The sequence below is a fragment of the Petaurus breviceps genome, unplaced genomic scaffold (assembly GCF_028583685.1).
Source record: "Petaurus breviceps papuanus isolate PSGF00001 unplaced genomic scaffold, PetGlider_PUasm1.0 90919, whole genome shotgun sequence".
Lineage (NCBI taxonomy): Eukaryota > Metazoa > Chordata > Mammalia > Diprotodontia > Petauridae > Petaurus > Petaurus breviceps.
This window is the reverse complement of record NW_027187378.1, coordinates 30,748,784-30,892,962: the sequence shown is the minus strand read 5'-3', so window position 1 is coordinate 30,892,962 and position 144,179 is coordinate 30,748,784. Positions and strand designations below refer to the sequence as shown.

Below are 144,179 nucleotides of genomic sequence, written 5' to 3'. Positions count from 1 at the left end.
TCCCAATCCTACCATTCTGTAGAGATGGGAGATCCATAGGTGTTATATACATTGCACATATTTTAAGACTTTTTCAATGTATTGATTAGTCATGCTGAATTTTTTTCCCCTCTCTAAAAAAATACTTTTTGTTATATGGGATAGCACCTGAGGAAGGGGAATGGAAGGTATACATGGGATACTAAAATGATATAAGAAACATAAAATATCAATAAAGATTATCTTTAAAAAATAAGAGAATAGATTTAGCAATCTATAGGCCAGTGAAATTGACTTATTTCCTGGCAAAATGCTAGTATATATACATATATTTGTATTCATATTATGACTAATGAATATTTAGAAATAGAAGGGATCACTAAGTATCAACATCACTTCTTGTAGCAGCAAGCACCCCAGCGCCCCCAGGGTGGTTGCCAACACAGGTTCTTAGATCTGTTTTTCTAAAGGAAAGCAACTCAAAATGGGTTAACAATCTTGCTTTAATCAATCAAACATATCATTCACCTAGTTCAGGGGAAAAAGGTTAGCACCCTGAACTTCAGAGTGTACAGACAGAAACATACAGGCCTCTAACTGTCCAACCGTTACATACCAAATCACAGGAACAAGAGAGGGAAGCATCAACATCTGGGTTTTTCAAAGCCTGGGGGGAAAGGGGGGCTCTCAACAGCTGCCCAGAATCTCATCTGGTCAAATCACATAACACTTCTCAAAGTGAGCCCCCAAACAAAGCCTCACATCAGGGATTATATAGCCTTCTCCCGGCTCAGAGAATGTAACCACCCTCTTGACCCACTGTCCAATCACAAAGCACCAAGGTGTGGGCATTCCTAAAAAACAAGCCTCCCACCGCAGGCTCCACGTGCACTTAACCTAGGGGCAAGGAAGATCTTAAAAATTTACTTTCCTATAACACTTCTTCAAGAACAGATAATGCAAAAGTCATTCCCCAAGAGATAAATGAACAAAAAGTATAAACAAACAATTTTCAAAAGAATTAGAAATAATTAACAGTCATATGAAAGAACGTTCCAAATCTCTAATAATAAAAAAATGAAATCAAAACAATCCCAGGTTTCACTTCGCATCCTCCAAAATGACAAGAATAACAAAAGATTAGAGTGATCAATGCTGGAAAGGTTGTGGGAAGACAGATACACTGAAGCATTGTTGATAGAGTTGTCAATCAAAGCAATCATGCTGGAATAAAATTTGGAATTATGCCAATAAAAGTATGGACTAAAATGTCCATACCTTTAGATCCTGAGGTTAAACTACTGGGCTTATATCCTAAGGAAGCCATTAATTAGAAGAAAGTCCCATATGCAGCATAATGTTTATGGCAGTACTTCTTGTGATTTGAATTTGAAACAAAGCAGATACAATCAGCTGGGGAATGGCTAAACAAGTTGTGGCAATAAATGTAACGTAATGTTATTGTGCTGTAAGAAATGACAAACTAGATGAATATAAAGACATATATATATAAGATATAAGATCTACATAGAATAATGCAGAGCTAAGTAAGCAGAGATGAGAAAACAATCAAAACCATGACTACAACAATATAAATGAAAAGAACAACCACAAAAAACCCAAAAGTAAATATTATAAAATAACAAAGAACAGACATAGCTCCAGTAATGATATATGAGAAGGTATTCTTACTCCACCCTTTTGCAGAAGTATAATATCTCCAACTATGGTACATTTCACATATATTCAGACTTTTGCAAAGTATTTATCAGTTTAGATGATTTCCTCTTATTTTCCTTTTTTTTTTTGTCTTTAAATTTTTTTGTTTGTTAAATGGAAAAGTTCTCTGAGAGGTGGGATAAGGAAGTATACTGGGGGAAATGTTGGAAATGTAGTAAAACTAAAGGCATCCAAAAAAATTTTTTTAAGACAGATCATGCCAGACTAATCTTATTTCTTTTTTTCTGAGAGTGTTCCTAGGTTGGTAAAGAAAGGACACGCTATAAGTTTGAGGATGCTTCTCATACTATTCTTTTGAAAAAGATGGAGAGACATAGGCTAAAGGATGCCGCAACAAAATGGATTAGGAGCTCTGTATCAGCCAAACTCAAAGAATAGCCATTAATGGGTCAATGTCTGCTTCTGCAGATGTCACTTATGTAATGTCCCAGGGACCTACCTGTTTGACTTGGTCCTGTTCAACATGTTTATCTACAGCTAGTTTAAGCAAAAATCCCAGTAAGGGAAAAGAGTAGGTGTAAGAGGGATGTGGCAGCGAAAAAAGATAGAAAGGTGAGAGATTGTGCTCTGAGACAACAGTTTCAGAATTCAAGATGTTGGTAATGGAAAAGTTTTTGGTTATGACAAAGTCCAAGATGTAGCCAAGGTAGAGTAGAGATAGAAGTCATGAAAATCCATGAAATGTCCATGGCATTTGGAATAAAGGAAAATGACTTATTAAGGACTTAGTATATACCAAGCATTATGCTAAGTTATGCAAAGGAAAAAAGTAAGACAGTTCCTGCTCTCAAACAGCAGGAGTTGTGGAGGTTGGTGAAATGTTGGTGAAAAAACAAGACATCCAAAGTTTCATCCACATGAATATTAAAGCCACAAAGAAAAAATAAAGAGGAAAAGCATGAGCCAGATACTATCATTGAAGAGAGAAAATGACATAAAGGTTGAAAGATGACTATAATAAATCTAACCTAGACTGCCCAGAGATATTTTGCCTGCCTGCACCCAAGGCATGGTTTTGGATTGGAGGAAAGAATGATTACTCTCTGACTGTCTTTGTGAGAGATGAAGTTCATTTGAAAACTTGAAAAAGGACAAACTTCTTCATTCTTGTGCTGAGAAAAGAGACGTGTAGTTCCAGACTCTCTTCAGGTAACAACCACAGAAAGAGAGAACCAATTTTAGAAGACAGATATGTAGAGGAAAACTAACTTTTCAGTATGGCTGTTTTCCAATTCACCTTTTTAGGGAATTTGGGGAAAGACTCCTTGAAATTTAGAATAGACCAAATAGAAGCCAATGACTCTTTGAGATAAGAAATGCTAAAACAAAGTCAAAAGACTGAAAAAAAAATACAAGAAAGTATAAGGTATCTTATAACTAAAACAATCAACCTAGAAAACAGATGAATGCAAGATAATTTAAGAATCACTGGACTACTGTGACTGACAGTAGTCACCTGAAAGCTGTGACCTAAAAATAAATGCCAGACATCATATATCAAAAAATCATAAAAGAAAACTTCCCAGATCTCTTAGAACTGGACAGCAAAGTGAAAATAGAAAGAATTCACCAGTCACTTCTTGAAAAAAAAAAAAAGCCTTTAAAACTCCCAGGAACATTAGAGCCCAAATCCAGAACTTTCAGGTGAATAAAAACACTGGAAACAGCTAGAGAGAAATAATTCAAGTACCAAAGAATCAGTCAGGATCACACAAGATTTAGTAGTCACCACTTTAATGAAGTGGAAAGCTTGGTCTATGAAATTCTAGAAAGCAAAAGATAAAAACTTACAGCCAAGAATAACTCACCCAGAAAAACTGAGTATAACCCTACAGGAGAAAAATAGATCTTTAATAAAAATAGAGAGCTTCCAAGCATTCCTGATTAAAGGACCAGAGCTGCTGTGTTGAAACTTTGAAATATAAATGCAAGAGATGTGGGTAGGTGCCTCAGTGAATAGAGCACTGGCCCTGGAGTCAGGAGAACCTGAGTTCAAATCTCAACCTCAGACATTTAACCACTTAACACTTTCTAGTCATGTGACCTTTTTTACAAGTCACTTAACCCCAACTGCCCTGCCTTCTTTCCCCCTCCAAAAAGCAAAAAAAGAAAGAAAGAAAGAAATATAAATGCAGGAATCAAACATAATAGAATAAATATGAGCAAGTCATCATAAGAGATGAAATAAGGATGAACTTTTTGTATTCAAATATGGGGAAATGATATTATATGTGTCCTTTCATCATGGGTCATAAAGGCAGTCTAATAAGACAGAGGCCCTTAAAGTTTTTTTTTTAATGTTTTGATGATCTTGAAGAAAGGAAAGAGAGGTAAAAAAAAATAATACCCTAGGAGGAGAAAGAGTGGGAGAAATTATCTCACATAATTTAGGTGTGAAAATAGAAGACTGTACACACACACGCGCACACACACACACACAGAGGAGGGAATGGTGGTAGCAGCTAACACTCGAACCTCATTTTCATCTGAACTGGACAAAGAAGAGAAGAATAAAACCATACACATATAGAGTTAAGTACAGAAATACATTTCATTCAACAAGGAATAAGGAGGAGCAGAGAAGGAGAGAGGCAACTAAGTGGGAAGGTATATTAAAGAAGGAATTATTTCAAAAGCAAAGCCAAGTCTAACCATGGAAGTTGGTTTCAAAAAGAGATTTAAGAGGAAAGAAAAAAAAGGATAAGAATCTGTGATTAGGCTCTGGGTGAGAGAAAGAAAAGAGCAGAGTAGAGCAAAGTAGAGCAAAAGTAGACTGCATCAAACATAAAGCACTGACTCTAAGCATACTCCTTCTATCTAGCCATTCTCTTCTATAAAAAGAAGGGGCAGGAAATGCTTTTATCCACACAGTGACCAACCATGATTTCAGAGGACTTGATGAAACATGCTACCTACCTCTTAACAGAGAGGCAACTGATTCAGGGTACACACTCACACACACACACACACACACACACACACACACACACACACCCCACATGTGCTTTTCGGCCACAGTCAATGAGGAAATTATGCTTGAAAATGCATTTGTTTTTTAAAAATATTTTCCCAATGGTAGGTAAAAACAATTTTAATATAATATTTTTTTTAATTTGAGTTCTGAATTCTCTCTTTCCCTCCCTCCCTCCTTTTCCCCTTTATTGAAAAGGCAGTTTGATATAGATTATATATCTGCAGTTGTAAAAAAACATATTTCCACATTAGTCATATCATGAAAGAAAACACAGGCAAAAACACAAACAAGCAAGAGAAATAAAGTTTGGAAAATTACACTTCTATCTGCATTTAGACTCCATCAGTTTGTCTCTGGAAGTGATTTGGCATTTTTCATCGTAAGTCCTTTAGAAGTGTTTTGGATCACTGTATAGATGAGCATAGCTAAGTCATTCAAGTTGATCATCATAAAATGTTGCTGTTACTGTGCATAATTAGTGGTCTGATTCTGCTCATTTCACTTTGCATCAATTCATGTAAGTCTTTCCAGGTTTTTCTGAGAGCATCCTGCTCATCATTTCTTATAATACAATAGTGTTCCTTCACAATCATGTACCATATGTTCAGCCATTCCCCAACTGATGGGCATCCCCTCAATTTCTAATTCAATGGTATTGCTGGATCAAAGAGCATATATGGTTTTATAGCCTTTGGAAACAGTTCCAAATTACTCTCCAGAATAGTTGGATCAGTTTTCAACTCCACCGACAGTGCATTAGTATCCCAATTTTCCCAAATCCCTTCCAATATTTATAATTTTCCTTTTCTGTCATATTAGCCAAACTCATACATATGATGTGGTACCTAAAAGTTGTTTTAATTTGCATTTCTCTAAACATCAATGATCTAGAACATTTTTTCATATGACTATAGATAGCTTTAATTTATTTGTCTGAAAACTGCCTGTTATATCCTTTGACCATTTAGCAATTGGGTAATGACTCAGGACAATGCATAGCTGTCATATAAAGCTTTTTTTCTTTCTTCTTAAGTGGTAGTAAGGGTGTGAAGAGAAGTAAGAAAATTAATAGCAATAATAATATAGCTAATATTTATAAAGCACTTACTCTTTGACAGTCACTGTTCTAATTGCTTTACAAATATTATATCATTTGACCCTCAGAACAACCCTGGGAGGTCAGTTAGTGATATCATCCTCACTGTACAGATGAAAAAATTGAGGCAAACAGAATTCAAATGACTTGCCCAGGGTCACAGAGCTAATGAATATCTGAGACAAGATCTGAACTCAGTTCAGAATAGAAAATAAATGCTTGTTAATTGGGGGGAAAAGAAAGAAAAAAAGAGAAAGATTTAAGCATTATGATCAATGCAATTATTAATCATGATACCACAAGACTGATGATGAATCACAATTCCCACTTCTTGACAGAGAGGTAATTGACTAGAGATGCAGAATGATATACATTTTTAGACATGACCAATTGGGAAATTTGTTTTGTTTGGGTATAAGTATTTGTTGAGATTCATCTTCCTGAGCTCATATCTGCCCTCAGACACTATCTGTGTGACCCTAGGCAAGTCATTTAACCCGTTTGCTTCAGTTACCTTTTCTGTAAAATGAGCTGGAGAAGGAAATGGCAAATCATTCCCATATCTTTGCCAAGAAAACCCCAAATAGAGTCACAAAGAGTCAGACATGACTAAAAAACAGATGTACAACAATAAAAAGTTATTTGTTATAAGAAAAGGTTTTTATTTGGGAATAAGGGGTAAAGTATAGAATTAAGGCAGAGTAGCAGAGGTAGATAGTTATCCCTCCCTCACCAATCCTCCCCAAAAAAATTGTCAATGAAGCATTACAACATATACAGAAAAGAAAAGCAGGAAGCTCAGAAGTCAACATAGATAAACAGGATAATATTTGAAGTATTTATGCAAAATTTAACATGTGCTTTTAAAAACTGAGCAATATGCAATAGAGAGATATTGTGTCACATACAATCCTTTTTCTCTATTCTTCTTTGTATAAGGAAATGTTCTTCTTTGGTCTTATTTGTCAAGTTCATAATAATAAAAAAGATAATTTTAAAAATTAAAAAAATAACTGTACTATTAAAAAAAAGAAAAACTCTGTATTGGGATGTATTTATTTATACTCTAATGTTTGTTTTTTAATTTCCAAAAACTCCTGGGAGATCACTAACAGTGAATTTCTTTTTTTTTTTTTAAATGCCCTCATTGTTTGATAAGAGCTATTATGTCATGGCTAAGCATCCATGTCATAGAAAAGGCACCTAGCTAAAGTCTCTCCTCCCATCCTGCACCTGAGTAGATAAGAAAATGTTTTTTACAGATCCAGGCCCAAGGAATGCTAAATTTGGTCTCTGACTTCATTGTGGGGATTTCCATGTGGTATATATCATAGAAGCAGAAAAAGGTGATAGGAACTTCATAATGAAATGAGGAAACAAGTCTCCTTCCTCATATAAGGAAAACCCAAAGGGCTGCCAAATCTGTCTCAAATTGTGTGTCCGGACACAAACTTAGAAATCTGCCTCCCGTACCTTGCACTGCAAGCCTGGAAAATCATGCCCTGAAGATGAAGCGTTCTGAAGCCCCTTAGTAATTATGTTATCAAACCTTTGAGACCAAGGACCAGGTGATGGTCCCTCAAAATTTCATCCCAATAAATTTGGTTTTAGACGTAGATTTTGTGTGCAAAATTTTTGCTTTTTTCATTTTTGGATGTGATTGTCAACTGTCCAAAAAGGTAACCATTTCTAAATGCTGCTAACTGGTAGGGAAGATCAATAAAATCAAGAAACCCTCTGAACTCCAGTTCAGTTTAGTGGGTAAAGGTCTGTACTCAGGCCTAGTCTCTTCTTTCTTTACAGTCTCTCCCTTGGTGATCTCCCTTACTCCCATAGGTTCAACTACCATTTTTGTCTGTTGTTCAGTTGTTTTTCAATCATGTCTGCTTCTTCATGAGCCCATTTGGGGTTTTCTTGACAGAGATGCTGGAGTGGTTTGCCATTTCCTTCTCCAGATCATTTTACAGATGGGGAACTAAGGAAAACAGGGTTAAGTGACTTATCCAGGGTAACCCAGCTTGTAAATGTCTGAGGCAGGATTTGAACTCATGAAAATATAAATCTTCCTGATTCTAAATCTAGTGCTCTACCCATTTCATTACCTAGCTGTTCTTACTTCTGTGAGGATGATTCCCAAATCTGATCCCTGATCTTTCTTTTGAGCTCCAGAGTCACATGTCACTTGTCTACAGGCTATCTCTAGCTTGATCTTTGGGGACCACAGATTAAAATATAGCCTCCAATGATAGTGCTCCTAACAAGGATCATAGGATTGTATATCTAAAGGCCATCTAGTCCAACCCCCTCACTTTACAAATGAGGAAACTGAGGTCCCAGAAGGTTGTGTCTTACCAGGGTCATACTGGTAGTAGGCTTTGGAATTGGAATATGAACCTTGGACTTCTCTCTCCAGAGTCAGTCATTCTTTTCACTGTGGTTGGTAGGAATTTATTAGCCTGGAACTTTGCAGAGCTAATCAAAAAGGTAAGAAGAAAACTCCCTATGTGTATTGACCAAACTAGGTATCATAAAGTAGCTATAGTATAAGAGAGAATAGCAGTAGAACTGTCTAGAAATTCACTTGAAAAAATATCTGTGAAAGGAGTCAGAAACGAAATGAATGGCCTCAGACGTCTGTGCACAAAGTTTGGATAACAAGCTAGATGAACTAAAGAGCATAAGGAAAGGAAGGAAATTTGACCTCACAAATATCAATAAGACTTGGTGGGGTGAGACTAAAATATGGCCCTAGGAGGTTATATCATACTCAAAAGAAATAGGATATGGAAATGGATATGTAGTGGAAAGCAATATTGTGTACTAAGAATATTATGTGTAGAGAAAAGCATATGAAAAGCATTTATGGGGATTTCCAGCAAAGAGAACAATATGAAAGGTAGCAGCTAAGCCCAGCTTCTCCAAGAAAGTATGTGTATAATGATCATCAGAGGCAAAAATGGAAGCCATATTGTCATCAGAGCATACCTACAGATTACAATGAAAGAAAGAAGAAACAGATGAGCAATTTAGGAAGTAGGTCACAAACTGGCATCGAGTCATGATATAGTAGCGACGAGAGATTTCAATTACCCAGATATATGCTAAAGCACCCTCTCTCTGCCAAAGTAGAGTTGGGGTATTCTTGATTTGCAATTATTTATTTTTCAGAAGGTGGAGGAGCCATTAAGCTGAAATTATATTCTGAATGTGATTCTCAACCAACGAGGAGGAACTAGTTGCTGGGATAGAAATCATAGGAACTTTAGAGGAAGTGAATACTCCATTTTAGAACTGGTGATGTTGATGGAGAGTAAATAACATTCTGACATATCCTAAGAAGAAGAGATTTTAAGATTTTTTAAAATTAAAATTTATTATTTTCAATCAATAAAAATCCTCTCCCCTCCCACATTGAGAATGAAAGAAAAACAAAATCCCTATTACAATAGATTTTTGCAAAAGCAAAATTACCACATTAGACATATATATATATATATATATATATATATATATATATATATATATATATTTTTTTTAGCAATCGGGGTTAAGTAACTTGCTCAAGGTTACATGGCCAGTTATTTCTGGGTGTGGTGCTGAGCATCTGAGCCTGGATTTGATCCCCAGGTCATCCCGACACTGGAGCTGGTGCTCTTACTCACTGAGCCACCTGGCTGCCCCTGACATATTTTTTTAAAAAGATAAATACACACATATGTATGCATGCATGTCATCTCTCTATCAGGAGGTGGGTAGCATGTTTCATCATTAATCTTTTGGAATTATAGTCATTATAATGATTAGAATTTCAAAACCTTTCCTAGTTGTTTGCTTTATAATATTATTGTCATTGTATAAATTGTTCTTTTAGTTCTGTTCACTTGACACTATATCAATTCATAAAGTCTATCCATATTTCTATGAAACCATCCCCTCCATCATTTCTTAAAACAGAGTAGTATTCCATCATATTTATTGTTCAGCCATTCCCTAATTGATGCCCCACTCCCAACTTTGGATTTCAACTCTTTGCCACCTCAAAAAAAGCTATAGATATTTTTGTACCTCCTTAGAGTTCATTTTGTTTAGGACTAATCTTTCTATTAATGTTCTCTCTAATTACTCCTTCTCCTTTCTCCCCCTTTCCTCCTATTTTCCTGCTAAGTGACATGTATTTCTGTACCCAACTCTAAGTATCTGTATTCTTCCCTCTTTTGCCTAGTTCATATGAGAGTGAGGTTCAAGTGTCAGCCATTTGCCCCTCCCTCCCTCTTTATTTTTATAGATTTCTATTTCTACAACCTGATTATGTGAGATAATCTTCATCTCCCTTTCTCTCTGCTGTTGTATTCCTCTTCCCCTTTATTTTCCATTCTTTTAAAACCACTCTTAAACCAATAACAGGTCCTGAAACAGAAATCAAATGTCTTTTATTCTGGTCAAGATTACTAGGCTGGTAGAATATGGGGGTGTTGTTAACAGTTTATCTAGGTTTTAGGAAAGCATGTCATAGTCTTTCATACTGTTTGAAAGGCTTAGTGGGGTTAGGGAGTTGCCTTGAGTCTATCATTTGAAAGGGGATTGTATAGAAGAGGAACTAGATGATTTATGCTTCCTCCTACCCCAAGAGAACAGAACTAGGAGCAATGAGTGGAAGATTCCGAGACACTATGTCAGAAAAATGACATTAACAATTAGACCTATTTAAAGAAGACCTGGCTAGGTCAGGATGTTTCCTGGAACTAGAGACATTCAAGTAAACATTGGATAACCATTAGCTGATTATGTTGAAGAGGGAATTCTTTTTCAATTACAAGTTAGATGAGATATCATGTTAAGTCCATTACAACACTGACATTCTGTGATGTCTCCCCTGTACCTGCAAATCAACAAAGTCTCAAACAGAGCAAACAATCAATCATTTTCCCTCACATTGGACCTACACTGCCATTTCTTTCTGTGATACCACCCTGCACCCTCTCTCCTATTTTGATAGCCTTTGAGTTATCTTTGGCTCTTTTCTCTCCCTTCCCTTTCATATCTAATTCATTACCAATTTTTGTTGATTCCACTTCTATGACATATCCTAAATTTCTCCCCTTCTCTTTGTTCCCATTGCTACTACCTCTTTACAGACCTTTATTACAAACATTAGCCTCCCAACAGATCTAACTCCATTCTCACTTTTTCAAATCAGTCTTTCAGAATAATCTTTCCTTGAAAATAAATCTAATTATATCACTCCTCTGCTTTTTTTTAAAGCAACAAAAACAACTACAATCACAACAATTTTCAGTGGCTCTGTACCATCTCCTAAAGAGAATTTAAACTCTTTTGGTCTAGCATTCAAAATCCTATCCAATCTCATGCTGTTCTATTTTTCTAGCCTTATCTCAGAAGAGACTACATTCTGTCCCTAGTCTTATTACTCACATTGTTACCTATCACTGGAAGACCTTCCCTTGCCCTCTTCACCCAGCAAAATTCTTTTTTTTTATTAATTTTTTTCATTTATTTTTAGTTTTCAACATTTACTTCCATAAGATTTTGAGTTCCAAATTTTCTCCCCATCTCTCCCCTTCCCCCAGCCCCAAGACAGCATGTAACTTGATATAGACGCTACATATGCATTCATATTAAACTTATTTTCACATTAGTCATGTTGTAAAGAAGAATTAGAACCAATGGAAAAAAACCACAACAAAGAAGAAAAAAAAATGAGAGAGCAAATAATAAGCTTCAATCTGCATTCAGACTCCATAGTTTCTTTTTCTGGATGTTGAACAGCATTTTCCATCATGAGTCTTTTGGAGTTGTCTTAGATCCTTGCATTGCTAAGAAGAAATTAAGTCTAACAACAGTTAGTCATCACAAGTGTGGCTGTTACAGTGTACAATGTTCTCCTGGTTCTGCTCACTTCATTCAACATCAGTTCATATAAGTCTTTCTGCAAAATTCTTTAAAGTCCAACTTAAATGCTACCTGTTTCAGAAAGCCTTCCTTCTCTGTTCCTTTAAATCAGTAAAAAAACTTTCCCTATTCCTTGACTCTCTAACATGACTTTGTTTTGTAACTATCTGATCCACTTAACTTTAGTATTGTATATTATAGTTAGCTGAAATATTAGATATTTTACCCACCCCCACTAGACTTAAATTCCATGGTAGCAAGAATATTATTTAAATTTGTATCTGCTTTAGAGCCTAGTATAGTGTTTTACCTGGGGTGAATTCCTAACAAATCACTTTTTTTGAATGAATGACCAGAAGGACAGGCCAAACCTGATAAGATGAAAATTATCTTTCCTAATTTTTGTTGTAAATAATAACAATGAATGGAAAAAACCAAATAAATATACAAAACAAATGGCAAAAATGATCTCAAAATCCTTAGCATTTAATACAATGAAACCAAAAGAATTCATAAACAAGAGTATCCAAATTCATTTTAAGTTCTTCTAAGATCAAAGCTTGAAGAGACCTCAAAGACCATGTAAGTCCTCTTTTACAGTTTAGAAAACTGAGACCCAGGAAGGTTAAGTATTTGCCCAAGGTCACAAAGTTGACAATTATCATTTGAACTTAGGTCTTCTGACTCCACAGCCAGTGTTCTTTCCACTATACTCTGCCTCCTAATCCACAAATATAATGCTAGACAAAACATGAGGCCACCTAGTCTAACTCTTCTTATCATAAGAGGAAACAGGCCCAGAGAATGCCAATGATTTGCTCAAGATTACATAAGTAAGAAGTGACAAACTCAGAACTTGAGCCTATTTTAAGAGTTGTTGAGTCATTTCAGTCACGTCCAACTCTTCTTGACCCCATTTGGGCTTTTCTTAGCAAAGATACTGGAGTGGTTTGCCATTTCCTTCTCCAGCCCATTTTACAGATGAGGAACCTAGGCAAACAGGACTAAATGACTTGCCCAGGGTCACATAGCTAATAAATGTCTGATGCTAGATTTGAATTTAGGTCCTCTTGACTCCAGGCTCCACATTCTATTCACTCTGCCACCTAGCTGCCCCAGTTTAAGGGCAGAGGACCCTAACATCCAGGTAGATCAGGATCAGCCTCATCTGTCAGTCAATAAGCATTGTGGGCCAGGCAATATGCTGAATCCTACAGATACTGAAAAAGCAAAACCATGTCCCTGAAAAGAACTCACATTACAGTGGAGAAGAGTAACATGCAAATAGCTATATCTGTACAAGATAGAGATGGTATAACTGGAACATAATATCAGAGGGAAGGTGTCAGCAGTGAAGAGGACCAGGAAAAAAGGTGTCTTGTAGAAGGTGGGATTGGAACTGAGTCTTGAAGAAGGCCAACTGACATTAGTTGTGCGACTGTGAGTAAGTCATTTAACCTCTTCCAGGTTCAGCTACTTCACTTGTAGGGGCAGAAATCATGATACTTGAAATAAAGAAAAAAAAAAAGAAAAGATTACTGAGACACAAAAAAATACACAGAAAAGAGCAGAAGGAAGCTCAAAAGGGGATACAGACGAGCAGTGTTAGTACTATGCTAAATTTAATACCCACTTCAAAAAAACAAAAAACCAAGCTGTACATAATATTCACAATTAGAAACAGCTAGGTGATAAAGTAGATAAAGGGCTGGGCTTGGAGTAAAAAAAAAACCTGAATTCAAATTCATCCTCAGACACTTACTAGCTGTGTAAGTGGGCAAGTCACTTAACTGCTGTCTGCCTCAATTTCCTCATCTGTTAAAATGGGAATAGAACCTACCTCCCAGAGTGTACGGATGAAATGAGTTAATGTTTGTAAAGTGCTTTGATATATATAAATATGTTATATTTAAATATGTATTATATTAAATAAATAAATAAATAAATATATATATATATATATATATATATATATATTGCTTTTTGGAGGGCAATTGGGGTTAAGTAACTTGCCCAAGGTTACATGGCTAGTTGTGTGTGTGGGGGGGGGGGGGGGAGGAGGGTTGTTAAGTGTCTGAGGCCGGAACCGAATTCGGGTTCTCCTGACTCCAGGGCTGGTGCTTTACTCACTGCACCACCTAGCCACCCCCATATATATTATAATATATAATAAAGTATATATTAAATTGTATTTAATATTATTATACTATATTACATATGGTATATTAAATATAAATACTAATTATTGTTAATATTAATAATATAATACCCTTCTTCTTTGAGGATTGAAATATTCATGTTTGTTGATATTTTTAAATTTCATAATAAACAAAAAACATTTTAAAAAATACTTGTGTAGCAAGGTAATACCTCATAGGCACTCATGTCTGCTTTATAGGCTTGTTATAGGGAAAGTGCTTTGTAATCTTAGAACATTACATAAGTATGAGGTTATTATCAGTGTACTATTTTGCTATAAATGTAAAGTCACAGAATCTCAGAGTAGAAGGGGGCCTCAGAAGCCACCGCTCAGGTAACCCAACATATACCTGAACAGGAATCCTCCTTACAATATCATTCAATCAATAAACTCTTTTCCTATAACAAGTACAATATAGAATGTGCCTAAAGGAAGGTAGGAGGATGACTTAGGGTAGAGAGGAGACTAGCAACTGTGCCATAGACGAAATTAATAGAATGAACCAAGAACCTTATGGGAATTAGTTAAAGGAATTGGGAACCTTTAGCCTAGCGAAGGGAAGATTTAAGGTGGAATATGGTAACTGCTTTGAAGTGTTGGAATGGTTGGCACATGGAAGAGCAATTAGTCTTATTTTATGTGGGCAACAAATGGGAGATGTGGGGCCAGGGGAATATATATATTTTTTTGCTTTATGGGGGAAAGGAATCAGAGTGAATCCAAAGTGGAATGGGCTACTTTGAGAAGAAATGAGATGAGAGAAGCAGATACTGATCTGAAAGCTACCCTCACATTTTAGAGATGAAGAAAATGAGTCCTAGACAACTTAAATGACCTGCCCAAGTTCACATAGGTATTAAGTGTCAAAGCTAAGATTTTAATCTAGTTCCTTTGACTCCAAATAAAGCATTCATTGATGCATTCAAGGAGTACTTGTTAAGTATTGTCCTTCACTGTGCTAGGCTCTGGGGATAGATACAAAGACAAGGGCAATATAATCCCTGCTCTCAAAGGGCATATATTCTTTTGGGGAGAAACAAATAAATATACAATAATCAAATACAAAACATATACCAAGTAAATAAAAAGTAACTGAAGGATGGAGGGTACACTGGGTGGATCAGGATTAGCCTTATCTGTCAGTCAGTAAACAAGCACTATGGGTTCTATAGTATGCTAAATCCTACAGATACAGAAAAAGCAAAGCAAAAACATGCAAATAATATAATATATATTATATACATTTTATACACAAATATTATATACATGCAAGATATAGACAGTATAAATGGAATGTAATATAAAAGTGAAAGCACTAGCTGTGAAGGGGACCAAGAAAAAGACCTCTTGTAGAAGGTGGGATTAGAACTGAGTCTCAAAGGAGGTGAGAGGAGCCAAGATACAGAGGTGAGAATGGAAAACATTCTAGGCATGGGAAACAGCCAGTAAAAGGGCATGGGATTGGAGATGAAGTGTTGTATATGAGGAATGGCAGTAGGCCAGCTTATCTAGCACTATGGAAGAAGTAAAGCATAAGCCTGGAAAAGGAGGAAGGCACCAGATTGTGAAAGGTTTTAAATGCCAAATAGCATTTTATATTTTATTCTGGAGATAACAAGGAGTCATGGAAGTTTTATTAAATGGGAGAAGGGAGAGTAACATGGTTAGATCTGTGCTCCAGGAAGACCACATTGACAGCAGAATAGAGGATAGATTACTGTGGGAAGAGACTTGAGCCTGTGAGGCCCACTCCTAGGCTGCTACAACAGCCCAAGGGAGAGGTGATGAGGTCCTGCATCAGAGTGAGGCTGTGTATGTAGAGAGAAAAGAGGCTATAAGATAGATGTTAAGAAATTAGAAGTGACAAGACTACAACAGATGAGGTAAATGAATGAATGGAATGGAATAGTTTTGTGCTATAAGAAATGCTGAGCAGGTGGATTTCAGAAAAACTTAGAAAGACTTACATGAACTGATGCTCTGTGAAGTGAGGCAGACCCAGGAGAACACTGTACACAGTAACAGCAACATTGTGTAATGATCAACTTTGATAGACTTGGCTCTTCTCAGCAATACAATGATCTAAGACAATTCCAAAAGACTCATGCTGAAACATGCTATCCACATCCAGAGAAAGAGTCTGAATGTAGATCAAAGCATACTATTTTTACTTTTTTGTTTTTTTCCTTTCTCATGGTTTTCCCCTTTTGTTCTATTTCTTCTTTTACAACATGACTAACGTGGAAATATGTTTAATATGATTATACATGTATAGCCTATATCAGATTGTTTGCTGTCTTGGGGAGGAAGGGGAAAAATCTGGAACTCAAAATCTTATAGAAATAAATGTTGAAAGCTTAAAAAAATTAATTACAAAGATGACAACAGATTGGGTATATGGAGTGAGTTCTAGTGGGGAGTTGAAGCTGCCACCAATGAGAGAAATATTATGGAGATGTGAGGAGTGAGGAAGAGTGAAAAGTAGATGACTCCAATGTTGCAAACCTAAGTCATTCAGTCAATAAGTTTTATTAAACCCTTACTATGTGTCAGCATTATGCTAAATGCCGGGGATACAAAGAAAGCCAAAAAACACAGTCCACAGTCCCTGTCTCAAGCAGCTCATATTCTCATGGGGAAGACAACATGTAAATAATATGTATAGATAGTAAGGACCATCCCCTCATATATTGCATGGGGGCATTGTCATATAGCTTAAAGGGTGGCAGAACAGGTATCTCTAACTTCTCCCCTCACCCCCTTCTCCAAAAGAGGCTTTAATTCCTACTAAGAAAGAGATTTGGGACACATACTTGGCCACTCTACTTTCCTTAAAAAGGGGTTACCAGACTAGAATTATATCTGTTTCCTTAAATATTATTAGTCCAGTAGATGTCATTTTCAGATGCAAGCTAACTTCTGATCATAATTTCATTAATGAAAGAAGCAGGACTCCAAGTTCTATAACTAAGGTTTAACCTCCTTTCCCACCAATACCAGTTCACAATGAATACACATAGCAATTAGTAAAGAAACTCATTTATCCAAAATGGTAGCACAGAAATCAGGGAAAGTAATACAAAGAATAATATATACCAGAGAATACATAGTGAAGGAGCTCTCCCATTGGGAGCAAGATAATTCAGCTCAACTAAGAGATTCCTAGCTCTCAACCAAAGGGAAGTTCCCCAAAGTCTAATGTAGTAAACTGGAGACAGGGACATGATTGAAATTGCCAGCTCTTCTCATGTTAGCTTTCTCCCAGAATCTTTTCATTTAGCAACCTGTGGGGTTGGCATCATTCATCTTCTCTCTCAAAACTGGAAAAGAAAAACACCTCAGAGACTTGAAGAGATCGGCACTCTCATCTTTCCTGCTCCAGTCAACTCTGCCTTGCCTGCTGTGGCTTTGGCCATTGAGCTCCACCAACAAGAAGAGAGTACTATACAAATGGGCTTTGGGACTTCCATTACATATATAAAAGATATATTCAGGGTAAATGAGAAGTATTTTCAGAAGAAAAGTACTAGCAGAAAGGAGAATGTGGAAAGGCCTCTCGTATAAGTTAAGATTTGAGCTGAATCTTAAAGGAAGACAAAGAATCCAGGAGGTAGAGACAAGAAGGAAGAACATTCTAGGCATGAGAGACCATCATTGAAAAGCTATGGAATTGAGAGATTGAGTGACCTGTGTGAGAAGCAGCAATATGGCCAGAGTCACTAGACTGCAGAGTATGCGGTGGGGAGTAAATTGTAAAAAGATTGGAATGAACTGGAAAGGTAGGAAGCAGCCAGGTTGTGATAGACTTTAGAAGCCAAATGAAGGATTTTATATTTGGCCCTGGAAGTGATAGAAAGTCATTAGTTTAAGTAAGGAGGTGACATGGTTAGAGCCACGTTTTTGGAATATCATTTTAGCAACAGTTGAGTATGAATAGGATTGGGGAAGGGATTTGAGGCAGAGAGACAGGTTAGACAGCTATTGACAATAGTTCAGACATGGGGTGAGGTCCTATACCAGGTAGTGGCTATGTCAGAAGAAAATAGGAGTTACATGAGAGGTGTGGGGAAGGTAGAAATGATAAAACTTGACAGTAGATTGGATATATAGGGTGAGTTTAAGTGAGAAGTCAAGGACGGCATAAAGGTTACAAGCCTGGGTGACTGAGAGGATGGTGGTACCCTTTACAGTAAAAGAGAAATTAGGAAGAGGGAAAAGTTTTTGGGGAAAGAAGACCTGTTTTGGACATGTTGAGTTTGAGATGTCTATAGGACATCCAATCCGAGGTGTTCAAAAGGCAGTTGGTAATATGGGACTAGAGGTCAGGAGATAGACCAAGGCTAGATAAATCTGACAATCATGTGCATAGAAATGATAGTTAAATCCATTAGCACTGATGAGATTATTGGACAACAGAAAAGAGTGCCCAGGACAAAAGTTTGGGAGACTCCCAGGGTACCTATGGTATGACTCACATCATGATCCAGGAAAAGAAACTGAGAAGGAGCAGTCAGACAGCTGGGATGAGAATGAAGAGAAAGCAGCATCATAAAAAACTAAGGGAGAGAACTATCCAGGAAGAAAGGCTGATGAATCAATCAACCAACATTTATTAAATGTCTCCTGTGTGTCAGGCATGTGCTAAGCACTGGGGATACAAAAGGAGGCAAAAAAAAGTTCTTGTCCTCAAGGAGCTTACAATCTAATGGGGGAGATAACTTGCAAACAAATATATGTATATAAAGCGAACTATACGAAGGATAAATAGGAAATAATTAAAAGTCAGAATTAAGAGGGGTTAAGTAAGACTTCCTGTAGAAGGTGTAATTTTAGTTGGGACTTAAAAGGAAGCCAGGGAGGTCAGTAGTCAAAGCAGAGGGAGGATACTCCAAGAATGGGTGACAGCAGAGAAGACACCCTCTGTTATTCTGTTCTTTTTCCACCTTTGTGTTTTCAAAGAGAACCAATGACATCATGAGTGATACCTTGACTTTCAGGTGAATTGGGTTTAAGTGAGGCAGAGTTGCACAGTCATCAGCCTCACTCTGTCTTCCAGAGCCATTGAAGTCCAGTGGCAAGACAAGAGTCAGGATGACAAGCGATGTCCCAGGATGCAGTGGATGACCTCATCATCTTTGATATCTGACTAAGCTCTAAGCACTCCATATCATTTGCTTCATCTACCTTCATGGCCCTTGGAACCAATTGTTCCTATCTCATTCTTAAGGGAGACATCTTCATATGTTTGGGATAGACCATCCCCTTAACTCACTGATGGGTTTCAGGCCTGTCAATTACCCTCAACCTGATTTAGCCTTTCTGCCCAGAGTTTTTATCAGGATGTGGTCACTGCACGTGCTATAGCTTCTTGGAGCCACAGGTAAGAGTTGGGTGAAGGTGGACAAGCAGCCCTGAAAAGTATTCAGCAAACCCTCAGACCAGAGGTGGTAGCCCTCCCTGAACACCTGCATATACCTTCTACAGTAATAGGGAACACAGGAGAAAGTGGAGGAGTTAGGGGAAAAGTTAAGGAGTTCTGTTTTGGACATGTTGAGTTTAAGAAGGCTATTGGATATAGAGTTTGAGATGTCTGGAAGGCATCTGGAGATGTGAGTGGAGGACAGAAAAAAGATTGAGGCATGAAAGGTAGATTTAAAATTCATCACTTAAAACCCATAGAGGTGGTAATTAAGTCCATGGGAGCTGATGAGATCCCCAAATGAAGTCATATAGAGGGAGAAGAGAAGGCCCAGGACAAAACCGTAAAGAACTTCTATCATTAGAAGGGGTGATCTGGAGGAGGATTCAGTAAAGGAGACAGGAGTGGTCAGATAGGTAGGAGGAGAACCAGGAGAGACTGATGTCCCCAAAACCTAAAGCAGAAAGAACAGTTAGGAGCACAGAATTCTATGGCATCAAAGGGCAATAGAGGTCAAAGAGAATGAGGATTGAAAAAAGGCCTTGGGATTTGGCAACTAAGAGATTAGTATCTTTGGAGAGAGCAGTTTGGGTGGAATAATGAGGTTGGAAGCCAGATTATAAGGAGTTAAGAGGATAATGAGTGGAGAGAATGGAAGCAACTACTCTAGATGGTCTTTTCAAGTAGTTTAACTACAAAGGGCAGAAGAGATATAGGAAGATAGTTAGCCAGGATGGAAGGATCAAGTGAGGGATTTTTTCCCCCCAGGACAGACATTGTCATGTTTGTAGGCAGGAAGCAATGAGGGTTTGAAATTTAGTGAAAGGATAACAATAACAGAGTAAGGTAATCTGTTAGAGAAGATTAGATGGAATGAGATCAGTTGAACAAACAGAGTTTTTACCTTTGGTAAGGAGAGAGGTCGTTTCATCGTGTGAAACAGGGGTGAAGGAGGATATAGTGGCAGAATGTACCTGATAAGAGATGAGGAAGAAAAAAGAGGGTGCTTATGGAGAATGGTCTCATTTTTTTTCTGTAAAATATGAAGCAGGGATCTCACTGGAGACAGTGGAGGGAGGAGAGGGGAGGGGAGCCATGGGAGATCTGAGGAGAGAGAAAAAGGTTTGGAAGAGCCATTGTGGAGAGTGGGATAGTGAGTTGATAAGGGAGGTACAGTAGGATTTCCTAGCAGCAGTGAGGGACCCATTGAGATTTTATAACATAAATACATAATAACATAAATAATAACCAGTCAGAATAGTTCCTTAATTTTCTCCATCTTTGCTCAGCAGTACACATGTAGCTGTGAGAAGGTCAACAAATAGTGGGAGCCTTCCAAGGCTGAGGTTTGGCTGAGTGATGAGGCAGATAGGGATTCAAGAGAAGACAGTGTAAAGTTGAATTGGTTCATCAAGGGGTCAAGATGGGGAGGAGAGAGTGGCAGGTAGGAGAAGAGCTGGGAAAATTGAGGGATCAAGGGATTGGAGGTCATGGTTTGGATAAAGTGTAGGTTTCTGTAAGTGAAGGTAAAGGAAAGAGGTGAAAAGTCAATACATTATGGTTAGATAAGGGGATTCCAGAATTTTTGAACATGGAGGTGGTACATTTGTGGGTGATGGCCAGATAGAGGATGTGATCATCTTTATGTGTGACTGAAGTGACTGAGAAGAGGAGGCTGAAGAACTGAGTGGTTAGGGCATTTGAGAGGGAGTCAAAATGTAAGTTAAAGTTTCTTAGTGTCAAAGGCTGGAGAGATGGCAAGAAAGATAAAGACTATTGGGTTTGGCAATTAAGAGAGCAGTAGTAACTTTATTTTTAATAACATTTTATCTTTTCCCAATTACATGTAAAAACAATTTTGAAAATTCATTCTAAAAAAATCTTATGTTCCAAATTATCTTTTTTCCTCCCTTCCCTCCCCCCCTTCCCTGACACAGTAAGCAAATGATAGAGATTATATAGGTGTAATCATACAAAACATATTTCCATAATACTTATGTTGTGAAAGAAGAAACAGCCCCCCCCCCAAAGCTCCCCCCCAACAAAAATAGTAGGCTTTGATCTACATTCAGATTCTGTCAGTTCTTCCTCCAGAGATGGATAGCATTTTTCATCATGAGTCTTTTGGAATTGTCTTGTATCATTGTATTAACCAGAATAGCTAAGTCATTTAGAGTTAATCATTGTACAATATTGCTTTTACTGCATACAATATTCTCCTGATTCTGTTCATCTCACTTTACACCAGTTCATATAAGTCTTCCCAGGTTTTTTTGAAAGCATCCTGCTTGTCATTTCTTATAGCACAATAGTATTCCATTGCAATCATATACCATAACTTGTTCAGCTATTCCCCAACTGATGGACATCCCCTCAGTTTCCAATTCTTTGGTACCACAAAAAGAGCTGCTATAAATATTTTTATAAAAATAGGTTCCCCCCCCCCCCTTTTTAAATCTCTTTGGGATACAGACTTAGTAGTGGTATTGCTGGATTAAAAGGTATACATGGTTTTATGGCCCTTTGGGAATAGTTCCAAATTGCTTTCCTGAATGTTGAATCAGTTCACAACTCCACCAACAATGTATTAGTATCCCAATTTTCCCACATCTCTTCCAACATTCCTTATTTTCCTTTTCTGTCATATTAGCCAATCTGATAGGTGTGAGGTGGTACTTCAGAGCTGTTTTAATTTGCATTTCTATGATAGCGATTTAGGGCATTTTTTAATATGACTAAAGATGGCTTTGATTTATCTGAAAACTGCCTATTCATGTACTTTGACCATTTATCAATTGGAGGATGACTCCTATTCTTATAAATTTGACTCAGTTCTCTATATATTTGAGAAATGAGGCCTGTATCAGACACTTGCAGTAAAAAAAAATTTCCTCAGCTTTTTGCTTCCTTTCTAATCTTGGTTGAATTCAGTGCTAACTTTAGAAAGAGGAGGTTCATTTGAAATGATCAGGTTGGAAAGCCAGATTATTTGAGGTTTGGAATTTCATGAGAGAAGAGGAGCTGGAGGCAGCTAGTGTAGACAGCTCAAGGACTTCAGAAAAGGAGATCGCCAGGGTGGGTGGACTGAGTGAGGATTTTTTGGGAAGGGGGAGACACGGAGCTGCTGGTAGGCAGTAAGGACGCAGCCACTAGACGAAGAGAGGCTGGAGATTTAGTGAGGGTGGGGATGACAAAGTTCTGCTGGGGGGATGGGATGGGAAAAGACCCTTTGTGGAGGCAGAGGGAGAAAGGTCATCTCTTCCTGTGGGACAGGCATGAAGGAGGAGGTGGTGGCAGAAGGCATGTGAGGGACGAGAGGTGAAGAACAGGGGAGAGGGGAGGTCTCAGCAAACGGCCTCCATTTTCCCCCGTGAAATATGAGTCGAGGCTCTCACCTGAGGGGAGGGTGGATCTGTGGAAGCTCTGAAGAGGGGTGAGGTTTGGAAAAGCCTGGGAGGTGAGTTTCCCCATGCCCTCTAAGGAGCATTTCCCCACCAATGACTTTTTCCTCTTTGTCTGCCATTTTTACAGCATTATAGCTACCTGAGGACGAGTCCTGCACGTCTATTGGATTGTAAACCGCACGAGGTTTGGGATCTCTAATCTCTGTATCAATCTCTTCTTTCCCCACTCCCAACCCCCAAGGTTTGGCACCTTGGGCTACATACAGTAGGCGCTTAATACATATTTGAAATGAATGGGAAATTATGTATTTCTCCACTCCTTGCATGAAAAACATTTTACTACTTTATGTCTATATTTAAACAGGTCCAGCCCCACCCCGGGGATCAGGGGGTTGGTTTGACTGTTGGCTCGGGAAGTGATGGTAGCGGGTGTAGACCCCCAACTTGCTTGGGGACCGCAGAGGCAAACCAGGAGAAAGGCACCAGGATCTAAAAGGGGTGAGGTTTTGTAAAGACGAAGGGTGCTAGGTGGCTGGACGGGGATGGGGTCTCCAAGGTTGGGTTCACAGAGAAGACCCGCCCCTCCCGCGCAGGGTGCCGGGCGCAGAGCAAGCAGCACAATCCGGTAGCCTACACTAGCCAGCCCGCCTGCCCGCCTGCTGCGGTGTATGCTCGGCCCCTTTAAGAACCATGTAAACAATGCTTTGTTCCCCCCTTCCCCCTCCTCCGCTCTCGCTCTTTCCTCCTCCCGGGGCCCTCCCTCCCTCTCAACGCTTTCTCCGGGTAGCTGACGTTGCGCGCGTTTACGCCGTCCCACCAGCGCTGCGTATTCTGCAACGGGGTTGGCGGCCCTGGTGGCTCTCACAGTTCGGGGTGGGCTACGCTACAGGCGTAAGTGGGGGGGGGGAGAGAAGTGCGCCCAGCGCGCAGGCGCATCGGTGGTGGTATCGGCGGCTACGGCGGCGGCGGCGGCGGCCCCGGCCGAGGTGCGCGAGGAGGGGGGGGAAGGGGGGGACCACAGAGGAGCATGAATGGAGCAAAATGGCGGATCATGTGCAGGTGAGAGGAGCCGCGGGGGGGCGGACCCGGGGAGCCGAGGTGGAGGTGGAGTGGAAGAAAAGGAAGGAGATGGAGGCGCGCGCGGCCCTGGGGGCTCGTGCCGGCGCCGGGGCCCGCGCGGCCTCTGGAGCCTTCCCCCCCCCTTGGCGGGTCGGGGCCCACCGCCGGTCGGCCGCGGCCTCCACCGTCAAAATCCTTTCCAGTCAGCCCCCGCCTGGCCTGAGCTCGGCTCTCCCTTCCCGGGGGAGCCGAGGCGCAAGAAGCGGCGGTCAGCTTCAGCTCAAACCCGATCGATCCCTCGTCAGGCTGGGCCTCCCCCTCTCTTCCCTTCCCTTCCCTCCCCTCTGTGCTAGAGCGGGAGGGGGGGGTGGGAAGCAGCTTCCCCCGAGAGAGAGCGCGCGTGAGGTGGCCCCCTCGCCCGCCCCCCATCCCCGCGGGGCCTCCTCGCCCGCCCCCCGACCCTGTCGGGCAGCGGGCGGGCGGGCGGGCTGGCTCCAGCCTCCGCCTCGCGAGAGAGGACGCGCCAACCCTTCCCGCGCGCCCCCCCCCCCCACCGGGGGCCCCCCCCCCCCCTTTCCCCACTCTGCACGGCCTCTTCTTCTCTCGCCTCCAAAATGGGCGCCAAGCCCCGAGGCCCCCGCGAGCTCAGGTTCAGCACCCACACCCCCCTGGAAACGAGGGGTGTGTCTGACTCGAGTGGTGCAGTGCGAGGTTCAGAGGAGCCCGTTCTGGAGAAATGGGAAGGGGGGGGGGTCTCCTTTTTCTGGGCTGAGGAAGGGGGGGGTCCAGGTGTGGCTCCTTCCCCTCCCCCAACCCCGCCTCTCTTTGAGTACCTGGGCCTAGGCCACCTTTCCCCCAGTCTTCCCTGCCTCCTGGCCCGCGTGGCCACCCCAGAGCCGGGGAGGGGGAAGTTTGGCTTTCCCCCTTTCATGTGGGCACAAAAATGGTGCCCAGAGCGGGGAAGGAGGGAGGGATTGTGTTCCAAAAGCGAGGTGTAGGTAAGGCCTAGATCGGCAGTGGCTGTGTGAGACTGGATGTAGGATGATGATCGTGTGAAGCTGGCCTTTGGAGCCTGTATCCCAGAAGCTCCCGTGGGAGCTCAGCACGGGGGTTACCCGTGCAGAGCGAGGGCGCAGCGGTCAAAGCTGGATTCCCGAGCCGGCAGTGCGGTGCCCTGTTGGGAGCCGAGGGCAGGCCAGCCCCTTAACCTCTCTGACCTTCACTTCCCTCCTTATCTGTAGAATGGGCACAAAGCAATACTTTTAACTACTTATCTTATAAGATTATCTTGAGAAAAGTGCTAAGTAAAATGTGAAGCACCTTGGAAATATTGACCGTGACATTGTTTAAAATAAATCTTGACCAAATATGCTGGCAGGATCATGTTCAAGAATTTTTCTCTTTTAAGCTGAATAGGGACTCCTGTAAAGAGGGTGGAAGTCTCTTGACTTTGAGCCCAGTAGCAAGCTACTGGAAAATAATAATGATGTCCAAAAGGCAGTTTCTGTGAAAGCAGAGAACCAGAGTGCTTTTCTGAATGTACAATATATTGCCTCTCCTCTCTTAACTGAAAAATCATTAAGTACCTCAGGTGCTAGAGATTCAAAGACAAAACCACAGTAATCTGTGCCCTCAAGAACTTAGGTTTTACTTGTACACAGATAGGTAAATAAAAACTAATTTGTGGAGGGAGAATCAACCAACCAGCATTTATTTAAATGCTTACTATGTTCTAATAATAAGCACTGTGTTAAATGTTGGGATTACTAGACAAAAATTAAAGTCTTTAACTGTAAGGGGGAAAGCCGAAATTTGTGACTGCTCAGGTTAAATACTAAGCACCCCCACTACCTTGCCTTGTAGTAACAAGGCACTATGCCAGTTAGGCTTTGGTAATTGAAAGAAAAAATTGTCATCCTCAATTAGTTTACATGCCCCCACAGTTTAAGCCAAAAGGGCCTTGGCCAAATGAATGTCAAAGAATCATTAAAATATTTTTCCATAGTGTTTTTGTCTTAGAAAAGAGTCCAGGTTAATTTCTAGTATGTTATTTTTTCCTCTAGTAATTTAATTTTGAAAACAAGGAGATGCATCCTACACTTAGCTTCTACTCTCCTTTTTTTCAGTTTTGGTAGTTATTCCAAAATAGTAGGTGGTGGTCTTTAGTATTTATCAACAGAATTTGAGAGTTACAAATTGTTGATTTTTTGGTAAGCTTTTTAAGTGATTTCGTAGTATACATTTTTCACAAACATTAAGGTAAAGTCAAGGAATAACTTTTTATAAGAATTAAAACCTTATACTCGAATGTAACAATAGATTAATATTATTTGATGAAAGTTGTCTGAAATAACTGGACATAATCAATAGAGAGTTGCCTTCACATTCAGCAACACCCAGGTTCAAGTCTCATCACAGTACTGGTTTGGTGACCCTGAGGAAATCCGTTTACCTCATAGTGTTGTAGACCACTTTATAAGACTATAAGTTGCAGAAGAGATACAGAGGGGAGAGTGCCTGGAAGGAGGAGGGAGGCAAATTGGTGGAGGGAGTTTCTTCATCTGGATGTTCTCTATAATAATGAAATCAGAAGTTCAATCCCTAATCTTAAATGCAGTGTGATGAGGAACTTTTACCATGATACTGTTGGAATTGTCATTACAGAGTCACAGTTATTCTTCAGTACTTGAAAGTTGATTCTTCATTTCTTCATATATTGGGTACCTCTCTGGGCCACCAGGGTGAGCAGTTTATTAAAACTAAGCACATTTCATGCACCCTGGTGATTCTTGGGTTATCTCTAGGCTAAAGTCATGGAAAGTATTTTCTAACTTTTCTTATGGGAAAATAGGTACTATGGAAGATTTTAAGAGCTACAAAAGTTTGGTAGAAGAAAAATTTTGATTTAATTTGGCATCATGGTGCCATATTTGACAAGTTACTGTAGAAGTAACCCAGGTTTGTCCTTTCCCTAACTGTAAAAGTAGTGATTACAGAACATGATTGAGAAAAAAAATCTAAGTCAATGTAAGATTCTGTTTACCTATTTTCATTTGCATTCCCCAGTTTTTTTTAATATTTAAAGATGAGTAAGTGTACTCTCCAAGCAATCTTTGTCAAATTGGAATTCAGTATTTTAAAAAATTTAAATTTTGTAAATACAATGCATTGTGCTAAATATGAGCAATGGGGATACAGAGATGAAGGATGACATAATCTCTGCCATCAGAAGCTTACAAATTTAGTATATGTTTTTACAAGTTGTGAGAATGACACTTAGTGTATAATAGTAGTAAGAAATTATAGAGATCATGTGTAAGACCTGAGGTTGTGGCCATGTGATTTAAAAAAAAAATTTTTTTTTTTTAAGGATTTTGGCTTAGGGTGGTTGAGGGGAGAGGAAATGATTATGTGAATTAAAGATGGTGGTTTTTCATTGCTCTAAACCTGGTCCATTTACACTTTTGTGGAATGTTACTGGCAAACTAATACTATGATCCTCATTGAAGGGAGGCAGGCACTCATTATTTTCAAGTTTTCGGTGCAGTAATTAAATATAGACTGATAATATAACTGGGGAATCATGAAGAATCATTTAAAACAGGAAGGTTAAAATTTAACAGGGTACAAAAAGTGTAAGCCTTACTGCAACAGACAGAATTGATGGATGTTTAATTGGCCTTTAAAAATATGAAAGCTAATAAAGGTGGGAGCCATGGGTGGTCCATTTTGTGAAATCACCTTCAAAGGAGTTTAATACAACTTCCACCTATTTTGTTAGTTAATAGAGAAAGAAGTCTGTAACTTTAGTAATTCCTATCTAAAGTAAGATTACTGAAGGTGGAGTACAGTATCCTGATGCTATTATCCAGGTAGCATGTCAGAACTATTATTAAAGGTATATAAAAGGATAGGATAGTAATAGAGATGGAAGTTGTTGGGGAAAATGCTGAATTTTTGTTGTGTAGTTGAATTCGGAGAACTTGGAATGGGTTCATTTTTCCAACTCTCTCCCTGTTCTGTGAGTATGCCTGTTTGTCTCTGAAACATATTTATATCCACCTAGTATATCTAACTTCATTTTCTCCCTTGTAAGAATGAGCTTCCTAAGTGTTGAGAAGAGACTACCTTTATGCCCACACAAATGTGTTTCAAGCTTTATGGAACAGAATCCACAAGAAATTACATAGAATTAAATTTCTAAGAGCATTAAAATTCCTTTTCTTTGTCTTACTAAGTGAGTTTTGCCCTTTTTTATGATTCAAAAAATTACTTTGCTTCTCACTGGCTTTATTTTCTTTCCCCAGTAGGATTTTTAGAAGGAATATTCTACCACAGCCCTGAAATTTTTTAAAGTGTCATTATAACCAAACAATAAAACCAACATGTTACAGCCTCAGTTTCTACATATAATTCCTAAGACAGTTTTCCTCCTTTTAGTGTAAGGTCAAGAACTACATCATTTGTTAGGAATCACCTAAAATCAGTGCAATAGGTAATGCAACTGTATATATGTGTATATTACCTCTCATTTTCATTGACTTTTAAATACACTTGTGGTAATTCATCTGTAAAATGGGTTGTTCTATAACTTTAAAGCCATGAGAAGAGGAACAGTACAGAGATAGAGGAGGAGCACCTTTTTAGATGCACAAGCAACATCTTATATATTTACTGACTACATTAAAATAATCAACTGAGTTTAGTAGCATTGCATTATGTGACCCCACTCCCATAACTCCTTCCTTATACCTCTTATGTTTTCATTTTATTTTCACTTATTTGCATAGTTTATTGGCGGGGGGAGGATCTTCAGCCTCAAAACCACCATGGATTTGTTCTGTAAAGTTTGGATTCAGTCAAAAGGCCATACTTGAGGAACTAGAGGACCACATATGGTGTCGAGGCCAAAGGTTCCCCACGTCTGATTTATTCAATTATTTACATTTAAAATTCTGTTCACTTGTGATTAATTTAATAACTTCATAATCACAATTTCATAAGTTTATGTAACTGTATTTTCTGTATCTCCAAATCTTTATTTGGGATTTGATGTTTTGCTTCTGAACTTCAGACTGCCCCCAGCAGAGGAGAAAGATACATATTTTTATAAGTTGAACCATAAACATTCTTTGAATTAACTTTATGGTTAATGAAATAGTAATTCCTCTCTGAACACACTGGCTAAAATTTCTCTTAAAGAGAAACTGAGGAAAAGTTGATAGTGGAAGTTTGAGGAATCAAACATACTGGAAAAAATACCTATTTCTGTGGCAAGAGGGAGTTGCAGTTCATTTACCTGATAGCCATGGTGGATTTAAAGGAAGGCTACAACTGTGTGGTTATATGCAAACTCTGATCTAATGGCCTCCTTATGTGATCAGGTGACTTAAATTAAGTGGTTTGAAGAGTGTAGTAGCAAAGTGGAAAGGATTTTGGACTTAAACCAAGCATATCTGCAGGAAAGTTTGAGTTGGGTTTGTAGCTGAAAGGTATATGATTAAGGCTTGAGGATTATGAAAATAGGAGGAGCAGGATTTTTGCAGAAGCTTTCCGAGGCCTTTTTCCTCCCATCTCATTTATTCATTCATTTATTTATGGTTTTCAGCATTCACTTTTTTTTATAAGATTTTGAGTTCTAAATTTTTTCCCACTCCCCAAGTCATTTTTAAAATACTTGCCAGGTCCTTAAAATAAGTATAATATATATCATCAGTTTATCTTAATAGTAAGAAAAGGACTCTTCCGTAGATTGTAATGATTTTTTTAAATTCTGTGTATTTCTCCCAATTTTTTTAAAAAGAATATCTTAAGTTTGATTAGTACCATTTTTCATTCATATCTCAGTGACTCCTGAGTTTTTTAGATTTTATTTCTGCATTCCAAAAGGATGTTGTGTGATTTAGATATAAGATTTAGTTTGTTTTTTAAATACCTCCAACACTTGTTTTCCCCAGACCAAATAGGTGAGTCATATTTGTTATAGTATCCAGCCAAAAGTTTCTTAAAATACTATGTTAGCTTCTTTTAGTAGTTAATATTTTTACCTTCTACTGTCCTCAACTTTTTTTCAATAAGAACTTTGCATGAAATAGTTTCAGAAGTGGAATGAATGTTAGATTCCACATGGGATGGAGAGGGTCCTAATCAGAATTTTTGTCACTTAGTACGTTTTTGCCATTGAACAATTTTTGACTTCTCATTTGTAAAATGAGGGTGTTGGACTTGAGGCGGACTAGGGTCCCTTCTAACTCTACTTCTATAATCTTTACATCTATCTTTTTTTGTTCCTCTCTTGTTATTACTCTTTTAAGCCCAAGCTTAATTTATGCTATCAGAAAAACATAGGATCAGTTGCTTCAAACATCCTTAAAAACCTTTATCAGATCCTATCATCCTAAAACTCCTCTGCTACGTGCCAGACCACTGTGCTAAGTGCTGGCGATACAAAGAAGGGCAGAAGACCGTTGCTGCTCTCAGGGAGCTTACAGTCTAATGGGAGGAACAACGTGCAATCAGTGTACAAATCGCTAGAGAAATGCGGAGGTTAACCAAGTACTAAAATTAAGGGGGATCAAGAAATTTGGGATTTGATGTTTTGCCTCCTGGAGAATAATGTTATCAAACCCATATAGAAATGGGGGCTACTAAGCCATACATAAGGATCTCTAATGGTACATACTGACTTAGAAAACCACATATTAATAATTTCTATGTCTTAAAAGTTTTTATTTATTTTGTTAAACATTTCCTAATTACATTTTAATATGGTTCAGGCCTACATTATTGAGAGTGTTGGCCTTGTGTTTGGATACCCTACTGTGAAGGTGAAATTTTAGCTGGAAGTTGAAGGAAACTGGGGAAAGCAGGAGGTGGAAATAGGGAGAGCATAACAAGTATGAGGGGACAGCCAGTGAAAGGGAGATAAGTGTCTTGTGTGAGGAATAGCAGGAAGGCCAGCTGTCTATACTACTTCCCCTTCCTCTCCTCACAGACTCCTCAGCCCTTGGCAATTTGGCTTCCAAACTCATTCAACTGAAACTGCTCTATAGAGAGTTGAGTGATGTTGTAATTGCTAAATCTGATGGTCTTCTCAGTCCTCTTCTTGACCTGTCTTCTGCACTTGACACTGCTGACCACCTATTTATCCTGGACAGTACTCTCTCCTGTTTCTCTTGATCACTCCTCAGATTCTTTGGCTGGCTTCTCACCACACCTCCTAAATGTGGGTGTTCACCAGGGTTGTATTCTAGGCCCTCTTTTCCCCTTCCCTCTCATCTCCCCTCCTCTTTTAGGTTTTAACTATCACCCCTCTGTAGAGGACTCCTAGATTTAAATATCTAGCACAAATCTGTTCCCTGAGCTCCAGTTCCACATCACCAATTGCATATTGGACAATTCATGCTGAATATCCAGGCAACATCTTAGACTCAGTGTGTCCAGAACTAAGCTCATTATCTTCCCCTCCAAAACCTCTCTTCTTTAAAACTTCCCTGTTGTGTCAATTGCTTCCTTCCAGGTTCCCAGGTTTGTAACCTTGACTTCTTGACTTCTCACCCCTTCATTACTCACTTTCCCTTCACCCCACAAATCCTGTCAAGTTGTCAGATTTTGTCACATTTCTGTTTTTACAACATCCTCCCATCTGACCTTTTCTCTCTACTCACAGAGTTACCACCTTAGTTTAGGTCCTCATTACTCGTTCAACAATCTCCTACCATAATTGGTCTCCCTGCTTCAGATCTCTCCCCCTCTCTGGTCCATCCTACAAACTGCTTTCTTTGCTGCCAAGGAAATTTTCCCTAAGTGTAGATCTGATGACATGACTTACTTACTCATTCACATCCAGTGGTTTCCTCTAGACTTTTAAAGCCCTATACACCTGATCCCAACCTGTCTTTCCAGCTTCATTGGATGTTACACTCCCTCCTGCACACTTGGATCCAGCCGCACCTTATTCCTCACATAAGCTTCTGTCTCGAATACCTGGAATGTGCTCTCCCTCCTTAAGCCTGCCTCTTGGAATCCAGTTTTGAAGATATAGCTTAATTACCATTTTCTGCATGAATCCTCTCCATAAAAACTCCCCTCCCCAAGCTGCCCTCGTATTTAATGACTTTGCAAATATGTATTTAAATTTTATTTATGCTATATGTACTTGTCTCCCCATTAAAATGTAAGCAATTATATCATTCTTTGTGCTTGTTATTCTTAACACTCAAAACAGTTGGCACTTAATAAATACTTGCTGATTGATTGATTGAACTAGAAAGGACTTTAGAGATCTTAAAATTAGGAGAGAAATTCATCAACATAAACGAAAACCAAATCTTATCTGACTTTTGAGTTTTGTGGTTTTAGGATCATAATTTGTATTTTTTCCATTTGGTTTTTTTTTTTATTACAAATTCTCTTTCTCCCTCACCTATTCAGAAGGCAAGAAAAAACCCATTTACAGATTTGTATGGTCATGCAAAACAAATTCCTTCATTAGCCATGTCAGTTTGTTTGGGGAGTCTTTCTTTTTGGTGAGTACTGCCAGAGAGACTGTGTTCAGGATTTTCTAGTTCATCTTGAGAGATGGTTTTGAGGAGTATTTTTCTAGGCTTTCCAATAAGTGGACTGGAACCACTATCTTAAATCAGACTTCTAAAGATGGGACTATCATCTTTGGTCACCCCAATCTAAGAACTTGAGGAAGATGGAATCAGTACACATATTTGTGCAATTTTATGCCAGAAGCAACTCCTTTTTAAGATGAGCACTCAAGTTCACTCTCATGCTGACCAAAGAGGCAGTTGGTGGTATAATGAATAGAGTGATAAGTCTGGAAATTAGGAAGACCCAAATTCCAATCCATCCTCGCTTAACTAGCTGTGTGACTGGGCAAGTTACTTAACCTCCACTTGCCTAAGTTTCCTCAATTGTAAAATGAGGATAATGACAGCAACTACCTCCCAGGATTGTTGTGAAGATCAAATGAGATGATATTTGTAAAAAGTACTTAGCACAGTGCCTGGCACATAGTACTCAGTGTATAAGTGCATATTCTTTCCCCTCTCCCAGCCTAGAGCGTGACTGCTTTGCTTTAATGAGAAGAGGCCTATAATCTTAACTGCCCCTGGCTCTACCCCTTCTAGGTTTATATGACTGAGATGGCTCTGTTCTGGATCAGTCACCAGTTATTGACTCTGGGCAAATGACTTCACCTCAGTGAACTTCAGTTTAATTAGCTATAAAGGGGAATAATAACTACCTACCTCATGACATTGTTGTGATAATCTCACATTATAAAATATAAAACATTGTGTAAATAAGAACCATTTTTATTGCCTGGAAACAGATTAGCCTTGAGAATTATTTGCTCTATTTGATCATGGTAATCTAGCCACAGCAGAGATTACGATCAGCTTGACAATGAGGGTTTGGTAAATAAAGTCTACAAGATTGTTGGGTCTTTTTCCTGTCTTTACAATCTTAGAATTAGAAAGAAACCTTAAGAACCATCTATCTGATCCATGCTGTAATTTTTCTGACAGATGCTCATTCAGGCTCTGATTGAATTCCTCTGATATAAGAGAAATCCATTATCTGTTGTTGCAGCCCATTTCATGTTTGGATAATTATTAAATTCTTTTGAGCTTAAATCTTGCTGCCCTGAAACTTTCTTCCACATAGTGGTCTTTACTCTTCCCCTGTAGCCAAGCAGAATAAATAATCCTTTTTCCATATGAAAACTCGTCAAATATTTGATGGTAAAGAATAAATCCACACCCTTCAATCTTCATATTCTTCTGCCTATATGTCCCCAGTTTCTTTAACTACCCCCTTCATAGCACTTGATTTTGAATCCTCTCCTGTCATGTATTTCCTTCTCATACTAGGGATCTTCTCCAGGTTATCACTGTTCCTGAAATGTCAATTCTCAGACTCTGAATAGGGTAGAGAACAGGTGGAACTATAACATACTCTTCTTGCAGCCTAAAATAAAATTAAATTACTTTTTTTTTACTGTACAGTTCTGCTGTAGTAACAGCATATTTTGAAGGTATAAATTTGTTCCAATGCAACTGATGTATCAATTTGTTCCAATGCAACTGATGTATCAGGGAATGTTTTGAGTATAACTTGGATTTTTGAGTTTGCTTCTTCAAGATTTCTTCCACAAGAACAGCAAGAATGCAGAAAACTGTACTTCCTAGTAACTTAAAAGCTGAAACCTTTTCAACACCACTTCCACAAGGAAACTTAAGGACTTTTTCAAGGTAAAGTGCCATATTTATTGTATGTCTTGTGATACAGCAGGAACTGTGAGCAGAGAAGGGTACCAGTTTCACTTCTGCCCTTATCCCTTTAGACTCATGCCATGGCCTCAGGCCTCTAAGCTTTGAGGTGCTGAGGCCTGCCACTGTTTAATGTAGAATTTATTTATTTCTAAATTATTTAATATGTTTAAAACTGTTACCAGTTTTTATTAGATTCTTTCCTTTGTATGTCACTGATGAATTTTTTAGCATTTTGCCCCAGCCCCATTTTTCTTATAAGCTTTGTGGATTTTTATTGTGCTATTTTACATAACTTGGCACTTTTGGAGAATGCATATGTTGAATTATAGCAGAATCCGCTGTAATTCTCTTTTTTCATATTATGCTTACAATTCACAGTAAGACTTTCATATAAAGTATGTTCTAGCCTTTTCTTTCTCCCATCCTGTTCTTATGCAAATTATTTTCTTCTACCTGAAAGATTTTAGGGATGGCTAGGTGGCACAGTGAATAGAGCACCGGCCCTGTAGTCAGGAGGACCTGAGTTCAAATGCAGCCTCACACACTTAACACTTGGTAGCTGTATGACCTTGGGCAAGACACTTAACCCCAATTGCCCTGCCCTTCACCCTCCAAAAAGGAAAAAAAAAAAGATTTTAAATTTAGAGTTAAATTTCACCTCCTTAGATTCATACCATTGCTTTAGTATGTCAGAATTTTCAAATCCCAATTGTTATCCAGTATATTAAATATCCCTTTTGGCTTCATGTTAACTGAAGATTCAATAAGAATGATTATGACTTCATTGAAGTTGTTGATAAAAATGTCTGAACAAGATAAGCCTAAAGGCAAAGTTTGGTAGCATTCCACTAAAAATTTCTCTTTAGGTTATTGTTTATTATTAATCACCACTCTGGGTTCTGTTGTTAAACCAGTTCTAACTTTACAGTTATCCCATCTTTATCTCTCTCTACATGGTACAATGGAAAGGGTTTGGAGTTTGAGGACTTCTGTGTTATGGTAGGCAAACCATTGAACCTCTCTGGATATGCTTCCTCATCTGTAAAGATTCATTTACCTTTAATCAATAATCTACAAGGATATTATCACTTTGTCAAATACCTTGTTGGAATCTGTATGTGTTATGGATTATAGCATTACCTTACTCTGTTCCTCCAGTAACATTGTCAAAAAAGAAAATGAGGTCAGCTTGACATGACCTGCCAAACCATACTGTTGGTAGTGATCACCACGTTAAGTGCTCTCATATCCTTCTAGAATTTTACCAGGAATGATTACCAGGCTCACCCTTTATATGGTTTGAAGACTCTCTTTTGCCATTTAAAGAAATTGAGAAGTTTGCTCCTTACCAGTCCTGTAGCATCTGTTCATTTATTTGCAACAATGTCTCAGAAATCATAAGTAACTATTTAGTCATCACTTCTACAAATTATTTCAGAATCCTGAGTGTATAGTTTGTCTAGACCAGGTGACTTGAACTTATCAAAGGCAGGTTTCTTGTTACCTGCTCAATTATTTGGAGGCTTCAGCTACTTAACTATTTTCATCTAGTTCTCAGTCTGAAGATTTTTCTGTTTGGTAGAGAAAACAGGTGCAAAACTAAAATTTAGTAACTCTACTTTTTTTGACCCTCTAATATCATTGTTTCTTATTCCCTCTCTAAGAAAGCAGGTTTTTCATTCTTGTTATTCCTCTCCTACCTCCCCACACCCCATATAATTCTGGATGATGGTGGTGGTGGTGGTTGTTATAGTTGTTTGAGACCTCTTTACCATTAATGTTTTTAGCAAGATTCCACTTGTTATGGATTTCAGCTTTACTGGTACTATTCTTACAGAATTGTCACTGCTTTGTAATGGTACTCAATTATATAATCTTAATTCAGTCTTTTGCACAGTTGCTTTTTTTTTTTGTAAATAACTTATTATGAACTTAAACTAAAATGTAAACTTAAATTTACAACTCTTTAGACTTTTAAAATAACTTCAGCATACATGTATCTACATTAATGTAACATCTAACCTTATTGATATGGAGCCACATTTTATTTTTTTTTATAATTTTTTCCTTTTTTTTATTCTTTAATTTATTAATTTGTTTGTTTCCTTTTAGTTTACAGGATTCAATTCCACAATTCCTTGAATTTCACATTTTGTCCCCCCCCCCCCCCCCCCCCCCCCCATGGCGGCTTATAGTCAAGTATAGGATCTGTAAATACTTTCACATTATACATTGGTCAGGTTATAAGGACTGATTGTACCAGCTGGAATGAAAAATGGCAAAGAGGACATAAAACCAAATAAGAGAACGAAAAAGATCAGGAATTTTGCTTCCACCTGGATATAAACTTAGTTCTTTCTAGTTCTTTCTCTGGATGCACGTTTTTCTCTCCATCATGCGTCTTTTGGGATTGACTTATATCCCTGCATTGCTGAGAAGAGTCCAGTCTATCAAAGTTGGTCATCACACATACGTTGTGTCTGTAATTGTGTACAAATTTCTCCTGGTTCTACTCTTCTCACTCAGCATCAGTACTTTTAAGCCTCTCCAGGTAAATATGAAGACTGCCTGCTCCCCGTTTCTTATAGCACAATAGTATTCCATAACATGCATATACCACAACTTGTTTAGCCATTCCCCAATTGATGGGCACCCCCTTAATTTCCAATTCTTTGCCACAACAAAAAGAGCTGCTATAAACATTTTTGTACATATGGGTCTTTCTCCCATTTCTATGATCTCTTTGGGATATAACCCTAGGAGTGGTATTGCTGGATCAAAGGGTATGAAAGTTTTTTATAGCCCTTTGGGCATAATTCCAGATTGCTCTCCAGAAAGGCTGGATCAGTTCACAACTCCACCAAAAATGCATTAGTATTCCAGTTTGCCCACATCCACTCCAGCATTTGACATTTTCCTGTTTTGTCATCTTAGCCAATCTGACTGGTGAGATGTGGTACCTCAGAGTTGTTTTGATTTGCATTTCTCTAATCAATAGTGAATTAGAGCCTTTCTTCATGTGCTTATAGATAGCTTTAATTTCTCTGAAAACTGCCTGTTCATATCCTTTGACCATTTATCAATTGGGGAATGACTTGTATTCTTATAAATTTGACTCAGTTCTCTGTATATTTTAGAAATGAGTCCTTTGTCAGAGACATAGGTTGTAAAGATTCTTTCCCAATTTCCCACCTCCCTCTTAATCTTGGTTACATTGGCTTCGTTTGTACAGAAACTTTTCAATTTCATGTAGTCAAAATTATCCATTTTACATTTTATAATGTTCTCTAATTCCTGTTTAGTCATAAAATCATTCCCTCTCCACAAGTCTGATAGGTAAACTATTCCTTGTTTTAGCAGACTGCCTACAGTATCAACCTTTATACCTAGATCATGAACCCATTTAGACTTGATTTTGGTATATGGTGTTAGATAATGGTCTATGTCCAGTTTCTGCCATACTATATTCCAGTTTTCCCAGCAGTTTTTGTCAAATAGTGAGTTCTTATCCCAAAAACCAGGGTCTGGGGGTTTATCAAACAATACATTACTGTAGTCATTGACTTCTGAATCTCATGTGCCTAATCTATTCCATTGATCCACTCCTCTATTCCTCAGCCAGTACCAAGTAGTTTTGATGACTGCTACTTTATAGTACAGATTGAAATCTGGTAAAGCTAGTCCACCTTCCCTAGCATTTCTTTTCATTAATTCCCTTGATATTTTGGACCGTTTATTCTTCCAGATGAATTTTGTTACTATTTTTTTCTAACTCTATAAAGCAATTTTTTGGTAATTTAATTGGTATGGCACTAAATATATAATTTAGGTAAAATTGTCATTTTTATTATATTAGCTCGACCCAGCCATGAGCAATTGATATTTTTCCAATTAGTTAGATCTGACTTTATTTGTGTGAAAAGTGTTTTGTAGTTATCATACAGGTCCTGGGTTTGTTTTGGCAGGTAGATTCCCAAATATTTTATAATGTCTACAGTGACTTTAAATGGGATTTCTCTTTCTACTTCTTGCTTTCTACTTGAATTTCATTGGAAATATATAGGAATGCCGAGGATTTATGTGGGTTTATTTTATATCCTGCAACTTTGCCAAATTTGTTTATTGTCTCAAGCAGTTTTTTACTTGATTCTCTAAGTAATATCTTCATATCATCTGCGAAGAGTGATAGCTTGGTCTCTTCTTTGCCTAACTTGATTCCTTTGATTTCTTTTTCTTCTCTAATTGCTACTGCTAACATTTCTAGTACCAGATTGAATAAGAGGGGTGATAGTGGACACCCTTGTTTCATCCCTGATCTTATGGGAAATGCTTCTAGCTTCTCCCCATTACATATAATACTTGCTGATGGCTTTAAATAGATGCTACCTATTATTTTAAGGAAGGCATGGAGCCACATTTTAAAAATTATATCTATTCCTTTTTAATAATTCACAGAATACATTTAGAATTTAATTCTTGAAATCATTCCCATTTTTCTTGATTCTCTGAATCTCGGGCCACAGAGTTCTGTTTTTTTGTGCAATCTCTTCAAAATCTACTCTCCTAACATCTTGGGAACATGTCAGATAATGATACCAGTAATTTCCTTTTTATCTGTCACAGAGGTTTCTATCATTTTCACTTTACTGATTCATCTTTTCCTATTGGCCAAAAAAAGGTTCAGAATAACCATTCCCTTCATCTACCTTGTGAGGGATAAAATTTTTAGCAGTGCACAGTCAAGAATTTATCATGGTGAGCTCTGATGATTCAATGACAAGACTTGGGGGCAGAAGACTTGAATTGAAATCCTGTCTCAGACAGTAGCTATGTGACCCTGAGCAAGTTGCTTAACCTCTTGAAACTCTCAGTTTTCTTATCTGTAAAAATGGGGATAATAATTGCACCTTCCTCACAGGGTTGTTGTGAGTTAACACATATGAAGTATTTTGCAAATCTTAGCATGCCAGATAAATGCTATTGTATTGTCCAGAGAAACTTCCAAGTATATTTGAAAATTTTATCCTGCCTCTGTGACAGCTTTGTGATTTATAGCAGATACTCTTTGTCCATTTCCTTCATTTGTTCTAACAGCTTTTAGTATGTTGCTGGCGTAATATATATCCTTTGAGCTTTCTCCAGATGTTCTTCACCATGCTTAACCACAGGTTAAAAGATTTTTTCATAGGTACATGCTATCTTAGCTGGTCGGTATCTTTTGAAGGAGGTTTGCAAAGTTGGTCTCATAATAATTTTGTGAAATAGTTAAGGTAAATAACATTCTCATTTGACAGATGAAGAAACTCACAAAGATTGTCTTAAGTTTACATAGTGAATGACAGAGTTGATTCTCAAATCTAGGCTAATTTTTTTTAATAGTAACATGTTGGGTCTTTCAGTTGTAATGATTAAAATTTTTTTTTTCCAAGAACTGTCCAGTGGATTTTAGAACTACTCCTTTCCCCCATGTAATATTTTATTTGCCCTACAGGAATAACACTCCAAATCAAAATAGCTAAATGTGATCTAATTTTCAAATTAAACTTAAAAGCTTCTATAATGTAGCAAGTTATTTTTGAAACTCCTCACGTTTTTGTTTCTAAGTATTTTTTACTTTGATGATATAATTTCATCAATGTAGAGAACTTGATTAGGAAACTACTTTACTAAGCAGAGCCACAACTGTTATGCCACCATCCAACTATATCTGAAGCAAAACTTGAATTCATATCTTTCTGCTCTGAAGTCAGCTCTCTATCCATTGCTAGGTGCTATCTCTTGCCAGTTTGGGTTTTTTTTTTCCAGAATTTATGTATTTATTTTTAGTTTTCAGCGTTCATTTCCACAAGATTTTGCGTTCCAAATTTTCTCCCCATCTCTCCCCCACCCCAAGATGGCAGGTATACTGATTACCCCTTCCCTCAGTCTTTCTTCTTTTATCTCCCCCCCATCCTACCCTCCCTTACCTCCTTCCTTTCTTGTAGGGCAAGATGGATTTCTTTTTTTTGGAGAAGGGAGGGCAGGGCAATTGGGGTTAAGTGACTTTGCCCAAGATCACACAGCTAGTAAGTGTTTAAGTGTTTGAGCCGGATTTGAACTCAGGTCCTCCTGACTCCAGGGCCGGTGCTCTATTTACTGAGCCACCTAGCCACCCCGAAAGATGGATTTCTATGCCCCATTGCCTGTATATCTTATTTCCAGGTTGCATGTAACAACAATTTTTTAACATTTGTTTTTAAAACTTTTGAATTCCAGATTTTCTCCCTTCTCTCCTCACCCATCCCCATTGAGAAGACAAGCGATTCATTATAGCAGTTCGATACGTATGTAGTAATGTAAAACATTTCCATAGTAGTCATGTTGTGAAAGACTAACTATATTTTCTCCCCAACCTCTCACACCCCCTATTTTTTCTATTTTCTCCTTTGACCTTGTCTCTTTTCAAAAGTATTTGCTTCCTCCTCTGATCTGCCATGCCTTCTATTGACCCCCCTCTTATACCCTCCCCCCCACCCCCTGCTTTTCTTTAGGGTAAGATATCCAATTGAATGTATATGTTATTCTTTCCTTAAGCCAAATCCCACCTTAGGTTTTTTTAAGTGACTTGCCCAAGGTCACACAGCTAGTTTTTGTGTTAAGTGTCTGGGGTCGGATTTGAACTCAGGTCCTCCAGGTACTTCAGGGCCATGCTCTATTCACTGTGCCACCTAGCCGCCCCTCCTTAAGCCAAATCCCAATGAGAATAAGGTTGACTTTCACCCCTCTGCTCTTCCCCTCCATTGTAACAGCTTTCTCTTGCCTCTTTTATGTGAGATAATTTGCCCTGTTCTAACTCTCTCTTTCTCCTCCCAATATATTCCTCTCTCACCTCTTAATTTTATTTTTTAGATATCATCCCTTCATATTCAACTCACCCTGTGTCCTCTGTCTACATTTACACACACACACACACACACACACACACACACACACACACACAGATTTATTTACTTATATATTCCCTTCAACTATTCTAATACTGAGATCAAAGTCTCAAGTTACAAATATTGTCTTTTCTTGTAGGAATATAAACAGTTCAACTTCTAAAAGTTCCTTATGATTTTCTTTTCTGTTTACCTTTTCATGCTTCTCTTGCTTCTTGTATTTGAAAGTCAGATTTTCTGTTCAGCTCTGGTAATTTCATCAAGAAAGCTTGAAAGTCCTCTGTTGCATAGAATATATCTTTTCTTGAAGAATTATACTCAGTTTTGCTGGGTAGGTGATTCTTGGTTTTAATACTAACTCTTTTGACCTCCAGAATATCATATTTTGGGATCTCTTTGCTGAGTTGATCAATGGATCCTTTCAGTGCCTTGTTTTGCCCTCTCATTCCAGACCATCAAGGCAGTTTTCCTTGGTAATTTCTTGAAAGATGTGGTCCTGGTCCTTCTTTTGATTATGGCTTTCATGTAATTAAATGATTCTGATATTGTTTCTCTTGGATATATTTTCTAGGTCATTTATTTTTCCTTTGAGGTATTTTACCTTTTCTTCTATTTTTTCATTCTTTTGAATTTGTTTGATTGATTCATGATGTCTTATACAGTCATTGCCTTCCTTCCACTTTCCCGATTCTGTTAAGGTGTTGTTTTTCTCAATTAGCTTTTGTACTTTATTTTCCAGTTGGCCAGTTGCACTCTTTTAAGGCATTGTTTTATTCATTGGATTTTTGTATCTCCTTTTTCATTTGGCCAATTCTACTTTTTAGGCAGGTTTCTAAACTGAGTCTTTTTCATAATTCTCTTGCACCACTCATCTCTTTTCCCACTTTTTCATCTGTTTCTCTTATATTACTTTTTTTTTTTAAGCAATCGGGGTCAAGTAACTTGCTCAAGGTCACATGGCCAGTTATTTCTGGATGTGGTGCTAAGTATCTGAGCCCAGATTTGATCCCCAGTTCATCCAGATGCTGGGGCCGGGGCTCTTACGCTCTTGTGCTACCTGGCTGCCCCTCTTATATTACTTTTAAGGTCCTTTTTGAGCTCTTCTATGAGTTCTTTCTGGACTTGAGACCACTTTCTATTTTTTTGTGGGGTTTTTTGCCCATAGGTGTTTTGACATTGTTGTCCTCTTCTGAATTTGTGTCTTGGTCTTCCCTGTAATCATAATAACTTTCTATGGTCAGATTTTTCAAATTGTTTTTTGTTCATCTTATTTTTGGTCTTTTCCCTTTCTTTAAATTTGATCTCTGCTCCCAGGATGGAAAGGGCTCTGTCTCAAGCTTCTTGTGTCAGTGGCTACAGGCCCTGAGGCCCATGAGAGACCTTCATGTCTGATGCTATGTCGAGGGAGTAGGCTGGGGGTTGCCTGCCCCGCTGGAGTCTGTTAGGGGTCTGGCTGTTTACCTGATGCAGAGCTGGGGTCATAATGGTGGTGTCTGGCATGTGCTGAAGCCAGGTGAGGTTTCTCTGTGTTTCCCCGGGGCTTCACTGAAGTACATGAAGATCTGGCCCCTTGGAGGATGTCTCTTTGCCCTGGGCTGCACTGAAGCACATGAAGGTCACACCAGAAAATGTGGGTCTACACTGGGCTGTTCCAAAACACGTGGAAGTCGGGTACCAGAGGACCCTGCCCACTGGGGGCTACAGTGAAGCACATGGTGGTTCTCGGAGCTGGAGTCTGCTGGTTTCCCTGGCCATACTAAGGCATGTGGGGGGTCCTGGTGTTGGCATTTGCCTGCTTCACGACGCTGGGGCTCGGGATCTGCTGGTTTGCTAAGGTAGGGCTTACTGCTGGCTTTCTGGGATTCTTCCAGTCCTGGAATGTGCTCCTGTTTTACCTGAGTGAAATAGACTTACTTGCTGATCCTCTAAGTCTCCCAGGCTGAAAAATTGCTTCACCCTGTCTTTCTTCTGTCTCCTTTGTTCCAGGATTTATTTTAGAGTGTTATTTTATGGTTATTTGGAGGTGAATATAGGAAAGCTACAGAAATTTACTGCTTACTCTGTCATCTTAGCTCCCAGAAGCCTTGTCTAGGGACTATCTTCTGCCCTTTTTTGTATTCCCAGAATTTAGTACAATGCCTCACACATAGGTACTTAATAAATATTGATTGATTGGTTGAAAGTTTTTTTAAGGAGTAATCCTCCAAATTAATACATAGTCCTCTTCTATCAGGGGCCCTAGGAAGGTCCTTGGTGAGGAAACTTGCTACCAATTCAAGTTGTCACCCTCTCCAAAACTTAGTCCAAGGGAATTTCCAGAAACTGAGAAGTTAATTTCTCCAGGCTTACACAGCCTGGGGCAAGAATTGAATTCAGGTCTTCCTGGCTTTAAAGCTAGTTCTCCATCTACTACTTTAAAATCTTTCAAGTTCTGGTCTGATTTATAAGCTGGTTTGTGACCCTGGGCCAGTAAGTGCCCTGGTGAGTTGCTGGTTTGCATTAGGGCTAAGAATGTTTTAAAATACAGTAAAACTTGAATTTAAAATGTAAAATTCATTCTTCCTCATTGGCTTCACAGCCTGAGAATTCTCTAGACTGATGAAATCATAGATTAAAAAAAAATTGGTAACGGTAAGAACACCTGACATATTCTATATAGTACTTTAGGTTTTAATAAAGCATTTTCTGTATATCCAGTTGTTGCTTGTTTTGTCATAATCGTTGGTCATCACATATTTATGAATAATGTGATTGTGACAGTAGTTTAAAGTCATAAATGATTTTTAAATTGGCATTATGTGACATATCTACTTCAGAATTAGGAAATGCAGAATACTTTGCCAGATTGAAGTTTTAGAAGCTTCAGGCAATGCGAAAAGTAGTGAAAAGTGTGCTGATTTCTAGTCCCAGGTACTGCCTAATGTGCTTCACTTAATGACCCTCAATGCATCCTTCAATCTACATGATATTTTGCTATCTTATTGACCATAGTACATATAATAGATGTTTTTTTTTTAAGTTGTAGATTTTCTGATTTCCAGTGGCTTCCAAAAGCTGCATGAAATACAGTTTAATATGTGCCATAATAGCAGGGGTTCTTGACTGGAAGTCCATGAACTTTATTTTTTATATACATATATAGTGTATACATAACTATGTATTCTATGTATTTTAGTATAATTGGTTTCCTTTGTAGTCATTTTTATTTTTTGTATTTAAAAGCATTTTGAGGAGGTCATAGACTTCGCCAGGTCAGACTAAAGAGGATCCATGACCCAAAAAATGTTATGAACCCCCTTGCTTTAAAAAAATATATATATATATATATATATTTAGTTTTCAACACCTACTTGGATAAGATTTTGAATTCTAAGTTTTTTCCTCTTCCCGAAGACAGCGTGCAATCTGATATAGACTTGTACAATCATTAAACATATATTCTCATTAGTTATGTTGTAGAAGAAGAATCAGAATAAAAGGGGGAAAAAACTACAAGAAAGAAAAAACAAAAAAAGAATAGTATACTTTAATCTGCATTCACTCCATAGTTCTTTCTCTGGATGTGGATAGTATTTTCCATCATGCGTCTTTTTGGAATTGTCTTAGATCAATGCATTACTCAGAAGAGCTAAGTCTAACAAGGTTGGTCATTACACAGTGTTGTTCTTACTGTGTATAATGTTCTCTTGGTTCTGCTTACTTCACTTGGCATCAGTTCATGCAAGTTTTTCCAGGTTTTTCTGAAATCTGCCTACTCACCATTTCTTATGGAACAACAGTATTCCATTACGTTAACAGACCACAATTTTTAACCCCTTTGCTTATGTTTCTAATAGCAACTGCCTGAATGGAATCCTTCAGGTCTTTCTCTGTTTAATCCTTGCTAGAATGCTCTCAGAGTTTATAGTCAGCATCAAGAGAAAATATTTCAGTCAGCTACTAAAAGTGAAATTCAAAACCAAATGACCTGGCTTCTTACCCACATGTTGTGGGATTACTGGTATGTCCTTAATACACAAGGAGTGTATTATCAGGAATTTTTGAACAAACTATGTAATTTTGAAGATTTAGGACCACAAGTATCTTTGAACAACAGTTGTAAAATTCTGAAAAGTTTTGCTTCATAGTTTAAAGTCAATTAATTCTGCATTATTATCCCTGTTTAGTACAATTTAGTTCTCTTATGTATATTGTCAAAAAGAACAGCTCTGATTATGAACTGTCTGAGAACAGGAACCATGTTTTCAAAAATATTTTTTACTTTCTAACACCTGCTACAGTACTAGTTAGATAAAATCAATATTTAGTAAACTTTGAATGAATGTTTCAGAAATGTTCAGTAGGTAATTTCTCAAAGCCCTTTTTCATTACTTTTGTTTTCATGAAAGAGCCTTACTAGGGGCAGGTATAGTTTAGATTGTGAGGCAGATGAAACTTTTGTGAAACAATTAGTGGAAGGATTGTGCCAGAGGGGCACTTAAGTGCCACAGTGGAATGGAGTGCTGGACATGGAATCTTTGAGAACTGAGTTCAAATGTGACTTCAAACACTTAATTAGTTATATGACCCTGGGCAAGTCACTTAACCGCTGTTGGTCTCAGTTTCCTCAACTATAAAATGGGGATAATCATAGCACCTACCTTTGAAAAGTTGTGAGGATCAAATGAGATACTTATAAAAGCACTTAGTACAGTCTTGACAAATGGGTGCCATATAAATGATTATTCCCTTCCCCCTGCTTTAGAATCCCAGATAATCTGAAAACCAGCTTTGAGAGGAGAAGGAGTGTCATGGTTGCTAAATTTGGGTTTGTGAATGGCATTTAATAGAGGTGGAATATAGTATTAAGGAATCACTAGAGGGCAGAATACTCCTTTGATTTTGATTTTATTTTTTGCCATAAATACTTTATTATGAAACTTAAAAGCTTCTGGTTCACTCTTCTAAAATAGTGCAGCATTTGGGGTTCTCTCTTGCTGGATACTCGCCTGAGTTTTCATGATGTTACTTTTTCTTGGTTTTCCTATTTGTTCCTCTCAGTCTGTTTTGATAGATCTTTGTGTATCAAGGCTCTGTCTGTCCTGGGTCTTCTCTTTTCTTTCTGTACCTTCTTACCTCAGTGACCTCATCAATTCCCATGAATTTAATTGTTTATCTCCATGCAGATAACACTCATATCTAGATATCCATAAGTCTTTTAAGCTCCAACTCTCTCACCAGTTACCTATTGGATATTTCCATGTGAATCTGCCATAGGCATCTCAAAACCATATGTGTACAAAATAGAAGTGCATTTCTTTCCCTAAAACCTTATACCTCATCCTAACTTTTATACTGTCATCCTTCCTAACTTAGATTTGCAATCTCAGCCCCAACTTTAACCCTTCATTTTCCTTCATCCCCTATATTCATTCAGTTCCCAAGGTTTGTTGATTCTGCCTCCAAAATAGTTCTTGGATCTGGCCCCTTATCTCTCTCTCTCTCTCTCTCTCTCTCTCTCTCTCTTTCTTTCTCTCTCTCTCTCTCTCTCTCTCTGTATATATATATATATATATATATACATATATATATATATATATATACACACACACTTTTATAGCTACCACTCTTTCAGGCCTTTTCAACACTTGTCTCCTCATCAGTCTCCTTGCTTCAAATCTCTGCTCTCTTCCACCCATCTCTTATACCAAGGGTCTACAAACTATGGTCATAGGGCTAAGAATGTTTTAAAATACAGTTAAACTTGAATTTAAAATGTAAAATTCATTGTTCCTCACTGGCTTCACAGGTGGTTGACCAGATTTGGCCAGCTTTTGCTCTACACAGCTGCGAAATTAATATCTCTAAAGCACAGGTCTGAATCTTCTCAAGAAGCCCTAGGTCTAGGATAAAAGCCTGTGTTGGCTCCAGGCTTGTTAAATAAAGGGGGTGAGGGGAGGACAACTTTAAAGTTTATAAAGCATTTTACATATGTTGTCTTACTTGATCATCTCAACAGTCACGTGAGATATAGGTGCTGTTACTATACCCATTTTATAAATGAGCAAAGTGAAGCACTGCAAGGTTAAGTGACATGCCCAAGATCATGTAAGGATGATGGGGCAGAACTGAACTCATTAGTGCTCTTTCCACTGTATTTTATTTACTAGCTTAACTGACTTCATTGTGTATCACATTCTGTAGCCTATTTCTGTGCCTCTGCACATTGATGTCCTTGCCTGGAATTCACTCTTTTACCCCTGCATATATTGTTAGCTTTCTTTTGCCAGGAGTTCTTAACCTTTCTTGTGTTGTAAATTCCTTTAACATTCTAGTGAGCCTATGAACCCTTTCTCAGAATAATTTTTTAAATGTATAAAATAAAATACATAGGATTACAAAGGAAACCAGTTATAGTGAAATAAAGTTATAAAAAAATTTTAGGTTCATGTATCCTAGACTAAGAACCCTTCCTTTAAAACTTTGTTCAGATACCATCTATAGGAGGTCTGTCTTGAGCCCATCAGTTGCACCCCCGTTTGTATATTGTATATGCTGTTCTACACCACCTACGGCCTCCTACCCCCATGAGAATTAAAGGCAAGGATTTCTGGTTTTGCTCTTTTATCCCCAGCTCCTAGCACAGTGACTGGCACATCATAACACTAAATAAATAGCTCTCAAATTGAATCAAAGTGAAGAGAAGGGGTCTCAGAGGCATTTTTTTTTTAATCTTTACAATACCAAAAAAAAAATATTCTTTCTTTGGATATTTCACAGAACCACAGAAAGAAGAATTGAAAGGACACTTAGAGATTATCTAGTCCAATCCTCTTCATTTTACTGATTAGAAAACTGAGAAGTTAAATGATTTGCCCAAGATCTTACAGCTAATGGCAGAATCCAGCCAATTATCATTTCCAAGTCTAGTGCTTATTTACAAAACATTCTATAGAATTATAAAATGTTAGAGTTGGAGGGAATCTGTAGAGGTCATATAATCCAATCCATTTTCCCACTGAATGAATCATTTGCTTAAAACAAGTATACTGATATTATATCTTTTTAATCTTGATATCAGTGATAATCATTGCCAGTTTTCTTTGAGTATTTCCATTGATAATTTGTTTGTGTGGCTAAAGTAAGAATAACATTTTAAAAACCAGTTATTGTTTATCAAATGTCACTATGCTTAGCCAATAACTATTTGGGTTACTTGAAAAAAAATAATTACTGTTTTCATGTTAAAATAATAGCTATTAGAATAGACTGTATCTGACCTTAGAAATAGGACTCAGAAATGTAAAATTTCTAGAGAATTAGATGAGAATAGTTAATCTGATGATACATTGCACAAATTTCCTCCCTTTTCTAGATTTAAAAATTTTTTTACTAATTTTCCTTTACTATATACAAGCTTAGCATTTCATATTTGTAAGAAACTGAACTTTTGTGTTTGTCCTTACAGCATAATAATTTTTTAAATTTTTCTTTCAACCATTAAAAACAAATCTTAAATGCTATTTTATAAATTAGCAATCAAGTCATGTGTATAATAAGATTCAAAGTTGTGACTGGACACATTTTAATAAAAATAACTGACTGCCTGTATAGATGCCATTGAAAGATTAAATGCTTTTTTTCTGATCCTCTGTATCATCTTAAGTGAGGGAGACACAGATTCTAAGTTTCCTTGCAACTTTAAAATTATGTGGTATTGGTTTAAAACATAGTTATAGAGTAAAATTCTGTGAACAACAGAATTTTGTTCCAATAAACTTTTCTGAGTGAATTTTACCAATTAGGCATACTTAATTAAAACATATAGAGAGATATAGATATAGATTTTTAGCTATATAGATATATCTATATAAACCAATTCCTAGTGCCTTTCCTTCGAAAAAAAATTTTTTTTTATGTTTTTGGTATTTTCTATTTCTCATATCACCATAATATACCATGAATCTCCTTCCCTCCCCCTTTCAGAACCATCCCAAATGACAAATAATATTTTTTTAGAGAGGGGAAAAAAGGGGAAAATACACAACTAAAAGATACATTGAAAAAGTTCAAGAACTATTCAGTGTGTAACACCTGTGGACCTCCTACCTCCACATATGCTTAGGGTTCAGGGTATCTTATATCTCTTCATTTAAGTCATGCTTAATCTTTATAATTTTGTTATATTTAGTTTTGATTTTTTTTTTAGTGTCTCCTTTTCATTTACATTGCTATTATTTCTATGTATATTGTTTTTTTGTCTCTGCTTACCTTACTCTGGATCAGTCAATATACATCTGACCATGCTTCTTATGTATTCATCACACATTCACACAGTATTATTCCATTCCATTGATCTGCCACAGTTTGTTTAGCCATTAAACAGTTGATGGGCATCTACTTTGTTTCTAATTCTTTTGGGGGGGGAATTTTGGAGGGCAATTGGGGTTAAGTAACTTGCCCAAGGTTACACTGTTAGGTTTTTTTGTGTGGGTGTTAAGGTTTTTTTGTGTGGCTGTTAAGTGTCTGAGGCTGGAACCCGAACTCAGATCCTCCTGACTCTGGGGCCGGTGCTTTTGTTTCTCATTCTTAACCAAATTAGAAAAAGTGCTGCTTTTTTTTTTTGTAAATATTTTTAATTACATGGAGCCTTTTTTCTTATGGAGGACTTCTTTGGGACATAAACCCAGGATTGGAATCTCTGGTTTAGAGGCTGTGGACTATTTTTATCACTTTATTTGTATAAATCCAAATTGCTTTCCAAAATGGTTGTGCCACTTCACTGCACCACTAACAACAGTGTATTTAGTAGGGCTATTTCCATAGACCCTCCAACATTAACTATTGACTTTTTGGGGTCATTTTTGCCAATTTTCAGGGTGTGATGTGAAACCTCAGGGTTTTGATTTGCATTTCTCTAGTGATTTAGAGCATTTTACACTGTGGTCGTGAATAGTTTGCAATTTTTATTTTGAGAACTCTTTGTTCTTATCCTTTAACCACTTTCCTATTGGAGAATGTCTGTTAGTCCTAAGTATATTTATTAATTGTTTATATATATTAGATACCAAACCCTTATCAGGGAAATTTGATGCAAAAATTTTTTTTCCGTTTTCTACCACTTTTCTTCTAATCCTATATGCATTTATGTGTCTGTGCAGAAGCTTTTCGGTTTAGACTAGTTAGTTACCTATTTTTTCTTTTGTAAAATGCCTCTATCTCTTATTTAGTTTTAAGAATATGTCACGTACCTATAGCTGTAAGAGGTATATGATGTGTTGCTATTCTAGTTTTTTTTTAGTATGATCTTTAAGATTAGGTATCCATTTGGAATATATTGTGGAATATGGTGTAAGATGTTCATCTAAATCTAATTTCTGCCAGACCACTTTTCAGTTTTCCTAGCAGTTTTTATGAAATCGAGTTTTTTTTCCTAGATAACTACTTATGTTTTCCACATTGTCAAACACTGAATTATTGTTCCTTTTTTTCTGAGTCTCATTTATCGAATCTGTTCCATTGATCTCTCTATTCTTTAACTAATACCAGATGGTTTGATGACTGCTGCTTTAGTTTGAGATCTAGAAGTATTATTCCCCTTTCGTATTTACTTCTTTTCATTATTTCCCTTGATATTCTAGATTTTCGGTTTTCCCAAATTAATTTTTTTTATTGAGTTCTATGAAGTATCCTCTTGGTAATTTGATTGGTAGAACATTAAGTTATTGTCATTTTTATTGTATTGGCATCTGTGCAGAACTTTCTATTCCTCCAGCTATTTAGGTTCTTTGTTTTTTTAAGGAGTGCTTTAGTAATTTAATCTGTACAAGTTTTTTTTTTGTCTAGTGTCTTTCCTTTTGATGAATCTATCCTATTGGAATTACTGACAGTATACTTCCATGTGATAATGATATAGCATATTGTTCTCAATATTTTGACAAAGTTTATTGCTATGAGATTAGATTCTATTTTGTGGAAAAATTTTACCATTTATGTGGAACACAAAACACTACCCTCTAAAATAGACAGAAGGCAGATCTGATTGTTGAGGGAATTTTTCTACAATATCTGGTTTTAATGACACTTCATGTACCACTAAAGGATATAAGACTATGCATATGTGATTTGTCATTCAGCCTGTCATCTTGAAACAAAATTACGATTACTGGCAGTTTACAAGTAAACAGATCTCTATAATTTAAAAAAGTTTTTAATAAAAAAAAATGCGCCTAGAACCAGCAGCAACATGGTATTGTGAGTATACCATTCAGGGCTTGGAATCTTGGAATCATATCCAGCCTGTGATACTTACTTGCTCTGTAATTCTGGGTAGGTCACTTAATGTCATTACATGTCAGGCGGCTCCCTGGGCTTTATCTACTAAATCTAGACTGGTTGGAATCCTAGCTGGTAGAATGAGAAGCCTTACTGAAAATTCTCTATTCCAGAGAAATCTCAGCTCCCTCACATATTTGTATACTATAACTAGAAATTGAAGAAATACATTATCACCATCAAAAAAATATCAAGTGTTTAAGTAGTTCCTGTTTTACAGGTATTCCTAGGTCCTGGGAATGCAAAAAAAAAGGCAAATTGCAGGGAGATCTACAATTCACAAAATTTCTAGTAATTAGGAAGGTACTATAACAGGCCATATATTTCCCTAATTTGATATTTATCAGACATAAAATAATACAAACCTGCCTATAGTAGATTATGAAATAGTTTAATTTATTAGCTGAATATCAGTCAGTAAACATTTATCAAGCATCTACTATGTACCAGGAATTCTGCTAATATCACTTGATGTCCAAAAGTAATAGTTAAATTAAAGTTTACTAAAATTAGGTTTGAGATGACTGCTTAATTTTTTTTTTTAAACTTCAAGTATGGTATTAAGGGATGAGCCCTTTTAATATCTCTTCCCAGTACAAAAAATGAAATATCAATATTGAAATAAATTGAAAAACTTGTGTGTTGCTAGATTTGCTTTCCCTATTCATTAGGGTACAAGGAGTCAGTGGCTGTCAATTTCCATGAGTGTCTAAAGTGTCTTTCTTTTATCATTGTGAGCCAGTTTTGGGCTGCTACTTCCTTTATACACTGACAAAACACAGAGTAGAAAAGACATTTTTTGTGAGTTTATTTAATACAAAGAGCCTTACCTAACTCTACCTGGAAGTTAATGGCTTAACAGATCTATAACCTTGGTGTATAGTTGGTGAAGTGTCAAAGAAAGAACAGAGTACCTTGGAACAGAGTACCTTGGACCAAAAAATAGCCTATTTAGAATCATTTTTTCCTTCTCTAAAAGTAATTGATTAGATATTTATTAAATACCTGCAAGGCACTAAAAGTCAGTGATGCTTGTTCTCATGTTAGAATACTGTTAGAATTTGTGTTAGAATTTATCTTTAAGATTGTAGATTGAGAGCTAAAAGGGATCTTACAGATTAGTGCAACCACCGCATCTTATAGATGAATAAATTGAGGCACAGAGAAGTTACTTGTCCAAAGTCCATACAGGTTAGTCTGGGATTTGTACCACAGAATCCCTTTAACATCAAAACTAGCCTTCTATCTACTCCATAGATCTCTGCATTTTCAAAGGACTTGAGATATTCAGAAATGTAAGTACAAATAGATTTACAGTAAGACCTTTTTAAAAATTAAAATGTCATTTCTTTGAATAAAAATGAGTGATAAATGAAATTTTGATTATATATATGCCCCTTTAACATATGTTTTTACTTGTGGCATTGTATCATCTAATTCATTAATAATGAAGTAAAGACATTGGCATTTTAAATTCATCATTAGACTTTTAAGGATTTTTTTTAGGTTAATTTACAAATTTGCTCCTCCCCCCCCTTTTTTTTTAAAGAAAATTTTTATTTCCACAGATAACCTTTTCATAGAATGGATCAGTGACAACATGATTTTACAGTGTATTTTTCTTTTCACTTGGTGACTTAAATTTTTATCAGAAATTAACTGCAAATAAAATTTTAATAATTTGACTTTTTAATGTGATAAAATGGATTGAGTTTAAATAAAGTGGAATCTAATGAAACTGAATCAGTTTTTACTTACATTGCTATTGTATAATTGTACAATAATAATTATAGAATACATGTTAACAATTTAGGAACCAGTAGCCTTCTGAAGAAATCCTTGTTCAGTGTTATATCAAGTCATTAAACATTTGTTAATTGTTTACTATATGCCAGGTATTACACACTGGGAATACAAAGGAAGTAAAAAAAAATGACCCCTGCCCTAAAAAAAATATCCACTCTAACTATATACAAACAAAATATAGACAGGATAATTTGGAGATAATTTCAGTGGAAAGACTTATAAAATAGAATTTTTTTTTTAAACAATTGGGGTTAAGTAACTTGCTCAAGTTTACACGGCCAGTTATTTCTGGGTGTGGTGCTGAGTACCTGAGCCCGGGATTCGATCTCCAGATCATCCCGACACTGGAGCCGTGCTCTTACTCACTGGAATTTTAACTGAGATGAGAAGGAAAAACATTCTAGACAAAGGAGACAGTAAAAAATACTCAGTTATCAAAATAATATTCATCCAGTGTAGGTCTAATCATGTCAGCCACCCTTTTCAGTAAGCTCCAGGAAAAATATGAAATCTGTTTGATTTTTAAAACCATTCATAGCCTGGCCGCTTCCTACTTTTCCAGTCTTTTTCCAGCTTCAGACTCCATGATTTTCAGTAACTGTTCCTATACCTGGAATGAATTCTTTCCCTTCTTATCTTTGATTCTTGGTGTCCCTGACTTCCTTCAAATCTCAGCTAGAATTCCATCTTTTAGACTACTAAGCCTTTTGTGATCTTCCTTAATTCTAGTGCCTTCATTCTTTCCCATTTTTCCTTTATATAACTTGTTTGTACATAGGTTTTTGAATGTTTTGTCTCTTACTAGATTGTGAACTCCTTGAGAGGAGGGCTTGTTTTTTCCTTTCTTTCGCCAGGACTAAGCACAGTGCCTGGCACATATTACTTAATAAATGTTAATTGACATAAACACAACTTTCTGTGATGAAAAGGTGTTCAGTCTCTTTACATTCATTCTTAATCTTAACCCATTCTGTTTCTTTCAGCAGATTGCTCCTGATATCCTTTCTCTCCCTAATCTTTGACCTTGTTTGCCTCAGTTTCCTCATTTGTAAAATGAATTAGAGAAGAAAATGGCAAAGCACTCTATTATCTTTGCCAAGAAAATCCCAAATGGGGTGATGAAGAGTTGGACATGAGTGAAACAACTAAGCAACAAAATAAAACTTTATAGAAATAAAAGAAACCTTAACTAGAAATTCAGTGTTCATGATTAGGCCACACAAAGTAATCAAAATTAGTCTATTACCTAAATTAATTTACAATTTTAGTACTACACTAAACTACCTAGGATTTATTTTATAGGACAGATAAAATAGTAAAGTTCTGTTATGTTATAGAAACAAAAGGTCTAGAATCTTTAGGGAAATGGGGGTGGGGTAGACAGTTGTTATTACATTATCAGATCTCGGACAATAGCATAAAGCTATAATCATCAAAACTCATTGGTAGTCCTGTGGAACGAACTATTTTGTCATCAGTCAATAAGCATTTATTAAGGGCCAGGCACTGTGCTTAGCTGTGGGGCTATAAATCAGAAAAACACAGTGTCTGCCTTCAAGGAACTTACAGCTTAATGGGAAGGAAACCAAATGGAAGCTGAAAGGAGAAACTAGCATGCTTTTGTGGATTCAAAAACAAGCTGAGTAGCTGAGATGGTAAATGAAGCTGGAAAAATCTTAGCCATTTATAAAGGAAGGCCTTGAGAGGAGTTCATTTCTCAGCTTTCCAACCCTCTAGTCAGGGGGAACAGACAAATGATGTTGTTGAGTATCTAAGCTGCATCTGTCTCCAAGAAGATGAGATTTCAAGTGATGATCTTATCCCAGTGTAGTCATGTTGAAGCCAACTGGAAAGCTAGTTCCTCTTCCATATAGTTGTCTTTAAAATATTTGAAGACAGCTGTGATATCGCCAAGAGATTCCACAAAGTTGTTTAATTTTCCATTTCCTTTAACTGATGTTCGTATGAATCCACATGAAATGGTAAATGTTATTTCACCCTTTTACAGTATAAACTCTCTGAGGGTAAGATTTTTTCTTTTTCCTGGTTGAGTATAAGTTTGCTGGGTGCAGAGACTGTCCTGTTTGCATTCCCAGCTCCTTGCAATACATTGCCTGGCTTACAGTAAGTACTTAATAAATGCTTGTTGAATGATATGGCATTTACTCTACAGGTCCTTATCATTTTCTGCCTTCTGAATGTTCCTCCAGTTTTTCAATTTCTTTCCTAAAATGAAGAACCCAGAACTTCACACAGTATTATAGCTGTTTTCCAGCTGAAATTTATTTCTGGAATTTTGACTGCCATGGCTCACTATTGAATAATCGATTTTGTAGTTCATGAAAATCCCCAATCAGTATTCTGTCTAATAACTAAGATTTCCCCATCTTGTACTTTAAGGTCAGTTTTTTTGAACACAAGTATAAAACTTTTCATTTAGGATGACTCAGCATATTGTCTTTTTATATCTGCACATATGGAAAGCATGACAACTACCATTATCCAAGTCACACCAAGCCAAACACAGATCCTGAGGATACTTCTTGAGAGACTTTCATTCTCTGAGCTCTGCCTTCTTCAGCAAGTTTTGAAGTCATCTGATTGTACTGTCATCTAGCCTGCATCACTCCATCTTTTCTAAATATTATGAGATACTTATCTACAGCATTCCCTGGTAGTCAGTTTTAGTACCCCAGTGAGAGAAAGGAAGATAAGAAAGAAGATTGGTTTGGCATAGACTGTTCTTGTTGAAGCCATGTTTCTTCCTTCTAAAATTAATTTACTAATCTCTTTGATAAGAGCCTAGATTTTTTTTCAAGGGTTTGAAGTCACTTTGTTCAGTAGGTTGCAAATTCTGTTCACTTTCCTTTTTTGAAAAACCAGTATATTTGTCCTCAAGTACTATGGATGGTCTCTCTTACTTTTTTCTAGTCCTTCAGCCATTCACATTTACTAGTTCTTTTGGTACCCTAGAGCAGGGATGGGGTGAGGCTGCTGGTTCCCCACCTCCCTGCTCTAGAGTGTAGTTCATTTGAGCCAGGTAACTCATTCATTAAGGGCAGTCAGGTGTTTTTGTTGTTCCCTCTCCCTCTTCTTCTCCTCCCCTCTCCTCTCCTTTTTCTCTCTCTCCATATATATATAATCTTAACATACATCATTAATTCCATATTACCCATTTTTATTCTGACCTTTCGAGTCCAAAGACACTACTGGGAGAAGGGAATCTTTTTAATAAGAACTGCTGACAAAAATGGAGAGCAGTTTGGGGAAAATTAGGTTTAGGACCAATTCAGTTGTGTCTAACTTCATGATCCCATTTAGGATTTTCTTGGCAAAAATGCTGGAGTGGTTTGCTATTTCCTTTTCCAGCTCATTTTACAGATGAGGAAATTGAGGCCAACAAGGTTAAGTCACTTGCCAGGGTCACACAGCTAGGAAGTCTCTGAGGCCAAATTTGAACTCAAGTCTCCCTGATTCCAATGCACAGTGCATATAGCTACCCTTTAAGACTAGTAACTTACCATATACCACAATATATTACAAATAGATATATAATCAAATATTAAAGGTCACATAAAAATTAGGGAATGAGTTTTCTTTCACAAAATGATTATTACAGAAATATGTTTTACATGATTGCACATTTATAACCTATATCAAAATTGCTTACCATCTCAAGGAGGGCAGAAGGGAAGATAGAGTTTGGAACTCAAAAAGATCCAAATTTTAAAAATTGGTTTTATGTATAATTTGTGGAAAGCTATCATTTAAAAAATATTAGCAGACAAAGCAAAGGTACCTTTCGCAACAGTGGTTAGGGCCAAATTCTTAAACAAGGGACACATAGAGGGTAACAAAAGACAACAGATAATTTTGAGTATGTAAAATTAAGTTTTTGGATGAAGGAAGTCAAAGCAGTTAGAATAAGGAGAAAATCACATATTGGGGAAAATAATAATAGCAAATATCTTTGGTAAGTGCCATATTTAAGATTTGCAAATTGATAAAAACATGAGACCAAGTCAGATAACTAATCAAAAATATGAATTACTTGTAAAAAAAATCGTAAACAACCAGATTAAAGATGGTTCCAACTCTGAGACTTCACCTCACAAAAGAGTAGGAAAGATGGATTGATTACATTAATGAAGCATTCATTAAACATTTACTATATGTCAGGCATCTTGCTTAAGCACTTGAATTAAAAAGAGAACACCTGTTTCATTCCTTCTCTCAGAGCTTATATTCTAATGATGAAGACTAAGTATATAGGTCAGAAAATGGTGTTTGGGTCATGAGTTACATAGGTGGTAAGGGGAACATAGGACAGTTTCCTGAAATAGCTGTAGTGTTGATTTGATTACAATTCCCAAAATTAGGGAAAGTTGGGGCTGGGAGGGTGAAGTAGCATGGCCCTAGGGCAGACCCCTGGCATTTGAAATGGAAGCAGGTGGATAAAAGATGGCTGGGGTAAGAAGCATGGTTCTTTATGGTGCCAATTAGACAAAAATTGAGAATAGTAAATGTTGGAATAACTGTGGAAGATAGTCACACTTTTCTATTGTTAGTAGATCTGAGAACAATTCCAGTCCTTCAGGAAATATTAAATTATGTGAACTATCATTAAACTGTTCATAGTTTCGACTGTGACCATACTACTGGCCATTTGTGTTCTCCCATGGAGGTAAAACACAGATCCTGTATATACGAGGATAGTTATAGCAACACTTTTTGTGATAAAGCTGTAAAGTGTGAGCCCATTAACAAATTGTTTCACTATGAAAAGTATGAAGTATTATTTCAAATTAAAATGGTGGTCTTGATCAGCGATTTTTTTTTCAGAAGCAGTTTTCATTTATTTACTCCCTCATAAAACCAGAAGAATATGGTAGGTAGGGATAGACATGACCTTGGGAGAGAGAGATTGAGAGACATTGTTGATAGTTCTTCTAATCACAGGGTATTTACCTTTCCATTAGGGCAGCTAGGTAATACAGTGAATAGAGTTCCAGGCTTTAGAGTCAGGAAGACCTGAGTTCAAGTGTGACCTCACACACTTGCTAGTTGTATACCCTGGACAAGTCAACTTAACCTTGTTTAGCAGTTTCGTCATCTGTAAAATGAGCTGGAGAAGGAATGGCAAACCACTTCAATATCTTTGCCAAGAAAACCCCAATGGGGTCACAAAGAGTTGGACAGTACTGAAAAATGATGGGCTGAAACTTTCTGTTGCCTTCTAAAACACTTTTAGGAAGACATAGGAATTTATTTTTATTTTTATTTTTTGCTTTTTGGAGGGCAATGGGGGTTGTGACTTGCCCAAGGTCACATGGTTAGTTTTTGTGTTGTGTCTGAGGTCAGATTTGAACTCATCTCATCATTTGAACTCCAGGGCCGCTGCTCTATTCACTGTGCCACCTAGCCGCCCCTGACATAGGAATATTTACAAAGGAATTGGACAAAATGTAGTCCTGGTGCATTTGAGACTTGTGCAGATATTTAATTGTGACAGCCCAAAGGAAAACAACTCTGGGTCTAGAACTTCATAACAATAGGAGTAAGTCAAGTCCAGGTACTTACCGTAAAGAAAGACTATAAGCATCATAATAGACCTAGTTCTGGAAGGGACTTTGGAAGTCTAGCATTCTCATTTTATTGTTAAAGAATTGAGAGGCTTAGGGGTCTTAAGTGACTTGTGAAAGGTCACACAGACAGTATTTAAACCCTGGTCATTAAATTCCAGCTCCAGTTGTCTCTTAATTGTACAGACAATATCTCCCTCTCTTTCATGCATACACACACACACACACACACACATACACACACACAGGGATATTTCTCCACAATTCCAGTTACCAATCCCTTCAAAATTATTTTCTGTGCTATAGGTGGCTAGACCCTGGGTGTCCTGAATTTCTTACCCTATTCCAATGTCGAATTCAGGAATTAACAGTGTAGTAGAGGTCAGTTCATTAATTCCATGTTGTTAGGTTGAGTGTATGCCATTGTATACTTATTCGAATGGCTTTCCTTCCTAAGTCTAGCACAAGTCTTTAGTGACTTAGCCAACTTGTACTCTTCTTGTCATTTGTCATGATATTTCAGCTACTGTTTCAGCATCTTAGACTGATACAGAGGAGCTTAGTATAGTAAATAGTATAACGTCCTTTTTTTGTTGCCTATACAAATAGTTGCATGAAATTGATGGTTAATGGGGAATACTTCTATGTATACTTTATTCTTTTGTAATTTTGACTAAACTGTAAATTTTATGCATTACATGAAGCACCTGTTTAAGACGATTAATTAGGTAAATGCACTATATTGAAAATAATAGTGTTAGCTATAAAAAATTTCATATTTATCCTCTCTTTCAGAAGTTAAAATATTGTAGATGCTGCCCCAAAACTTTGCTTTCCCCAGTAATTGAGTAAAAGCTTGGTCATAGCAGAAAGGGCATTTCTAAAAACTAACTTTGGGTTCTGCAACTCTTGCTTACTTTCTTTTATTGTACAGTGCTAAAAAGCTTCTAAAATCAAGTAGGGATTGTGAAGTAGGAACCCTAGGCTGATATTCTTTCCAAGAGGTTTACTGCTGTGCTTAAGTGTCAATCAGTGCCTCTTCATTCAGTGTCTTCTATTGTGAGGCTTCCTGTTAATTAAATCAGCTCATGAATAATTATATTTAGTTTTGAGTGATCTGCTAAGGCTTAACTTCCTGAAAAAGCTGTTTTAGGATTTTGTTACTTTTTGTAAAGAAGACATAAAAACTTAATTTAACTTCCCAATTTATTCCCATTTTAAAAGTTCTAAGTTCTTGAAGTAAAGCTTAGAGAGGCCTTCAGGATGTGTGATTCACTCTATATATGATTACTGAAAGAGATGGTGTGATTTTATTCAAGGTCCACAATCTGTTTAATATTTTGTATAAATTAGCCCTCCCAAACCATTTTCATGTAATACTGATATGTCATAGGATAGTCATATGGTTATGAGAAAATCTGGGGGCTGCCAACATTTTTCATCTATTAAGTGTGAGGTTGTACATTTTCTTAAAGTACTTTTAATTTTGGTGTGAAACTACTTTTCTCTATTTCTGTTGATAATATTTTATTTTGACACCTCCTTGCCTTCTCAATATCCACTACTTTTTTATAGTTTACAGAAAGGAAGGATGTGAGCTTCAGTTTGGAACTAAGGTCCATGCTATTTCACAGTCTTCTTCTATTCTCTAAAATTTCCTGTGTCCCTTGATCCCAGGAGTATTAGAGGCCCCAGACCTGATGGGGCCACTTGCATTTATATGTTCTTCCCATGTAATTCAAGCCCCAAACTGATCTATGGCCAGATTAGGTTGGTATACTCTCGTCCTAGAGGTTTACAAAGTGGAATATCTACAAGTTGATTTCAAAATAAAAGTGATGAAAAGTATCCAGTGTCCATTTGGGCTATGTTAGAACCAAATTGATTTAGTACTCCACAGGAGGATTTTCCTAAATCTATTTTGAGTCCTTAAAGCTATTTTCAAAGAACACTTTCCTCTTTAAGATTTAATTAGCTTTAGTAACATTCATTGAAGGCTTATTTTATATTGCTAAACTCCACAGGTTGATTTTTATTTCCTCCTCCTAATTTATGAGAAATCAAATTGTTTTCATGAAATAGCTCCATCGGTCAAATTGTGTTGATATTTTAAAGTTGTTTGTTTGTTTGTTTTTTGTTTTTCTAAGCAATTGGGGTTAAGTAACTTGCTCAAGGTTACACGGCCAGTTATTTCTGGGTGTGGTGCTAAGTATCTGAGCCAGGATTAGATCCCCAGGTTATCCTAACACTGGGGCTGCTGCTCTTACTCTCTGAGCCACCTGGCCGCCCCTTTAAAGTTGTGTTTTGCTAGTTCTTCAAAAAGTTGTCATTTCATTTCAATTTTTGCTGACTGTTGAGATTGAGACTTTTTCCCCCTATAGAGCAATAATATATTGACTTTAAAAATCAGTTTAGGAAGTGCCTCCATAGACACTGTCTTGTGGCAAATTAGCCTTACATAGGTGTGAACTTCCTTCTTCACTAAATTTAAGTGATACTTTTATATGCTTCTTATCTCTTACTTTCATATGCTTCTTTTATATGTTCTTATCTCTTACTTTATTTACTCCTTATTTTTAATAACCTCATGCACTACCAATTATTTTACTTCTTTTCAAGCTGAAGAAGAGGTTGATAACTTTTTCTGCATTAAGTTTATAGTCCACAAACATTTATTAACAGTGTAGTAGAAGTCACTGAAAATCACCTGTGATTTTCAGTGTTCTGTGCTAGGCACTGTAGGGGGCAGGACCTGCAGTTCCTAGTTGTAGAACACTCAGTGAGGAAACTCCTCCTGTTTATGTAGACCAACAACAGTTCTTTCCAGGTCTAGTCTGTATTGGAGGCACTGATAGAGGATCGTATAACAAATGTGTATTAGAGGCAATATTTGAATCCAGTTCTTCCTAAGCTCTTGAGGCATTCCTTTCTACTACACTACTCTATCTCATAGAGTGAGGCTATAGAGATACAAAGACAAAAAAAGACAGCCCCTGCCCTCAAGGATATTACATTTTTACTGGTAGATACGATATGTACACATGTATACAAACAGAAATAATTTCAAGACAGGTTAGCTAGCAACAGAGTCAATAAGGAAAGGTTTTAGTTAGGAGGTATAATAGCTGAGTATTAAAAGAAACTGGATTCAGAGGTAAAGAGGGAATGCATTCTAGGCACTCCTATTCAGGGGTCACTAATTTGGACCATTTTGGTCCAAATGTAGAATGTGTGAAGGAGAAAAATGGAAAGAAAGATCATGAAGATTGGTGAGATCGAGATTCTGAAGAGATTCCAAAAGCCAGTAGATTTTTCAAGGAAAAGAGAGCATATGCAGGGCTATGTTTTAAGGATAATTTGGCAACTAAGATTGATTTGGTAATAATGCCTGTTTAGTGAACATATGAAGGATGGATTAGAAAGGGCAGAGACTAGAAACATGGATATGAATAAGGGTCATTGCCATATTCAAAATGGAGATGATGAGGGCCTGAATTCTGTGAGTAGAGAGAAGGGAAACATGTAGTTGTCACAATCAGTAAGAGTTGGCAACTAACTGGTTGAGAGAGAGAGAAAAGTAGAAGATAACTAAGGCTACAACACCTAGTTTGCTGGAAAGATAGTAAAGCCTTCCATAAAAATAGGGAAGTTGGACACTTAACACTTACTAGCCTTGTGACCTTGGGCAAGTCACTTAACCCCAATTGCTCTGCCCTCCCCCCTCCAAAAAGCAAATAAATAAATAATAGGGAAGTGGGGGCGGGGGAGAGTAGGTTTATTGATGGGGGTGAGTAATGAGTTATATTTTAGACACATTGAGTTTGAAGTATTAGTAATTCAGTTAGTCATCAAACATTTATTAAGTGCTTACTCTGTGACAGGCACTGTGCTAAGCTCTAGAGACAACAAAGAAAGGCAAAGACAGTCCCTGCCCTCAAGGAGCTTACAATCTAATAAGGAGACACTCTTCACGTAACTTTGTACAAAAAAACTATACACAGAAAAAGTAGGCAATAATCAACAGAGGAAAGGCACTTTGAAGTAAAAGGAATTGAGAAAGATCTCTTGGAAAAGGTGAGATTTTAGCTGGAACTTGAAGGAATCCAGAAGACAAAGGTGAGGAAGGAGAACGTTCTAGGCATGGGGACAGCCAGTGAAAATGTCTATGACTAAGAGATAAGGGATGGAGTTTCTTGTTTGAGGAACGATAAGGAGTCCAGTGTCACAGAATGAAAGAATACTTGTTGGGGAGCGGGGTGAGGGTGGAGTATGATGTAAGAAGGCTAGAAAGAGGGAATAGAGGAAAGCTAAGTTATTAAGAGCCTTGACAGTGTGGCAGTGGAATTCAGGAGAACCTTTAAGTCCTTTTGAGTCACAGTATTTTATGCATATCAAACTTCCCATTAAAGTAAAGCAGGCTAAAGGAATACTCATTTAAAGGTTTCAAGAAGAAAAGAAAAACTGACAAAATAGCATTTGTTCCAAAGGATAGGGTGTAATTGGTCAGTAACATTTAAGTGTCTATTATGTGCCAATCCCTAGCCTATCATCTGAGGGTGCAAAAAAAAAAGTCTCTGATCTGAAGAAGCTCATAGTCTCTCTCTCTCTCTCTCTCTCTCTCTTTCTTTCTGCTTTTTGGAGGGCAGTTGGGGTTAAGTGACTTGTCCAAGGTCACATGGCTAGTTTTTATGTTAAGTGTCTGTGTCCAAATTTGCACTTAGGGTCCTTCTGACTCCAGGGCTGGTGCTGTATTCACTGCACAACCTAGCTGCCCCAAAGCTCATGGTCTTAATAGGGGAGAGACAACATGCAGACAACTGTATGAACAGACAATATAAAGGATAAATTGAGCATGGTAACTGAGGGAAGGCACTAGAATTAAAGACATAATGAAAGACAGTAGGCTTTCTAGCTGGGACTTGAAGGAAGCCAGGAAGCAGAGATGAGGAAGGAGAGTGTTCCAGGAATGGAGGCTAGCCAGTCAAAGTCAAGAGATAAGTATCTTATTTGAAGAAAAGCAAAAAGGCCAGTATTGCTATATTACAGAGTGCTTGGGGGAAGGGAGCAGTATTTAAGGTGTTAAGATTGGAAAGGTAGGCAGGGCCAGGTTGTTAAGGGCTTGGAATGCCAAATATAGAAGATCTTGGAGCTAATAGGGAACTATTTGCATTTATTGAGCAAAAGGGTCATATGGTCAGACCTTATGCTTTGGGAAGATCACTTTGCCAGCTGAATGGGAGGTACTATGGAGCTGGGAGAAACTTGTGGTGGGCAAGCCAGCTAGCAAGCTATTACAGTAGCCTGGGCATGAACCATGGTGGTAGCAGTGTTAGAGGAGAGAAAGGGGCATATTCAAGCGATATTGCAAAGGTAAAGCCTACAGGCCTTGGCAACAGATTGGATGTGGAGTGTGAGAAATTGAGGAGTTAAGGATAACATGTAAGTTGTGAGCCTAAGTGACTGGGAGGATGGTGGTTTACCCACAGCTATGATAAAGAAGTTTGGAAGAGGAAAAGGTCACCAAGTGAAATAATATAGAGGAAAAAGAGGAGAGGGCCCAGAATAGAGCTACAGGGGACACTCACTTCTAGTGAGTGAAATTTAGGTGAACATCTAGCAAAAGAGATGGAGGAATGGTCAGACAGGGTAGGAGGAGAAAGGATAGAGTAATGTTACAGAAATCTAGAGAGAAGAAAATATCAAGGAGAAGAGGGGTAATCAACAGTGGCAAAGACTGCAGACAAGTCAAGAAGTATGAGAATTGAGACTAGATCATTAGATTTGGCAATTAAAAGATTGTTAATAACTTTGGAGATAATTTTTATAGACTTAAACTGAGAGAAAAGGAAGTGGAGACACCTGCTGTAGATGACCATGTCAGAGTTTAGCTACCAAGGGGAAGAGAAATGTGGGACAATAGTTAGCAGGGATGAATTAATCAAGTAAGGTTTTTGTGAGAATGAGGGAGATGTGGGGAAAGCATCCAGCAGACAGGAAGAAAATGAATGTAAATGAGAGTGGGAGTGAGCGGGCAATATGTGGAGAAGACAGATTATAAAAGGATCACTTGTACATATAGAGGAGTTTTTCTTGTCAAGGAGAAGGGCTACTTCATTTCGTTGACACAGAAATGAAAGGGGAAATAATGGAAGAAGTTGTCTGGGTGATGTGAGATGAGGAGGTAAGAAGGAGCTTTTGGTGAATGACCTACACTTTTGGGGGAAAGATGTGAGGTAATGTTCTTAGCTGACATGGTGAGGTCAGCTATGGTAGGTTTGAGGAGGGATGAATAGATTTGGAAGAACTGCTAATGGAGTGGGAAAGTGACTTAATTAGGGAATTGGAAAAGGATTACCTTGTAGCAGTGAGGGACCCAGTTGAAGTTAGGTAATATAAATGTGTATTGGACCCAGTAAATAAGGTTTTCTCATTTGCTACAGCTGTATTTGGCAGAAGCAGCACTTGTATAGGAGCAATGGTAACTGATAGTGGAGTGATCCAAGGCTTATTTGACAAGCAGTCTCGGTGATATTGGGGCAAGGAGTAGCCTAGTAGTGGGTGAAATTAGTTTGAGACTAGGAAAGAATATAGGGGTATGTTTGGGAGACTATTGTATAAGCATTCTACTCATACCTAATGCACTTAAGACTTTAGATGATCAGAATTGAGGAATCTCAACACAACAGGAATAGATCAGTATAGGCTCCACTATTGGCAGAATTTAATCAGTATTCCTGGACTCATTTAAAATGCCTTGTATGAATAATTGAATCATATTGGGAAGTTTGAGGATGTAATAAATCAAAATTGTAATGATCAGATCTCTATTAGTTTCCAGATCTTGCTACCCAAAAAACCCTGCTATAAATAATTTTGTGCTTAAATATAAGACTTTTCTTTGATTGCTTTAGGTCATAGATTTGGCAGTGGTATCACTGAATCAGAAGACACGTACTATTAAGTAACTTTCGGTGCATAATCCCAAATTTCTTTCCAAAATGGCTGGACCACTTCCTCACAGCACCTCCAACATTTGTAATTTTCTTTTTTTCGTCAGTTTTGCCAATTTGATGGGCATGCAGAGGAAATTCAAAATTACTTTAATTTTCATTTCTCTATTGGAGTTTTGAGAGATTTTTTTTCATATGGCTTTAATGCCCTGGTTGTCTTTCCTTGAAAACTGCCTGTTCATTTCCTTAAATCATTTATCACTTGGGAATGAATCTTATAAATTTGAATCAATTCTTTATATATCTTAGAAATGGGAACTTTATCAGAGAAATTTGCTGCAGAGAATTTTTTTCCCTGTTAACTATTCCGTCCTAATCTAAATCCATCAAAAGGCTAAATAATTAGTAGTATAATAAATGTAATAGAATACTATTGTGTTATAGAAATGAAGAAAAAGATAATTTCAAAAATACCTGAGGTAACTTGTTTGAGCTGATAAAAACTGAAGTGAGCAGAGCCAGAAGAACAGTTTATAGTTATACTATGTCATTATTGTTAAAATGAAAAATTCAGAAAGACTTAGGGACTTTGACCAACTTGAATGATCAACTGTGATTCCAGAGAACTAAGAAAGAGCAACATTATCCATCTCATAGAGATGGTATTCTGATCTGCAGAATGAGAAGCAAATTTTTGGACATGGCAAGCAATAGGATTTTTTTTTTTTGATTGATTGTGCTGATGATACAGGGACTGCTGTATTTCTTTTTGGTAAGAGAGATAAAAAAATTCTTGAAAATTTGGTGGTGGGAGTAAACAGAAGGTAGGTCATAAAGAATCACAGACCAGTAAGACAGTTTTGAAAGTTACATGTTGATTTTATTGTATATTTAAAAGAAAAACTAGGAGCAGCCAGGTGATTCAGTGGATAGAGCACCCAGCCTTACAAGCAGGAAGACCTGCATCCAAATCTGATCTCACATACTTCCTAGATGTGAGGCAAATCACTTTCCTACAGTTTCCTCATCTATAAAATGAGCTGGAGGAGGAAATGACAAACCACTCCAGTATCTTTGCCAAGAAGAACCCAAATGGGGTCATGAAGAATTGGACACAGTGGGCAACAAAAAGAAAAGCAAGCCATGTATAATAGAGGTCTTCAATTTCATGTGCCCACATATCTCTCTGTCTCTCTCTCCCCCCTCCTTTTTTTGGAGGGTTGGAAGGATCCCAGGTTAAAGACCTCTTTTCTGGGTTCCCACCTTAGGTCCTATGAGTTTAATTACCAGTCTGCCAGACTGATATTGACTACCAGATCTCAACTTCCATTTTCTTCTTTGAGCTTCAGTGTTATATCACCAATTGAAGATTTTTAACATGGGCGTCCAAGAGGCATCTTAAACTCAGTATTTTAAAAACTTAACTAATTGTCCTTCCCCCTAAACCCTCTGTGCTTCCAAACTTCCCATTTCTGTTGAAGGTACTTCCACTTATCCAATGTCTTAGGTTTATAATCTTAACACTATCCTCGACTCTTCATTTACTTCAGTTGAGAAAGCATTACTGGACACTGCTTTCCCCTTTCACATGTTGTGGTTCTATAGTTGTCTTCTCTCTGTTCTTCAGACACTACACTCCATTCCCTGTCTCTTTGCCTTTACACTGACTGTCCACCAAGTCTGGCATATGCTCCCTCCTTATCTCTAGCTGATAGAACTCCTTTTTTGCTTTATGAAGCATCTTAGGCACCATTCAAACATTTCCTGAGTCCTATAACTTACAAAGGTATCTACCCTTACAAAGTAGCTTGTATTTAACTACTTTGTATATTTTTGCATTTATTGACTTTATATTTGTGGGGTATATATTTGCATATGTATTTGTCTCCCTCATTAGAATATAAGCTTATTTCAGGTAGATTGTTTCATTCTTTGTGCTTGTATCCCCAGTGCCTAACATAGTGTCTGCCACAAAGTAAATGCTTAATAAATACTTGTTGATTGATAAAAAAAAATATTAAGTAGTATAGCCCCACAGACCAGTCCCTGTCACACTCTACTAAAGTTGCCTTTTTAAGTTGACAGTAAGCCATTGAGAATTATTCTTTGTTAATTATTGTCCTTTGACCCAGTTACAAATCCACCTAATAGTCATATTATGTAGTCTACATCTATCTTTCTCCTGGTTTGACAACTTATCAAACTCGTCCAAAGTGGGCATAAGATTAGTCTAGCATGATCTATTCTTATTCTTGTTAAAGCTGCACTGTTTCTGATTATTTTCCTAGATGTTCTTTAACCATCACTTTAATAATACATTAAAGAATTTTGCCAGGAATTGAAATCAAGTTCACAAATCTATAGATCACAGGCTGTATTCTCTTCTCTAAAACCATTTGTCTTTCCCTTTCTGTGGAACTCCTATTGTTCCCCATGATCTCTGTCATTTCTGATGAGCCAATCAGTATTCATGCCTGTCAGTTCTTTTCGTGTCCTAGGATGGCAGCCATCTGAGCCGGGTCCCTTGAACTTGGACGCGTCACTCGAGGCCCACTTATTATTTCCTTATTTATTATAGATATCAACTCACAGTCATTTTTGTTCTCTCCTAGCAGTCCAAAAATTATTCTCCTTTGCTGAGTAAAGAGAAACAAAATCAAAGTTAGCAGTGTAACTTTCCATTCATTTCCTGTTGTCATCAGAACATTCACCTAAGCAGCAGTGGGATTTTTTTTTATCTGTTTTTTCAGTGAACAAAAATTTATTTTTTTTCACCCTGTTACCTATTCTCTCCATTGGAAAACCAAACAAAACTCCTGTAACAAATATTCATAGTAAAGCAAATTGTCTGTTTCCCCAAAATATTCATTCTGCATCCTGATTCTTTTGCCCTCTATCAGGTGATAGCTAGCTGGCAAACTAATGTATATTGCATTCATATGTGTTACAATTTGTTCAACCATTCTGCAGTTGATGACTACTCTTAATTTCTTTTTTGTTTTATGATTTTTTTTTTCAGTGAGTGAGTGAAAAATTTGCTTTCTCTCCTCCAACCCCCCTATCCACTCAACCAGGGGGAACAGGATGGGATAGAAAGAAAGAAAAACAAAATCCTTGTAATATATAGAAATAATCAGACAAAATAACACATTAGGTATGTCCACGGTCAGTGTCCATAATCTTTCTGTAACTGGGTATCAGGCTTCATCATAAACCCTCTAGAATCAAGATTGATTGGAATTATTTCAGGGGTGCATATTTTTTTTAGTGGTGTCTTTGTTGTATAAATTGCTCTCCTTGTTTTTTCTGCTCACTTCATTTTGTAGCCATTCATAGAAATCTTCCCGTATTGCACTGAAACTGTCCCTTGTGTTACTACTTTTGGTTACTTCCTTAGATCTTTGCTACTACAAACTCCAGTTCTTTTCTACTACAAAAATAGCTTCTACAAATATTTTTGTAGATATCAGTCTTTTTCCTTTTTTAAAAATCTCTTTAGCGTATAGTCTTAGTGTTAGTATCATTTGGTCAAAAGTAGACACAGTTGAACAGCTTCTTAGACATAGTTCCAAATTGTCTATAGAATGGCAGGACCAATTCATAACTCCACTAGGAGTGCATTAGGGTCCCTGTTTTTTCCATAGCTCCTTCCAGCAGTTACCCTTTTTTTCTCAACTTTACTAGTCTCATAGGTTGTAAAGTATGAACTCAAAATGTCTTTAAGTTGCATAATTAATTGGTTATTTTTCATATGACTACTAATAACTTTTATTTCTTTCTTGGAAAACTGCCCATTCATGTCCTTGGACCATTTTTCAGTTGGAAAATGGCTTTTCATCCTTCTAAATATAAACCACTTTCTTTAAAATTGCTGCAAAATTTTTTTCCTCTTTTACTTGCCTCTTTACCCTTTACTCCCCTTCTAATTTTGGTTGCATTTGTGCAAAAACTTTTTAAATTTATGTGGTCAAAATTGTCTGTTTTCCGTATCATTTGCTTAATCTTGACCTGTTCCCCTATCCATAGAGATGGATACCTTTTTGATCCTGTTTATTCCCACTATATTTTTTAAACCTTTTCTGGTGTACTTAAGTCTTTTTTGAATGAACTTCAGCAGACTAAACTTTAGGACATTTGACATTGTACTTACAGAATTATACCCCAGTTTTTATATTAATCTTTCCCTTTCTCTGCAATTTAAAAATTTAAGTTGGTTGATAAATTATCCGTATCAGTCTAAAAATTCACCAGTGTCTTCTCATTGAAGTTGTGTTTGTGTCTTGAGAACTTCATTCTTGAGAGTTTATCATTCCACTTGATTTGATTTCCTCTGTAGAATTTTATTCTGCAGAATACTGTCTCTCCTCTGAGTCCTGTAAAATCTCTTCTCAAATCTGTATTGCCTGTCAAACTATCATCATCTTTACCCTCTTCTGTCATAAATTCTGAAATAAAATGGTAACTTCCCACCAAGATTCTCATATCTGCCAATTCTTTCTAAGTGTGAATTAGATTATATCCAGAATAGAAATTACCGTACCCTAATTTGTTACTCTACTTTTTGAAGCAACTCACTTAGGTGAGTTGCTCTGCTTTTGGCAGAACAAGAGACCCCCAAATTCCTCTTCTGAAGCTATTGCCCTTATAGATGTTGTGCATGTTTATAGGCATATGTTGTTTCCCCTATTAAAATGTAAATTATTTGAAGGCAAGTTCCTTTTTTTTACTCTGTTTTTCTGTTTGGGAGAAAGGTTTTTGGTTTTGGTTTTATTTTTTTGTTTTTTTGACCAGTGCCTTGCACATGGTAGACTCTTAATAAATATTTGGTTTTATAATTGATGGAAAAAACCACCTATGCCCTAAAATCTTCAGTTTCTTGCCGAAGTCTTCATAATATTTAGCAATTTTTCTCTTTAGATTCTTTTTAATGTCATTTATTGTTAATGTAAATCAAATATATATATTTAGGAATCTGATTTGACAAATTTTGGAAATTTCTCTGTGATGTCTTGCAAACCTTAATGTTACGTGATCACAGTATAGTTCAGCAGAGTCAACTACAAATGTTTCTCTATTCTTCATTTGGTTCTTATTGGGTCTCTTTATCTGATAGCCCCTGGAGATCCACATCATTATTCCTTAAAGGATAAGCAACAACTTTCTCCCAACAGGATCCAGCTTTTCCTTTTTTAAGAATATCCCGATATCTAGTAATTAGTCTGACTGTGTATTGATCTTCATCTTTCTCCTCTCATATTCTTTTAACCTCCATCCTCCCTATAGAACTTTTTAGTCCTTAGTTTGACCTATACGTAGCTTTTGACAAAGTCAGCCACTCTCATGGTGTCCATGACACTGTTTTCTGAGTATCATCTTTCCACCCACAAAATATGGTTCTCTTCACACTCACACTCTATTGAGCTCTCTCACTCTTACTTTTAATTTAAAGAAAGTTTAAAAAATATGCTTCAGTCTGCATTCAGACTCCATTAATTCCTTCTCTCTAGATGGATAACATTTTTCATTCCGAGTCCTTTCAGCTGTTTCCCTTTCTCCTTTTGCCCTTTCCCTCCTGTTTCTCTTTTGAGTGAAATGTATTTCTTGTACCCAACTGTATGTGTATTCTTTCCTCCTTTTACCAGTTTGTGGGAGAGTGAGGTTTGAGTCAGCCAATCACTCCATTCCTTCCTCATTTATATAGATTTCTGCTTTAACACCTAGACCATGTGAGATAATTTCCCCTAACTTTACTCTTTCTTTTCCTCCCTAATGTATTTTCCTCCCTTTCCAGTCTTCTTTCAAGATATAACAGAAGCATTCCTAGTCTAATTAGGCTCCATTTGTGACCCCTGATGATGGTAAAATACAGAAGGTACACATGTATCACCTCCCCGTATTAGAATATAAGCTGTTTATCCATATTTACTCCTTTATTGTTGTTAATCCATATTTGCTTTTTAATGTTCCTCTTAAATCCTGTGTTTTGAACTTAAAGGTTTCTATGTAGCTCTGGTCTTTGATCAGGAATGCTTGGAAATCCTCTATTTCAGTAAAAGCTCATTTTTTTTTTCTTCTGTAGAATTGTGCTGTTTCCCTGGATAAGTTATTCTTGGTTGTGAGCCTGTATTTTTTGCTTTCTGGAATATTGTATTCCAAACCCTATGCTCTTTCAAATCATTAGTGGCTGCTACATCTTACATGATTCTAACTGACTCCTTGGTACTTGAATTCTTTAAGGCTGCTTGCAATAGTTTTTTTCTTTGGCCCTGGAAGATATGGATTTTTGCCATAATGTTCCTGAGAGTTTTCATTTTGGAGTTCCCTTCAGGAAGCGACCAGTGGATTCTTTATTTCTACCTTGTTCTCTGGTTTTAAAAGGTCTGGGAGGGTTTGGGGATTTTGTTTTTGTTTTTTTAATAATTTCTTGATACATGATGTATAAGTTCTTCTTTTGGTGGGGCATGGGGGTAGAGTGCATGACTTTTATGTAGTCCAGTGATTCTTAAATTATCTCTCTTCTGTTTTGCTGTTCAGTTGGTTTTGCTATGACATACCTCACTATTTTTTTCAACATTTTGACTTTTTGTTAATATTTCTTGTATCATGGACTTACTGCCTTCTGTTTGCATTCTAATAGCATCTTACTAAATAACAGGCATTTATTAAACACTTAGTATATATCAGGCACTATGCCAAGCTCTTGGGATTCAGAGAAAAGAAAAACCATGATCCCTGCTTCAAGGAGCTCACATTCTAATGGAAGAGACAACATGCAAATAACTATATATATGCAAGATATAAACGGTATAAATGGGTTGGTCTTGCTTCTGCTTTCTTGGGATACTAGTGTGTTATACCACAGTCTTGGGGACAGCTAAGGCTGGGATCCTGCAAGATTTCAGTGTTGCCAAAGTGGTCTGATCTCTGCTCCATCCTGTGCCCCACTGCCTCCCCAGGTCTGCAAGTTTATGACTTGGGTTTGGATCCAAGCACTTGAGTCTGTAGGCTTACCTCATTTGGACTTTCAGTAAACTGCTGCTAGGCTAACCACTATCAGCCAGCTGGGAAACTGATGCTTCATAGTGACAGCTTTAAGTCTACCTTTTGTCTGGGATTCCTGCCCTTATTATTCCTCTGCAGGCTTCAGACTGGGCTGGAGACTGGAATTGGGGTCCTGCTCCACTCCTGGGGTCTGAGGCATACAGCCATTAATGGCTTCTGAAGTTGCTTTTTACTAACTCCACAGCTCATGGCTCTTGACTGCTTCTTACCCTGTAAAACCACACCCAAGTACAGGTCCCCTGCTCAGTCCATCCTAAATATTTGACCTGGAACTGGGTAGTGAACAATAGAGGTGCTTTTTGACACTTGTTCTGTACACATTCAGGCCCCTGTGTACCGTCTCTGGGATCTCTTCTCACCCTGATACACATCCTCCCCTTGTGCTGAAATGTTCTGCCTGGTCCTTCCTTGCCAGAACATTTCCCAGTGTTTGCAGATTACCCTGTTTCCCTAAGTGTAAAAATTATATGTACTTTTTTTCCTTTGATTTCTTGATTGGTATTGGGTCTGATACATTTTTGTTTTAGATTTATTTGGAGAAGTTGGGGGAAGGGGAGGATATTGGCTTCACTGTATTTTTTACCTGCCCTCTTGGCTCTCTTCTTTCAAGAACACTTGTTCATGACATTGCCAGTGGTCTGCTGTACATGTGTACCTTGAATTCCTGTCAGCATCTCAAATTTAACATATTCAAACTAGAATTCATATTGTCCCCAAACCCATCTCTCCTTTTGTTGTTTAGTCTTTTTTTTTCCTCAGTCACATCTGACTCTTCATGAACCTATCTTGGCAGAGATACCAGAGTGGTTTGCCATTTCCTTCTCCAGCTCATTTTATGGACAAAGAAACCTGTCTCTCCTTGAGAATTCTGTTTCTGTCTGTTTCCTTCATATCTTTGCTGTCACCCAGGTTCACATCCCTGGAGTTAGCTTTATCCCTTATCTCCCATCCTAATCCCATATATCAGATCACCTGCTGAGTCCACACAGTCTCCACTTTTGTCTTGTCCTTTCTTCAGACAGCCACCACTACTCTTGGTACAGGCCCTCTTTTTCACTTCTCACCTGGATCATTTTAGTGGTCTCCTAATTGGTCTCTGCTGTTTCAGTCTTCCTTATCCATTCTGTCCTCCTCACTACTGGTGCCTTCATTTACTGTCTGTATCTTGTATATATAGTTATTTGCATGTTGTCTCTTCAGTTGAATATGAGTTCTTTGACCATGATTTTGTCTTTATTTGTGTCCCAGTGGTTTAGCAAAGTCCCTGGAACATAGTAAGCACTTAATTGTTGTTGACCAATTGCTTTTCGAAACTTAAAGAGAAGGAAAGGAACTGGACCAGAGATTTCAGTGGTATAGAGGACTCCCAGATGAAAGTAATTTGGAGACCTGGAGTTAAACTGTCTAGGTTTGCCTAACTCATAGTCAGAGGTAGAACTTGAATGAATCTTCTGGCTCAGAGGCTAGCTTGATCTACTACTCCATGCTTCTTCCAAAACCTGAAAGCTCTCTATAAATGTCAGTTATTCTCCTGGTTTTACATAGGCCTTCTTAAAGAGAGAAGACTCAAAGACAGTTTAACCAAATTTGACAGAAGTATAATGCATCCAAAGTTATGTCAAACCCGACAGATTTCTCAAAGATATATTCTATAAGGGACAAGAATTTTGTCTTGTGAAAAGTACTGTTGATTTAGTATTTAACATCAGTTTGAAGGGGTTTGTCCATTTCAGCCTCTAATTTTTTCACCACCATTGGTCTCCCTGACAAAGGACAGAATACTCAAGATGCCAGTGATACTGATTTAACAGTCAGAAATATAAGAACATTTATATAACTACGTTAATAAATCAGTAAATCATTTGTGACCTAATTAGTTTAGATGTTTGACTTATGGAACAACATGTTTGTTTTGGTTCTTTATTCCCTACCCATAATTCACAAGTCACATACATGTTTATGTTAAAACTTCATTAGAATTTTGGTGTTAAATTTAGAAATTTGCAGTTTCATGCGTTTAGCCAGTTCGTTGCCCTTATCTAATGCCTACCAGACTCCTGCTTTGCATTATCACTTGTTGAAAGTGTCTAGTTTTTATCTTAGTTGATAGCTTATAGACATTCCCCAGAAGCAAAGCAAAATAAGGTCTTGCTTTTTTATTCTCATCAACAGAATATCCCTAAGTGACTCCTAAAATCTTACTTTACTGATTTACTAATAGTGGTTTTTCCAGTTCTGTTAAAATTCCATTCTGTTATTATGGTTTCAAGAGCCTGAATTAGTAGAAGATAGAGCTTTTACAATTCTAAAATAAAATTTGTTCATTATTGATAAACTTTTTTTAATTGAATTTTTTTTCTTTCGAAGGAAAAAAGATTAAAAAGATTTGAATTTTTTAAAAGGGGAACAGGAAGAATTTGAGAAAAGTAATGGCTTGTAAACACTGTGATATTAGCAGATTAAAGCAAATAATTTTACACTGCTTCACTTTGGTTCTACCCTAGGATGGATCCATATCCCTTGGTGGTACTAAAATTAAATTGCCTTAGCCTGTTCCATCCAGAACCTTTTGCTTAGAGATGTGTTTGAGCCAATATGAGCTCTGTGGGCAAAAGATTCCAGACTCCATTTGTGTTGGTATTCATCTCAAAGTCACCCCACCTTTAAAGTGACCGGATCCTGAGAACTACTGAAAGCTTGTTCCCATATTCACCTGTTCTACTTATCCACTGAAACTTTAGATATGAAAAGTAATGTCAAAGAATCTTTTTTTTTAAACTGACACTTTAGAATTAGTTTGGCTTACAAAAAAGCTGGGGGCAGGAGGGTGGGCCCTTCAGGCCACTTTGCACTTTGGCTCCATTGTAGCAACTAACTTCCAAGATATTTGTGTACAGACAAGGTTGTTTTATCCCATTGGGATACTATATAAAGGGAAATTGAGTGGGGAAAAAACACATTTAGTTAAAGGGTTTGGTTTTGTTGATTTAAAGAATATTATACAGAATGTAAATGATATAATCAGCTAATTAAATGAAGCCCTTTCTGATTCCCACTAATTGCTAGTACCCTTCCTTCCTAAACTACCTTGCATTTATTTTATGGACATTTATGTATATACATGTCATCTCTCCTGATAAATGTGTAAGTTCCTTCAGAATCAAGGACTATATCATTTTTGTGTTTGACACATAGTAGACACTTAATAGTTGCTTTTCGATTAATTGATACTGGCTTTTCTGCTTATACTAACTAAGCTCTCAAACTGTGGTGCTAGAGGACTTTTGAGAGTCTCTTTGAAAGCAAGGAGATCAAATAGGTCAATACTTAAAGAAATTAATTCATGCTCTTCACTGGAAGGTCAAATACTGAAGCTGAAACTTAAAAAATATTTTGGCCATACAATGAGAAGACAAGGCTCATTGGAAAAGATTGTGATGCTGGGAAAGATTTAAAGCAAAAGGGGAAGGGGACAGCAGAAGATAAGGTGGAAACATGGAAACAAATGGAAATAAATATGATCTTGTACAGACTTGGAAAGAGAATGGAGGATAAAGGGACCTGGCCTGCTATATGGTCCATGAGGTCATGAAGAGTTGGACACAACTGAGCAACAAAAGGATTTATTAGCTTTTATATTTAAAAACCTCACTAATTTAGTACTTGAGAAGGCCAATTAGAATTATTTGATTCAGTCCCACAGTTACTAAATCCTTAATTATTGAATATTTATTAAAACTGCATTAATTTAAATTAATAGATAGTAGTCCCAAACTCTGCTACTAACTTACAATGTGGTCTTGAGCTACTCACTTTCTCTCTGATCTATAAAAATTAAGAGAATGAACTAGACAGCTCTTAAGTCTCTTTTCTCAACTCTAACATCCTTTTGGTCTAAGTACAAAAGTAATTAAGTTAACAAAGTTTTGCAATAATAGAGGTGTTTTTTTAGTAGCTGCTTTTTTGAATGTGTAATTACTTCATCAGTTGGTATCTTTATGTGTCCATTGTTTCTAAGTGCTTAAAAGTGGTTGATTCTTAAATTGTTTAAACTTAACCTCTTTTCATTTAGTAATTTTGCTTAGAAAAACTTGTGGATGCAAAAATTTTTAGCCTTAACTAAATAAATGACTGATTAATGAATCGTGAATTGATGGGGTTTTTCATATAAAGAGTAGAAATGACTTGGTTTTCAGAAGTAACTTTTAGACATAAGGCATCTTGAGAAAAGGAAATATTTACAAATATGTAAATTTTTGTCTTTTAAAAATAGAATTCCTCTATAATGAGCCCACACATAGCTTTTGATAGTTTCAGGTAGTTCACTTAAAAAAGATTTAAGATTGATATTGTTTTTTAAAAAGCTACAAAAAACAGGGTGCAAAATAATGTTTCCATATTGCCATCTGATTTGAAGAATGTAAATGATGTTAAAAATTCAACTTGTGATGTAATCATCTTTATCCAAACTAAAATTACTGTGAGGATGGAGCCTGTAGTTTCAGCAGGTCATACTTTATGTTAAAGATCAAATAACTGTGGCCTATATTCTTTCCCCCCAGGCTTAAGAAACTTGATAACTTAGTGGTACAGCAAAATCTGAAAAAAAAGAAAAGTTTACTGTCTTGATTGTAAGACATGTTAGTTTCTGTTGGGATTGTCATTCCTTTAGCTATTATTGTTGGTGAAACCAAAGTGGTTCTGGGATTTGGATTGAGGTGGATTGAAGTCCTTTATACAAGAGCACTACTTTGCTAATTAGAAATTTCTCCTTCCAGTTTTTGGAAGAAGTATGTCTCTTAAGCATGTAGCTCATTCCAGAATGACTAGGTGAAAACACACTGGCAGAGACAATGTTGAGAAAGATTCAAAGCAAAGCGAGAAGGAGATAGCAGAATATAAGATGGATCATAGAAACAGCAAACATAATCTTGTACAACCCTGGAAAGATAGTAGAGGATACAGGGGCCTGGCCAGCTGTGGTCCTTGGGGTCATGAAGAATTGGACACAACTGAACAAAAAAAGGTTTTACTAGCCTTTGTATTAAAAAATCTCACTTATAATGTACTTGAGCAGGCCATTCAGAATTATTTGATTAGCGAGAATCATCTTCTAAGCAGTATCTTCTGAGAGCTTTTCTGTGACTTTACTTCTGCCTATACAGGATTATACCCTGTAAAATGATTTTAAAGCCCAGCAAGATAAGAGTTGGGTAGAGTAATTTGGTTGCTATTAATCTAGGTCGTCTAGAGTAGGTATTGTGGTTAGATATTAAAATTTAGCCTCAAGATGTGTTGGGGAAATTTTGGTTTATTTAGGGAATTCTCAGGTAAGTTATTAGGGAGGCAGGGGAAGATTCCTTGTCATTTCTGTATATAACAGAGGTTCTTCACCTGGGGATAGGAACTTTTTAAAAAATGGCTTTTAATAACAGTACTTAAGTATAATTGATTTCCTTTTAGTTATATGCATTTTATTTTGTGTCTTTATTATTTTGTACACTTAATATTCCAGAAAGGGATCCATAAGTTTCACCAAACTGCCAAGGGGGTCTGTGATGCCAAAAAGGGTCAACTTAGTATGAAAAGCCTTAAAAATTATGAACTCTTACAGTTAAACTGTAAAACTGCTGCACTCATTTGTCTGAAGCCAAAATAGTAAGCTTCTAGAGACCAGGAAATAGATCTGGATCTTCAAACTCTTTGCCTAAATAGTGAAATTGATTTTATTTTTTAAAAACTTGTATTGTCTGCTGAGCCTAGACTTTACCCTGCAGCATTTTGTCAACTGGACTTTTTAAAACTTACTATTAACTGAATGTAGGTTTGTAGCAGTATGAAACTACTAGCAGATGCTTAGCCACAATCATGTCAGCAGTGTAGGTGTGATAAACATACGTGAGATACATTTGCAGATGTACTCAGTGTATCTCAAACAACATGACTTTTTGAAGGAATATCTGTTTAAGGATGTTCAGGAGCTATAACTTTATTCATATATTTGATTGATACTCCTAACAGAAATTCTAAAGATTAATTTAATTTAGTTAGAATAAGCTTCTATGGAAATTTTTTAATTATTGTGAATCATAATGTACAGCTAGAAAAAACCCTATATCATACCTTAAATAATACCTTGTGATAGAGACTTACTTAATCTTTTATTTGTAGTATCATAAAAATGTTTTTCAGAGTTCATATATGCTGTAGTTCTTCCTTGTGAAAAGTTTAAGTTTTGCATTTAGAATTTATGCTTGATGCCAGATTTTATGTACACATATAAATTCTTCCATTTTTCCTTGCTTTGAATTAGAAAAGATAGTAGGGTTCCTGGAAAGTCAGAGGAACAAATCAAATAAGTCTAATGAAAGTCCCAAGGTGTGTGTATCTCCCAATTGAAACTGTTGATCCTTATGTACTATAATATCTGGCTTGCCTGTTTCCTTCAGGTTGATATTTGAGCTTCATTAAACAGGTGGAGCAAAATAGGAAGTAGTTTTCATGGCCTGTAGGGTTTACTGCTTAGTAGAAAAGCTATGATTGTTAAAGTCACAGCATAATGAAATGAGGTGGTAATGAAAAGCTTAGGGCAAACTGGCTGTGTAACTGTATTTATAACTTCAATAGTCAGTTTAAACAGGTTGGCTTGCTTATTTTGTGTGTGTGAATGGCACTTTCTGATAGCAAGATCCCTACACTATTCAGAAAGTAAATCCTGTTGCTGCTGAGAACAGTCAGATGCCTACTTTAAATTCAAACCATACTTTACATTTTTTTATTTTATTAATGCTGTTTGTTTTTATTTCTTCATTTCTGAATATACTCCTCTCTTCCTCCTTCCCTATCCAGTGAGACATCCTTTGAAATAAAGATTAAGTGGGGTGAAGGGGTTATATGCAGCCAACCTATTAGGGCTGTGCCTAGCAGTATATGTAATACTACACACTCTCTTTAATTTAAGGAATTAGGTATATTTCCTCATCTCCTTCCCCAGGACCAAACCTAGTCATAATTACATAGCATTCAAGTTTATTTTATTGCCCTTTTCAATTACATGGGTATATTGTCATTCTGGTTTTGCTTATTTAGCACTATATTAAATCTCATAAGTCTTCCTGTGCTTCTCTTTATTCTTTATATTCATCATTTCTTACAGTCCCATTACATGCTTAGCCATTTCCCATTTTATGGGCACCTGTTTTGTTTCTAATCTTTTCAAGACATTCATTTTAAAGACAAAGTACTTTATCTCTACCATGAAAAAAAAGAAATAGGATAAGGGGTTCTCATTTGTGGACAGAGTTCTTGTGAATAATTCACATTTAAATGTGTGCTAAGCACTGTCATGTTTATCTTTATTGCCAACAAGATGTGTGTGACTGTATAATAAACATAACTTCTATAGACTGAATAATATTTAACATTTTATTATATAATTATTTATAATATTTAACATCATCCCTGCTTTTCTGGAATTAGTTCAAGATTTGGAGTGAAAGGTTTGTTTGGGGGAGTTTCCTTGTTCTTATCTCCAAGTAAACATATGCTGCATCTGGGTTTAAATTGCCAGTGTCATTTAAATGCGAAACTGACCCAGGAGTTTCATGTGCAGCAAAGGAGAGAGACACTGTCCAACTTTTGAGACATGAGGTACTTGAGGGAAAAGGTGTGTAAATTTTGAAACTTCAGTCTTTTTTATTGGTCTAGACCTGTGATTTCATCACTACTAATATGTCGTTTATACTTTCAGAGAATTTCCTCAAATGCTGAGAAGCAGACCTGTCCATGGTCCCATAGCTAGTATGTGTTTGTGGAAAGAATTAACCTGGGTCAAATTCTAAAGCTGGTTTTCTCCACTACTTCCCCTTACTGCTTAGAAAAGATTATGTTTTAAGTTTTAATTACTGAAATTTACTGCTTTGTATTTCATTCAGCATTCACTCTTAAAAATAAATGATTAGAGATCATAACTGAGTCCTAGCAAAGTTAAATGGGCTGTCCAATGTAACGTTTTGCAGCAAAGCCAGCAATAGAAGTGAAATTGGAGCCACAATCAGATGTTCTGGGATTTTTTTTTTTTAATGAAGTGAACTTAAACTAGTCATTTTTTGGCAATATGTGAGTATTTTGTAGGGTCACATGAAAGGAGGGGAGAAGTGTAATTCAGAACTCAATACAGTCTATGTATATAATGATTTATATGTAAAATGACATACCAGCATTGCATTTGATTCATCAGTGATGAAATTGTTGGCAGAAATAAATTCTGGTGGTTTTTTTTTATTTGAATAACATAGAAATGGCTTGGGGATACGGAAGCCAAATTGTCCTGCAGGAGGGTGAGGGGGTGTGTGTGTGTGTATTCAAACCTAATGGAGCAAAATGTTAAAAAAAAATTGTGCCATATCCTGTAGAAATGAAAGATGTTTGAGAATTAAACTTTATGAATATGTAGATAGACATCTTAAATATAGTGTTTTTTAGTGGACCATTCTTTTGAAATAATATATATAGCCAAAAATACAGTTTCAAAGATTATTTCAGTGGAAAAATCTACAGAATACATAGCTGTTTTTAATCTTTTTTTCTTAAATTAAAAAACTATATTTTTCATTAGCTAGAACTGGATGAATCTCTCCAAACACTACTCAGAAGTGAAAAATAATCCTGTTTTCATTGAGATTTTTTTTTTTTACTTTTTGGTTCATCTCTTCTAGAGCCTAGCCCAACTAGAGAACCTGTGCAAGCAGCTCTACGAAACTACCGACACAACGACCCGACTCCAGGCAGAGAAAGCCTTGGTTGAATTCACCAACAGTCCTGATTGCCTGAGCAAGTGCCAGCTCCTCCTGGAAAGAGGGAGTGTGCGTATGATCTAATGATTTCTGAAGAATAGTGGAAAGCTAAGGAAAAGCACACAGCACCACTTTAACTTAGGGAAAGGGATAGAGTTGGCAGAGAGTTTGGAATGATAGTTGGGGGCACCTGCACTGGCTTTTTTTTGCTTTGATTTGGTGTTGTTTTCTCAGGACTTCTATCCATCATGCTCTTATTGATTGGAAAAAGATACTGGTCTGACTTGTATTTTTATTTATATTTTTCTTTCCATGGAAATTGGCTTTACAGTAAATAGATCATAGAGGTCAAACACTGCCATGAGGAAAATTATTTTTTAAAAAATTTCTTCAACTTTGTCATCTTAAACTAGTTTTTTTGGGACTCTTTCAGTTTTTATTCTAATTCTTTACTAATAAAGTTTACATTTAAATAGAAATCGTTTAATATCAGTAGGTGCTTTCACATACATGATATTAAAATGCCTTCTTTTTCCTGTTATTCAAAATATTTGCTAAAAAATAACTTTAAAGTTGTTATTTAGTTATACATACAAAAACCCTGAATCATTGAAGGCTTATAACAATTTGCCTATAAACAATCTCACAGTTACGAAAGAGGCCACTAGGTGGTGCAGTGGAATGAAGCACTAGGAATGAAGTCAAAAAGACCTAAATTCAGATTTGGCCTTAGGATTCTTGATGTGATCTAGGCAAGTCATTTAACCAGTGTTTGCCTCAGTTTACTCAACTATAGAATAAGAATAATAGTAGCACCTGGATGCAAGGTTGTTGTGAAAATCAAATGAAGTATTATTTGTAAAGTGCTTAGCCAATGCCTAGCGCATAGTAGTCACAAAAATATGCTTGTTCCCTTTCCCTCCCTTGGATTTCCAGTTTTCTTTTTTTATGTTCTAGACTTTACCCCAAAAGGTTTCTTTAATGGAGATTAACTTCAAGCCTAGGACATGTTAAGGTGACAAGCTAGTAGTCAAAGATCATATACTACTATGGTCTGCAAAATAACTTTTTGACATGACATTTTAAAATATGTTCAGACAGCTTTAAGGTATCTCTGCAATAATGCTCAAAACTGCTTAGTCATAAGATACAGTATAGTTCTAATTACACATGATACATCTCAACAAACATTATACATCACCTTATGATGTCATCAGGCCTCTTCAGAATGAAGGATGAACAACGTGCATCCCAACAAACCTTAATAAACCTCTGAAATGAAATCTACCTCCTTGTATTGAGACCTCTCAAGTTTAATTTAAGTTTAATTAGACCTCAATAAGTTTAATTTATTACTCATATTCTACATATTTGTGTCTGTACATGTGAGGCCATAGGTACTTATTGCTCCTCTTGGATATGGCCATATGTAAATTATTGGGCCTCTCCATTCTTTTTTTTTCCCCTTTGTCACACCTGTTCTTGGTGGTATCTGGTTTAGTAGATTTATGTGACTACCCTCTTCCTGCCTTCTTTCCCCACAATTTTCAGTTCAAAGACCTCTTGATAGAACAAATCTCTGAGGAAATAAAGTTTACCAGCCAATGTAAGAAGTGTTCAGTCCATATATAAAGTCCCATAATCTAAATCCCGTTTTTCAACACTGTCTTCTTAACCAACTCTTTTTCATTCCATGTCTTCCTTTCTCTTCTGAAGGCACATTAGTAATTGAGTTGAAAATAACACCTGTGCTCATGAGGTCTTTAGTTTCTTTTCCTAAGGCTTCACATTCCCTAGACTGATTTCTAGGATCCTTTCCCAGATCGCACACTGATCATGCTTGGTCTGATTGAGAAATATTTTTGTCATGAATTCAAATTGTTTCCCATGTTAGATACAAAGGTATTTATTATATTTTAAAATAATATATAACATCAACATGAATGGAAAGCCTTTTAGCCTAAAAATGTACCTATATTCACTCAATTATTCATGGCCCTTTATTAAATTACTTTTTTATAATGACCTTGAGCCTGTTCCCTGCTTTTAATATCTTGTTATAACCACATGGAAGAACTCTTACAAGATTCTTTCAGGTGAATTATAGTTAGGTGGAATGCTTTCTTTTCCATAGGTTCATTAGAATCTATACTCAAGTGTGGTATTTCAACATTATATTATCTCCAGGAAATTTTTTATTTTTTATTTTTTGCTTTTTGGAGGGCAATTGGGGTTAAATGACTTGCCCAAGGTCACACAACTAGTTTTTGTGTTAAGTGTCTGAGGCCATATTTGAACTCAGGTCCTCCTGACTCCAGGGCCAGTGCTCTATTCACTTTGCCACCTAGCCACCCCTAAAATTTTTTATTTTTTTATAAATTAATTTTATTAATTCTGCCTTAAAGTTCACTTGATACACAGTAGCATGTACAATTCTCTGAGCTGTAATTATTCACTAATCATGCTAATGGAAAGGTGTCATTTTGGGATGAGGTGTACATCATTTCTAGTTTTTTACTTGCATACATATTAAGAATATTTTGAGATAAAGGTCATCAGGCATTCTTAGTTTTAAGTAGTATGAGTGACATCTGCTGCTCCAACCAGTTCAGATAGCCTTACACACTTTATTGTATCTCATATACTTTCCTTTGCTCAGTGATGATGTGCCACCTCAATATTTAGCAGATTTCTGAATTGTGAATTGTGTTCTTTATTGTGTGGATTTTGGTTTTTTGGTTTTAGGTGTTTATACCAATTGCTTGAATTTATTATGTATGCAGATTGAAGCTATATGTGCTTGTCCTTAGCATGCTTGATTAAAATGCATCAAAATTTATTACTGCTTTTAAGGAAGAATTTTAGGAACAAATAAATATAATAAAAACTCTCCTGGTTTACCAGGTAAACTCTTCATTTTGAAGCTCAGACTTTCTTGATTTGTTTTTGCAGTCATCGTACTCCCAGTTACTGGCAGCTACATGCCTTACAAAACTTGTATCACGTACAAACAACCCTTTGCCGTTGGAACAACGGATAGACATTAGTAAGTACAGAATTTTCCATGCTGAAGCAAATAAATTGATTTTATTAGTACTACTTTGAGTAGGAACTAAATTCATATCTTTGCTTGGTAATATTCTGAAAATTGCTACACATTATATTAAGACCTTTATAAAATGGTGAGAATGCATATAGATGTGTGTTTGTGAGACAGTGGTGAAAATTAATTTTGTAGGCACCTCATCTTTTCTTTATCTGGGATTTTCTTCTTTGATTCAGACTTTATAGACACTAGTAAATAAGAAATACATTGGTATCAAGCTGCAGAAGGAGAAATGTGTTTTTGGACATGGTCAATGGAGGAATTTGTTTTGCTTCACTATCTGTATTTGTTATAAGGATTTTCTTTTTCCTTAAGGTGGGTGTCAGGGGGACAAAAGGGAGAGAAAATGAATGTTTGCTACTTGAAGTAAAATAAAAGTTACGTAAAAAGAAGAATGAAGAGAACTGGAAAAAAAGAAATATATTAGTAAAGGTTACATTTTCTGTAACTGCTTAAGAATGCCTACCTTTTATGTTTTTTTGCATGTAATAGAAAACTGTATGTATAAGATTCAGTTTTTTTGAAATTTTAGCTACCATTTTTAAATAAAATAACAGGAACCATGAAATTTTAGAATGAACAGTTTCATGTTCACAATTCTGTGACCATCTAGTAATTGTAAAGAATGACACTTATTTGTCGATGTCTGCTTTTACACTTATCTTGTCTGTATTGTAGGGAACTATGTGCTCAACTACCTTGCCACTCGGCCAAAGCTGGCTACTTTTGTGACCCAAGCACTAATTCAGTTATATGCTCGAATTACAAAGCTGGGTTGGTTTGACTGTCAGAAGGATGAATACGTCTTCAGAAACGTAATCACAGATGTCACAAGGTTTTTACAGGTGAGTTGATTTTTTTTTTATGCTTTACCACTTCTCCCCCATTCTCTAAAAATTAAATTATTTAGCTGAGGTATCAGCAGCAGCTTTCTCAGGAATGTAGTAGCTTTAGCACCTAAAGTTCTATGCAGACCCTCTGCCCCAAATAGAGAGTGAAAATGGTAAGTACAAAACCAAACCTTCTTGCCTTCTATTTCCCACCAGGATAGTGTTGAACACTGCATCATTGGCGTGACGATTCTGTCTCAGCTAACCAATGAAATTAATCAAGTAAGTGCTACAGCCTTCCTCATTGAAGTAAGTGTTCTATTTTTTTCTTTAGTATTGCTGTTTTCTGCTGTGTGTGGGATGATCTTTTTGGCAGTTGTGTGCTTTTGCGGTAAGTGATTAATGTCCTTTCTGGAACAGAATCGGTTGGTTGGCTCTTTCTCTACATGCACAACCTTCCTTAATCTTATTGCCACGTTCTTCTTTCCATTTCCAAGTATTTGACTCTCCTTTTCTGGTTTCCTTAGTGATGTTAATGTTCATTGTTAAAGATAAGAGCTATGATGCTGAAGCACTCTATTCTGTTAGCAGCATTTTACCAGTGAAGGCAATTCAGTCCAACAGGATGAGTCACCAAATCTTTGCCAGCATCCTTTAGGTTTCTCTCTATTCCTCTACACATTATTACATCTCTATACTCATTTAAAAATCTCAACTATTTTAACTTTTATTAAAGTTATTTCCCAGAACACTCTCAGAATACATAAAATAATCTGTTTTGTACCAAATAATTTTAAAAACACTAGGGGGAAAGTGGCTATTTTAATTGACTTCAAAATTAGTTCAAACAAAATGTTTTTCTGCCCTTTATCTTGGGACCTAGCCAGAATTTGCTAATGGAAAACTAATTCTAGATCTTTCTAGTTTCTTTACTTGTTAAATAGGTCAGTATTAATTTATATCAGTTGTACCTCTCCTTTAAGTTAATCAACAGATTAATTATATTAATCTTGCTATTGCTTATACTTTTGCAGACATTTTTATTAACCCTGGCTCTGAGAAAATCTAACAAGTTAGTGATTTAAGTTTTGCAGTTTGTAGTCTACTAAAGTCCATATTATTTTGTTGCATGCATTTACTATTACAATTAGTAGTAGGATGTGTTATCTGAGCTAGCATACAAATTTTCCTGGGTTCTTCACTTTCATTTTTAATATTAGTTCCAGAGTGGGCAGTATGATGCTGGGGTTGAGTAGCTTAGCCTCTCTATTAAAAAATTGTAACTCTCTGAGGCTCCTTTGAGCTTTAAATTCTATGAGTCTGGTAATATATTCATAAAGTGTTTCCACACATTTTATTGTCTTACCCTTCAGAAAGGATCAAGTCATACACATTTAGTTTCACATTTAGACATAGGATGCATAATATATTTCTGCCTCAACATTTAGAAATAATAAATTGTTCCAGCAATATGTTGCCCAAAACACATAGATGCAAAGGTAAGATACTAAAGAAAGATTCGGAGAGTATTTTCAACATCAAATGATATAATATATGTAAAGTGCTTTGCTATTAACCATACACATTTTCAAGTTGTTATTTTCCATTGTGTTGTAATTGTTGGATTTAAGACATAAAATATAATTCAGTGAAAGTTTTACAGCTTCCTTCAACTCTACTACATAGAATAAATTGAAGGGAGTTCCATGGCTTGATTGTCCTTTTCCCAAAAATAATTGCTATGTGACTTTCTTAGTGGGGCCAGAAGAAAACTGGCTTCTTTGGGACATAGCTAGTATAAGTACTCTGAGCTTCCAGAGCAAATTTCTAGGAAAGCAATAAGTTATTGAAGAAGTACATATAAGAACCATAACCTATATACTTTTCACTTGGTTAGTGCTCTTGCATATCCAGAAGAAGCATAAGGAAAAGTCCTGGCCTAAATGAAATTTATATCTAGTTGGGAAATCAAAATCCATAGGAGGAATCAATGAGAGAATTATAGAAAACAGTGTATAATAAAGTGATAATATCTGTGATGTAGACTGCTAAAACTAAAGTCCTACTTTAATGCCTGATTTTGCCATGGAGGGGATAGATCCTAGGCTGAGTCTAAGCTAGTAGACTAGACTATAAGTTCTTTCAGGCCCATATGCCAAATTAGAAAGATTTTGAGTAGATCATAGTAACAAGTTTCATGTCTCCTTTCTAAGGAACAGCCTAGCTAAGTTAGAAAATATTGTGTGTTGGCCAAACTATACTAAAATTATTGGCCTTGGTACTTCTCAAGGATTACATATTAAACTTTATAAGGATTTCAGTCTGAATCTGGGGACAAGAAGAATCCTTACATTTATTTAATTGCAAGTTCTTGAGTTATTAAAGTACTGTGTGTGTGTGTGTGTGTGTGTGTGTGTGTGTGTGTGTATAGGTAAACTATTTTATGACAGTATTAGGAGAGACCAAAATGAACTTGAATTAATATACTGAATTTCCAAGTTAAACAGTAAATTTAGCACTTGGTTGTTGTTTCCTTGAAAAACAAATCTTACTGCAATGTCCACTTTTGAGATTCAGTTATAACCTAATGAAAATTATTAACATCTGTTAATTTAGTAATATTAATAATATTGCCTAAGTTGAAGAAGAAAAGAAAAAAAATTTCCATCAGTTCATCATCTTAGCTCTTCTTAGTTGTATTTCTTCATAAAATCTAAAATAAAAATCATAAAATCAAACCTTTTTGATTGCTGGAAGCTGATTATTCTCCATTATTCCCCCTTCTTTGTTCCTTGTGATAAAAGGGCATGTAAGTATGTAAAATAAGTATATTGAAAGTATCGTTTCCAGTCTTTCATAGAGAGCATACGGGAGGAAGTTAGTATTTCTTAAAAATATTTAGAATTTTTTTCCTGTTTTGTTTTTTGGTAATGAATTCTAAACTTGCATTTGGTTTATTCACTTTCTGCACAGGCAGACACCACCCATCCTCTAACCAAACATAGAAAAATAGCCTCCTCTTTTCGAGATTCATCATTATTCGATATCTTCACTCTCTCGTGCAATTTACTAAAACAGGTGAGACTGAAGGTTGGGTCCTGCCTTATATATTTGGGTAAAGGAAAAGTAATTTGAGGTGTGTTAATATTTCAATTTAGGTATTAATCCAATCCAGCAAAAGTTTATTAAATACCTGCCATATGCAAAGAATCCTGCCTAAGTACTGGGGATATAAAGACAAAATGAAAAACATTGCCTTCCCTCAAAGAGCTAACATTCTTCTAGGAAAAAACTTGGGCATCTTCTTTAGTCACCCTCATCTGTTACATCTTTGAGAAGCAACTTGGTACAGTACAAAGTCTGTTGGATTTAGAATCAGAATTCCACTTTTATCACTCATTGACCCATATGATCTAAGGGGTGGCACTTACCCTCTCTGGGTCTCAGTTTCGTCATCTGTAAAATGCAGAGATTGGACTAGATGACTTCTGTGATCTCTTTCGACTTTAAATCTGTGATTCTCCATAGTGCCTTAGAGGATTTTTAGAGTGCTGTGCCATATTGATATTATTACAAGCCTGTATCTGTCCATCCTATTCTCCTTTCTTGAAATTTTGTTTATAACCAAAGTTTAAAACATTATGCCTTTTTTTGAGACTAAGTCTCTCTATATTTCCCAGGCTGGAAGTTCAGCACCACTTGCCTAATCCTACTGCTAATTGGTATGGGAGCTTAATATACTCTCTTTCCAGTTTAGGCTAGTTCATCTTTCCTTAGGCATCCTGGTGGCTCTCTCTTCCTAGGAGCTCCTTCTATTAGTGCCAGATTATAGACACCTAGTCAGTTTTAGCCATACTATGGCTCAGAACTCAAGAGACCCACTAGTATCAGCCACCCTAAGGAGCAGGAATTAACAGGCATGTACCACCCCTCAAAGTCATATTTTTAAAAACCAAACAAAACCTTCATGTAAGAATAGTAAGCACAACGGTATTTAGCTTCCTTGTACTCTGGGAAGCATCTTGTAAGAATAGGAGTTTTAGGGTTGTTTTTGCTGACATTACATAAAGGAAATTACTTTTTTAAAATGAAGAAATTGATTGGCTGAAAGTTGTATTATTGATGGAAATGAACAAGCAAGAGAGATATCTACACATCAGTGACAACATTTGAGTACTTTGCCCCCTATCAGAAGCTAAATGGAAGTTGTGGGGTTTTGTGACATGATTAAGGAAATAACTTAGCCTCTAGATTTTTCTGTTCATTTTTGTCATTCTGTTCTCATTTTCCAGGATGCCCCAATTTTTAGAAATAAATCAGCATTCTTTCTCTTGTGCCCTTTTTCACCAGTTATTTCCACTGCTTCAGAATTCCCAAAGCATACCCAGGTCATACAGCTTTACCAAAAAAGTCTTTTAGCCCACATTATTTTTCTTTATCAAGGAGAAGCATTCTATGTGCCTAAAAGAAAGATGTTAAACACATGCACGTGTGTTTGATAATATCAGCTGCAGTTAGCTGAAGCAGTGACTGAGATGTATGGATACTGTCACCCTCATGAGCTCCAGTTACCACTTACCTCTTTAGCTATGTATCTTGAACTCAATATTGCCTGTTTTGGGACACTAATATTCTTAGCAAAGTTATACTGATGTTTTCCTTATCAGAAATGGATGTGCAGTAAGCTGAGGAACTTTTTTTTTAAGACAAGTTTACAGCTCCATCCCCAAAATGAGAACCTGCCAGGAGCTAACTGCACTTTGGCCTACAAATGAAGTGACTTAGTATCACATTATGATTCGGAATTTCTTTTGTTCATTAAGTCAACAGAAAAATCTAAGTGCACAGTCTTAGGAGTTTGGTATGTCTTTTTTAAAAAGTTAATCTGTAAATTCTAGCTTGATTTAATGTTGCCTAACACTTCCTTTTCTGCAAGGATTGATTAAAGATGGCCATGCTTATAAAAAATGATTTACCAAACATGGAAATTTCTCCCTGAGCTACATTTCATTATTCTCTCTTTTTTCCCATGGCTACACCTGCCCTTTCTTAGAATGGTAACTCAAGTGATAGGTAAGGAACCACAACTTTTAGCTAATGGATCAATTTTCTTAGCACTGGCATCACTTGAGTTCGTCTGGCCCTTCCTTTTCTCCCCTTTAACCAGGAGCGTTAGCAAGTGGTGGCTGCCCAATCCACAAAAATAGATACTTTGCCAGATTTTGTGTAAAACTGAATTATTACTTATCCATATATAAATTTGTTCTTTGTGGGGAAATAACTTTAATCTGCTGAAATGGGAATATCCTTTCAATCTCAACTACTTTTTTATCCTAGGGGGGTGGTTCTTGTTTTATATATGTTAAAATCTCTTGATCTTTACAGGCTTCAGGAAAAAACCTGAATTTGAATGATGAAAGTCAGCATGGTTTACTCATGCAATTGCTCAAACTCACCCATAACTGCCTAAACTTTGATTTTATCGGCACATCAACAGATGAGTCCTCAGATGACCTGTGCACAGTACAAATTCCCACTAGTTGGAGATCAGGTAACAATCAGAGAATTGGAAAACAACCTCATCAGCTGAAATGGATCTGTTTCTGAAACACAGTAGTGACAAAACCATTCAAGCACCATCCCTTTGGAAATTCTAGTTAAAGTTTGAGGGTGAAAATTGGGAACCGTAGCTTCTCACAGAGAACAAGAAAGAATTATGCCAGCAGAAAGAAACCAAAGATGGCTCATGAGAAGGAAACCTTTGCATGTGACCTTCTTAGAGAGGATTTCTTTAAGGTGTGACTGCTCTAGAGATATTTTATTAATTTTCTGCATTAAACATCTTAGGGACTTGTACTTCTCATGATTTTTTATAGTGTCTTAAGATCCTTCTCTGTATTTCTGAACATATGAAAATTTTTTCTCTTCAGCATAATTTTCATAGATCCCTTAATGCTCCTTTGTTCTATGCTATCAATGGCATAAATCAATTTTTTAAGGGATCTGAGAAGTTTAATTTAGCTTTATAGCGATAAAGAGAACTGGGAGCAAACATTTTTGCCCTCGAACTTTTTTTTAGTATCTTGAGTAAGCGTAAGGGCATATTTACTTGAACATATTGCCAGAAGTATTCCAACAAACAGTGATATAAGCATACTTAGTAAAATGCTTTTTTCTATTTGTTTCAGCATTCTTAGATTCTTCCACCCTGCAGCTGTTTTTTGACCTGTATCATTCCATTCCTCCTTCATTTTCACCTCTGGTAAGTCAGGACAACAATCCCTAAAAATAAAGGTATCTTCAGCATCAATGAGTGAGTGAACCTTATTCAACTGTCTTTCAAGGTGTTTGCTTCAAAATGGTATAGTTACACCAGGGATAAACCTATTGAGAACATGTGTTTGTTAGAAAGATTTGAGTAAGCTTTCTTTAGGCCAATTAAATCTGAATTAGTATTTTAAAATATTTTTCTGTCAACCAGACATTGAAGATGGTTCGGTTGTTTTTTTTAAGTACCATTATTAAATGTGAGTTTAGTCTGTACCTCAGATTGCCATGAAGGAAAGTACCTCATCTTATTTAGTCGTACTATTAAAAATCAGACTTAATTCCTTCAGGCATAAATTATAGAAATAATAAATGAAAGGTGTAGTGTGAGGTCAAATTTGGATACCTACCCAAGATACTTACTATATGGGAACATGCTGTCCTTAGAACAGTCCTTAAACTGGACAGACTCCTTTAAGTTCTAAAGTTTTATTTGTTCATATACATGCACACCAAATAGCAAAAGGAGAAGAATTTCATAGCTACATAATGATATATCTACTGTTTTTCATTGTTTTTACAATGGAACTAAGGTTTCTAGATACCTTAATGGTTTTCCAGGTTTCTAAAAAGCTATTCCTGTAGCAGAAATGTTAATTCAGTGCAGGTAGAAATTAATGTGCTTTGTTATGGACATTTCTTTACACTGCAACTTAGCTAAGGTTGATGAAGTACAAAAACATTTACTAAAAAGAAAAACATAGGCCATTAAGTAGAAATCTAAAGCAATTAAGATATTAATTGCTTAGAGTTTTAAAGTATTAAATATATATTTTGGCAAGAACAAGAGAGGAACGATTAAATTGGGCAGAGAACAGTACATCTAATTAGCAGCTATGATCAGCTTGGTTTTAATGTTCCTACCTCATAATAAAACTGCCCACATGCCCTGAGTTATACCCTCCTTGATCTTTTTATACCATTAAAATTGGAGAGCTCAATGAGGTATAAAACAGATGCCATTACAAGAAATGAGGAACATTTCTTTAGTTGAAAGTATTTGGGTAAAATAACCAGTTGTACTATTTTTCTTTTTTTTTTTTCCAATTAATTTCTTTCCCTTTCTGTTTTTAGGTCCTATCCTGTTTAGTACAAATTGCTTCAGTCCGCAGGTCCCTGTTTAATAATGCAGAAAGGGCAAAGTTTCTTTCTCATCTCGTTGATGGTGTTAAGCGAATACTGGAAAATCCACAGGTAAGAGTGCCACATTTGGCAGTAGAGTAGAAAAGAATGAATCTTAAATTCTCCAGTGCAGTGGTGTCAAACTTAGAAATGGAGCCACTAAACCATATATAAGACTCCTGGTGGGCTGCATATTGGCTTAAAAAAAAACCACACAAATTAACATCTTTATTTTATTGTGTTTTTATTTATTTTGTTACATAATTCCCAATTACATTTTCTTCTGGTTCAGGATGCACTCAGAGCCAGGTTGTATGTTTGACACCTGCTCAAGTATGTTTGCTTCCAAGCATACATATGCTTGAGTTCTCTTACTCTGTGTGATATGAGGAACTTAAAGAGGGAATGGATAACTGATTATCGTGGTAAATCATTATAGTGCTAGATTTTAAAGGAAGGAACCGTTTTAGCCAAAATTTGAGGCTATTAATAATGATCTCATATATATAATCTTGTAATATAGGTGACTTTATAAAGTGCCTTTGGATTTGAAGAACTCCTTACAAACATCTCATTTAATCCTTTTTGCTCTACCCTGTGTGGTAAATATTAACTGATTTCATTAACCTTATTTTACAGATGAGGAAACTAAGACTTAGAAAGATTAATTGACCCACACAAATCAAGTGGAATTTCAACCCCCTTCTCTCGTAATTCCAAGTACAACCAGCCCCATTTCCACTGTGCCATGCTCCTTTATTAGTATTGTTATTTTTGTTTGCTTTCACATATGCTTTTTCTCCAGTCCTAATCTACTTTAAATAGTACTATGCTGAAAGGAGATAAAGGTTTCAACCTAAAATACCAAACCCTGCCCATTGTCTTGTTAATGAAACATTCTAGTAACTTTATACCTGTTTGCTGTGCTTAGTACTTCCCTTGAAAGGTCTTGTAAATTAATTTTTGTGACCCAGGGAAATGGTCCTCTATCCCAAGTATATCATTGGTAATCATTATAACTTTACACAAGCCTCCTAACCTCAATTTAAGTGAATCAGTTTTTCCTCATCTGCAAAATGGAATTAGTAAAAGCTGCCTTTTGTATATCTGAAGGTGGTTTTTGCTTGAGATAATTGATGTGAAAGTCCTCCAAAAAAATTTACACTATATAAATATAAGATGTTCTGAATAAAGATTCATCTCGGGAATTAAACATCCTTTATCACTTTCTACCCCTCCCCTTCCTCCTCCCCATTGTCCGTGTCTCCCCCCTGCCCAAGAACCCCACACATTTACTCTGTAAATTAGGAGTTGGAGTACATGGCACTCAGACTTTCTTTTTTTTCCTTCTCTCCTCCCTTCAGAGTTTGTCAGACCCAAACAATTACCATGAGTTTTGCAGGCTTCTGGCCAGATTGAAAAGTAACTACCAACTGGGAGAATTGGTAAAGGTGGAAAACTACCCTGAGGTTATCCGGTTAATAGCCAACTTCACAGTGACAAGCTTACAGGTTTGCTCTGGATTCCTTTCCTTTCTCCTTGTCTACAATGTTCTTTCTTCTTCTGCTGATTGATTTTACCTTTGTAGAAACAGTTCCCATTTTTGTACCCACCCAAAATCTCTAATCAACCCAGGGGTATGATGAACTTCCCCTCACAACTGTAATTGATTTGGAAGCTTCAACCAATTTGCTTTTCAGGGCCTGATAATCCACTTTGGTGGTTATTTTAGCCTTTTAATTTAACTTATGCTTCATTTTCTGTAGGTATTTCTAGAGAATGAACAGAGAAAATGGAACAGACACTCAGATTCAGTTTATTGGGTGGAGGGAGGGTGTAGAATGTTGTGAAGTAAGTGGTTGAAGATAACTAAATTTTGACCATATTATTCCTTACTAAACAATAATGTAGAGCTAGCTTCATGGGTATTAAAACAATTTAAAGAATGGTCTCTGGGGCAGCTAGGTGGCGCAGTGAATAGAGCACTGGGCCTGGAGTCTGGAGGACCTGAGTTCAAGTCCAGCCTCAGACACTTAACACAAAACTAGCCGTGTGGGGGCGGCCAGGTAGCACAGTGAGTAAGAGCACCGGCCCCAGTGTCGGGATGACCTGGGGATCAAATCTGGGCTTAGATACTTGGCACCACACCCAGAAATAAATGGCCGTGTAACCTTGAGCAAGTTACTTAACCCTGATTGCTTAAAAAAAAAAAAAACAAAAAAAAAACAAAAAACCCAACTAGCTGTGTGACCTTGGGCAAGTCACTTAATCCCAATTGCCCTGCCTTCCCCCTTCAAACAGCAAAAAAGAATGGTCTCTAAAAATATTGTGTGAGAAACTGGATTTCATAAAATCTTTCTAGCCCATCTAATCCAGTAAACATTTATTAAACACCTGCTGTATGTCAGGCATGGTGCTAAACTCTGGGGATATAGTTAATAAAAAGAAAGACAGTTCCTGCCCTCAAGGTGCTTACAGTCTAATGGGGGTAGACAACACAGGAAAGAGGGTTAGAATTGTCTTGTATGGAGTTGAGACCATGTAGCAGAATGTAGTGAATCAGAAAGCCCAGTTTCTGTCCTCTATGAAGGAAGGCACTCAGTGGAGTTTGATACTCTGCCCTCTAGCCTTCCAGTTAGAGGGGGCAAGAAGCTAAGTGCTGTCAGTCAATGCTTGAGTTAGCAGCATGGCCATATGTGGGCATTTGTTTTCAAGTAAAATGCCAAAAAATAAAACTCAAATAGGTAAACAAGGAAGTACCTTTCATTAACTAAAAACAAGAATTTTTATTCCATTGTATTCTCTAGTCAAGTCTGACCTAGGTGAAAATGAGAGCTGTTATCTTATTGTTCCTTTCCTTATAGAGACTTCCTGTATCAGCCTTTTTTACTTTACATCAATAAATGCTCATTTTTATTATACCTTTCCTGTCTGTTAAAAAAAATTTATTTGAATAAGAAATGCTTTTTCTTGCTTTTAACACTGTTGAACCTTTAATTTATCTAATTTTGCTTCCATTTTGAACAGTGTTTTCCTCAAAGATATATAATGGGGAGGGAAAGCACTTAAAGTTGTAAGTTCATTTTATGTTCACAGAGAAAAACATTTAGTCATAATATATGCATATATGTAATAATACTGATAAATTAACTTGAAGTAATATAATGGTTTTTATCAGGACATAGTTGTTAGTTAAGAAGATTCTCTTGGCACGGCCAGGTAGCACAGCGAGTAAGAGCACCAGCTCCAGTGTCAGGATGACCTGGAGATCAAATCCCGGGCTCAGATACTCAGCACCACACCCAGAAATAACTGGCCGTGTAACCTTGAGCAAGTTACTTAACCCTGATTGCTTAAAAAAAAAAATTTTTTTTTTAAAGATTCTCTTAAGTGGAGGTGGTGTGTACAGCATGGGGAGATATTACTAACAAAAGAAGTCTTCTTTTAAATAAGGACTTAGGCTAAGTAATGCCTTTTCTAAAAGAGCCCTAGCTACTATGTCATTTTACCAGTATCATACCTCACATAATCAAATGCACAGTATAGCAATTTAAATCAGGGTGGAAGGAGGACTGAATCTCTTTTAAGGAGGTACTGAAAAGGAGTAGTATCTTTCATTTATTTTCTAAGTACTTACCAGTTAAATTACCTATTAGTGACCTTTTAATCAAAAAAATATTTATGGTGGTTAATAACTTTGAACTGGGACCCTTATCCATACTTCATTTTCAGTTTTATTTTCACTCCTTTGGAAGTGCTACTACACCTAGTCCATGGAGAATTGAACAAAGGGAACCTCACCTAGGTGTTATATTTTCTTTCATCTTCAGGTGCTTTATTCTGCAATATGCTGTATTGCTTTCGTTATAAAGACTGACAAAATATATAGAACTATATAACTTTAAGTGCCACCTTCTCCCTCCTTTTCCTCAAATTAATTTTGGATTGGTTTTAAAAAAATTTTTTTTTTGTTTTGCAGGGGGGAGGCAGGGCAATTGGGGGTAAGTGACTTGCCCAAGGTCACACGGCTAGTAAGTATTAAGTGTCTGAATCTGGATTTGAACTCAGGTCCTCCTGTCTCCAGGGCCAGTGCTCTATTCACTGTGCCACCTAGTCGTCCCAGTTTTTAATATTTGATATTTATTTATTTATTACATATTTTTTAAGCAGTTGGGGTTAAGTAACTTGCTCAAGGTTACATGGCCAGTTATTTCTGGGTGTGGTACTAAGTATCTGAGCCCGGATTCGATCCCCAGGTCATCCCAATACTGGAGCCAGTGCTCTTACTCGCTGTGCTACCTGGCCGCCCCAATATTTGATATTTAATAGTTGGTGGCACAAGGTTACTCCTGGGTTCAGTTATATTTTAGTGAAAGTTTTCCTTTCAGCTATGAAGTATGTAACTAGCAAAGAAACTTAAAAAATATAAAGGTCTTAACAGATAAAACCAGCTTTGCTCCAAGGTTTTCGTGTAATAAATATATAGCAACCTAGGTCAGTTTTATTTTTATCCGACTAGTTTGCTTAACAGTAGGGTGGTTAGGTGATATGAATAGAAAGAAAGCATAAAAATTATCTTTTGAACCATTTAAGATAGGATTCCCTCATATCCCCAAGACATCAAAATTAGAACTAGAGGGTTTAAATAGAGGAGATTCTAGTTTAATCAGATTGCCACAGCCAGATTAGTCAAACAGTATTTATTAAGCACCTCCTATGTACTAGGCACTGTACCAAGCACTGAGGATACAAAGAAATCAAAATAACCCCTTCCTTCAAGGAATTCACAGTCTAATAAGCTAGACACATGAAGATAACTACAGGCAAACAAGATATATACAAAATAAATTGGAATGGAGTATCTTGTTCAAGGAACACCATGGAGGCCAATGTCACTGGTTCATAGAAAGGAGTAAGGTATAAGAAGACTGGAAAGGTAGGAAAGGGTCAGGTTATGAAGGGCTTTAAAAGACAAGCCAGATTTTATATGTGTTCCTGGGGGTAACAAGGAGCCATTGAAATTGATTATAACAGTGATAAAATCAAACCTAAATTTTAGGAAGATCTCTTTGATAGCAGAGTAGAAAATGGACTAGAGTAGGGAGAGACTTAGGAAAAATAGACCAACCAGCAGGCTATGTCAGCATTACAAGTGCAAGATGATAAGGGCTTGTGCCATGGTTCTGGTAGTGTCAGAGGAGAGAAAGGGACATATGTAAGAGATGTTGAGAGAAGATATAAATGACAGGACTTGACAGTTGACTGGATATGTAATGTTAAAGAGTGAGTAGTTGAAAATGACACCTAAATTTGGAGACTTGACTGAGAGAATGGTGGTACCCTAAACAGTGAGAGAGAAGGTAGGAATGGGGGAGGATTGGAAGGAAACAGTAACGAGTTCAGTTTTGGACTTGTCAAGTTTAACATGTCTGGAACATTCAGTTCAAGATGTTTAATGAGCAGTTGGAGATTTGAGAGTAGAGGTGAGGAGAGAGGTTAGGTCTGATACAAAGATTTGAAAATCATTAGTATAGAGATAATAATTAAATCCCACAAGATTGTGGGACCTTGGGGAACACTAAGATGATCTCCTAACCCTCTCAGAAGTTCTCATCTGAGAGAGTGAGAGGAACAGAGCTATAGAAAAACTGTTGCCATTGTTGAGCATTCTAAAAGTACTCATACTCCCTATTATGTTGATTATGAGCTTTTTTGAAGGCAAAAATTGTGCTGTTTTCATCTTTGTATCCCCAACACTGTGTATTTCCCAACACAATGCCTTTTTGTTAAAATGAAGGGAATTATCAAACTATGTGCTACACAGAGAGGAAAGGTTGGGGAAAGGCAGCCTTCAAAACACCCAAAACCTATATCTACTTTGTTGTAGTAAGTAGCATGTGGCCCATCTGTATTATTCAAAAAAGTAAAAATAATCCCTCCACCTTTTGATTCTCCTTAGCACTGGGAATTTGCCCCAAATAGCGTGCATTATCTCCTGAGTCTGTGGCAGCGACTGGCTGCCTCTGTACCCTATGTCAAAGCCACAGAGCCCCACATGCTGGAAACCTATACCCCTGAAGTCACCAAAGCCTACATCACATCACGCTTGGAGTCTGTGCATATCATCCTAAGGTAAGGGAGCCGGATCATCCTAATTATCCTATCCACATCCTTATATTTCTTTTACTTTAATCCTGCTGTGTCACTAAATCAAATTTGCTTGAGTCATAACTATGGCTGATACAACTAAAGGCTTATTTTTCCTTTGTTTAAAGAAAAAAATGGAACTCAAATAGCATGTGACATCATGCATTTTGAGAGAAGGGTTATTTATTCTTCTTCATTAACCTACTAAATTTTTTCCTACTAAAATTTTCCACTTTTTCACTAGGCATAGTATTTTCTTGTAATATAAAAGACATCAACAGAATCTACAAATTTTCTTTTTACATGAGAGAAACATTTGTAGAGTAAAGATGATATAAAAAACACATTATGCACAATATTAAGAGCTTTATTTCCTCACAAGCTCTTATATCACTTCTAACTCCAGGATCACTGAAAAACATCAGAATGCTAAGCAGCTGGTCACTTATTACATGAATACATGGACCCTGTCTTTCTGGACATTTCACTGGAGTAAGGGGATTAAGCTTGGCTATGGTTGAAGCAGATTCAGACCCCATCCGAATGACATTTTATAAAATGAAATGGTTCTTCATCTGGGAGAACCTTCCTATTGCATTTACTTTCATTGATTGCTACTAAGTAGAGTTCTCTTGAACTCTTAAGACTTAACCTTTTGATTTTCTGTTTTCAGTCTCTTAGCTTGTTCAGGTCCAAATATGATTAATTGTTACATAGCTGTGGTCTTGGTGTTGGTGATGAGAGAGGGAAAGAAACACACATTTATGAAGTGCCTACTATTTGCCAGGCTGTGTGCTAAGCACTTTCACAAATATTCTCTCCTTTGATAGGATACAGGCAGCAGCAGTACTTGGTGGTTAGATATGGGGTTAGGGTTGGACAAGTGTATTGAAATCTTTCACAAGCCAAGAGTTAGAATCAAGGGATTAAGGTAGGAACCAGTAAGTCAGGGTTTTTTGTGACTGAAGTCCAAAAGTCTCATACTCCAGTAGTCATCAGAGTCCTAGGCACAGAATCTTAGAGCTGAAAAGACCTTAAAGATTGTCTAGTCCTGTCTCCTCATTTTTATAGAAGGGGAAACTTAAGATGGAATGGAATAACCCACTCTCAAAAGATTAGGGTAGGCAAGAGTAAAGTCAAGCACTTAATTATATTTATAACACATGGCTTCAGAGATGAGAAATAAGAGAAAATGGCCTACCTCACTCCTTCGCAGAGGGAAGAGGTCCATGGTTGTGGAGTATTCAGTATGTTTTCCAACTTTTTTAACCTGCTTAATGCTATAGCTTTCTTCCTTATTCCCTGAAAATGAGCTAGTGAAGCAGATTGCTTGTAAAAAGAACATCGTCGTAGTAGTAGTAGCAGCAGCAGCAGCAGCAGTAGTAGAGAGAGGGATTTCTCTCCCCCCTTTTTTCTTTAAAAAATTATGTGGAAAGAGTGTAAGGAAAATAGAGGGATATACCTAGGGAGATTTTAGTGATGCAGAAAACAAAGATAAGTACTGCACTAAGTGAGCCTGTTTCCAGAGCAAAGACTATTTGTCCTCTCCCCACTTTTCTAAACAGAAATGGTTTTTTAATGATTAGGACCTCAGAGTGGTGGGGAATATGGCTGCAGGTAGAGGATTGACATTATCTGGGCTATCTTCCTTCTTAACTGAGTACAGAGATGGTCTGGAAGACCCACTGGATGATACAGGCCTGGTCCAACAGCAGTTGGATCAACTGTCTACAATTGGTCGCTGCGAATATGAGAAAACATGTGCACTCCTTGTCCAACTGTTTGACCAGTCAGCCCAGTCATACCAGGAACTGCTCCAGAGTGCCAGTGCAAGCCCGATGGATATCGCAGTGCAAGAGGGTGAGTGCTTCAAGCAGGATCTTCCAAAATTGGCTACATGGCCTTTGATTGGATTGAGCATGCAGTCAGGACTCTAATACTGCATTTCTTTTCTCTTCAAAAGGGTCTTTTTTAATCAATTACATCTCTACACCAGAGGAAATATTTTTAGTTAAGTGTAACATAAACTCTAGAGAAATTTCAAATATCATTTGACTAAAAGCAAGGCTTTTATAGTCCGTAAAATATTACTGTTGCTGGAAAAAACACTGGTTCCCAAAGTCAGTTCAGTGTCACAAAGTAGCCAAAAGAAAGTGTATGGTGGGAAATCTCTTTTTGACCTTGGTCACTGAAAGGAAGAGTGATGTTAACACTGCTTCTTTCCATTACAGGACGGCTAACGTGGCTGGTTTACATTATTGGTGCAGTGATTGGTGGCCGTGTTTCATTTGCAAGCACAGATGAACAAGATGCTATGGATGGGGAACTGGTCTGTCGGTAAGTGTTTCTCTAAACTCCAACTTAAGCAGCTTCTCTTCTGAGTTGTAAGGCTACTGTGATAACCTGCTTAATGCTATAGCTTTCTTCCTTATTCCCTGAAAATGAGCTAGTGAAGCAGATTGCTTGTAAAAAGAACATCGTCGTAGTAGTAGTAGTAGCAGCAGCAGCAGCAGCAGTAGTAGATGTAGATGTAGAGTAGAGTTCAGATGTAAATAAGAGTCCCAACTACAGTTTGTGGAATATATATAGTCATAAGAAAAACATTTGAAATAGTTGAACCAGGGATCTATAAATATAGTATTAGAGATGCCAAAATGGAGACTGGCTTCTAGAGTATTTAAGGGCACCAGAAAATGTTGGGCAGAGTTGATGATATGTGGGCCTGTGATTGAATTGACATAAAATGGTAAAAGGAAATACTTCAAAGAGATTTTCACTCTTCTATGAGTGCCTCTAGAATTAAGATCATTGGGCTATTTGTCTATTGATCTATGGCCATAAATCCAAACAGGCCATATGATTTCCTGCTTACAAGATTTCTAGTGAGTCCATTTCACTGCGATTCTCATTTTACAAATAACTACTGGCAAGCATTTTAAAATGACTTCTCCACTGGACTGAGGCAGAAATGTCACTGTATTAGTGACTCTGAAACTTGTAATAAAATCAAGACTTGAACATCTTGGACATTCCTAAACATTGGTTTCACTGGAGAGAAATTCCAGCATGGTATTTTAGAATTATTTGGTCTCTCAACACAGGCTCATCAAACACTACACTTGAAGGTTCACTTTGTAGTTTAGGGGCACCTTCTAGAAATCCTACTTCCTTCTCCCTCTCTAGCCACAACTTGTTTTCATGTGCCCTTTTATTTTACCTTCAGCTTCATAAGTGTGATCAGTTCAATTTCATCATCTTGTGACACTTTTGGAAATTAGGGAAGGGAATTTGTGTAGGTAAGTAAGATTGGAAATCTGATATCTTTATGATTCTGTAGCCAAATTCAAGGGATGCACATACATGAAAATTTAGAGTTGGAAGAAGAAACCTTAAAGATAATTCAGTACACTCACCTCATTTTTAGAGAAGGAAAATGAGACCCACAAAGGGAAAGGGTCTTAGCCTAAGATCAGAGAGCTGCTGAGTGGCAGAAATAGCTGATTTGATAGAACTCAAGTGTCTTTAAGTGTTAGCCGTTGCCTTTTCCCTATTTATTATACTATAGTGTTCTGCTTAAGAGTTTGTTTTAAGAAATATTAAGTGTTTCTATTTTTGTTCACACCCATGACTTCATTGGTAGAGGGAATTTGAAATGAGGAAACCCTCTACCAGTCCTAATTGGCAACTTCTCTTCTTAAGGAAGTTGTCCTGGAACTTGGAGTTGAAGTGACTTTGCCCAGGTTCACACAATCAATGTGTGTCACATAAACCTTGAACTTAGTTTTCTCGATTTCTAGGCCAGTTCATATTCACAATACCATGCTACCTCTTAAATAATTGGAGGTACCATCTAGCTGCTTATTCATTCCTGGATTAAAGTACCTACTTGTAGGACATCAATGGAGAATTTACTTCTCTCAACAGAGCCCAAAATCTGAAAACTATTCCTTTTAAGAGTGGCAAATAATCTAAGGTATTTCAGAGTAGATTAGGTCTCCTAGAACATCCAGGATTTCCTGCTATTGAGAAAATCATTGCTTCTCTACCTTTAGGGTACTCCAGCTCATGAACCTGACAGACTCTCGCTTGGCCCAGGCAGGGAATGAGAAGCTAGAACTAGCCATGCTGAGCTTCTTTGAACAGTTCCGTAAGATCTACATTGGGGACCAGGTGCAGAAATCCTCCAAGGTAACAACCACTCCTCACTAGTACACCTTTTCCCTTTGGGACTCCCAGTTTAGGGGGGGCTAGTGAATTCCTTAAGACTAGGTCCCAGACTGAGAGCAGACTTCATCTCTAAGGTTTCTGAATTCTGAAAGTCTACCCAGTATTCTCCAGCTTCTGTCGAAATAGATATGCTCGACAAGCTGCCGCCGCGCGCCCCCCCCTCCCCCCCAGTATGGGTATTTGTATATATCTGGGTGACAAAGAGGAAGGTTTGAGCAGGCCACATTCAGGCATTGTCAGATTGGGTAGGACATTTTAGTGTGCCAGTGCAAAAAATCTGGCTTACCCTTTCAGCAGGTGAGATGTTTCAACTATCCCCTTGCCCCCTCCTTTCTAAAAGAAAGTGTTGGTGAATGCATATGAATATTTTGACTCCTCTTTCCCCACTGCCCTTTTCTTCTCTCATTCTCTGTAACATCCAGCTGTATCGCCGACTCTCAGAAGTCTTGGGTTTAAATGATGAGACCATGGTCCTGAGCGTCTTCATAGGAAAAATGTAAGTGTTGGAGCTTGCTGACAGCAGGAGTCAGGCCAATGCACTTCTGTTTTGACAGTTAATTTGTGATCCTGGCAATGTGCTGCCAGTGCTTTGGTCTTTCAGCCTTGATCGTTTTGCGTCAAAATGTCATGTATCTTGAGTGTGTGACAGATTGTGTTTAGAGATGTGGCCCGGCCCCAGAGCATTCCAGGGTTGCCCAGAAGGAAATTTAATTTCATCCACTATAGACTCTCACTTTGGCCTTAGGGACACAAGTGAAAATCCTGTCACTGTCATTACTAAAATGGGCACATACCCAGTCAGTGTTTATCATCTTACCTATTACAGTGCTGCTGGGAAAGCCCTTACCAGGGGATTCACACTTGCTGATTTTCAACCAGTTAAGACTCACCTCAAAATGGGCCTCATTCTCTGAAATCTAATTCTTTTTATCAGACCAACCCTGAAATGAAACTTCATTGGCCATTTTCTTGAGATTGAAAAGACAACCTTACTTTTGTGCCCTTTGGTGGCATTTCTCCCTTCTAGGAGCTATTTCTTAAAGCACACACCAGGAGCCAAATATCACACCCAGGGCTGTGTGCAGGATGGCATTTTGCCTTCTTCCACTTCTCCCCTCCCCAGACCACACTCAAACCCTTGTGCTGGTTCACATAAAATTAAACCAAACAAAGTGGGTCTAAAGGACTCTCCCAATCAGGAGTCCAGAAGCAAGGGTTACTAGAATTCTGCAACTGACAGTGGATGGTGCAGGTGTAGAATTGCATACGTCTGCATGTTATCACTGCCGCAGAAATCTCTTACCCTTGCTGCAGAAATCAGCCCTGGAGTGCCCCAGAATTCCAAGGGCCTGGGTATGGGCCAGTATAGCTTTGGAACCAAGTAGAGAAGATTATCTGAAGGATAATTTTCTAGTCAACAAATGTAAGTACAGTGATTTTTATACCCATATTTTGTGGTTGTGATGTCTGTGAATTGTTGGAAGGGACTTTTGATGGATAATTTTCCCCTAACTCCTGACCCTCTAGGCAACAAAGAAAGTCAGAAGGTTTGTGTTTTGTGTTTTGTTTTGTTCTTAGCATCACCAACTTGAAGTACTGGGGCCGCTGTGAACCGATCACCTCTAAGACACTACAGCTTCTCAATGACCTCTCCATCGGATATCCTTTTTATTCATGTCTCTATACCCCAAGCCTGTGCACACAACACAAACAGCAGCATGCCTCACAGTTATAAATTGTGGCCATCACTCATTTGGTCCTAGGTAAGGTTTAATGCAAACTCAAATAATTCTTATTTTTGTAGCGGCAAAAGATAATAGCCAAACAGAAGAAAATTCCACCTCACAGAAAGGGAATGATAACAAACTATTTACTGTAGATTTCTTCCTGCCATTTCTTGGAATTTTAGTGTGTATTTCCATGGCAATGGTCTTCCCTAGGTTGCCCTTTCAATTCATTGGCAGAATCCTAGATAGGTATCTCTGCAGGAAAGATAGAAAACAAGTTGTCCAGACCTCTTAGATTTAAGACTATTACAACTTTTTTTTTTTTTGGAGGGAGGAGGGCAGGGCAATTGGGGTTAAATGACTTGCCCAAGATCACACAACTGACTATTACAACTTTTAAGGCTTGTTTTGCATCAATCAGTTTTCTTGAAAAAAAGAAAGCCTTGCTTTTCCTCCCTAGAAAAATCTGACAGTCTTTTTTTTTCTTCATTTTTCAAATGCTTTGTTAACTTGTGATTTACATCATTCATTTACACCAGATTTTGAGTTACAGATTTTCTCCCCGTTTTTCCCCTACCCACGACACCAAAATAGCAGTCCCACAGGATATCCCCTCCTCCAATCTGCGCTCCATCATATTTTCTCCCATACCCCTTTCTACTTTTCCAGTAGGGCATGGTGGATCATCTCTATGCCCCAGTGCCTGTATATCTTATTTCTCAATTACATGTAAAGTAGTATTAATAATAGTGTATATATATATATATATTTTTTTTTTTTTTTTAAACATTTGATTTTAAAACTTTGAATTCCAGATTCATTCCTTTCCTCCCTTGTCACCCACCCTTACTGGGAAGATAAGCAGTTCAGTATAGGTTGTACATGTGTAGCTGATGCAAAACATTAACATAGTAGATATATTGTAAAAGACTGACTATATTTTCCTCCCTCTTATCCCACCTCCCACTTGTTCTATTCTCTGCTTTGATCCCTTCCGTTTTCAAAAGTGGGTGCTTCCAACTTCCCTCCCCCCAGCCTGCCCTCCCTTCCATCTTCCCCCCTATTCTCCTATAGGGTAAGATACCCTATTTAGTGTGTATTTCATTCCCTCCCCAAGTCAAATTCAATGAGAATAAGGCTGACCCATTCCCTTTTGCCTTCCTATCTATTCTTCCCCTCCATTGTGTAACCATTTTCCCTTGCCTCTTCTATATGAGATAGTTTACCCCATTCTGTCTCTCACCATCTCTTCTCATTATATTTCTCTCTCACCTCTTAATTTCACCTTTTAAGTATCATCCCTTCCTATTAAATTGGTCCTGTGCCCTCTATGTATACCTGTACACATATATATATATATATATATATACACACACACACATTCACATATGTATTCATATGCCCATATACCGTCATATATATATTTCTATTCCCTTCAACTATTTTCATACTGAGAAAAGTTTCATCAGTCACAATTATTGTTTTTCCATGTAGGAACTTTGATAAGTTCCTTATGATTTCTTTTCCCTGTTTACCTTCTCTTGCTTCTTGTATCTGAATGTCAAATTTTCAATTCAACTTTGGTTTTTTCATCAAGAATGTTTGGAAGTTCTCTATTCCACTGAATGACCATATTTTCCCCGAAACATGATACTCGGTTTTGCTGGGTAGGTGATTCTTGGTTTTAATCCCAGCTCCTTTGACCTCATGAATATCATTTTCCAAGTCCTTTCGATCCCTCAGTGTAGAAGCTGCCAGATCCTGGGTTATCCTGCTTGTTTCCACAATATTCAAATTGTTTCTTCCTGGCTGCTTGTAATATTCTCCTTGATCCGGAAATTTTGGAACCTGGCTATATTATTCCTAGGAGTTTTCTTTTTGGTATCTTTTTCAGGAGGTGATCGGTGGATTCTTTCAACCTCTATTTTGCCCTCTGGTTCTAAAACATCAGGGTAATTTTCCTTGAGAATTTCTTGGAGGATGATTTCTAGGTTCTTTCTTTGATCATGGCTTTCAGGTAGTCCAATAATTTTTAAATTATCTCTCCTGGATCTATTTTCCAGGTCAGTGGTTTTTCCAATGAGAAATTTCATATTGCCTTCTATTCTTTCATTTGTTTGAATCTGTTTAACAGCATCTTGATTTCTCATAAAGTCATTAGCTTCCATTTGCTCCAATCTAATTCTGAAGCAGTGATTCTCCTCATTGAGCTTTTGAGATTCTTTTTCCATCTGGCAAATTTGGCTTTTTTAAGGCATTCTTCTCCTTGCCTCTTTGAGCCTCTTTTGCCATTTGAGTTAGTCTATTTTTTAAGGTATGATTTTCCTCAGTCAGGCTGACTCATTTTGTAATTTTCTTGCATTGTTCTCATTTCTCTTCCCAATTTTTCCTCCACTTCTCTTATCTCCTTCTTAAGGTCCTATGGCTAACTCGTATTTTCCTTTGAAGCTTTTGGTGCAGGAGTTCTGATTTCACTGTCTTCCACCTGTTCCATGCTTTGCTCCTTTTTGTCCCCAAAATAGGAGTCTCATGTTGGAATCTTCTGTTTGCTTTGTTTCCTTTGCTTCGTCATGTTTCCTTCCTCTCAGTTACCTGACTTTTGGACTTTTTGTCACAGTAGAACTCTGCTACCAGACAGGGGAGCTTTGTACCAAACTCTGGGGTTTTCTCAGCTGCCGGAGGTATTAATTGGGTGCCCTCTCTGAGGCCTCCACACGCTCTGGCAAGCTGGACACACACCCCAGGACCTCCACCCTAGACGGCAATCCAGATCCAAGCAGGTAAAAGCAAGAGCGATTACCCCTGAGACTGGTGCTTGGTCCCCCTACACTCTGCAGGCCAGGATCTGAAGCTGCCACGTGGCACTGGCTGCACAGCTGCGGCTCCTCAGAGGCTTCTCACCCTGGGGGCAAAAGCCCAATGTACTCCCAACTACTGGGTCCCAAAGTCCAGACTGCACTGACCTCTCACTTTGTCCTTCGCATCTGTGTGTTGATAATTCTAGAGATGGCCACAGCTGCTGGTGACCTGGAGTCCCTCTAGCCAGTGGCTGGTCAGTTCTGCCCTGGGGCTAAAACCCCCGGCTCACACGGGCCTGGGCTTGGCTCCCAGAGCTCTGCACTGGCTGGTTCCTGCCGGGAGGTTAGCTTCTCTTGTGTCATTTTGTGGGTTCTACAGCTCCAAAGTTTGTTCAGAGTCCCCTTTTACATGGATTGGGGAAGGTAGAAGCCTGCGTGTACTCTGCCATCTTGACTCTGCCCCCTAAAATCCTGACAGTGAGTCTTATCAGCATTCTACCCTTGGCCAGTAAAGTTTAAATATATGTGGACCGGGCAGCCTTGAATTTTTCTCTCACAGTACAGTGATACAGTCAGAAGATATTTTAGATATAGGACTTCATTTATCCAGTTTCTTTACCCTACCTCCACTTACTGTTTCCTTGACTCTTCTCCCTCTCGTCTCTACGTACAGTAGTGTGAGGAAATTGGTGAAGCTTAGTGCAGTACAGTTTATGCTGAACAATCACACGGTGAGTATCTTCTTTCCTTGGACCAGATCTGTCTGCCCTACAGACCCTACATGCACGCTGAAGTCACCTTCAGAGTGGAGTTACTTGATGCTATACTGCAGCAATAGTAGTTCCTAATTTACATTCCCAAATTATAAAGAATTTTTAAAAGGTGCGTGTAATCCCTCACCAAGCATTTATTAATCACCCATGATATGCTGGGGGCATAGAGATTAATGTCATTGCCATCGCCACGGTAGAAGGCAGCTGTGTAGTACTGCTCCTCAACAGTGGTCAGTCTAAGCACTCCAAAATCTCTTTCTGGTGTTCACACTATGCCGATAAATTAGCTGCAAGTAGCAAAAAGTAACAACCACCAACTTCATAAAAATGTTCAGGTGGCTATCAGCTGCAAAGGTCTCACAGATTCCAAGGCTCTTGGCTTGTAAACTGTCTTAACTCATGCAACTCATCTATTTGATTTGTTCCTTTTCTTTAATAGAGCGAGCACTTTTCATTTTTGGGTATTAACAATCAGTCCAACCTGACAGACATGCGGTGTCGAACTACATTCTACACGGCACTTGGGCGCCTCCTCATGGTGGATTTAGGTACTACAGTTAATCCTAGGGGTTCCTTAAATAACGCATTGTTTTATATTGTGTTCTGGACATAGGAAGCACTGAATTTGTGAGGTGTTTTCTAGCCACACTAATTTAAAAGAAAGAGCTTCCTGAAATGGCAAAATCATTTAGCCAGAGGAGGAAGGAAATTTGAAATGCTAAAATAGCTCCATGTAACTGAAAGATAAACATATATCCTTGAAATTTTCTTCTGATGAGCAATGATTTTTAAAAGTCTTTTATTTGTAGGGAGGCTAGGAGGCTTGCAAGTAAGGTCTGGCAGCTTTTCCCTTTATATTTCACATAGACTTTTCCTTCTTTAATTGGCACCAAATCCTATAGGAGTATCCTACTTATAGGTAAAGGGTACTTCTAAAGATAGCCTTGGGCTGCTAAGTTCTCCCTCCCCGGCCTGGTTTTTATGTGTTCATGACAGTACAAGATTGAATTGTTGGCAGGTGGCTGACACTTTGGGGTTTTTCTTCACTTCTAGGGGAGGATGAGGATCAATATGAGCAGTTCATGTTGCCTCTCACAGCAGCATTTGAAGCTGTTGCCCAGATGTTTAGCACTAATACTTTCAATGAACAGGAAGCGAAGGTGAGTCTTCTCCCAGTTATTAGTTGGATTTGAAGGTCTTCCTTGGAAGGGACTACTTTAGGTATCACTGCAGACAATTAGAGGTCTTCTGTCATGTATCCATTAGTTTGTAATCTGTGACCTAGGGTTTTCCCATGATCACCCATAGCTACTGTATATGAATGATGGCAAAATTCATCTTAGACCTTACTTCTTGTAACCTTAGAGAATTGTCATCTCTTCGTTCTTCCTTATTATTTTTACTACTTACCCACCTTGTCACTTAGCCAGAAGAACCTCCGCACCCCGGTTTAAATACTAGGACCCTACCACTTTAAAGATTCTATAGTTTCAACTGGTTTTAGAAGACCTGGTTTCAAATTCCAGCTCTGACAATGTAACTTTTGGCAAATCTACTGTCTCTCTGAGCCTCAGTTTCCCTCTATGTAAAATGGGAAGGTTATTGTAAGGAAAGTGCTTTGTCAACCTTTGAAGCACTATATAGATGTGAGCTTATATTACTGTTATTGTTTTTGATATTACATGTACCAGGGCTAAGCATGTGTGACAGTAAGCTATGGTCAAGGAAAAAGATATATCAGGCATTCTCTGGTATCTTTTTCTTCATATTCACAAAGCCATTTTATTTTAATCATCTGTAGTAGCAGGCAAGTCATGTCAGTATCAGTTCTGTGATCCTCTCCATACTGTATGCACTTTATCTTTTGAGGTATGGACTGAGCCCTGCTTGGTACTGAATGCTAATCCATTGTATTATTATTTAAGGTAACAATATGCCACAATATTAAAAATTTTGTTAAGGTAATGTTAATGAAATAAAGATCTTGCTGCTGTAGCCCTGGCTGATAGAACAGCTCACCAGAGCTAGAAATACTAGAAAAGAAGTGGCCTAATCACTACTGTTACCTACTCCTTTCCTACAAAGGGGTCTCAAAACTACCTGGTGGCTCTTTTATCTTTTCAATCTTTCACATTGACCACTTCTTAACTATTAATTTGGACCTTTGGCATAAGCTCAGGAGTAGCCTTGCCTCCTACCCATTATTTCCTTAAAGCTAAGCTTTGAGAGCCAGATCCACCTGTGGGACGTTTTTTTTTGGTTGAGTCATCCTGCCCCAAGGGCAAAATTCATTCTAGACTCATTGGTGATCTGCAAGGTTTCTTAGAATATTTTGATAAGGGCTTCCAGGCCCCCTGATAGACCTAAAAATAGTACAGTATAGAGGAGCACTAGACTATGAACTAATCTGGAGACTTGATTAGCTCCACTACTGTCATTAATTTAATAATTGAGGAGCCTTGAGCAAGTCATTCCTTCTCTTTGAGTCTCAGTTTCCTCATCTAGAAGATGAGAGGCTTGGATTAAAGGATTCCTTCCATCTCATATAGTCTTTAATTATGTAAATGCTGAATATGGTCAGAGATAACACCTCATCCTGTCTTGCGTTCAAACACATGAGCTTAAAAATACTCTGATACACATCTAACTGTTCCGTGTGGTATGGAATGACTCCTGATGCCAACAGTGCCATTATGTAACAGTGTTTTGTGCCATTATATAGTTAGGAAAGCAACCAGGTTTTGGAAAGTATAGCTTGTCTACCCTTGTATTGAATTGATCGTTTAACTCTCCCATTTTCACACTTGGCACAGTCATTTGTATTCTTAAAACTTGTATTTTCAGTTAAAATAATTCATTTAAACTCTTTTGGAAGTGGGGAATTACCCCATTTCCTTAGCATATACACAGATGCAAATGAGTTCCCTAAAGCTAGATGACTCCCTTATTCTGACACATGGATGAAAATGGGGGGAAAGAAAAGTTTTTATAGTAAAGAGAGAGAATTTGACTCTGGAAAAGTTAAATCCCCATTGGTTTTATCTTTACTAAAAATAATAATCATACCTCTGTCTTTTGCTACAGCGAACTCTAGTGGGCCTAGTGAGAGATCTGAGGGGAATAGCTTTTGCCTTCAATGCGAAGACCAGCTTCATGATGTTGTTTGAATGGATGTATCCTGACACAGGAGGGAATTGGTCTACAGTGAGAATTGACTAGAGGCTATTTCTTCCACAGGGTAGAATTGGGGTAGGCTTTATGTGTCAGTAATGAGGGGTGGTGAGGAATTTTCCTATATTCACAGGAAGCATATTATATATGTTCTGTTGAAGAGTAGGTAGTTTGGTAGTGTTAATATGGTCAGTTAGGTTAGAGGATGGGTAAAGAAGCCATTCAGGCTTCTGTCAGAGTCAAGAAGCATAAGTGCATGTCCACCTCAACGGGCTCACCTTGACACATTTCCACACAAATTTCACTGTAGATAGAAGTTACAAGTTACTAAGAAAAGATATGTAAGACAATTTAATGGAAACATCCAACTGGTGATTAGCCTGAGTTCTATTTCTGGCTTTACTTCCAATTGTGAACAAATAATTTATTTGATGAAATTAAGGCACCTAAACTTGATCAAGAGAGTAGCTGGCTCTCTTAGTCATCTCACTGAAGTGATACGCAGATAAGTGAGAATTTAAGAACTTTGAGCTCTTTGGGGGAAAAAACTATGTAAATTAACAATATATTTTGTAAATTAGTTGTCTTTTAATCTGAGACAACCCCTTATTTTAAGAGAATAGAGAACCCCTAGAAAAATTTTGCTGTACTGATTTATTTTCCACAAACCAGAGAAACTTGAGTCTGGAGATATTTGTTGTTGGACCCTTCCTTTTTCTTTGGCAGATGCTCAGAAAATAATTTTAAACCTGGGGCCTTTTGGAATAGTGCCCAAAGGGGGCTTCCTTAGCTTACTACTTACAGGTACCCATCTTACATGCCAATCCTTCAGAGAGCAATTGAACTTTGGTACCATGACCCAGCCTGTACTACACCTGTGCTCAAACTGATGGCTGAATTGGTACATAACAGGTAAGCTTGAAAGGAGAGTCATAGAGGAAATTTCAAGGTAAATTGTTTCTTCTGATGCCCCAGGCAGACTTGGTACTTTGGGATTCACTCTCTGAAAAGCTAACCTATTATTTCCTACCCCTTCACCCATATACTAAAAAATATACCTAATCACACACAACATTCATCCTGGTAGAGACATCAGCAAACACATAAAAATCTCCACCAGTTAAAGTGTCCTAATTAGAACACTTAGGACAGGCTTTTACCAAAAGAAGATCAAGAAACCTTAGTTCAGGAATAGAGGTTTGGTCGAACAGAAAACAAGAGGATTTAATTATTAACTACCAAGTATCTATGAGATAACAGGCAATCCATAAACAGAGGATATAGTCTGTTTTGATATTTATTTGAGTCAGAAGGTCTTTCACTGTGGTATAGAGCAGAAAAAAAGAATATTGTGTAGTGAGCAGAGTTAGGGACTCTGATTTTTAACTTTGGCTTAGGCTTTGACTTGCTTTTTGACCTTGAACAATGGTCTCAGGACAACCCCTACCACCACTTGCCACAGAAACCACAATGAATGAAATTGTGTCTTTAAAAGGTGCTATTGAATGACTATCAGAGACTAAAGAATTTTTTTTTGTTTCCTTCTCCTTGTCTTTTAAATTTTAAAATTTAAGTGAAAGGCAAAACATCTAATGTCATGTCCTTCAGCATACAAGTAGCATACCTAGTTCCATGCCATTGAGCTCATTAAACTTTTAAGCCCTGATTTTCTGGCCTGCTGTATATGTCCTGATGCATGAAAAACAATAAGTCAGGAAGCCCAATAAAAAGCTTTTTCAAAGCACCAAGACAGAATAGGATAAAGTTTGGAGGGTGGAAGGGTGAGGAGTAGCAGGACTTCTTAAAGTTACATTGACCTCTCTAGCACCACATTTGATTCAACAATCTCCCATATTCTCTGCTCAGGTCCCAACGACTTCAGTTTGATGTCTCCTCCCCAAATGGTATCTTACTCTTTCGGGAAACCAGCAAAATGATAACTACATATGGTAGGTACAGTGGAGCAACTTTGCCTTCTAAGCAGGATTATCGTTTGACTAATGCCTGCCACTCTATAGACATTCCCAGGGATTTATCTAATTCAATTAACTAAATATTTCTGAAGTGTTTGCTATGTGCAGGGTAATTCTAGATGACACAGATGAATAGGACTGGCTGTAAGGAACTTTTCTTACATAATGCCTTGGGGCAAAGGCAACAAAAAGGGGCATATAAGAATTGTCCAGCATTCCGAATAAGAAAAAGAAGGTACAAAGTGGCTTAGCAGTTTTGGTTCCTAATGATTGGAGGAATTCCAAGAATAGAAAGGTGTAGTGGACTTGCAAAGATATCTGAACCAGAACTGTAGCTCATTCACAGTCATAAGTTTAATGTCTATGTGGCTAGAAACTGATTTTCTTTCAATATGTAGACCAAGGATAAAGAAATGTACCACCCAGTCAAATATAGAAAAGAGAGAAGAATCTTGCTTACTTAATTCAGCAATATAGCCTTAGCTTAATCATTATTTTTAGATCCATCCGATTTTCATTTTGGATAAAGATGTTCAGGCTTTGTTAAAGTTCTTCTCTTGGTTTCCATGACTTCCTTTGGAGTGGCCAAGCTAGGGACTTAAATGTCAGGTATTCTGTGTTTTACATATGTTTTTTGTGTTTGTGGACTCAGGAAATCGCATCCTGACACTAGGAGAAGTCCCAAAGGATCAGGTCTATGCGCTGAAGCTCAAGGGCATCTCCATCTGCTTTTCCATGTTAAAGGCTGCACTCAGTGGAAGTTATGTCAACTTTGGGGTCTTCCGTCTCTATGGAGATGATGCATTGGACAATGCTCTACAGACCTTCATCAAGCTGCTCCTCTCTATCCCACATAGTGACCTCCTGGTAAGGCCTAAATTATACTGGTAGGGGCTAGGCCTTCACTTTCTTTCAACTTTTCTTCATCTAGAGTAGGATTAACTGTTTTCATTTTTATTCATATAAGTTAATTATGCATTGTGTTCTTTATACCACAGTTTAAGTATCAGTAAATTTTCCTCACCCCAGAACTCTCTTATATTAATTAATGTTTCTCTCAATTCTCATTGCTTACAATCCAATCCCAGTCCACAACATTCAACACCACAGTTTGTTCAGCCATTCCCTAGTCAATGGAAACCCATTTTGTTTCCAGGTTTTTCCTACTACAAAGAATGCCACTACAAAGTACAAGATAGGCTGCCCATCTTGTATTTACATTCTTGGGGAATATGCCCAGTAGATCCTTGGACTTAAGAATATAAGCAGTTTAGTACTTTTTAAAACGTATTTCAGAATGATTTTTAGAAGGTGGAATTAATAGCTCCATCAACAGTATTTTAGTGTACCCATCTCTGCAGTGCCTTTCCAGTGGTAGCTATTTGTCTTTTACTGCCTTTGCAATTTTTAATAGCGGTGAGATGAAACCTATGTTTGAGGTTTTGGGTTTGTTTTTATTCACAATTCTCTAATTAGTAGTGATTTGAAAGTTTTTTTCATATAGCTATTGATAATTTACATTTATTCCTTTGCAATCTGTTCATAACCTTTACACTCTAAATCTTTTTTTTTTTTGAGGGGGGAGGGTAATGCAATTGGGGTTAAGTGACTTGCCCAAGGTCACACTCTAAATCTTTTAGGAAGTAGCTCTTAATCTTGTATAGCTATGTCATTTACCTGTATATCTTAGACTACATTGGGTTTTATCAGAAGTGTTTGATGCAGAAATGGTTTCCTATTTGGCAGCTTCTTATATAATAAGAAATTTATATTTTTGTGATTATTTCTCCTTCATTTGGTTGTGACTTTACCCCCTAACTACAGTTTTGTTCTCCTATTATTTTTTAATGACTTAAACCAGTTAGGGCACTTAACTCAGTATTTGTGTGATTGATGTATTGTGTTATATGTTGTTAAATCTTAGTCTGTGCCTATTTTTTTCTGCCAAACTACTTAACCCATATGGGAGAATTATGATAATTATGATTATAATTATTGAAACCAAGTAGTTTTGATGATTGATGTTTTATAATACAGTTTTAAACCGTATTTTTTCTGACTTTTTATCCTGAAATTTATTCATACGGAAGAATTGATGATTCTTGTATTCTGCAACTTTATTGAAGTTGCTCATTGCCCTCAACTGACTTTTATTTATCTTTTTGCCCACAGGATTACCCCAAGCTCAGTCAGTCATATTATTCATTACTGGAAGTCCTTACCCAGGACCATATGAACTTTATTGCCAGCCTGGAACCCCATGTTATCATGTATATTCTTTCTTCCATTTCTGAAGGACTCACTGCACTAGGTAATACCTGGGGTCTCAACAACAGTGCACATAATCTTCATTCAAAGCTCATCTTGTATGGTGGTAGAATGAAGCATTTAGTAACCCCTCTTGAAGTGGAACACCATCATAACACTTAAATTTCTGAAGTACAAGGTTTCATGGAGATGGAGCAAAGAACTGAATGTTTGAAGGATCAATCCTGTATTCTCTGTTTAGATAGATAGATATAGATATCTACCAAAGCAGAATATGCTAGTATAATAACAATACTTTGTATCCAAAAAACTTGAACCTTCACCCTTTGTAATATTGACTTGGGCTATCATTTAGTGGTCTTCAAGCATTTTTTGCCATGAATTTATTTGAATAAAATACAAATTGGAATGGAATTCAATTCAAAATTCCTTTAATATCTAATGAACTCCTACCATGTGCGAAGCTTGTAGGGCATATATTCATTCCAAAAGGGTTGTATGGTATTTTGAGGTCCCCATTCCTATTCTCTCATTTATCCTGTCTCACACTGATACCTGATTCAGTTTAATTTTTAATCTGTCTATAGAGGATAGTTAAGTATTTTCCTTGGCCTTCAACCAATTTTTGTTTAATCTTGAGAACTGGATAGTATCATAGAGAAGCTACTGATTCTCGACCAGTGACTCCTTCCCTGACTAATGGAGCTGTGCTATGTTCTCCTCTTATATAAAATGGCTAAAATAGTCTGTCCTTTCTTTGTTAGAGGTAATTTTAGGTTACCTATATGAACGAACACCAAGGTAAACAGGTGGCAGTATTATTACTGCATAAATTTGTACAGGAAACTCCATTGCTTTAAATCTGCTTTGTAATACTTTTTCATTTCAGATAGAGATATCTTGGATTGGTGACTTAACTAGACTGGAGTAGTAATATGCCAGTGATTCATTCATGATTTAAGAATTTTATGCAATTCTGTACCTTTTTTGACTCAACTTTAGGAACTTTGTCCTATTATATGGGAACAAGAATTTAAACGGGAACTGTTGTCGTGGTAAAAACAACTATAGTTTCTAATCTTGCCATAAATCACTACCCGCTGTCAGATGTTAAGCACAAGTAGCCTCTCTACCCTAGGATTTGAGTCAGTAGCATCTCAGCTCCATTCCTCTCCTCTCTTGGCCCTCCCAGACACCATGGTATGCACAGGCTGCTGCTCCTGCCTGGATCACATCGTGACATACCTCTTCAAGCAGCTATCACGTAGCACTAAGAAGAGAACCACACCTCTGACCCAGGAAAGTGACCGTTTCCTGCACATTATGCAGCAGCATCCAGAGATGATCCAACAGGTAAGTAACTTTAGGGTGAAGCCAGGGAATTGAATTCTATCAGGAGAGCTACTTCCGGGAGGGTCTACACAAAATGTTTGACACCCCTCTAACACTCCTAATTGTGAGATAAGTCAGTATCATTTTAACAAAATAATTGTCATATGGATAGGGTCACAATTTCTGGTATTCAAATCTACCTTCCATGCATGTTTATCTTGTCTTTTTACAAAGATTGCCCCACTCCCTACCCCCAACATTCATTAGCCTGGGGTAGGACATAGGTGTAAAGTTTAAAGAGTAGTAGAAATAAACTAACCTTGATTCATCCAGTTTGATCTGATCTCTTTATGCTTCACAAATAAATTTTCAAGATGACTGGTCAGGGATAAGGATACATATGATCTTCTAAGACTATGAAAATAACAGGCCCCCATAGATCAAATTCAGTACTTTGTCCTCATAATCATGATGTTCTAACTAAGTGAGCTAATTTCTGTTCCATTAGTAGAGATGATGCCTCCAGAAATGGTATAATGAAGATGAAATTTTCTTTTTAGAGGGAGGTGTTAGAAATAAGGACATTTAGAGCTTGGTAATACAATCAAATTCCACCTACCAAAAATAAATTCATGGAAACCAGAAAAGTTCCATTTGCCTTCACCATGTTCAACTGTCCAATAGCTTGTAGCCAGGCTACTTTATAGCTCCTGAATAAGTTCACAGGCTGCTCTTTTATCAACCACACAACAGTCGAAGGACATCTCTTTAGATTCTTGGTTCTTACTTCTAGATGCTGTCAACGGTGCTGAATATTATCATTTTCGAGGACTGTCGGAACCAGTGGTCCATGTCCCGACCTCTCCTTGGTTTGATATTACTTAATGAAAAGGTAAGACACCATGGTTTTAGAACTCTATGGGAAGCTACTGTACAGAAACTACCCAAAATGCAAAGAGAGATACAGAGAGCAGGACCTTTCCTGGATCACTGGCAGCCTGATTCCTGCCTCTAGAACACTGCCAGGTTGATCTTTTGCACAAATCTGCTACTACTAATGTGTTTAAAGCTTTCATTTGGCTTATTACTTACCACATAAAAGTCTGGGCTCCAGCAAGTTCTCATACACACTTGGCACTTTACCTCACCTGTGCTCATATTGTTTCCTGTGCCTAGAATGGTTCATTCCTCCATTTCCACCTCTTGAAATGCTACAAATTGAATGATAAGGGCATGATCCAAATCATAGAACTTTTAACCTTTTTTTGTGATATGGACACATCTTGTAGTCTGTGGGAATGTTTTTAAATACATAAAATTAGAAAAGAACCCAATTATACTGAAATAAAGCTTTCTATTTTTTTTTTTCTCATCCAAATTGAGAAACTGCCCGAAGTGTCTTAGTGGGTCTCAAGTTGGGTATCCTGATCTAAATTAACTTCCTAATTTACGAAGGATGCCCAAAGCACTACTAGTAGAGGTAGACTGGGAACTTAGCCTTCCCAAATTTCTGCTGCTGTTAAGAGGATACTGCCTATAATATTGGTGGACATGGGGGCCTCGGAAGAAAATCGGCCCTGTTAACTATTTCAAATTGATCCTATATGTAGTTTGTTCATGTTAACCTCCCCCATTAGATTTTGAGTTCTTCAAAGGCAGATGTCTTTTGCCTCTTTGTTTCCCCAGCATTTAGCACAATGCCTAGCACATAGTAGGCTCTTAAGAAATGCTTACTGAATACACTCAGGACTTGAATAACGTTTCCTTTCATACCCTTACCATGTTTTAGTCTGTTTTACAGCTTTATACTGTCAACTCCAGAAGACCTTATGTTTATTTTTGTTTTTATTTTTTCATGTAGCAGTGTTTCGTACTTAACAAATACTTTTTTCTAACTTATATAATGAATGAGAACTTAGTTATGGCACATAGGTAAAGCCTAAACCATCCTTTCTCTTTCTTCTTCTTATCTTCTGTTTCATGCTTCTGACCCATCTAACAGTATTTCTCAGATTTGAGGAACAGTATAGTGAACAGCCAGCCCCCTGAAAAACAGCAGGCAATGCACCTGTGTTTTGAGAACCTGATGGAAGGCATTGAACGAAATCTTCTGACAAAAAACAGAGATAGGTGAGTGATGGTATTTTCTAATGTGGCAACACAGCTACAAGATTGATTTACTTCCCTTTTAAGAGCCTTTCCCTACTTAGAAAATGTTATAAATGATGCCTTTTGGTGTTGGTATTGGAGATAGCATTACTTTAACCAGGTCCAAATCTCAGCTAACCCCCTTTCTCCTTCTCTTGAATGCTGGAAGCACCATAGTATTGTGGAAATACCTCTGAAAGCTGAGGCCTGTATGCTTGTCTTAGTTCTGTTAACCTGTGTGACCTTGGGTTTTTATAACCCAATTTCCTTAGTAAAACGACAGTGTTGGGAAACTCCCGAAGTCCTTTGTGCACCAAGATTCTGAGTTCTAAATAAAAGTGTTCCTTAGGAAACTTTACCCAGCTTCTCCTGTAAATTTCTGGACCTGAGACTTAACTACTAGATTCCTAATTAAGCTTGCTTGGAGCCTTCAGAAAGGGGGGTACGTCAAATGGTCAGTGTCATTTCTCATGTTTAGATAGGCATTTCTTTACTGAAAAAGGGAGGGAACATTCTTAAAATAGAGATTCTCCCCCCTGTAACCCATGCAATTTTCCCCTGCAGGTTCACCCAGAACTTGTCAGCATTTCGTCGGGAAGTCAATGACTCCATGAAAAATTCCACCTATGGCGTGAATAGCAATGACATGATGAGCTGACACCTTACCAGATTCCACCTGTACAGAGCAGTGTCCCTTTGGTCTGGCCCAGAGGGTTGAACAATTCTGAGGGGGAGAGGGTATGGCTGACCCTTGCTCCTCCCCCAGGGGGGGATTACAAAAGGTCAGTTTGGCTGTTTTCCCAGGGAAGAGGGGTGTGAGCCTGTGCTCACCAGGGGGGCAGGGCACTGCTTGGTTCCTGGGAGGTGGGGTGGGGTTGGGGGAAGTGGGGATAGTAAGCAGGAAGGTGTGAGAATCCAGCCCCCTCTTCCTGATGGAGGGGAAGAACCCCAGCGTCCTGACACAACCTGCCTTGTATAAACATGTACATTTTTTCATAACATTTTGAACAAGGTTTATATTGACTCAAGTTTAAAAAAAAAAAGTGTGATTGAAAAATTTTTACAGAGTCTAGTGCACCAATGCTGAAGTGAGGGGTTGTGTATGCGAGTGACGAAAATGTGTATTCTGGTGGCCTGAAGCTTTACTGGATGAGGGTGTGTGAAAGTGCAGAGATATATTTAGTGACAAGTGTAGAGAGAGGCAAAAAAAGTAATTCCAAATGTATATTTTTTCTTATTGTCCGTCCCTTCACTTCTCCCTGAAATTACCACTTCCTATTATTGTCTTAACCCTTGTTATTAGGAACTCTAAGCCATGTCCAACCAAGCACCATTCCTCCTTTACTATGTCCTTGAGCCCCCCCGGCCACTGACAGATACTCCAGCTAAAGTGTTTGATCTTGTTCCCTTCTCCCATTTCCCCAGACAGAGGCCTCTTGCTCTAAGGCAGTATGTTTTTTAGCTGTATGTTAAATGATTTTTTGGGTCTCTTAAGTATGGAAACACAGGAGCTGAAATAAAAGCTTATTGCCCTGGGACTACAGCTCTGAACATGGCTACTTCTGGCCAAGTTCCTGTGGCCAATAACTTTTAGTCTTCCCCAGCCCTTGAGGCAGAAAGAGTATGAGAGTGAGTGAGTGAGTGAGTGTGTGTGTGTGTGTGTGTGTGTGTGTGTGTGTGTGTGTGTGTGTGTGTGTGTGTGTGTGTGTGTGTGTGTGTGTGTGTGTGTGTGTGTGTGTGTGTGTGTGTGTGTGTGGATGTGGATGTATGTGTGTGGATATTTATATATATCTATATATACCCTGCACTCATGAATGTACGAGCTGGAGAAAGTTACCACAATGGAGGGGGTTCTTAATAACAAGGTCTGCCTAGCATGAAATATTTAACATCCTTCTCCTTCTGCCCCTTTAAAAAAAGAATACATTTTTTCCTTTTTAAAAAACCCCACCATAGTAAACGTTTTTAATATTAAAAACAAAAAATTACCTACAGAGAAATAGAGAAAGCCTTGTACCTTTCCCACAATTGTTGCTGCTAGTTGTGTGCATCTCTAGTTCAGCTCTTGCCCAAGGAATACATCAATTAGGTTTCATTTTAATTTCTCTTCCCTTCCCACCCCCACCCAACCCTGTTTAGTTTTTTTGTTTTTGTTTTGTGTTTTTTTGTTTTGTGTTTCTGTTTTTCGTTTTGTTTTTTTGTTCTTTCCTCTGGCGATTGTGTGTTGGGTCTTTTCTTGCGTGGTCAGATTGACGGTTGACTTGTAAGGGTGTTTGCTACATACAGTGTAAGCATTGTGACCGCCAATAAACTTCAATGGTTTCTACTGAATTTATTCTCGTTTATTGTTTAAGTTTTCTAGCCATGGCATGAATATTAACACATAACTGGTATAATGCCAATAGTTGGCAGGTTACCATTGTAACCAAACCTGCTTCTAAGATATTACGGGAAATAGTATAAAATGTTAACCCACAAATGTACAAGAGATATAGCAAAGTTGACAGCTGTTACATAGTTGCCCTAAAGTTAGAGCAATTAAAGAGCATATACATTTCAAGAACTATTTACTTCTGAACACTGAGAAAGAACTAGGAAGGGTAAAATAAAGTCCTTTTTATAAAAGTTCCCATATAAAGTTCATGAACACACCTAACAATGTCATATTTTTGTATATTTTCTTTTTTAGTCATAAGATGAATTTTTTTTTATTGATTGCTCCTTGAACAGTTCTGAAAACACTGCCTCTTTAGTATACCCTGAGAAGTGTGGTCCAATCAGGAAACTACACAGAGCAGATGCCAAATAATGATGCCTCTTTAATCCACAAAGGTTCCTGCAAGTCTCTTGAATATTAGATTCAGCAATCTGAAAGATTGGTAGCTCCTGCGATCTTTACCTGGACATAGTGCTGTCTTTCTCTGCTGCTCCATTCTGCTGAGCACTGTTGTAAACAGCTCTGTTATAACCTTCCCGGTTCCTAGCTATTTCAATAGCAAAAAACTGTATCCTGGTTGCTGGGAAGCAAGAAAAATTAAGTTTCAGACCTCCTTTTCTTCTGACAGAGAATAAGAAAACTTTCTGCCTCAAAGGTTTCACCAACAAGAAAACTGCAAAGGCCTAGGGAATAAGTAGTTTTATTTCCTAGTAGAAATCCTGATAATCAAATGCATGATATATAAATGGTAATTTCTCAAATAAGACCAAGATCCTATCTACAGAAAAAATGTCTATCACCATACTCACCAAAGATAGTGTTTTCTTCACTATACCCCTGAGTACAGTCTAATCGCAGCAGTGTACCATAGTTGAAATCTTCAACAATACCATTGAACTTCATGCAAAATGGTCTCCATTTCTGTGGAAGCAAAACCCAGACCAGAAAAATCAAACATACCCATCTACTATGGCTCTACATAAACCAAATCTCTAGTCAGAAACAAGCTTATACCAGGATTGAAATTACTGTTCACTGGCAGGCAGAAATTTAAGAATATCAATTGATGTACCTGGTCCTAAAGTTAAAAGAGAATAGAGGTGGGCACACGAAGGTAAGGATGTGGGAACTGCTTGAGTCTAGGAGTTCTGAGTTGCTGAAATCAGATGTCTGCACCAAGGCATCCATATGGTGAATTCCTGGGAGCAGAGACATTGCCTAAGAGGGGCAAACCAGCCCAGTGCAGCAAGGTAAAGTTTCCATATGGATCAACAGTGGAGCTAGAGCTATGAACAACCACTGAACTCCCTGCCTGGCAAGGAAGACCCAGCTTCAAAAAAAAAAAAAAAAAAGGAAAAGGTGAGCATTGGACCCTCAGTCTGTATTACACAGTGCTCGTAATCACTATGTAATAATTACAGTATGAACACCAATAATGCCTTAAGTGGGAAAAAGTCAACTGAACTAATTTGACTAAAGTTACAGGTTAAATTTTTAAAAGTGCAACCAATTTCTAACAATCCGTAGTCATAGGATACCATATATCCAAAAGACCTAAAATGGCTCATCATAACCTTTTCTTTAAATACTTTATTTGGAGTAAGCCCTAGATGCCAATAACAAGTGAAACAGCCAAAAGGCAAGAGACCCACATGATCCATGAAGCAGATAAGCAACCTCTGACTACCTATAACCATTCACTCTTAACATTCCATTTTTCTCATGATTACATATTAAGATAAATCCATAAACCACAATTTTAATTCAGTCCTTATAAGATAAAGAAGCAGCTTACTTCTTTAGCTGCTTCTGATTTGAGCTCTTCTGGGTCCAACACATCTATCTTGAGCTTCCCAAAATTCTCCCGGAACTCTGAATAGATCTGGTCATCCACTTTAGTGAGTCTTAGAAACAGTGGGTCAACTGAAGAAATCAACTGCCAAATAACAGGAAAGCAAACGTAAGTCATAGCTCCTAGGCACAGTGATGGAATTATTAAAAAGGACATTGCAATCCCCTTGACCCTCATCTGTTCTATTTACACTGCAGATATCGATGTAGATCTGGAGGGCAAGGGATACTTAATCCAAGCTCTTCATTTTACAGAAGAGGAAACTAAGTGATTTGCCCAGGGTCCTACAAGTAGCAAGTGGCAGAAGTAGAATTTTAACTCGAGTCCTTTCTTCCCAAATCTAGCACTCAGTGAAAAATACAAGTCTTTTTCCCATGCCAAAGTGAAGTTCTCTTTTTCTGCTCTTTAAACCATAGGATGAATGCCACCCCACCCTCCCAGAAGGCAGGTACTATAAAATGTTTGACACCATGAAGGGTTTCCTTAATTCTATTTGAATAGTTGAAATAAAAAAGACTCACATTGTAATAAACCTCAGCATGCTGCATAGCCTTCATGGCCCAAACCATCTCAATGTTAGGCTGCAATACAACAAAGAAGAAGTCATCTCTCAGCACTGCCCCCAGTTTTGGCACAAAAGAGTAAGCAGCCTAAACTGAAGGGCAAACCAGGAAGGAGGAAAATGGGGCCCTGCTCTGTTCTGGGCAAAAAAAGTGACAAGAATTCAAATTTGACTGACCAGAAAGCTATCCAGGTTACACCTGAGAACATAGGTGACAACAATCAAGCTATGCTATCTCTCCAGATGCCACAGTTGTCAAAAGTTCACAACTAGGCTAGAGATCATGAGTCTCATCAATTACACTGCTATAACATTTTGAAGAGACTGTTGGGGACAGCTCTTAAGAATGAAAAAGTACTGGACTGGAGGAGTCAGATCAACTATTTGCTTAATTTTTTTTTTTTTTAAAGCAATTGGGGTTAAGTAACTTGCTCAAGATTGCACGGCCAGTTATTTCTGGGTGTGATGCTGAGTGTCTGAGCCCAGGATTCGATCCCAGGTCATCCCTACTCTGGGGCCGGTGCTCTTACTGTGCTACCTGGCCACCCCTATCTGCTTAATTTCTTAGCTCTTAAGATTAACTTATTTGCTTGTGCCTTGGTTCTTCAAATGTAAAATGAAATTAATCTTCTATATTATGAAGTGCAACATACAATACAAACATAAGATGTTTTATTTTTAAAAGCTCTTTGTATTTTGAAAAGCTCTAGGTATTATTGCATTATTAAGTATATACATGGCATTGTGAAATGCTACACATTAATGTAAATTAATTACATAGAAAGTACATTAAAGATATTTCTAGCTAGGCAATCAATGGAGATAGAAGAGATGAGGAAAAACTTCATGGAAGAAGGAAAATTGAAGTTAGGATTCAAAGAATAGATAATGATTTAACATAGGAGACTCGAGGTAGAAGCATTAAGGATAAAGGTCATAAATGGACAAGTGAATCGGGATGGTGTTTGGCAGGATCCCAAGCTGGAGCCAGATGATAGGAGGCCTTAAATGCTGGGCTAAGAAATTTGGACTTTGGGGCAGCTAGGTGGTGCAGTGAATAAGAGCACCAGCCTTGGAGTCAGGAGGACCTGAGTTCAAATCCAGCCTCAGACATTTAACACAAAAACTAGCCGTGTGACCTTGGGCAAGTCACAACCCCAATTGCCCTACCTTCCCCCTCCAAAAAGAAAAGTAATTTGGACTTTATTCCGCAACAAGTGCCTGACTGTTTACAACTAATTAAAAGATTTGCTGGTAAGTAACATATAGGACATTAAAAGGGAGAGCATGAAGCCAGAGAGATCATTTATAAGATTAATACCAAGTCAAGATGTAACAAAAAGTGTTATACAAAAACAAGGTATCATTAATAATCATTATTAAAGCATCCATATCCTCCAATGCCTCATCTTGACCCCTAGGTTCTTAGATAGCCATGCCAACTTATCTGACAGACACTATCCTAACAAGCTAGAAGAGTTTCAAGAATGGATGTGGCCCCCTGCCCTCCTCCCCCCAAAAAAATTTACTGTCAAAAGCCTAGCTAATTTTAGCTTGAGGTCATCACCATAAAACTGGCCACCCAATGAACATTTTCAGCCACAGCAACCTATGAAATAATATCCACCAAAGTGTCAAAAGTTGCCATGTAAATCACTAGAAAAGGTATTCACATGGATGGAATCACATTTGCCCAAGATCAGATCACAGCTAGGATGGGTCAGAGACAGGACATGAATCTTAGGTCTTCCTGACTCTTCAGGCCAATCTTCTATGAACTACACACACCACCTCACTATTAATCCACAGGCAACTTTTCTAGCCAAATGTGTCTCACTGAGTACATCCTATCCCAACCCTAACCTGTTTCAAGGCCCAGCCTGACCCTATCCCAGACTGAATACTCTTTCCTAGACCAAATAGCACATTAATAACACTCACTGGATACATCATTCTCCTTGAACACCTTCAAAGTGTTCCGTATCTCTTGTAGCCTACAGCATCAAGTCACATTCAAGATGAGCTCTAATCTGCCTTAGCTCTTCTCTTAACTCAATATAACATTTGTTTTATACCTTAAATGTACTTATTTTACAGTGTAGTTCATAAGATCATAAACCATGTAATAATCCAAGGACCTTATTTTACAAATTAAGAAAGAGGGCCAGAAAGGTTAAATGACTTGCTCCAGGTAACAAAGGCAAATTAGTAGCCAAGTCTAGATGCAATTCCAGGTTCTCTCAGTTCCAGTTCTAGGGCCCTTCCATCATACCATGCCTCCCTCATTGTGTATATGCTCTAATGCCTAAAGTCCCACAAAGGTAGGGGTAATGATGTCTTATTTCATCCATTTTCCCAAAGCTAAACTCAGTACCTTTGCATATACCATAGAGGTACTTTCCTTGATGTTGGCACTGCCTAGATTATCTTCCAGACCAAAAACCTGGCTTCTATGACCAAACTGCTTGAGATTTTCCACCTTAATTGGATGTTCCTTGGCCCTAATCAACAAGCCACTTATTAAATACCCATCTACAGCAAGCTGGACACTGTGCTAGATACTGGCTATACAAAGAGAATAGGGAAAGAGACCCGTACCCTCCAGAAGATTACAAGACAACAGATAATTTCAGGAGAATGGGCAAGGTAAGGCAAAGTCAGGTAGATCAGGAAAGTAAGTATTAGTACTTGAGCCAAGACTTTAAAGATGCTGGGCAGAGATTCTAGAGGGAGATGAAGTTCATTCTAGGCATGGGGGACAGCCAGTGCAAAGGCACAGAGATGGGAGTGTCCTGTATGGGAACAGAAAGACAATTTAGCTGGTTATGGGTGTGTGCTCAAGGAGCAAGATGGAGTCATTTTGTTGTGAAGAGCTGTTAATTCTTAAAAAAGGTAATAGGTAGTGAATAGTTTACTGAGAAGGGGAATGACATGGTTAGAACACTTCTAGTTAAGACACTTCTGAAAAATTTCTTTGGCAGCTCTATGGAGGATGCATTGGAGTAAGGAAAGACTTGAGGAAAGAGACCATTTAGGAGGCTATTAGAATAGTCCAGGACAGGGGTGATGGGAAGAGGTCTAAGGCAGGGAAAGTGGGTCGGATGTGAGGATGCTTTGGAAGCAGGTGAAGATTTGGCAACTGATTGGAGAGGGAGGAATGAATAAGTAGTCAGGATGAAGCTGTTTTCCAATTTTGATGAGAATATGGTGGTACCCCCCAACAAATAAGGGAATCTAAAGGACAGGAAATATACTGAATTTGAGATGCCTATGGGATATCCAATTTGAAATGTTCAGAGATCACAGATCTGGATCTGAAAAGAACCTCAGAGGCCAGCTAATACACCGTCATTTTACAATGAAGGAAACTTAGGTCTAAGAAGATTATAACTTGCCTAAGGTCATGAATATAGCAAGTGTCAAAAGTGGGACTTCAGCCCAAAACCTGACTCCATAGTGTTCTATTTCACTGTGTCATACACAGGATTACAATGGAAATCAACACATTTTCAAAATCTGTTCATGGGTCCCACGGTTTAAGGACTGGGGTAAAAAGGCTTGTTTGCAGGTAGCAGGTGGGAAACCGGCAGGGGAATAAATTTTAAATGGGGGGGGGGGGGGTGTTGTGGGAAGATGACAGAATGGAGTGCAGGGTGCACGCGGGCAAAGATTTTTCATCAGGAGCAGTCTCGTGAGGGCTTTGGTAGAAAAGTACGTCGAGGGGTCGGATGATAATGAGAAAGCAGCGCCCAAAGCCCCCGGACGGACGCGCTTCGGGGGCCTGAGGCCACAGGCAGGCGTCTCAGGGACGTCGACCGTCGGCCTGGGGCTCAAGGTGAGCTAGGGGCCGGGTACCGGGAATCTCAAAAGCCGAAGGGCGCTCAAGGTCCGGCTCGTACTCACGTCATTGCCGTAGGCCTCGGCCGGCAGGGAGAGAGCATGAGCCGCTGACAGAAGCTCTCCGGGTCCCTACGGAGAGAAAGCACAGGTCAAAGCTCTGTCCCATCCCACCGGCCTGGGACCCACGCGGGGGGACCGCACTCACCAGCGCATCCAGGCAACTACCCCCACTCCCCGCCGCCATCGCTGCCCAGTAAACGCGCTGTCTCCCTAATGCCCCCTCGTAAGCGCCGGTTCCGGGCAACTACCGGAAGTAGATCCTCGCCTGCGAAGGGGAAGTGTGGAAAGGATAGGGAAAGTGGTCTGGACTGCCAGCGCGCCTGCGTCTGCGCACGCGCCAACTGCCCCTACACAAGCGAAAAATCGAAATGGAAAGAAAAATTGAGGAAGAAAATTGGCCCCATTCTGCTCTCGTCCTTCTCCCTCCGCCACCGAGGCTGGTAGCGCTATTTGGCGCAGACGCACTGGTGAGACCGTCTGGAGGTGCTTGGCCATCGGCGGGAAGGGGCGGTAGAGGTTGGAGTAGGTGAGCCTTTAGTGATGGCTAAGATCTAGGGCACTTCCGAAGCATGGCCGAGGAAAGGTAGTCGTCCATACCTGCTTATTGGCTGGGGAAAGCCTTACGTCAATGCCCCGGAAGTACTTCTGCCATGACCTCTGCTCATTGGAGAATGTCTCCTAGCTTGGTTGCGCGTGTCTTCTCCCCTCTACAACCACGTCTGCTACCTCCCAACAGACCTCTTGGCTAACAATGCACCTTCTTCTTCCTCATCATATATATTTTAATTCTGGAACCGGGAACTATGATGAAATTTAAGCCGCCATTGCCCCTGAGTGGGGTGTGGCAACCTACACCCCCGTGCACCAACCTCTACGCTTGTATCTGTCTAGACCGAAGTGCGTCTCCTGCCTACCCCTCACCTGCACGTTGTTTTCCCCATTAGAATGTAAGCTCCGGGGGCGGCCAGGTAGCACAGTGAGTAAGAGCACCGGCCCCAAAGTCGGGATGACCTGGATCGAATCCAGGTTCACACACTTAGCGCCCACCCAGAAACACCTGGCCGTGTAACCTTGAGCAAATTACTTAACCCCAATTGCTTAAAAAAAAAAAATGTAAGCTCCTTGTGGGCAGACTGATTTTGTACCCCAAGCCTTAGCACTGTGGAACATAGTAAGTGCTTTTTCATTCTCATACTTAAGAGGGTAAAAAATAAGTTATGTAACTTTATAGTTTTTGTTGTTTTCCCAAATCTAGGAGCTCCTGTTACTAAATCGGTTTTGCAGAGGGGGAAACAGATAAAGAGAGGAATAGTAGCTTGCCAATGTCAGACAACTACTTAGTGAGTATGATCACGGATTTAGCAAAATAATCCAAGGTTAACATTTCAGAGGTTCGAATTAATGGTTGAGAGTTAAAATGGTGCTGCCAGTCCTGACTGACTTTCTTGAAGGAGACAATACCACCATTTCTGAGGCTTTCGATCTATTCAGGGCTTACTTTAGAATTAAAGGTATCTAAGGACAAGATACTTGAGACCAAAAAAAAAAAAAGCAAAACCAAACAACCCAACAGCTACAGAACAAAACCACAGAAGATATTAAGGGGTACTGGGTTCGAAGAATATTTTCCAAAAATATTTTTTTCATTTATTAAGTTAAACATTTTCCAATTAAAATTTTAAAAACCCTTAACATTTAGTTTTTTAAATTGAGTTCCAAAATCTCTTTTTCCCTCCTTGCCCCTCCCCCACTCCTGGAGAAGTCGAGCAATCTGATAGCAATTATACATGTGAAATCATGCACAATATATTCCATATTGAGCGTGTTGAAAAAGATGGAAACACCAAGGAAAAAGAAAAGAAAAATTGGAGGAAAAAAAGTATGCTTCAATCTGGAGTGTAAAGAATCTTCCATTGGATCTCAGGAGACCCAACATTAACGATATGACCTGTAAATATAATTGTAAATCATGTAACCTGTCAGTCTATAATGTTAATGGAGTAGAAGAGCTTTCCCACCCATTAATAGGCTTCACATGGAGCCCATTAAGGGAAGCTTGCTTAGGGGGAGGCTTGCTTGTAGGAAGGCTTTCACACCTTTTGTTAATTTCTAATTAGTCACTGGGTCATGAGGGTTGTGATGCCTTCTGGCTCTGAGAAGTTTACCTATACCCTGAGTTGGTATTTTGCTTTGGGTGCTCCCTTATGAGAAGGATCTTGTGATTCTCTGGTGGTGGAGATTCTGAGTGGCCCTATGATCAGAGCTCCTGAATGCTCAGATGTAAAGACTCTGGAGCCCTGTCTGTGTGTCTTTATTTCTCTGCTTGTACTTTCTCTGAAGTTCAGGGTGCTGACATTTCCCCTGAACTAGTGCATGTAATGAGAAAAGATTGTTGACCCTTTAAACAGCTATCTTTCCTAGTAAAGCAGATCTAAGAACCTGTGCTAGCAGCTATCTTGGGTATGCCAGTGTGGTTGCCACTACACAATCTCTTTTGTAAAATGGCAGTATTTCATCAGGCTTTTGTGAGAAAAAAATTATTTTTAAATGTTAACAGTACCATATAAATGTGAGCTATTGTTACTACTCTTCCAAAGACCTAGAATTTTATTCCCCTAATAATCCTTAATTCTTTGCTCCTATAAATTGTCTCCCCTCTGATCTTTCCTCTCAGGGTTTTAAGATGCTCACAGGAGCCTTAGCTTTGAAACATCCAGGTTTCCTCAGAGAGAGACTACTAACTGCCTTCAGCAGGGGAGTGAGGAGGGGGGTGATCATCAATTGTTAGTTGAACTGGTCTTCATTTAATATTCCAGCCCTTTAGGAAAAGGACTTCATTATTCAGGTCAGAGTCCATGTCCCTAGAGAGGAGTTTCCTCATCAGCTTAGTTAAAAATTAGCACCTCACCTGGTCTAGTCAGCACTAAGCAGCCAATAGAGGCTCCAGTTCCCATTCACACCCACCACATTAAGGATGGCTGGCCAGTCTTCCCTGACCTCCTCACTTCAGGAACTAGATAGATATATTCGATACCTGGAAGAGTGATCAGCTCCAATTTGAAAACAATTATTTTTAACTCCCTTATAAAAAAAACAAAACCTTGTGAATTATTATCTACAAAGGTGAGCTTAGCACAACAGTTGGCATATAGAAGGTACTTAAAAATGTTTATTGATTGATTGATTGATTGATTATAAGGTTAAGGACTTACCCTAGGATGGGAATTCTCCTGAAAACCACAAAGTCTTGTGGACTTTGGACAAATTCAGACAAATTTAGGGATTAAGATGAGAAAAGAGAGCCTTAATATGTGGGGATTAAAATTGTCCAAGTTACAATAAAAGAGACAGATCTCTGAGCCAATGGCACTTTATTAAAGGGTCCATGGTCCTCTCTAATGAAGTTGACCTCACATCTTCCTCAAGATCTAAGATGCTCCCTTATTCCAGGGCTTTTTTTATAAGGCTTGATACCTGAACACTCTTAACAGGTTACACAAAAGACAGATTCCCATTGGTTGATAGACCTTGTTTCAAGGGCCAAAAAATGATGCATCAACTAGAAATGGCATGTCAGCAAGGGGGTCTCAGGTTGGGCAAAGCATGAGGGATCTCCACTAACTGGTTGTAAAATGATCACCTGCTTATGTTGGACAAGAGAGAGTGGTCCAGAGGTACAAAAATAAGTTGGGGGACTTTCCATGCCATTAAGTCTTCTCAGCCATGCTGGGCTTCATTAGCATAACAAGGGAAAACAAGGGTGGAGGGTCTCTAGTTAGCTTCCTATGATCAAACAAGTGAACTTACAATCTTCAGCTCACAGCTCTGGGGCCTAATGTACAGAACTTTATAATCACTGCCCCTGTGGAATCATAGCAAACTAATACTGATTGGAATAGAGTAGGGGTTCAAATGAATTATTTCTCACATCTCCTTCCCTTCAACTCAGAGAAAGACCCCAATCTTTCTGTAAATTATCACAATCTAAATGGATACAGTGCAGTTTTCCATGGGTGACACAAAACCAGAAGGGGACAGTCCCATTACTTAGACACAAAGATGACATTAGAAAAGAGGGAAATTGGCACAACTTATACTGATTATGTTCCATTTGGATAAACATTAACTCATAATATACCATTTTACATACCAAAACATACCATAAATGTCTGAAGTGACTCTCACTGACCAAGAACCACAAGGGACATCCTAGTAAAACATGACCTACAAGATGCATAATTCGGGGGACCATTGGGCATTTGTTCAAGTGCAGCAGTACAAGCATTGTTTGCTCTACACTCAGGTTCTGGAAATCTTTTGAATTTATGAAAATGACTCAAGCAATTTTGACAAATGGCCACCTCATTATGATGTCGAGGCAGTATCCCTACAGACAACATGAACAGATCTGGATGACTAGTATAGGGAGTGGAGGAAAATAAGGAATAGGTTGAGGTTCATGAACAAAGGAATTATTGATCATTATTGGTTGTGGTGAAGCAAAAGCTAAAGTAGAAGACTGGAAAGGAGGATGAGAGCTTCAGGAACAGGTGGATTAGGAATCATTTGTGTTGGGGATGATAATGATGACAATGAAGAAGGTCCAGTCTCTTACACATCCTCTGATGCACTCCTGTGGTCCTCTGGGGATCTCTCCTCTTAGGAAAGCGGGGATGAATGGGGTTTCAGAGCGGCTTCTAGTGGGTTTGCTTTTCCAGTTCAGGGCAAGACTGATTAGTCTGTCTTCAGCTACACAAGTTGATCAAGTGGCTGTCCTGCAAGTTGTTATAGGGGTGGTGACTGGAGTAACCCACTGTTGATTAATTAAACCTATTATTCCTTGTGTGCCACAATGACGAGCCCATTCTCCCACCTACTCCTGCTTATGAACTAAAAAAAGTACACGTGGGGATGAGTGGCTTACCTTCCTCAGTAGCCCAGACACAAGAGACCTGTAGCATTGTACTACTGTTTCCATTTCACTACAAGTTCATACACAGTAAATAGTTGGTTCAAAATAATAGCATTAAAAGATACAATTACATGATTTTCCAAGGATCCCAAATGACACCTACTTACCATTCAAAAGTTTAATTTCTCCACTTTGGGTGCAGGAGGCCCTAGTTCATCCAATGGCAGTGCTGCCTAGTTTCACAGTGCCCTGTCAACAAGGCTCATCCCAAGGAATCTCACAAACATCTCCTAAGAGTACTTCATCATGCTTTTCTCCCAACAGTAAGTCCTTTAACATCTATTATTATTATTATTATTATTTTCTAGTTTTTAAAAATATATACTCTAATAATCATATGACAGATATATCTATAATGTAACAGTATTCAGATTGAAAAGAGGAAGAAACTTGCTTTAATAACTTAGTTAAATACCTTTCAAACTTACCACTTCATAGAAAGTCATTTATCTTATTACCCCTGGCATTTTCATGCTAATCTTAGTAGTTTATGTAGTGCCCACCATGTGCCGGGCTTTTTCTGTCTTGAAAGTCGCTTAAGCCTGTTTTTAGTAATGCTTTAAAATGTTTAGTCAAAAATTTCTCAATTTTGTTAACATTCCATGCCAATTAGAAAAAGTACCTATAAATGGGATAGCATGTTTTTCAATTATATTCCTATAAGGTCTAAACACTACAGTATTCATCCTTTACACAAGCCAGGCACTGTGTTGAGCATTTCACAACTGTGTGTCTCTCCCAACAACCCTGGGAGATAAGTGTAAATATTTGTACATACAAGGACTGATCAGATCCTCTAATTTAGTACCATTACAATATTTTCAATGCAGTCAATTTTTATTTATAATGACTAGTGGCAACAATTGAACGTCGTTTTGTACAAGGTTCCATTATTTTTAGTTGACTTATATTAAAAAAAATTCATGGTGACATTCCCAACTTCCCATTACTGCTTCTTTGTTTCTTTGAGTTAACCAAAGGACCAGACCAATTCCTTTAAATTTTCTAAATTACTATCCTTTAGCATAACTATTTAAACCAGAACAAAGAGCTAATCTTTCTCTATCAATCAATTAACGTGCATTTTATGAAACTTATTTTGTAGTCTTATACTGATTGGGAAAGGAAGATATGCAACAACTATCAAAGGGTATTGCTTAAAAATTTCTAAATGCTTTTTATTTCGGTGGGATTAAGACCCTCTCTGAAATATCCTTTTCAAAACTCCAAAAACCTTTACTTTGAAACCCTGAATTTACACTGTCAGTGCAAACAAACTCCAACTTTCTTTACACTTTTACTCATTCTTAACATTTCTTATTTCCTTATTCAGCACTACTCTTTCTTCCTTCTACTTAATTCCTGTAGCAAATCCCCTTTTGGTTCTTAGTGGTTATAAATGCATAGTTAATACCAATTTCTTTAAGGGCTTTCGGACAATTAGAATTAGTTACAATCACAGGCCGGGTGCTCTATTCACTGTGCCCCTTTGCCTCTTTCTTTTACAGAGTTTTGATAGTTTCCAAAACTGTAGTTTCTCTGTTAGGAATTTGAGAACATTGCTTTTATTATTTATATATTATAATAATTTCTTGATTTAAAATTTCTATTTTTATTAAAATGCATGCAGTTTTGTCTTCATATAGAGTTAACAGAAATTGTACTACTTAAAAAACATCTGATGGAGATTATACTTCTCTGAAGGGCTCCAGGTATAACTTTTTTTCTTTTTCCTTTCAAATCACTCAAAAATTAAGTCCATTTATTTTGTTTTTTCTTAACCTAACTTATTATAAGGAATAATTTAGTAGAAATCCCAAATCACTGTTTATTTTATGACTTTGCAAGCTTCCAAATGATAAGAATTTCTTTTAGATTGTAAGTTTCCTTATTCCATCTTATAAAATATTTGTCCTGAAATAATTTGCAAGTTCTGCTTTTCCCTCTCAAAATGTCTGTATTTTATACTTTTATAAGCCATGTGCTCGTTTTAATTTGATCTTTTTAATCTAAGCACCCTCTATTAGGTTTGCATGCAACTAACTTATTCCTATATCTATCTTTTTTATATTCTTGTTTAATCTATCTTTGGTAATTTTTTCCCTAACTTACTATAGCCTTATTTGAACATAATTTCACTAAACAATTGATTTCAGCACAAGTTTTACTGTGTTTTAATTGACCTAAACAGTTGATCTAAACCAGTAGTATCATTAAATTTCACTTACCTTCAGTTACTTTCTGATTTCAAAACAAGCTTTTCATTTTGGGAGAACACTTTAGGATTCACCTTCAGCCAGTGCTTGCTCAGTCCCTTCAGGTTGGTTGTTTAAAAGCGATAAACAACACAAGAGTAAATGAACTCCAATTCTACCCACTTTTATTCTTTTATAAAGATGGTCTAAAATTTCCTTCTAATAATAAAAAAAAATTTGATTATTCTTTTTTCATAAATTTGGTTTTTGTATTTCAGTTTTCAATTAATTTCTATATCTGTTTTTCATCTCAGCAATCGCCAACATGGCCAGTGTTGGAAACAGAGGGAAAAAAAGAAAAATTTTTCCTCTTTTAAGGCTTTTTTAGGGGGGGGAGGAGTTTACTTTTTTGCAATTTGTCTCTTTTGGTTGATCACTCCAAAAGAAAAGGCATAGTTTAAACACCTGTCAGGTATGGGTTAGCATGTAGCACAAATAGCACAGCACAAACAAAACAGACACTTATTTCCCATTCTCTTAAAGATGTTCCTAATGAGGTCCCTTTCTATGTGAAGTAAAGAACCCACTATTCCTAAACTTAGTTTCATCATTTACAAAATGAACACACACAGAACATATAACATTAAATCAGGCCTGAGCTTCTCTGAAGTTTTTCTTTAAGAGATTTTGAAGTCAAGATCTTACCTGTCTCCTCGATTAAGTATAAAACTTATGACAGTCTTGTAGCTGAGTGTCCAATGTCAGCCTGAGATAATTCTTCTGCTTCCTAATTATGTTAATGCTTTTTGGAATCTTATCAATAAGAAATATAATTTAATAACAATACAGAATTGCTTTAGTTTAATTTGCCAATTGGTTTCACCCATTTAAAGTGCACTTTGTACTTAAAACAAGTCCCTAATAGATAGAAGAACTGGTTAAAGTTCCATTCCTCTAGACTTTTTGCCAAAGTATAATCAGAGGAAGAAAAACTATGAATGGTGAAGAATTTAGCAATATCAATAGTTCATTTGTTCTAAACTGATTTGGGGAGATTGTTCAATAAAATTCCATAACTTTTTAAGTAATCAAAAGTTCCATGTTTGGCCAAAAAAATACTCTTAAGCCCTATGGGAGTATTCTCAAACCATACTTTACATAGCTTAATAGCTCTTTTTTTTAGTCCCCTGGACAAGGAGTTTACCCTTTTCCCCATGGATATTCTAGAGGATGCATTTATCCTCTTATGCCCAATCCCATCTTTCCTGCAGTCATCCTCAAACCAGGAGTGGCTCTCCTGAAGGGGAGGAACTTCTCCTGAAAGAACTGGCCTAGGTTCCCAAGGTACCCACCTTTTGACTTATTCCATCTGAGAAGTTCCTCACTGAAGACACTAGATATGGCCTCCCTCTTCTCTCTGCCCGAGTTCCACCTATATGGAAGTTCTTTTCCCACAGCTAACACTGTAATATTCAGAGATTCGTTCAGAAATTCTCCAGTACTTCCAATTCTTAATCTCTGGGCTTAAACGTCTAGGGTCCTAAAACCAGTCAACTAGGGCCCAAAGGTCTTTCATAAGTGAATATTCAGCAAAATTCATACCTATTTTCCTTTAAAACTTGCTAAAAATTTAACTTCAATTGTCAATAACTGACTCAATCCTAAGAATATAAGTGATAATAACCTTACTGTTTAAGTGAAATTGAGTCTTTTCCTTTCCTCATCTCTGTAAAACTAAAATGAGCCTTCTCAGGTTTGAAGAGATTAGGATTGTTTCCAGGGTAGTCACATGCCTTCCATTAAGGTAGGGAGGTCTTGCCCAAATTATTGCTCCCTCAAGATGGTATCCGAGTAGAGAACCACTCCCCTAATCTCTACCCATCCAGAGACTGATCATAGGGTCCTCCAGATGGGTTCCTCACCCAACTGTGAGCCACTGAAATGAGTTTCCCCCTCAATTCGTTAGAGATTTTTCTCCTGATGACAAAAATTATTTAATTACTCCTTGATAAAAGAATTTAAAGGCAAAAAATTCTATTTCAACTCTGCCAATGGATAGTTTTAAAATTAGCTAGGTGGCTAGCTGGCTGAAAATGAGGAACTAGCAATTCCACTGCTGAATCTCCCTGGTCTTAACAAAATGAAAGTAAAGAAAATGGAGGAAAAAGGAAAAAAAATAGCCTGTGTATAAAAAGTTAAAGCTATGTCCATATAATTTTTATAAAAATAGAATTTGAGTGCTCCAGAGCTCATAAATATAGACAGATTAGTCACAAATTCAAATAATCCCTCTTAACCCAATTGAAAACCCTTCTTAAAGTAACTGAATTTAGGGTAAATCAAGACAGACTCACCACCCTTGAAGAGACTTATCTCAGGCTCAGAGAATTTGGGTGCAGACAGCAGTGAGAGTCCAACCTCACAGGGCCTGTGTCCATTAGTGAGCCATCAGTGAAAATTCATCCTGGTGTGTACTTCCTTTTTGGGTCCCTTGTAGGGACTAACCTAAAGAGGCTGAGGTCCACACATTTCTGTTCCATCTTGGAGTGCTAATAATGTGGGGATTAAAATTATCCAACCTACAATAAAAGAGACTGAGGCAGAGCTCTGAGCCAATGGCACCTTATTATAGGGTCCATAGTCCCCTCTAATGAAGTGGACCTCACATCTTCCTCAAGATCTAAGATGCCTCTTTCTTACAGGGCTTTTTTTTTTATAAGGCTTGATACCAGATTTGATACCTGAACACACTAAGGGGGCTACACAAAATATAGAATCCTATTGGTTGATAGACCTTGTTTCAAGGGCCAAAAAATGATGCATCAACTAGAAATGGTATGTCAGCAAGGGGGTCTTGGGTTGGGCAAAGCATGAGGGATCTCCACTAAGTGGTCATAAGATAGTCACCTACTCATGTTGGACAAGAGAGAGTGGTCCAGAGGTACAAAAATAAGTTGGGGGACTTTCCATGCCATTGAGTCATCTCAGCCATGCTGGGCTTGGTCAGCATAATAAGGGAAAACAAGGGTGGAGGGTCTCTAGTTAGCTTCTTATGATCAAACAAGTGAACTTACAATCTTCAGCTCACAGCTCCGAGGCCTAATGTACAGAACTTTATAATCACTGCCCCTGTGGAATCATAACAAACTGATTAATGTTGATTGGACTAGAGCAGGGATTCAAATGAATTATTTCTCACAAATATTTGGTATCTTCGTAAACCTTAAAGTGCTACAATAAATTTGAGTTACCACCACATCTCCTGCCTCCATCAGTAATTCAAACAATTAAATGTCAATTGTGTTAAATCCATATAAAAAAAACTAAGTGGATAAAGAATGACTAATGCAACTCAGATTCTCTATCTTTCTCTCTGTGCATGTACACACATATGTATACGTATGCATCATATATTTATATGTGTACACATATGTATATACACATATATGTTGTGTGTATATGTATATTATGTGTGTGTGTCTTGAATAGGCAGGATAAGCATTACAAATGAACGATGAACTGGCCCCAGGACTGACTAGCGGAAAGTGAGTTGGATCACTTTTGAGAAACAGTATCACCCTCAGTGATCCAAGATGCTCCCTAAAACAAAAATTCATCTTTTAAAAATACCACTATTCTTCCAGAGACTCTAAATGGGGGGAACCATGAAAGACTACAATCTCCAAAGAATTATAATCTCAGGTTACCCCAAGGATAATGAGATGAATGGTAAGCATAAATAGATCATAATATATTACCAAAGATGACTTGCATACAAGGAGAGGCATAAAACACATTATTCAGGAGATATGTAATGGAGAAAAGAAGTAGTAGAACCATCACATTAGCAAGAATGAGAGATGACAAAAGGATAGCCTAATTACTACATCAGCACCACATAATGTTAAAAGATATACAGGAAGGCCTCTGGTGCATTAGGTGGATTTTTTTTTTTACTTTTTAGAGGGCAATTGGGGTTAAGTGACTTGCCCAAGGTCACACAGCTAGTTTTTTGTGTTACGTTTCTGAGGCCAGATTTGAACTCAGGTCCTCCTGACTCCAGGGCCAGTGTTCTATTCACTGCACCACCTACCCGCCCCATTTTGGTGGATTTTTTTACAGAGTAGTTATGGGGGAACCTGAACAGAAGTGTAATTAGGTTGTGATTTGAACTATTGGAAAGAGTGTCTACATTGGTGAGATCTTGGACTTATTAAAGTATTATCTGCCTTGACTTTTGACCTTCAAGATGCTCTCCCAGCTTTCTCAGTGCCAGTGGTCCTAGACTCACCTCCTCTCAGCACTACCCTTCGCCATCATCCTCAGTACCTGGATGACCCTTCTAACACCAAGACCCAAAGTTCCTTAACTTCCTTGATTCCTGTGACTTTCATTGTCCACATTATTTCAACTACCTAATGTCAGGTCCAAAATTGTCCAGCCTACAGTAAAAGAAACTGAGGCAGAGCTCCAAGCCATAAAACTTTATTAAAGAGTCCTTACCTCTAATGAAGTAGATCTCAGATTTTCCTCATGATCTGAGATGCCCCTTTCTCTAAGGCCTTAGTTTTATAGTGTCTGATACCCAGATGGTACAGAAGAGGCACCATAAAATTCAGGGCCTCATTAACCTTCCAGAAGATTCTATACAACATATAGAATTCCACTGGTTGAGCAGAACCTGACAGACCTATCTTGACCTTTCAGGAGGTCCTACTGAGCAATGAGCAGATCTATGGGCTGGACTAATAAACAGATGTCAAAACATCTACATGGGCCCGTGGGCTGATAGAACGGCAGGTCACAGGCCAGCAAACAGCAAACTGATTGGTCAAATGCTTATGGTCATCTCCCCATGTTGGGCAATAGAGAAATGACAATGGACAGAGGGGCAACAAAAATAATTGAGGGACTTTCATTGAGTCACCCCTGCCATGCTGGACTTGGTCACCATAACAAGGCAAAAACAAGGGTGGAGGTAATCTAGTTAGCATCCTATGATTTAGCAAATGAATTTACAATCTGCAGTTCACAGCTCTGGGGCCTAATATACAGAACTTATAATTACCATCTCTATGGAATCAAATCAAACTGATTGATACTAATTGGGATAAAATAGGGATCTAATTAATCATATATCACACTTAAACCTCACCATCACTTGAAACTACTCCACCTCCAAGATCTTGAACTCTGAAATTCCTCTATCTGATGAGTGTGAGGTGAAACCTAGAAGTTGTTTTAAATTACATTTCTCTTGTTATTAATGATTTGGGACATTGTTTTCATATGGCTTTTACAGTATGAATTTTTCCTTCCAAGAACTACCTTTAACCATTTATCTGCTGGGTAACAGTTCTTCTTCTGCTCTCTCTCTCTCTCTCTCTCTCTCTCTCTCTCTATCTATCTATCTTTATGTATATTTATGTCTTAGATATCAAAAATTTATTAGAGAAATTTGCTGCAAAATAATGTCCCCAGTTGACTGTTTCCCTTCTAATTTTAACTACATTGATTTTGTTTGTGCAAAACAGTTTAATGTAATCAAATGTAATCAAAATTATACATTTTATTGTCTGTGATCTTTTCTATTTTTAGTTTGGTCATGAGATTTTTTTCCCCCTAACCATAGATAAGACTAAGATAAGACTGTGTCCCCCTCATGATGGACAGGGATATCCACATCCAGAAAAAAGAACTACAGTCTGAATGCAGATTGAAGCAAACTACTTACTCTCTCTCTTTTGTATTTTGTTTTGTCCTTCTTTCTGTTATTCACTCCATTGGTTATAATTCTTCTTTACAACTTGACTAATGTTTAATGTGAAGGTATTTGTAGAACCTATATTGTATTGCATGCTGCCATGGGGAGGGGGGGGAAGAGGGAGGGGAAAAATTTGGAACTCAAGGGATGGTGGAATTGAATGTTGTAAACTAAAAGTAAATAAATAAATTTAAGGGGAAAAGAAGACTGTGTCCTCAAGGACTTATCATTCTCATGTTTCTTCCTCATTTCCTAGCACAGGGCTGGACAGAACCTAAACTCTTCATAAATACTTCAGGACTTATTAGGAAAAGAAAAGAATGGTATATAGAATGGGGCCTCTTCTACTTTAAGACCTACAACCAGCAGGTTGATTGGACCTAACAAGCTTCATAAGAACCATCTGTGTGGCTGCCCTGCCCCATGATAAAGGAGGAATGAAGCGGGGGTGAGCATAGAGGCATTGTAGCTGAGGGAGCAGAGGCGGAAATGCTGGGCAGAATGGAATGACTAGGGGGTTAAGAGGGATAAGAAGGCTGGCACTGCAAAGGTGAGGTCAGGCAGCTGGGAGCTAATGCTGCTTCCTGATCCCTGGCTTCTTTTTACCTACAGGTTTCATAAAGTCCCAGGAGATGGGGATGATGGTACCTAAGCAAGGAAAGGGTGACCTCTGAACATTAAAACCCCATAGTTGAGAATTAAACTTGGCTTTATTCATGTATTCATTATGCCTTTAGTGATTCCTATTGTGTGTCCCATACCTTAGGTCTTTGGGGAAAGACAAAAGAAAACCAAGGAGAAATTACTATTTCTTTGAGGAAAGGTCTACATCCCTAACAAACACTTGTATGACAAAATAAGGTGAATTATTGGTGAAGGAGGGGGATAGACAGCTCGGGGCAGCTGGAGTTCAGAGGAAGATCTGAGTGGGCCAGGCTTGTCAGAGCAGCCCTTACCTGTCTCCCCTCTTCTCCCAGCCTTAGGTGCCCTTAAAACTCCCTCCTCAAGCATCATGCCTCTAACCAGTGTCAGCAGCAAGGTTGAAAAATCCTTGGCCCTGTTCTGGAGTAAGTAGGATGGGATTCTGCTCCTGAAAGAGTCAGGGGTTTGGGTAGTGTTTACAGCCTTGGGGATAAAGAGAACTCCTCCTTCTTTCCTCTTGGGATTTCCCTCATCTCTACTCTGTTCTCAGCACTGGGAATAGGAAACCCTCTGTGGCAAGAATTGTTGATTGATGGCTAGTGCTCCATCTTTGCTGACCTAAAATGGTAAAGAAGAGGGCATGAGGGAGGGCAGAGAAAAGGGGAAATTATTCTTCATAGCCACCCTTCCCCCATCTCTCTTCCTCAGGCTGTGAGTTGAACTGGGATAGTCGCTCATACACCTTTGACCCCTTGGAAGATGAGAATATCGGCCATAAGTTGATGCTGAATGTGGTGAGTGAGCCCTTAAGCAGACAACCAAGTCTGACTAGGAAGTGAAAGGAGAGGGTTGCCTTATCCTAGGGAAGAGGGAAAAATGGGGAGGAATCTTGAATAGGAAAGAAAAGTGTTACTGAGGCCCATATAGATAGATGCCTAGAGCAATGAAGGAAGCTTAAGTCTGCTGCCACATCCCTTTACAGATCTGCCTAGGGGAGAAGAACAATGATGATGTGAACATAGTGGAGATCATCCCACCCCCTGATGAGCATGGCAAGGAAAGACGGTCAGTTCCCATTGCCATGCTGAAGCCCTCAGTCCTGCCCATGGTAAGTCACCACATGGCCCATGGATTGAGAGTGAGAAAAGGGTAGGGACTGAGACAAGTTGCTTTCTCTAAAATTTACCCTTAGAGATTCATACCTGTAAGTCAAATATTGCCAATCTCTTTAAAATATACCTTTAAGTCTTTAAAATATACCTTTAAGTCAAATATTGCCAATCTCTTTAAAATATACCTTTAAGTCTTTAAAATATACCTTTAAGTCAAATATTGCCAATCTCTTTAAAATATACCTTTAAGTCTTTAAAATATACCTTTAAGTCAAATATTGCCAATCTCTTTAAAATGCAAGGCTTCTGGGAGGGGTAACACTTTCTACTACCTTAGTATGAATAAATATCAGAACAGGAAATAAGAGGGACACTGGGTACTTGAAGAAGTAGAGAGGCTGAAGGGGGCAAGGGAAAAGAGGAAGAAGAAAGAACTATTATTAAGATGATCTTGACTTCCCTTTCAGCACAAATACAGGGTCATCTTAGTGCAGATTTAAGTTTCAATAGCTTTAAGTAATAGTTCAAGCTCAAATAATAAGATAAGCTATTCAAACTAACTTTGAAGATACCCTGTAGCTTAAGACTGAGCCACTTCCCCTGCTTTTCTCTAAAGCTACTTAAACCAGGAGGTTCAGAGTAGCAGGAAAGCTGGGAAATTCTGCTTCCTGGTTGCTTCCCTTTTCAGGCCAACATGTCAGGAATGGAGCTCACTCCCCCCATCACTTTCTACCTTCGGTGTGGCTCAGGGCCAGTCCACATCAGTGGCCGTGAACTTATTGGTAAGTCGGAGGGGTAGAGTGTGAGGTTGTCATGCTAGGTCCATAACAGGCAAAGGCAATCAGGTTTCCCCGTTGTCCAGGGAATTTTGGCTTGGCATTCAAAGCTCCCCCCAATTTGGTTCCAACCTCCCTTTCCAACTCTGTCTCTAAACCAGTCCAGAGCCTCAACCTCCCCAGCAGAGCTTATCCAATCCTGCCTTCAAAGTCTTCATTCCGACTCTTTCTCCTTCCTGAAAAGCCCTCCCCTCTGAGTCTTCCTAAAGTCTTCCCTTCCCACATACCCAACATGCACAAATGTACACACACATACACATGTGGATATAAATACGTGTATACATACACAGATACACACAGACTTCCTCAACCTACCACATAAAGTCCTATAGCACTTGGAACACATTGCTTTGTATTTATTCCCATTTTATGTGTATGTGTCTTCCTTTTCAACATCCATTTATCAAGCACCTAGCTTGTACAGAGAACACGGTCCTAAGGGTATGGGAAGATGCTTCC

General features: G+C 37.8%; 3 protein-coding genes across 3 annotated transcripts; 2 read left to right on the top strand and 1 right to left on the bottom strand.

Annotated features, from left to right (window-relative positions):
• Positions 1-80,248: 80,248 nt before the first annotated feature.
• XPO7 (exportin 7) lies at positions 80,249-121,779 on the top strand. The gene is made up of 28 exons (XM_069075727.1): positions 80,249-80,370; positions 81,422-81,568; positions 84,452-84,545; positions 85,284-85,450; positions 85,652-85,717; positions 88,409-88,513; positions 90,821-90,986; positions 91,624-91,697; positions 92,837-92,956; positions 94,249-94,395; positions 98,844-99,016; positions 100,698-100,891; positions 101,263-101,368; positions 103,084-103,219; positions 103,681-103,754; positions 104,837-104,917; positions 108,451-108,514; positions 108,996-109,104; positions 109,610-109,716; positions 111,641-111,729; positions 112,532-112,639; positions 113,594-113,676; positions 114,353-114,567; positions 115,873-116,011; positions 117,161-117,321; positions 118,094-118,192; positions 119,303-119,430; positions 120,013-121,779. The coding sequence occupies exons 1-28, from the start codon at positions 80,350-80,352 to the stop codon at positions 120,104-120,106; spliced, it is 3,267 nt and encodes a 1,088-aa protein (XP_068931828.1). The 5' UTR covers positions 80,249-80,349; the 3' UTR covers positions 120,107-121,779.
• Positions 121,769-128,765, bottom strand: PBDC1 (polysaccharide biosynthesis domain containing 1). The gene is made up of 6 exons (XM_069075728.1): positions 128,345-128,765; positions 128,203-128,268; positions 124,259-124,318; positions 123,681-123,821; positions 122,695-122,806; positions 121,769-122,465 (listed from the first exon to the last, which is right to left on the bottom strand). Exons 1-6 carry the CDS (start codon positions 128,381-128,383, stop codon positions 122,344-122,346), a joined length of 540 nt encoding a protein of 179 aa, XP_068931829.1. The 5' UTR covers positions 128,384-128,765; the 3' UTR covers positions 121,769-122,343.
• Positions 128,766-133,463: 4,698 nt separating this feature from the next.
• On the top strand, positions 133,464-143,683 carry NPM2 (nucleophosmin/nucleoplasmin 2). Its single transcript, XM_069075976.1, has 6 exons — positions 133,464-134,883; positions 141,387-141,578; positions 142,108-142,197; positions 142,481-142,566; positions 142,755-142,880; positions 143,573-143,683. Exons 3-6 carry the CDS (start codon positions 142,143-142,145, stop codon positions 143,681-143,683), a joined length of 378 nt encoding a protein of 125 aa, XP_068932077.1. The 5' UTR covers positions 133,464-134,883; positions 141,387-141,578; positions 142,108-142,142.
• Positions 143,684-144,179: the final 496 nt, after the last annotated feature.

Bases quoted from the DNA above. Each gene is read 5' to 3' on its own strand.
- XPO7 (XM_069075727.1), top strand. From the start codon at position 80,350: ATGAGGTACTTGAGGGAAAAG. The intron at 112,640-113,593 runs GTAAGCTTGAAA...TTCTCTGCTCAG, and splicing joins GCTGAATTGGTACATAACAG to GTCCCAACGACTTCAGTTTG. The intron at 119,431-120,012 runs GTGAGTGATGGT...TTTCCCCTGCAG, and splicing joins CTGACAAAAAACAGAGATAG to GTTCACCCAGAACTTGTCAG.
- PBDC1 (XM_069075728.1), bottom strand. From the start codon at position 128,383: ATGGCGGCGGGGAGTGGGGGTAGTTGCCTGGATGCGCTG. The intron at 124,319-128,202 runs GTGAGTACGAGC...GTTGTATTGCAG, and splicing joins CCGAGGCCTACGGCAATGAC to CCTAACATTGAGATGGTTTG. The intron at 123,822-124,258 runs GTGAGTCTTTTT...GTTATTTGGCAG, and splicing joins ATGCTGAGGTTTATTACAAT to TTGATTTCTTCAGTTGACCC.
- NPM2 (XM_069075976.1), top strand. From the start codon at position 142,143: ATGCCTCTAACCAGTGTCAGCAGCAAGGTTGAAAAATCCTTGGCCCTG. The intron at 142,567-142,754 runs GTGAGTGAGCCC...ATCCCTTTACAG, and splicing joins ATAAGTTGATGCTGAATGTG to ATCTGCCTAGGGGAGAAGAA. The intron at 142,881-143,572 runs GTAAGTCACCAC...TTCCCTTTTCAG, and splicing joins AGCCCTCAGTCCTGCCCATG to GCCAACATGTCAGGAATGGA.